Here is a 142,110-nt window from a genome sequence, read left to right on the forward strand (position 1 = left end):
TAACGCTTATAAATGGAAAACCCATTTAAAGAGATTCCTGCAAGAAGCTGCGGATTACAGATACTAACAGATGCTGTACAAACAGAAATCGGCAAACCCAGCCCAAGGTTGCCGCATACGGTTGTACAGGTTGTGAGCTGCACAGAGGTCCCCAGGCAGCAGGGGTGACTGGGGGCTGAAAGCTTATCTTACCCCATTGGCCAGTTCTTCCTGCCACATGTGGGACTGTGGCCTCCTGGACGGAACACCTTCTCCCCATTTGCACAAAGGCTGCTGTGGGCTCCCTGCAGCCTGCCCCTTCTGGTGCTGGCTCCTACCAGCCCCACTGTAAGAGGATCTGGTGGTCAAGCCACACCTCATAGGGAATCAGCCAAAGTGCTCAAGAGGCCTCAAAGACTGAAGCACAGATTTACATCCGTGATCAGTGACTAGCTACTCTGGGCCTTTGTTGGAGACCCTCCTCCTTGCCTCTCCTTCTTCTAGGAGTAGCCATGTGCCCAGCAAAAATGCTGCATTTCCCACTCTTCTATGCTACTAAGGATCAACACTGGACCAGAATCTAGCTAAACAGAAATAATAAGACATATTCTGAGGATTTGGGGGGAACTTTCTTTTTCTTTTTCTTTAAGATTTTATTTATTTATTCATGAAAGACACACACGCACACACACAGAGGCAGAGACATAGGCAGAGGGAGAAGCAGGCTCCATGCAGGAAGCCGGATGCGGGACTCAATCCCAGGACTCCAGGATCATGCCCTGAGCCAAAGGCAGATGCTCAACTGATGAGTCACCCAGGGACCCCATGGAACTTTCTTTCTCTAACATAGGCAATGACCCTCCTCTCTATGGCCTCTTCCTTTTCTGGAATGCAGACACGATGGCTAGTTGTACATCACAACTGTACACTGTGATCTTGAGGGAAAGGGCAAGACAGTGGGTACAGACTCATCCTGACATCTCTGAGCTGCTGTAACAATGCCAGGAACTGTCGTCTTTCTGTTACATGAGCAAAAGGAAACCTGAAATTTGTTTAAACTTCTGTTTGGTCATATTTTGTGTTCTTTGCAGCTGACACAGTTCTGGCAGATTCATGTCTCCTCAGCTAATATTGTTCCTAAAATGTTAGCTTTAAGAGTGTGGAATGATCCCAGGGAGTTTAAGAAATAAAACGAAAAATAAATAAATAAATAAATAAATAAATAAATAAATAAATAAAACCAATCTCTGTAACTTTCTTCAGCAGCGTCTAAGATCACTCACCCTGGACCATTACAAAATGGTATTAATTTCGATAGCACATTTCAGGAATCTCCCTAAATACTTTTTCTTGAGCTATAATGCACACACAGAAACAAGCACGTGTTACAAACTGCAGCTCATTAACAATTCACAAAATGAACACCTCCAAATGGTCAGGACCCAGATCAGGAAAAAAAAAGGACCGTCTTTCCAGGAGAAGTCTCTTTTTGTCTTTCTTTCTTAATGGTGAAAACAAAAGGGCACATACTGTTGGTTGTAGCAAAAATGATTGAAATAGTACATGGAAAATAGTAGGGCAACAAAATAAGGTGAACTAATTTGTCAGCAAACACTGTTTCGTGACCCAGATAAAATGTTGCTGAAGATCCAAAGCAGAGACTGAAAAAAAAAAAAAAAAAACTCCTCAGGTGGGTGGTTTGCTCTATGGTTGGATGACAGTACTGAGTCTACTGTCTCAAATTAGCACATTTACAAGATTCTTACCTCCTGGAGCAGCAATGAAGTATATCTAAGAAATGATTGGGTTTTTTTTTTTTTGTGAAATACTAAGGGAAAATGTATCAAAAGGATATATATCTTTCAATACTTCATTATTTCTTAAGTCAAAATAGTATTTTTATGGGAAAAGAGTGCAGGCACAGACACAGTATTTGTTTAGACTGGAATATGCAAAGGATTCTGGGGTATGTTTATAAAAATAGCACCACATAGGAAACTCTTCTTTGTATCATGAGTCAGCAAGCTATGCTATCGATGTGTTTAATTTCACACCCAAAAAATCTTTGTAATTCTTTATATTAAGATGGCAAGTCATTCCAAATGTCTTGATTTGAAAGGTGTTACTAATATTATGAGTTTTATAAAAAGAACCTCTTACATCGAATCTTTACAAGGTGAGGAATTATGTTGAAAGCCTTGATGCCACACAGAAACGTTTTGCTATCTTGTGCAAAGTGCTTAAAAGTATGGTCCTTAAAGATGAGTTACATATTTTGTTCCTTTTACTAGTACAGGTATTTTCAAATTTGTTGACTTTATTTTATTATACAATAAGAAGCGGGTCTCATTTCAAGTGGATTTATTCCAAGTGGATCTCATTTCCAAGTGGATTTAAGAAAACAATCTGTCTCTTTGATATAAAATACCTTTTTTAGAGATTTATTTATTTATTTATTTATTTATTTATTTATTTATTTATTTAAGAGAGAGAGAGAGAGAGGACGAGAAGGGGGAGGAGTAGAAGGAGAGAGAGAAGCAGACTCTGCACTGAGCGCAGAGCCCCAGGTGGGGCTGGATCCCACGACCTTGAGATCATGACCTGAGCCACTTGACTCATCCATCAAGAGTCAGATATTTAACTAACTGAGCCCCCCAGGCGCCCTTAAAAGAAGTTTTAATTATGAGTAGGACAGTAACAGTCTTCAAAAGACAAACAAAACCAGCTCAGTCTTTGAAAAATTTTTGGGAACAAATGTATGGGAAGTTCTATTGTTAAGTAATCCTGTTGTTGAAAGCCATGTAAATACAATCACCTATAAAAACTCTCATATTGAAAACTTGGCAACAGAATTTTTCAATCTATTTCAAATGTTTTTCTAAGTGAAGAGTTTCAGGGATTGTTAATCTGAGGTCAACTCTTATGTCTGCTGCCCCTCCCTGGGAAAAGGTGCTACTTTGACCCTGGACAATCAAGTATGTACAGAAGTGATGTGTGTTTATGGGAATAGGTTTTAGGAGCCAAACACAGCTCACCGTGCTTTCTTTCCCCACAGCCACTGTGGCTAGCGGAGTCTGGAAAGGAATCGGAGTCCCTGAGTGAAAGATGGTGTGCAGCAGACCAGCAGCCAGCCAGGGACTGCCATGTGACATGGAGCCTGGCCAGTGAGGTAGGGAATGGGTAGTGATCTGGTTTGATTGAACCAATGGGGAGAAAGGGCAAAAAATCGAGAGATGAGACTAGAAAAGCAGGTTGGGATGGCATGAAAGAGGACTGGGCATTGGATGTAGGAGTGCACCAGAGTGGAGTCCCTGAGGAATTCAGGAGGGGCTGTGAGCCCTGGAGGCCAGCCCAGAGCTCCATTACTCCCATCAACGCAGTGGAGACACGAGGTACATCGGAGGAGATTGTAGTGGTGGGTGGAGGGGGGCTTGCCTCCGTCAGCCTGGCAGAGAGGAATTTTGTGCTGTCCTGCAGAGTCTATCTGTGGCCGTAAGCACAGTAGTTTTGACCCTCTTTTTTTTTTAAGATTTTATTTATTTATTCATGAGAGACAGAGGGAGGCAGAGTCACAGGCAGAAGGAGAACCAAGCTCCATGTAGGGATCTCGATGCGGGACTGGATTCCAGGACCCCAGGATCATGCCCTGGGCCGAAGGCAGGCACTAAACTGCTGAGCCACTGGAGGATTCCCCAGTTTTGACCCTCTTTACCAAGTGCTGGGCTCTATCAAGTACTCCCATGCATGACAAGGATCATGATAAGGATCATGATGCCGGGTAATTTATAAGCACCTCCAGGAGAAATGATGCCATTAAAATCCTCGTTTCACAGAGGTTCACGTCTCTTCTAAGCACCTGGCACGTAGGTTGCAAGCATACCTCCAGTTCCTCACCCCTCCCAGCATGTGCACCCCCAGCACACCCCTAGATCTGCAGTGTCCTCACACCCGGAATCCAGGTTGGGCCAACAGATTGGTGTGGAAGCAATGGTGTGCTAGTTCTCAGTTCTGGAAAAGCCCAGGCCTTTCGTGTTTCCACTTGAGTTCCTGAGGGAGGACTCCAAGAGGCCAGCTCTCTGTGTCTCACAGAACCTGTGGCTAATAGCACCCCCGGCCTCAGTTGCCTACAGTTGCAAAGAATCCCCGCGTCCATACCTTCCCCCTAATCTTGCCCTCTCCTCCTTTTTCTCCTCCCTCTCCTTCTCCTCCTTCTCCCCACCTCCTTTGCCTTCTTCCATTGGTTTATTTTTGTCTCTTAACCACCCTCTTAGATCCCCTCTTAGATCACAGGGCAGAGCAAAGCCCCCAAGAGCTCCAGGCTTACATCTCTTTTATTCCAGAGAGCAATCAGACTAAGCAGGCCTTTGTTTGGACCCCAAATCCCAGGGGAAGGAGGCTGAGGATCCCAGCTTGTGTCTGTAGCTCTCCTGGGACCAGCCAATCTTGAGTTGAGTTTGAGGACACACTGTACCATGCAGCAGCTGCCAGGGTAATGATAGATACCCAGAGATGGCGAATGGTAAGTTTCCAGAAAAGGGGTTCTCAGCAGACGGAAATCTTAGCTGTTAACTACAGCCTGTTTAATTATTTTAAAGTTAATGAGCATGCAACATTTAATTAAATAACAATTTTTTAATATCTATGCATAGGCACCCACTTGTGTACAATATTCCATTTCTTAGTATAACATCTACGTTTTCTCACTAAATAAAACAGAAAAACATGACTTACAAAAACTTAACTTTTTGTGTTTGTCTCACAACCCAAACCCCTGGTGCTTTCTTTCCTACCACCAATATGTGTAACTAACAGGCCCTTAACAGGATTTTTTTTTTCTGGTGTCATTCAGAAGAAGACATCTCTTGATAATGCTCTGTGATGTTTCCTCAACCTCAATGAATAGGCTGGGAGCCACTGAATTTTGCACCTTGAATGCTGGAGTTGTATGGAATGTGAACTACTTCTCAAAAAGCTGTTAACAGAAGAAGTCCATCCATCCAATAAATATTTGTTGGGCATCTACCACCTACCAGCATTGCTCCGGGCCCTGGAGGAGTGGCAAGGAGGTATCTGTCCTTGAGGTCAGTGAGAGAAGAGTGAGACAGATGGCAAACAAAGAAAGAGGGTAGCCAGTGCTGGGGAGGAAAGTTAAAGCAGGAAAGAGGGTGGAAGTAGGACATTGGATTTGTTACTAGGTCACCCAGGGACACATCTCTGAAGCTGATATTTGGGCAGAGGCCCAAAGAAGGAGGACGCAGACCTGGGTTCCTAGGGCTCCAGTAGGCCATTGCCAAGGCTCATGGCCAAGGGTCTCCCTGTCCAGCTAGCGTTTCTCCACCATGCTCCATGGGACCCCAGACTTTCTCAGAGCCGAGCCAGTGAAGATGCCATGGCAGGGGCCATCACCTCCAATTTTTCACTCCCATCCCTTTTAATCAGAGAGCACCTCCACTCTGTGTTTGTGATGTCAGAGAAGCAGATAAAATTATGTTTTACAAAATGAGTGCACTACAAAATCCAAGAAGTTTGAAGACCACGGATCTGGATGTTGGAATGGGGATGGGGAGGGGAGTGGCCCCAGTGGCCCCATGTCAAGGTGTGAGATGAAGGTAGAGGCGTGGCAGGTGTCCTGGGTTGAAAAAAGTACATTGAAGTCTTAACCCCCAATGTCTCAAGATATGATCTTATCTGAAAATAGGATCTTTACAGAGGTAATCGAGTTGAAATGACGTGATTAGAGTGGGCCCTAATGTAACTGGTGTCCTTCCCAAACAGGAAAAATTGGACCACGGAGTCAGACATACATAGAAGGAAGATGACATGAACAGATGTGGGGAGAGCATCATGGGATGACAGAGGCAATGGCTGGAGTGTTGCAGCCACAAGCCAGGGGACCCCAAGGACTGCTTGGGGCCCCCAGAAGCTGAGAAGAGGCATGAAGGCATTTTCTCCAGAGTCTCAGAGGGAGCACGACCCCACTGACACCTTGATCTCAGACCTCTGGGCTCCAGAACTATGAGGGAACCCATTTCTGTCGTTTAATGGCACGGTCTGGGTTCTCTGTTACAGCAGCCCACGCACACCAACCCGGGGGGCTGTGTGATCCAGGAGTCGGGGTGGGAGGCTCGGTCATGGGGCCCAGCAGGCACACTGGATCTGGACCTGGAGAGTGAGGAGGATGCTTCCAGATGGAGAAGGGTGATCTGCCAGTGAGTATTGCTATAACTGATGGCAGGTGCAGAGGGCCGGCCAGGGTGGACGCCACAGTTGCCTTCGGCTTGGGGTGTGGTCAGCCCAAGGAGGTTGGTGGCATGGGGACCTGATGATGTGGGAGATGGAGGGGACAGGATGACTGCCAGGGTCTGAGCTGGATGGCCGGTGGCCAGGGGTGGGGTTCCCTGGGATCTCACACACAGCCAAAGGAGGGTGGTAAGGACCACTTGGGACCTGGGAACGTTTGGTGAGATATCCAGAGGCCGTTGCACAAAAAGAACCTAATAGTAAGCACTGGGTGTTATTCTATATGTTGGCAAGTTGAACAACAATAAAAAAAAATTATAAAAAAAAAAAGAAAGAAATTACCACCACATCTTCTATAGTTAAAAAATTAGCAAATCAAGAAGAACTTTTAGGCATAACTAAGATTAAGCTTATTTTTTTCCTGTGATTTGGGTGATTTTAACCCAGAGTGGTTTTAACAGCAATATAATATCATTTTATTGAAAAAAAAAAAAAAGAACCTGATAGATGCATGCTTCCCATGCCTGGCTTCCTTCCCCGTTTCAGCACCCACTCCCACATCTCCTCCCCAGAGAAGCTTTTCCCCAGCACCCCTCTCTGTCTGGAGTGGTTACCCCCATGTGCTCTCTGGCTCCTATCTCGTCCATTCTCATGGTATTTGCATCATCTTGTTCACGCATGTGCTCATTTCTGGTCTGTGTCCCCACGTTGTTTGCGGCCAAATTTCTTTTTTTTTTTTTTTTTAAGATTTTATTTATTTATTCATGAGAGGCACAGAGAGAGAGGCAGAGACACAGGCAGAGGGGGAAGCAGGCTCCATGCAGGGAACCTGATGTGGGACTCGATCCCAGGACCCAGGATCACACCCTGGACTGAAGGCAGGCGCTCAACCGCTGAGCCACCCAGACGTCCCGCAGCCAGATTTCAATGGCCCAGAACAGTGTCTGCACACAGTTAGGGCTCGATCCAGATCTGCTGAATGAGGGGCCGAATGAGCGAGTCCAGAAGAAGGCCTGGGGTTGTTGCAGGCCTCGTTGAAGCAGACACTGACATGGGCTTTGGGGTACAGGATGCTCGGTGGGGATCCACACCTGTGGACAGAAGTGCAAGGCAACAGGATGGGCAGATGGGAATGGGGAGCAGCAATGCTGGCTGACAAGGATTTGGCTAATTCCCAAGCTCTGGAGGCACCACCATTCAGTGGGGTTGTCCCCTCTTGGGTTGAAATGGCCGGGCCTTTTAATCCCATCTCCCTCAGTCACGGGACACAGCCTGCCAGGGGAAGGACAGACTCTGAAGGAGCCAGCAGCTGGGCACTGTCTGCTCACCCCATTGCCCAGGGCCAAAGGCAGCGCATCTCCATGGTCACCAGACCTGGGCTGGACACACAGGCTTACAGGGTAACGTGGTGCAGAAATCAGAGGGAATGATGAGCACCAGACAGCCTGTGATCTGTGCCCCCGAGACGCGCAGGCCAAGCACAGCGAGGAGGAGGAGGGTGCAACCTCTTCCAAGCAAGGAATCCAGGAGCCTTCCTGGAGGCAGCAGAAGTTGACTCAAAGGGCTTATTTGTGTGGAGGCTGGAGTGGAGGGGCTTCGGAGCGAACGGGGAGCCCTGGAGCAGGGAGTACTGATGTTCGTGGGGAGGGATGTGCAGTGTAGACGTGTGATTAGCTGGGATGCTTGTAGGGATGTGGGTGGAGGCCACACAGCGGGGAGCTGGGGCTGAGAGACAAGCACTTACCCATCAGGGGAAGGCACCTTGGCTTATCTGTCAGGAAGGGAATCAGTGTCCTGCAGGGCTGCTTGGGGACCGGGACCGGGTCGGGCAGGCGGGCGTGCAGGTGGCAGGCTCGCCCCAGAAGAACGGGACATTATGCAACCACTCCAGCATCCAAGTCCCATTGGAAGAAAAGAGAAGTTCAAGGAAATGTTGGCACAAGGCTTTGCTCTAGAAACGGCTAGTAAGGACAGAATAGAAACAGGATCATAAGCGGCCCAAAAAGTAGCAGAAAAAAAATCTGCTTTCTACACCACAATCCCTCAGAGGCCAGTGGGAGCTTTCATCTCCTGAGGAAGCCCTGACAGCTGTCACTGTCACCCTCCAGGGTAGGAGATGAGAGCTGCTGACACATTTTATCTCTTCCATTAGAGAGTGTCGGGGAAGGCAGGAGGGCGGCACTGGCCCGGCTAGGGACCCAGAGGCCGTGCCTCACACCTCCTCTCCCCGGGCCCCCCCGGCCAGGCAGTGGGGCTCATGCCCTCTCGGACCCCTGGCTACACCTGCCTGCCCCCCCACCTCCCACACTCCTCATCCCAGGCCCCAGTCTGAAGCATCAAAGATTCCCAAGACCTTGGGCACCCTGGCCTGGCATCTCCTTTCTCTGCCAGGCTCCAGCAGGGCTCAGGGGAGGAATTACGCACCTGCACTCTTTTTCCTTTCATTAAATTTCTGGAATGGGGACTTAACTGTTTGATCAGCAGATTGGCCTAAAAGAACTACAGATGCACTACAGGCATTTCTCTGACGGAAGTCCTGATGTAAGGAGGTAGCCCCTAATTCCTTTAGCACCGTGTCCCTGAGCCTAGCACAGTGCCCCGCACACAGCTGTGGTCAGCCCCATTTTCTGCCCTTGTCCCATGCCAGGAATCCTCTGCTATTTCCCCAACCTGTCCTCAAAGGCCACCTGGCTATCTCTAGAGCCTTCTTTCCACTCACAGACAGGTGACCAAGAACAGGTCGAGCTGAGGGCCCTGAAGATTTAAATGCAGTTTAATGTTAAGGTGAAGAAAAGGAAGAGGCGTCTGGGTGATACACTCTGTTAAGTATCCAACTCTTGATTTTGGCTCAGGTCATGATCTCAGGGTTGTGAGATCCAGTCCCATGTCGGGCTCCGTGCTCAGCACAGTCTGCTGGAGATTTTCTCACTCTTGCTCCCTCTGCTCCTCCTCTGGCTTACTCTCTCTCTCTCAAATAAATCTTTTTTAAAAATATGAAAAAAGGGAAAATAACATGTTTTTCTTTTCAGTCACATGACAATTGGAATTAAATAATTGTTAGGGTAAAAATTTGTTTGCTGTCAGCACTACAATCACTGCCCCCACCACGATCTCTACCACCACCATCACTACCCCTACCACCACCATCTCCACCATCACCACCACCACCATCGCCATGACTACCACCTCCACCACCACCATCTCTACCACCACCATCACTACCCTCACCACCACCATCTGCACCATCATCACCACCACCACCACCATCACCATGACTACCACTACCTCCACCATCTCCAAGTTACAAACTACTTGAAGGTCAGGACTCTGGTGCTCTTGTGAACTATTGTATTCTTAATGCCAGGTATGGATTAAATGTTGGGATCATCATCATTGTGTGGAAATGAGTAAATGAGGAAGGGAAGGATAAAGGAAGAGAGGAAGGGAAGAAGGATGAAAAAAAGAAAGGAAAGGAGGGAGGGAGGAAAGGAAAGAGGGAGAGACGAAAGGAGGCAGAAACAGAGGACAGGTGATGTGTCATAGGCTCAATGTGGAGACAGACTTGGAAATCAGTAACTTTTCTATGCAGAGAAAAGCACAGTGATAAGAGCAAGCCCCAGGACCACAGACCCAGTGCAGGGAAGCATAGTGCCAGGAGTGATCAACTCTGTTTGGGGAAGGGAGTCATATCTTAAAGTGGACAAGAAGTGGGTATTGCAAGCCCAGAGTCCAGAGTGAGAAACAGGAAGTGTTGTGGGACGGAAGAAGGCTAAGGATTTGGGCCCTGACAGAGTGTAAAGAAAGGAGAAGAGGCTGAGCTGGTGGGTGGGTGGAGGGGATGGGGAGTGGTAGGTGCTGACACTGCAGCAACACTCCTTAACAATTGCTATTTTAAAAAACTTGGATTTTCTTTCATAGGCAAAGGGATTTTGATGAGATAAATGACATTTATTCATTCACTGGTTTATTTATTAATTTACTCAGCGCTTAGTCATTGAATGCCTTTTATGTGCAAGGTCTAAGGGTTCTCAGCAAGGAATAAAGCCACAGAATATATTTAAATGGTCTTATTGACCCTCACCATAAACCCAGTAGGTCATGACTGTTTATTCACTTGGTTATTATGGATAAAAGTAGCCTCCAAGCCCTGAAGCCAGTATTTCCATAGTTATTCAATGTGACACATTTTGCATGGAGGAGCATAGAGTCCATTTTCAGCTAATAAGGACCGTAGCCAGAACTCAAAACCAGGCTGATCTGACATCAAAACATGATCTTTCCCCTTCTAAGTGTCTCTGCAACAGACTGGATGAAGCTGTAATGCTGGTGCTTTAGACTTCTCGGCCATTAGGCGGGTTACACGCATCGAGATTTTGTGTGTGTGTGTGTGTTTCTAAGTTTTTGTTTGAATTTCAGTTAGCATACAGTGTAATACTAGTTTCAGGTGTACAAATAGTGACTCAACACTTCCATAAAATATCCGATGCTCATCGCAAGTGCGCTCCTTAATCCCCATCACCTATTCCACCCATCCCCCAACCTGCCTCCCCTCTGGGATCCATCAGTGTGTTCTCTATAATTAAGAGTCTGTTTCTTGCTTTGCCTATCTATCTCTTTTTTTTTCTTTAGCTCTTTTGTTTTGTTTCTTAAATTCCACACGAGTGAAATCATACAGTATTTTCGCTTAGCATAATATCTCTAACTCCATCCACGTCATTGCAGATGGCAAAATTTCATTCTTTTCTATGGCTGAGTAATATTCCATTGTACATATACCATTATTCCATTGTAATGTATATACCACATATTTATCCATTCACCAATCAGTGGACATTTGGGCTGTTTCCATTATTTGGCTATTATAGATAATGCTGCTGTAAACATGGAGGTGCATGTATCCCTTTGAATTAGTATTTTTTATGCTTTGGGTAAATACCTAATAGTGTGTGATTGCTGGATCATAGGGTAGTTCTATTTTTAACTTTTTGAGGAACCTCCGTACTGTTTTCCATAGTGGCTTCACAGTTTGCATTCCCACCAACAGCACATGAGGGTTCCCCTTTCTTCACATCCTTGCCAACACCTTTTGCTTCTTGTGTTGTTGATTTTAGCCATTCTGACAGGTGTGATATGATATCTCATTGTAGTTTTGATTGGCATTTCCCTGATGATGGCTGAGAGGTGTTGAGCATCTTTTCATGTGTCAGTTATCATCTGGATGTTTTCTTTGGGAAAAAATTCTATTCATCTCTTCTGCCCATTTTTAATTGGATTATTCATTTTTGGGGGTGATGAGTTGTAGAACTTCTTTATGTATTCTGGATACCAACTCTTTACCAAATATGTCATTTGTAAATATCTTCTTCCATTCAGTAGGTTGCCTGTTAGATTTGTTAATGGTTTCCTTCATTATGCAGAAGTTTTTTATATTGATGTAGTCTCAATAGTTTACTTTTGCTTTTATTTTCCTTGCCCCAGGAGACATATCTAGAAAAAAGTTGCTAAGGTTGATGTCAGAGAAAATACTACCTGTGCTTTCTTTCATGGTTTTAGGTCTCACATTTAGGTATTTAATCCATTTTGAGTTTATTTTCGTGTATGGTAAAAGAGAATGGTCCAATGTCATTCTTTTGCATGTAGCTGTCCAGTTTTGTCAACACCAGATGCTGAAAAGACTGTCTTTTTCCTATTGCATATTCTTTCCTACTTTGTCAAAAATTAGCTGACTATATAATTGTGGATTCATTTCTGGGTTTTCTATGCTTCTCTATTGATCTATGTGTCTAATTTTGTGCCAGTACCATACTGTTTTGACTACTACAGCTTTGTAATATAACTTGAAGTCTAGAGTTGTGGTATCTCCAGCTTTGTCTTTTCAAGATTGATTTGTTGATTCAAGGTCTTTTTTGGCTCCATACAAAATTTAGGATTGCTTGTTCTAGTTCTGCGAAAAAATGCTGGTGGTGTTTTGGTAAGGATTGCATTAAATGTGTAGATTGGTTTGGGTAGTATAGACATTTTAACAATATTCATTGTTCCAATCCGTGAGCATAGAATGTCTTTCTATTTCTTTGTGTCATCTTCAATTTCTTTCCTCAGTATTTTATAATTTTCAGAGTGCAGATCTTCAGCGTCTTTGGTTAAGTATATTCCCGGTTATCTTATGGTTTTTGGTGCAATTGTATATGGGATTGATTCCTTAATTTCTCTTTCTGCTGCTTCATTATTGGTGTATAGAAGTGCAACAGATTTCTGTACATTAATTTTGTATCCTGAGACTTTACTGAATTCGTTTATCAGTTCTAACAGTTTTTTATTGGAGTCCTTTGGGTTTTCTACATAGAATATGTCATCTGCAAATAGTGAAAGCTTGACTTTTTCCTTGCTGATTTGATGCCTTTTCTTTTTTCTTGTCTGATTGCTGTGGCTAGGACTCCCAATACCATGCTGAATAAAAGTGGTGAGAGTGGACATTTCTGTCTTGGTCCTCCATTGTCCCCCACTTAGGATGAGACCATTGGGATGTTTTTGACACTTACTTGGATACATTTACTATGAACAATGCTTTCAACCTCCCTATTTCTCCTGTGCTTAATGCAATGGCAGCATTATCTCTTGCTGGTATGTTCCTGTTTCCCTGGAGAATGCTAGAGACTCCTGGCCAGAGCCATTGAGGCCTAGAAGCCATTCACAGGCTTCCATTCCTTCACATTTCAATGCTGCCTTTCAGCTGGAACTGTCTTGGGAGATGTGGGGTGTCATAAGCTGGGGAGTGGGGCTGGAAAGTTAGGGAGGCCCCAGATGCCTGGGAAGACAGTCCTTACTTCCTCCTGACTGGTGGCCTGCTGACATCTGGGAGGACTGAACCCCATGGGCCCAGTCTGCCAGGCAGTCTTCTTTTTTTTTTATTTACTTATGATAGTCACAGAGAGAGAGAGAGAGAGAGGTAGAGACACAGGCAGAGGGAGAAGCAGGCTCCATGCACCGGGAGCCCAATGTGGGATTCGATCCCGGGTCTCCAGAACCGCGCCCCGGGCCAGACAGGCGCCAAACCGCTGCGCCACCCAGGAATCCCCCCAGGCAGTCTTCTTAAGTCTGGGAAATCACTCATCCCAGGAAGAAAAAAGCAAAGCTTCCAATACTGGGATGGGGAGGGGTGGGGAGGAAAAAGATGTCAATCTGATATGCAGAAAAAGAAGACCATCAACTTAACACACATGTGCTGGGCATCCAAACACACAGATGCACCGGGATGATGTTGTCCTATCTCTCTGGTGTCAGGTGTACAAAGGTGTGGCTCACATCAGCCTTGCTTGCTGCTATGTCCCAGGGGCCAGTATACAGTCAGGGCCAAATACATGTTTGTGAATGGATGGGGTGGGTGAAGGCCAAAGAAGGATTAACCTAGAGAGCAGGTGATGCCCTCCTGGAGGAAAGACACCAGTGAAAGCTGCCCTGTTGGCTTTGAGGAAACAGACAATGAGTTGAGTATTGAGACACAAGCCTCCCAAATATACCCTGAAATCCTCTGCTCTGCTTCCTGCTACAATGAGTGCTACCTGCGGCACTGGGTGCATTAGACACTGTCTGACAGCACAGCGAGGACGTGAGCCTCACAAGCTGAGACCTGTGGAACTATAGATGGCCACATGTTCTTCCTCATCAGGTCCTGGGCCCTGGGACCCAGACAGCCATGTGTTAACCCCCAAAGGGCAAGTTCAGTGATGTTTATGGCCAGCACACTGGCTACCCTCCTTTTGATGCTCTTTCTTCCTGCACATTGTTCTATTGCATTAACTTAACCTGTGTGCATGTGTGTATATGTGTGTGTGCATGCATGTGCATGAGTGTGCGTGCATGCTTGTGTGCATGCGTGTGTTTATGTGCAATAGCTGAGGTGCCACCTAGAGTTTCAGCCTCCCTGTCCTTCTTATGACCACCACCCCTCCCGGAGTAGCTGCAGGAGCTGTCATTTTGTCACCTGTCCTGCCTCAACCCTTCATCCAGGCAAGGATGACCTGGGCCCTGGGATTAGCGAGTGGGACCCAGAAGCACTAAGGCAGTGTGTCTTGGTGGCAGAGGTTAAGACGTCAGTCAGCCTTGGAAGATGTTGGGCATGATAGTTCCAGCAGATGTGTTCACTTAGCTAAGAAGTCACTCCAAGGTGACAAAGGAGCAGAGAGGCACAGGACAAAGAGAACAGCAAACAGAAGACCCTGGGCCAGAGTGAGAACAAGGAAGAGCAACGGTCTTTGTGGCTGGAGAAGGGCTACAGGGTGACAACTTGGGAGGCCAGAGCACCCCTCAAGGTCCTGATTTCTTGCTTCTTCTCCCTGTCTTTGGCACCCAGCCTCACTCTTGACCACTGCTCACCCCTACACCCAGAGGTCACTGAGGCCTTGACTCAAATGACCCATGGGTCATGGGCTCAAAGGTCTACCACCTGCCTGTCTCCAGCCACCAGCTTCCACCACCTCAGAAGCTCCTTAGCCTTGCACTTCCCGAAGTCGACTTAGATACCTACTCTGGCCCAGATCAAGTCCCTGAGACCAGACCCACTGGCCCAGAGAATATCTGGGTCCACCTGAAGTCCCCCTGCTTGGTCACTCACATGAATTCAGTCATAAGCCTCCAGCCCTCGTGGTTAGGGACCTTGCCCAAACCAAGCCTTTTAGAGCCACCTCCAAGCACCCACCTGGTCCCCAGCTACCCCAGTCCTGCCTGGCTTGCCCCTCACCCCCACCCTGCATGGAGTTCTGAACATTGATCTCCCACACCGCCAGGCATAACTGAGGGGTGATTCAGGGGCTGGCTGAGAGCACCTGCCTGGCCTCCGCACATGCCGACGGCATATGCCTCCTGCCCAGCCCGGCATGCCCAAGGTCGCCGGAGTGTGCCAGGTGGGACACAGCTGTGCCTGGGAGGCGGGGTGGGTGTGGTGAGGTGATGTGGACATATCTGTGGCAATGCTCCACCCTCTGTGGCTCATCTCCATTACCAGTGTCATCATTAAATCATCACAATTATATATAATAACGACAATGACAATAACAAAACAGTAAGACCAGCTCCCGTGGAGCGCCTGTGCGTGCCAGGTGCAGTTCAGGGGCTTTGCATGTGGAGGGGTAGGTATGAGCATGCCCGTCTTACAGGTGAACAAGTTGAGGTGCAGAGACATGATGAGACCTGAGGGGGCACCGAGCCTGGTACTGCTCAGACCCACTCCCCTGCTCAAGCCATGAGTCCTCTGAGGAGTCACCAGGATGGCCTGGCTGCCCCCTGGGGGAGGGAAAGCATTTCCAGCCTGTGAAGAGACACACGGGTGCTGACAAAGCCCCCACCGGGCAGCTTCCACTGGTGTTTGGAAGCCTGACTGCAGGACGTTGGCAGCCGTGTGCTCAGGGTTGAATCCCAGCGCCACACAGATCTCAAGTCCAGCACACAGCATTTTTTTTTTTTTAAGTTCACACCAGAAGGGAAGACTGGGAAGCTACTGGCCCAGCCCTCAGGGACCCTTGCAAAATTGCCAAGTCCTGTGCCGGGTGGTGAAGGCTGACACGGCACCTCTTCCAGTCCAGTTTCATCGATCCTCCCAGTGGATTTCTCAAGCATTCCCTGAGTTTATGGGTAAGGGAAGGAAGATCCTTGCAGATGAAGTAACTTGAAGAGGGCTGTACAGCTGGAAGTGGTAGATGTGCAGCCTGGACCCAGATCTGCTGACTTCGGATCGAATCCTCTGGTCCCCACCTCTCCATGTCCCTGTTCTGTAACCTTCCCCGCTCTGAGGTCTTTCCTCCCTACTCCAGATTCCTGGGATGTTCCTGGTTCTTTCCTTGCCCCCATTAAAGGCATTGGGTATCAGTCATTCACACCTTAGTATGAGTAAGTTTCAGTCACTATGTTCTCTCTCCAAAAATAAAGGTCCTGCGCTTTTTGTCTTGGATTGTAGAGACAGTCCTCTGCAAAAGGTCTGTCTGGGATCAAAGAACAGCTCAGAATATAAATAAAGGGGACATGCTTACCAGCCCACATATGGTTTTTTGTTGTTCTTAAAAAAAAGATTATTTATTTATGTGAGAGAGAGAGAGGGAGAAAGAGAGAGCATGAGCTCAGGGAAGAACAGAGAGACAAGCAGATCCCCAATGTAGGACTTGATCCCAGGACCCCGAGATCATGACTTGAGCCCAAGTCAGACCCTTAACAGGCTGAGCCACCCAGGTGCCCCGACATCTGATTTTTATCAGGCTTCTTTTTCTCATTCAGGGAGGAGTGCTAGAAATGTGGGTGAGTGAGGGGAACCTCCCCTTCCACATTTCTGGCCTGCTTGAGCGTTGGCCCATCTACAGGACAAGCCCCGTGCGGACTGCTTCCAGAGCTATTTCACTCCTCATTCCTGCACTAGTGCCCTGCAGCTGGTCCTGGACTGGGTTTTGGGGGATGGCATGGGCATTCCTGGAGACTGGATGTGTAGTCTTGGGTGCTTCTTCACCACTTCCCCACCCACATGGCTCAGCTCCCCCAGTCCCGTGGCTTGGGGTCTTAGATAGGCAGCCTTTCTGTTTTCCCAAATCTCTAAAAACCCAGAAATGAGTGCTTCTTATTATACTTAACCGCACGGTAGCACATAAAACATCTGATAATTATCGAAATAGAGACATCTTTCTCTGTCTTTACCCTGGTAAATAAATTATTCACAGATCTCAGCTTTCCTTAAAATTCTACTCTCACGGGGGGACCTAGGTGGCTCGGTGGTTGAGCATCTGCCTCCAGCTCAGGGCATGACCCCGGCATCCCAGGATCGAGTCCCGCATCGGGCTCCCTGCAGGGAGCCTGCTTCTCCCTCTGCCTGTGTCTCTGCCTCTCTCTCTGTGTCTCTCATAAAAAAATAAATTAAATATTTTTTAAAAATTCTACTCTCACTGTCTGATCCATCATTTCTAGCACATATGCCCTCGGATGGGAAGAATGGTAACCTATTCTTCTCTAGATGCCAGAGGATGAAAATGATGAGCATTGCATGACTTAGATAGGAAGAATCAGGTGTGCCTCATGCTCATTATTACTATTATTATTATTAATTATGCTATTATTAATTATTACTTATTTACCACCTTCACACTGTTGCACTTGAGAGCCTCGCCAACAACTTGGTGAAGTGGGCAAAGCAGGTGTAGTTCTGTAATCCCACGGAACAGATAGAAACATGGGGCACAGAGAGGTTAAGCGGCCTGAGTGAGGTGGCCCAGCTAACACAGGATTGATGCAGGACCGGAACCCTGGCCTCTCTGACTCCGGGATCTGTGCTCCATTGCAACGTAAGGCCTCCTTGACAGTGAAGTGTCGCATTTCTTTGGAGGCCTTGCCTTGATTCACTGTTCGCCTCTGATGGTCAGAGGTAACCGTGAACCCACCCCACCCTGGCATCTCAGGCTGTCCCGTGCACCCTCCTTCCCTTGTCTAGCCTGCTCACCCCGCCCTCTCTCCCCTTGCTGTCCCTAGGCCCAGTGTGATAGGAGAGTCTGGCAAGAATGCAGGAGAGGGGGATAGTCAGGTCAGGTGAGATCACTCCGCTTCTCCCCCTAGCTCACCGGCCCTTGGAAGGCCCCCCTTTCTCCTGGCCTGGCTTCTTAGGCAGCTGGGAAATGAATAAAGCATTTTGCAGAAGAGCCCACTGAGGCTCTGCGAGGGGTAGATAGAAATCAGCCGTGTACATGGCCCGCAGGCACTAAAATTCTACCTAGGGTTGCTCCGGGGCGCCCTGAGAGGGAGGACTGCCCACGGTCAGCCTTCCCCAGTGCTCATTCCATACATTCCTGTGGTTTGTTATGGCCACACTTTCTCCAGCTGCCACCACACTGGGGTTGCCCAAGTGAAGCCAAGCCTCAGACCTCCCGTTAGAAAACAGGCGTCACCAACTCCAGGAAGCCTTCCTGGCTCTCCCAGCTGGCTAAGCAGTATCTCTCCACTGGGAATTTGCAAGGGTTTGTTGAAGCCCCGGTCACAGATCTCGCTCTGTGACCGAGAGGGCTGTCCCCCTCCTGGTCCGTGAGCTCCCGAGAGGGGACTTGGGTGCTTTCTCCCTGCACGGTGCCAGGCATATTGTAGACACTCGATCTGTGTTTCAACCCAAGCTCTGCCAGTCAGCGACCGAGAAGAGGCTCTCTTGGAAGAAAGCAGGAAAGAGGGTAAGGGGTGAAGCTGAATGACCAGCTCAGAAGTGAACAGGGCCAGGGCGCCGGGGGGTGGGGGCGGGGGGCAGTGTATGAGGTCTCCTGTGGCCGCTGGGCCACATGGAAGCAGATGAGCCATCCGGGCAAATTCTGCAAACATTTAAGCAATGGCTTTTTATGCGATACAGACCATCCCCGTTTTTCCCTCAGTCTCTCCCAAACTTGCTCTACTAATGGGATCTGCATTAATTTTTTTCTTTCATATTAAGATAGTATTATGAGGCTATCCATGTACTTAATAACCATGTGATAGTCAACATATGCACTATCCTAACTAACCTCAAGTTTTAAATCTACATGGAGGGCATTACCATAGTCTTTCCCTCATACACTAGTAAGAAATAAACTTATATGTGTGTGTGTATGTGCATGTGCACACACTCCTGATATCTCATTGGTGGAGTTACCCCAAAGTGTACTACAGGGTTAAAATAGAAACTTTTTCTTTTTTTGGCAGTTTGTAATTGTCCTTCCATAAAGATTTTTCGGAAACTTTCTGCTCCTCTACCTTCTGCTGTTCTGCTGTTATTCCAGACTTTAGTCCTGGCTAGAACATCATTTTTTAGAAAGATTTTATCTATCTATCTATCTATCTATCTATCTATCTATCTAATCTATCATCTATCTATCTATTTATCTATCTATCTATCGTGCATGTGAGTGGAAGGAGGGGCAGAGAGAGAGGGAGAGAGAATCTCAAAGAGATTCCCAGCGGAGTGTGGAGCCCGACGCAGGACTCCATCCCAGGACCCTGACATCGAGACCTGGCCGAAACCAAGAGTTGGATGCTTAACCAACTGAGCCACCCAGGCGTCCCCTAGAATATCATTATGCACAGATTTAAGGTCTGTTTATTTCAAGTGCAATCGATTCATAGCATGACTGCCAAGAGGTTGGCCTCCTCAGGCAACCAGAGATCCAATGTACCCATACTCCCCCACTGAACAGGTGGGTAAACTGAGATCCAGGACAAGGTATGGCTTCCTCAGTCACCTGTACATTACAAGTCACCTATGTCTGGAGCCCAGAGCACAGGCCCAGGCCTATGGGTTCTAGACCTCCTTGTGCTTGGGGGAGAGCAGGGTGAGGTGCCTGCACCCAGCCTTCATCTGAGAAGTCAGGCAGGGAACATGTAGTTGTCTGTGCAGGGTGGCTGGTGTTTTACATCAGTGCCAGGGCACTCTTGCCACTCCCCTCCCACCCCAGGGAGGGGATCTGGGGTGGATGATTCTATTCAGAGTTGTTACAGAGATCAGTACCATGGAACCAGGGACTGAAATAGTGTGTCATCCTGATTTCTGGACAGCGTGCCCTCACCTTTCCCTGTGAGCTTGCCTGGGTGCCAAACACTCAGGTCCTAGCTGGCTAGGCCTCCATCAGTGGGCCTACAGAACGCCCACAATAGGCCTCTCAAAGTGCTGGATGCTATTTGGGCTGGGGGCAGAAAAGCAGGCCTGGGATTTCCTAGGCAGGGAGGAAGGGAACTCCCAGGCTAGTTGCTGTCTGCGTGGGGACCCGAGCAGGGCATACTGGCCAGCCTGGGCTGGGGGTGGGGTGGGGAAGGAGGGAGGGAGGAGGTGATAGACGCAGGTGTGGCAGGTCCTGGGCAGAAGCCCACCTAGGTTGCAGATGAGGCTGTTCGGCTAGGGAGTCTAGAGGACCCTACATGAAAAGCTGGGGGCCGCAGGACCAGGACATGAAGAGGGCCAGCGGCCTGGGAGGAGCAAGACCTGGGAAAGGCCAAGGAAGATTGACCAAGGGGAAAGGAGGGGATGGGGAGGCCAATCCGAGAAATATGCACGCATGTGTGTGCATGCATGTGAGTGTGCAGGTGTGTGTGTGTGTGTGTGTGTGTGTGTGTGTGTGTCTTAGGGAAGAGAACCAAGGACCAAGGTGGCCATCCAGATCGACAGGCATTTTGTCCCCTTTTCCATGCCTGGCTGCAGGGCCTGGACAGGGACCCCGGAGGTCAGTACTGGCTGTACAGATACTGCGGCCACCGATTTCATTTATGGTTTTCCAGAGCTGTCGATAGAGCAAGGGATTAGGAACCAGAAAGTCTGAGATCTTAGTCTTGGGTCTGCTAATCATCTGACTAACTGAACCTCAGTTTTCTCACATGTAGAATGGGTCTAACAGCACCTAACTTACAAAATTAATGTGAAAAATACATAACATCCATCAGAAAATGTATCTTTTTATAATGCATAATAAGAAGACTTTACCGAGCTTGGTTCTATCTCCAGGCCCTCCTGTGTCCCCAGCAGACCTGTGCCCTGGAACTCAGGACCTGGCACGGTCACGGATATGTTACTAGGTCCCTCAGAGGCCCAGCATCTGGGACAACCAAAGAGCGAGGGTGCACCCGGAAGCTCCCTGCTCCCCTCTCACCTTGATACATGGCCATGCTGTAAAAACGTACCCGGGCCACGCCGGAGCTGCAGGCCACTGCCTCTGATCCATCAGCTGGCTGAAGTGTTCCCAGGCTGGACAATCATCTCCCCCCTCCTAACCCTCAATAGACACCAGGCCCAAGTCCCTGGGCCTCGAGTGTTCTCATCTATGGGTGGTCAGGATGGTCCCCAGTCTAGGCTGTGGCCCCTTGATGGGTGCTGGGAGGGGGCTGGGCTTCCACAGCCATTGGTCTGCACCTGTACCTGCCCCTGCAAGGCTACCTGGGCTGATCAGGACTCCGATGGCTCATTTCCCTGGTGGGAGTGGGCAGGTGTTCCCTGAGATTCAGGGTCTGCCCCCCACCCTGTGGCTCCCCTCCACCGCGGCCTCCTGGTCTGTGGGCGCCATCTGAGCTCGGGCATCCCCGATGCAGCCCCATATTGCTCGGCAAGCATCCCCACCTGGCCACGATGTTGTCCCTCCCCGGCCTCACCCCTGCATCTGCCGTGGGAATTTGCCCCAGAGCACAGCGTGTCTGTGGCAGGCCAGTGGGCGTGGGCCGAAGACTCACACAGGTCTCACCCTGTCATTAGCAAGCAGAGTTCTTGTCTCCCAAACCAGGGCACGGACTCGGATTCTGGGTCGGCATCTGATGGGCTGGATCCCGGCCTCCGCCACGATGGGACCACGGCCCTCATCTCAGCCCATCCGGCTGCCATGGCCACATTCCATGTTCTCGCAGTGACCAGAGCCCCGCAGTGAGGCCTCTGGCCTCAGCCAGTCTCTCCGTGTACCTGGTCCAGATTCACTGCAGCAGACAGGCCCGCCTCCCTGGGTGAGGGGAGGAAGCAGCTCATGGCCTCCTGCAGGGGCTCTTCCTCATGATTTTGGCAGCTCTGGGGCACCACATCTCCACGGGCTGGTTGGTCTGCTGTGGGAGTGGGTCAGGATGTGGCTGACCCAAGCCTGGGGAAGAGCCAGTGTCCCCTCTATTGCCAAAGGCTTGGCTGGGTCAACTGCTCTGTACAGCTTCGGGATGCGAGTCATGCCTCTGCTAAAAGAGGAAGAGAAACACTGTCCCTACCTCTTGGTACTGTGGTCACACAAGACCTATTACGGATCATCACAAAGTGGGGAAGGAATATCTGCAGGATTTTTCCACTCAGTAGAATTAATTGGAGAAAACTGAACTGAAAACAGGTGCAGGGGCACAGCGGTGAATCAGTCGTTTGAGCATCTGATTCTTGACTTCAGCTCAGGCCATGCTCTCAGGGTTGTGAGATCGAGCCCCGAGTCCAGCTCCGTGCTGAGCATGGAGTCCGCTCGAGATTCTCTCTCTGCCCCTCTGCCTCTCCTGCTTGTGCTCTCTCTCTCTCTCTCTGTCAAAATAAATGAAATCTAAACAAAACAAAACAAAACAAAACAAAACAAAACAAAACGAAGCAGGTGCATTGGGCTTTTCCATCCTGGGATCAGCGGGTTTGAAGGAAAGAATTTCATTTTATTTTAAATCTTCTAAAAATTAATTCCTAGGTAATACCCCTTCCTTAAAGACAACTTGGAAAATGCAGGAAAGTCCAGAGGAGGTGGCGATAAACCGTCCAGGCTCATTCCTCCAGGGCAACACACAGCAGGAAAGCAATTTGCGATTTTCTGGAAGGATCACAAACTTTGATGTGAGTGATTCCCCATTACCCCCAACAGAAACTACCTGTTTCATTGTTCCCCTTCCCCCCAAAGGACTCCAAGTGAGCAAAGGTAGTACAACTGATAGACATAGAGTACTGAAAAAATAGCATAAGAAACAAATGGGGATTAATGGGAATGACCCCAAGAAACCCAGTCATCAACATCTTCCCATCAATGACAGCGGTGATGTTTGGGTTGAATATTTAACAACAATCTATCCGTAGAACACACCAGGTCCCAGGCCCACAGAGATTGGGAAATGGGCTCGTTGCAAAAGATATAAATGGACTTCATTAGAAAAGCCACAGCCCAAGCAGGTGTGGTCTAAATATCGCGCTGCTGCCTCCGGGGTTGAGGAGAAGCCCCCGAGGAAGTGGTGTGGCCACTGCTCCTCGAGTCCCATCACCTGCCCACTCAGGCCAGCTAATTTTATTGGCCTTCGGTCTACTTTACCAAGAGGCTATGGAAGTATAAATAATAAAGCAAGAAAAGCAGATCCATTTGGCTGGCGCAGTGGATTTCTCCTGAATGTGCTGTGAGTACAATATCTTCTCTTTGAAAAAGCTCAGTGCTCTTCATTTGTTTCTTTGGGTATTTTTTTTTTTTTTTTGTATACTCCATACAAAGTTTGCTTTTGGTTGTGGGAGGATGGAGTGCAGTCCCAGGGTGGGTATCTTAAAGAAAATTCTGGAAGATTTCCGGATCTGGGAAACCTCTCTCCTGAAAAGTGCACTGGGCATTTTGGGGAGCCCTGATTAATTTTTGTGGATGTTGACCCCCCACCCCGCCCAGTGCTTTTCCTAGGCAAAAAACTTTGATAGGGGTGAGAATGGGAACTGTTCCAGGATAAGGTCTGGTCTGCCCTTGCCCCATGGTTCAGGCTACACTCAGCCTTGTCTGTGGGCTGTTTCTATATCTTTATCTCTCTCCGAGGAAAGGAGCTGTCTCTGCCAACCCACGATTTCATGGAGAAAGGCAGGCCCAGCAGCCGGTTCCACACACTGTTGCAGAACTGCCTTAATGAGTTGGATTTGCACTCTGATCCATCAGAATGCATGTCGTGACCTCAGCTAGCTTCTTTGTCCTCTGGGTCTCCGTCTCCCTGTACGGCACGAGTGGACCTGAGGTTTGCTGGTCACTCAGCCCTTCCAACTCATGTATCCCCTCATCCTGGAACGAGGTCACTGAGGGCAGGAGGAAGAGGCCAGGCAAAGAGCTGGAAAGTGCTTAGGATCTGGAGAAGTCTGCGGGGCTGGCTGTGGGCATCACCTCCCAGGACAGAGAGCTCCATGTCTGGGCTCCAGGGAAGGCTAGGGGAGGGCATTGCACCGGCGCCCCTGTGTCTGGTACAGAGTGAAGGCTCAAGATAGCTCTTAAAAGAATGAAGGCAGAAATCTCCAGGGCAAATTTGGGCTGAGATGATGAACTTATGTTCCACCCTCTTTGTTGCCCAGGAAGGAAGCCAGAGTCTACCACCATACTCACTAGATTTCACAGGTCTCTCTCGTCCAGCAGGGGAGGAAGGCTATATCTCACCACCACCTAGTTCTCAACTTGCTTCCCAAAATAGCATCTAATATGTTTAAAGCCATCTCCCCTTAAAATGATATCATCCCTTAAAATGGGTGGGCCCCAGAGCAGAGCTGGGATGCATCCTCAAACCCGGGGCTTTGGGGCTGGTCTTCTGGGATGCCAAGGCACATCTTTAGGAAGGGTCCCTCACACCCTAGATGCCCTCTGAGGGAAGGGCATTGAGTTTATACAAGTACCATGCCCTCTGTTGGAGACTTCTGGAAAGAACTGGAAGGAAACGGGTCTCAGAGGGCCTGGGGTTCCTTGGGGCAGGACAGGACACTTCTGTCCAGCCTGTGCAAGATGAGGCTTCTCACTGAGAAGGAGGCGCTGTGGTTGCCCTGCTGGCAGTCACTCCTTAGGGTGCAAGCCCGTGGGGAGGGCCATTTGTCCAAAGCACCCTACACTTTATAGTCTCACCTGCTTGAGGTCGGACACTGCAGGAACTGGGCAGTAACAAATAGCCCAAACCACTCTGCACTGAGTAGTTCTGATTCTTGCTCCTGCTCTGTTTGGTGCTGCATTTCGTCTTCCCAAACCACCAATGATAGGAAGTATAAAAGGACATTTTTGTTGAACATGCTATCCTATCCCACTCTCCCCACTCCTGAGTCTATTTGATTAGCTGATTCCAGTTACTAAGCTCATCAGGATGGTGTGAGGGGCAAAGGAGAGCCCCCCTCCCCAGGGACCCCCTCTACACATGCAGATGGTGGACACCTGTGCTCCTCGGTCCCTCAGAGGGCTCCTCACCTGCCTTGGGTCTGTCTTCAGGAGGCATGACTCCCGAGTCAGGGCCATACTATTGCATCTTTTCATAAGAAAAAGGGATTGTTTTCTCAAGTTAAAAGGGAATGTGGGAGCAGGAGAGTCAGAGAGGAGTTACAATACTGATGGTAGATTTATCTGCCCCATGTGACCTCTACCATGTTCAGGTCCTATCTTGTTCCTTTTCTTCCTGATTGTGTTTATTTATTTTATTAGGATGACAACCACACACACACACACACACACACACACACACACTCCAAACTAATAACCAACAAAGAGTTGCTCAACATGGGCAGCCTATCAATTTATTGGGAAACAACCAGTTGCTCAGCTGTTTTAATGAATGGAATAAAAGTTAGCCTCCTCAGGCATCTGGGACTGGTACCCATCTGACAAGTTTGAATCAAGTTTGGAGCCTGTGATGACAGCTGGAGAAGCCCAGAAATGGGGCCAGTGTGGGTTGTTTTGGGGGAAGAAAGCCTGGGTTGTTGGGACTCCGTGGGGCAGGGCCAGGGGCTGGTGGGGACCACCATGACACAGGTTCATGGAGGTGGGGGAAGCTGAGCCCCAGCCAGGGTGTGGTCGGTGTCTCCACAGCCAGGGGAAGTGAGGTGATTAGCAACATCTAGTGGGGAGAAAGCCAAAGTATCACTCCCCTCACCCATCATCACTCTAAAAGTGTGTGGGGGTATGTGTGTGCTCACCATCTGTGCCAGAAGCTTCCAGAAGCTTCCCTCCTCTGCTCTAGGTTCTGGCTCTATACCCAGACCAAGACTCGGCTCCCAGCAGATTGCCCAAAGACTTTCCATCTCACCTGACTGGTGGTGAACCTACTGCTGAGAATGTTCTCCCCATTCCTTGGCTGAGGTGGCTAACTTCTGCACTCCTGGGCGTTGGGAAATAGTGCCCATGCAGGCAGTGATCTACTCTGGAATGCAAAAAGCTTCTATTTTTATTTCTTTTCTTTTTTCCGAATTTTTATTTAAATTCTAGCTAGCTAACATACCGTGTGATGTTGGTTTCAGGAGTGGAATTTAGTGATTCATCACTTCCGTACAACACCCAGTGCTCATCCCAACAGGTGCAGCTTCTATTTTTAAACCAGGCCGACTCTGTAAACAGTCCAGTTCACTAACCTGAGAGATTGAATCCTTTCTACTTTAAACTTTCTTTCCTTCATCTGAAACATCCTCAGGGGTTTTACAAATCTTGCCTTCTATAACCGTCTTCAGACAGTCCCTAGAACCCTTGTCCACCACCAGCTGTGTTTAACTTTTACTAAAATGCATGTCAGAAGGAGTGAAAGGTGCTGAGAGATCACCGAAGCTCAGAGAGGAGGCATCCTTTTCAAATGTCACACAGCAGAAAGGCATGAGATCAAAGTCTGGAGTCCTCACTGCTTGGTAGTCCTAGAATTTTTTTATACACACCTGTATTTGGTAGGATGCTTTTGGCCTTGGGTGGTTGACTACGTAACTCACACCAGCACAGTTGGAAGTCTACAGGCAGGATGGGCTCCAAGTTTGCCTAATCTGTGGCTCCAGCTCTGACTTCTCTGCAAAGCCCTGCATGCATACACACCTTCCTGCCCAGGACATCCAGAGAAAGAGAGAGGGCGGCACCCCAATATGCCATCACCTTCATTGCCTCACTTAAGTCATGTGCCCCTCCCAGAACAGCTACTAGGGCAGAGCCTCAATCAGTCATGTGACCTGGTTGGATTGGGCTCAACTTCTGAGTCACCCCAAGTCAAGGCCCCTTTGGAGCTGGGGATGGGGCCCTGCCCCTGAGGCACATGGGCTGTCTAAGGAGGGGGAGACACCTAGAAAAATAAAGTTCCATTAGAAGATGGAAACAATGAGTAGGATCCACTAAAGTTTTCAAACATTGGGTCAGAGCCTCTCTGAAGACCCTGTGTGCTGGGCTGAGGGTTGTGTCCACAAGACCCGGAGTGGAAGGTTTGAGGGAACAAAGAACTTGGCGATTCGGGGCACTCCCAGTGCAGGTTCTATGCAGGTGTTCATTCATCATTCATTTGGTCAACTGGAAAGAGCCTACTCAGTGCCCGGGCACCAGGGATTTAGCTGCGTGGACCTTGCTGGTGCCAGGTCCAGTTCCCCTTGGTGGGCGGTGCTGTGAGGGTTAGTTGCTAACAGCTCGCAGCTTCTGTCCCCAATCCAGAAGACTGCCTCTGGTGTGTTGGAGCCAAGGGACCCTAGAAGTTCTACCACAGGCCCTGCCTCCTGGAGGCAGACTAGCCACTGACAGCTGGCCCAAAGCCCTGCCCCTCCCCTCTCAGGGTGGATGTTGCATGTGGTTGATGCTCTAGAGCCGTCTCCTGTGAAGCAAGCCAAGTCTCCATATTACATGGGACCTCATCCTTGCTTGGAATATCAACCTTTTTGGCAGCTCTCTGTAGCCTTGGGGCTAGGAATGAAGGTAAAACAGAAAATGAAACTTTTGTCCCCCCAAAACTCAATCTTGTCGGGAGATGCTGAGCTGAGAAGTGGCAAAAGGGGCACCTGTCCTGGAGCCAGGCAGATGTGACTTTTCCTCTCTATAACACTGTCTCTTTTCCTGGAAAAGGTGCAGGGAAAGAAGTTTCTTAGAGACCTGGGTTCTCCTGGGATGGGTATCCATCACTGACCATGTGATCTTAGACAAAGGGCTTTATTTCTGCCAATTAGTCAGGATTCTTTTGATTATAAGGGAAAAAAAATCCAACTTAAACCAGCCAATCCTAAAAGGGAAATGTATTGGCCCTTCTACCTTGGAGAAACCAGAAGTGTGTGAACTTCAGGTAAAGCTTGATCCAGGGACTCCAAAGATGTCACCAAGTACATCTCCCCATTTCTCTCTTTCAATATTTCTCTCTTTTCTGTCCTTCTATTTATGGCAACCATAGCCACATTTGGTTCTGGAACTATATCACCAAGCCGGACACCTTAGAATTAAGAGTCCTGTGCATTCTCAGGGAAGGATGCTGACTGATCTGATTCTGGTCACTTGCATTCCTTAACCAATCAGCATGGCAGTGGATGCAGTATTCTGATGGCCTAGACCTGGTCACACGCTCACACTGCGGGGATATTCTTACCAGGCTCCAATGGAGTGGAGGAAGCAGTTCCTCAAAGGAATTGAGATACCATTACTATAATTTGAGGGAGAAGAGTACAAAATCAAGAACTGTCTTCTACACTCAGCTTTCTCATTGATGAAATGGGGACAACCATTTCTAGTTCTCTGGGGTGATTGCAAAGCATAAATGCCAAAATGGATGTGAAAGCATTTATAAACCACCATGTAAATCACATGCTAGTGACAGTATTGCTTCTTTAATATGGTCTTCCTTGTGGGTAATATAGTGTAGTGACAATGGGGTTGTTTTGTTCTTTTTTTTTTTTCTGCTAATCTCAAGTCTACTACTCAACAGGACAATCTCCAAGGAAAATGAACCCCATGCTGGGCCTGGGCCTACTTTTTGCTGGCCTTCTCACTGTGGAAGGTCTTCTGAATTCCAAGTCCCCCGCGAAGTATCGTGGACCCAAGAGCCAAATCCAGTCATGGAAGGGAATGAAGGCAGCCGAGGAGCTCACAAAGCGGAACACAGACTTCGGCTGCAAGCTTTATAGGAAGCTGGCTTCCAATAGCCCCAGAAAGAACATCTTCTTTTCCCCCTTGAGCATCTCTGCAGCCTTCTCCATGCTGTCTCTGGGTTCCCAGGACTCCACCCTGGATGAGATCAAGCAGGGCTTCAATTTCAGGAATATGCCAGAGAGAGACATTCATGAGGGCTTTCATTACCTCATCTACAGGATGAACCAGGGCAGCCAGGACCTCGAACTACACCTTGGAAACACCTTGTTTATCGACCAGAAGTTGCAGCCAGAGAAGAAGTTTCTGACAAATGTCAAGAACCTGTACAGTGCAGACACTGTCCCCACCAACTTCCAGAATTTAGGAGATACTCGGAAGCAGATCAATGACTATGTCAGTCAGAAAACCCAGGGGAAAATCAACAACCTGATCAAGAATATAGACCCTGGCACTGTGATGCTTCTTACAAATTGTATTTTCTTTCGAGGTAAGGCTTGGAGCATGTTGGGAAGGATAAAATTTCCAGTAGATTTGGATTAAAGATCTGGTTGGCCACGTGCTTGCTCTGCGATTTTGAATTCATAATAATTAATCCATCAGAATCCCATTTGTTCTACCTGCAAAATGAGTGCCTTTATATATAACTCATTGGGCAGTTATTGGGACTCAAAGTAAAAATGCATGAGAAATAAATTTGGGGAAGTCTACATCATTCTCCATATGTGCATTTTCATTATTACTGATTATCCTAACACAATGTTGGTCATAGAGGTTGGAGTGGCATCCTTTTCCCCATTTCTTAGATAAAGAAAGTGTAATGTGGAAAGGGATGAATGGACTTTGAGTTACAAAGCCAGTGAATCAGAGTCAGGACTAGAACTCACTTCTCTTGACCCACAGGCTGTGCACTTTATGTTACTCCAAGTAGACACTCAGGATGGTGACGGTGTTGATGGTGGTGATGATGTGCCTCTGTTTCCTTGTCATATTTTGTAAATTCCCCAAATCTGAGGGTAAGAGACCAAAAAATAAGATGGAAAAACATTCCCAAATCCAAGCTTCATCCCTACCACCACCCCCCCCACACACACATACCACACACACACAGCACTCACATGCCACATGCACACACAAAGTTTGGCCAGAATGGCTAAGAAGCAGAGGCCAACAGCCCTAGGTCAGGCAAGATCACTGGGGGGCTGTCAGAGACATGGTTCTGAATATGGAAGTTCAGCTTTCCTGAAATGCACAGTGAGACTATGGCGTAGAGGAAAAAAGCAATGGTAGAGAGGAGATCTGGAGTTTTCTAAAGTCCCCACGTCACCTAGATTATAAAAGCAATGGCAACAGTGATGCTGACGATGACTAGCATCCACTCAACACTCACTGTATGAGATCACTGAGCTGTGCTGCCTTTCCCACTCAGTCACACAGCAGCTCTATGAGGTACCTGTCAAAATCTTCCTTCTTCTGACAAGGACGCTGAAGCCTAGAGGGGCTAAGACACTCGTCTAAGGCCATCCTTCCAGAACAATGAAGCCAGAGTTGACCTCAGGGACTTGGTCCTCAGGGGCCCCTATGGGGGACTCTGAGGTTAGCAGGTGTGAAAAAGCCCGGGTCCAAGTTTATGCCTAATGGCATCAAAGAGTTCCCACGATCAAAGAGGAGGGGTCCAAACACCCAACTTTGAGTGTTCGCTGCTCTTCAGCAGGTTCTCAAAAACAGCCCGTTCCATCAGTTTTCTCATTCCTACATGAGAACAGCTACTCTGGGACTGATGGAATAGGGTATTTACACTCACATCAGACCCAAACAGCTCCCACTAAGTATAACCCAGGCCCCTCTGCTGGGACACAATCCTCAGGAGCATCTGGGCTTCAGGTGGTCCACAGGTTCCCTCTCAGCTCAGCAGTTCTGGTTGTGGCTTCTTTGGGAACAATCAGACTCATCCCCATCTTACCAGGAGTTTTCAGAGCATGGCACAAAGACAAGGACTCCTGGAGACCTGCCCTGACATCTCAGAGTATCCAAACCCCCTCCTTGAATCCATGTGGACAGAGACCAGTAGTTATCTGGGTCCAGTAACCTCTTTCCTTTCAGGACACTCATGCCACTTTGTCCTCCAATCTTAAGCCAGGTGGCAACACGAATTTGATCCAAAAATAACTAAAGAGGAAGACTTCTTTTTGGATGGAAACCAGCGAGTGAAGGTGCCCATGATGTTCCGTGGGGGCATGTATGAGACTGGTTATGATGAACAGCTCTCCTGCACTATTCTGGAAATGCCCTACCAGGGCACCATCTCTGCCACCTTCATCCTTCCTGATGAGGGCAAAATGAAGACTGTGGAGGAGGCCTTGAAGGCAGACACTTTTGACAGATGGAAAAAATTAATCACTCGAAGGTACGAGGGTGCCTGGCACATGTGGCTGCTTCCTTCTTCCTGCCTTCCCTTCCACTCTTTGCTTCTTCTAGCCCAGATTTATTGAGCTCATACCCCCTGGCCAAGTCCTATTCTGGGATCCGTGGTGAATTTGTATTTTGGTAGGAAGTAGACCAGAAAAGAAGTCATAGGAATATAGTGAAACACTTTCTCTTAGAGGGAGATGCATTTATCACGGGAGTGGAGTGGACAGAGTAAAACCACGGCAGGCAGTGGTGGTGGAGGGGCCTCCACAGAGCCAGTGGCTTGGAGCTAAGTCTTTAAGGCTGAACCGTGGCATGCATGGATAGAAGAGGAATGATGGAATCCTAGGCAGAGAGAAACGTCAAGGACAAACACAGGCTGTCAAAGGGAGCTGTGTATTGTACAGAGTCATGTTTTTAACTGTACTGTCATAACAAAACCAGTGAAATGTGTCACAAATAAGTTATATTAATAATAGTTGAAGGACCAAAGTGAGTAAATATTTTTTTAAAACCCCATAAAATTAGATGTAAGATGAGCCTACAAAATTCTTCTCAGGCATTTGCTTACCAGTAGATTTTCTCAAGAAGGGTCAGGGCTGGGGACTTGGCAGTGTAGACTTGGGGAGGAAAGGTGTCTGGATGGTCACCTCCCTGCTCTGAGCACTGTCCCTTCTCCCTTGCCCCCACCATTGTTCTCCACTTGAAGAGTCTTTCCTGACAGCGTGGCTGACACACTGTCGGGAGCTGAGGAGGGTTCTAGGGGAGGTAGATACGAGGCTAGAATGGAGCTGGGGCTGCTGTGGGTGCTCTTTCACATGAAACACACCCTCAGCAGTGGGCAGAACATATCTTGGATATCTAAATTGAGCTGCAAGCCCCATAAAAGAGGAATTCCAGTTCTGAATGCTTCAGATAAAGTCACTATATTGGGGGGATGGGAAGAAGAAGCAGGCTAAATGGTAGGTCATCCCAAGAGGACTGCTATGCTTGGGGTCTGCACAGCACCCCCTGATCCTCCCTGCTGAAAAACAGGGCCTGCAGTGGTGGGGGGAGGCAAAGTCTGGCCCCTGAAATAGGAGGAAGCATCTGGGTTCCAACCTTAGCTGAGACCCAGTGTTCTCCTCTATGACATGGCCCCCTAATGCTGGCCTCATAGGACTCTTGAGAGGATCAAATAAATGTGCCTTAGCAGAGCATGACCCCACCGAGGGTATGTACAAATGGGAGGTTGTCTGTCCTTCCCCTTATAAGAGGCAGGACTCCAAGGTTCTTAAAAGATCATCTAGACCTCAGGTTCCTTGAGTGATGGGTGTCCTGCAGATCTGGTCCTCCTCCCTACTAGGTGGACCTCCAGGATGGTGGCCTGTTGGTTGAAGATAAAGGCACATCCTTCTTAACACAGGGACCCCACCAAGGGGACTGGCAGTTTCTAACCTGTGCCCTACAGATTCTGAGTCCACAAAAGTGTCTTGGGGAGTGAGGGATATAGAAGGTGAAGGAAAAGTGGGCTCCATGCCCACCACCCCTGCTTTATCCAGAAGTCCTGGCTTCATGCAACATGGGATCCAGAAGGTCGCATTTCCTTTAGTATTCAAATTATGATGATTTGAGAGCCTGCAATATGATTAGGGGGTCCCAGCATCCTCATCTCCAAGTTAATCCTGCCAATTTCCCATGGGGTCAAGCCTACCAGCAGACTAGCTCTAAACTGCATGCAGATGTTCCCAGAAGACTGTTGCAATCTCTGTGGCTTCAGGACGGGGATCCACACTCCTCCCTGTGCCCCCTGCAAGTGTGAGATGGGCCCTTTGAGATTTCCAGTAGGCCAGCACAGGCCTTACTGTAGGTTTGGGTTTCACAGAACCAAAGTTCTTCGCAGAGGCCCAAGGATACTATGGAGCACAGATGCAACTTTCTGTGCAGGGAGTACAGGCTGCTCTTCTGGGCTCTTCTACAGCTCCTGTCCTGCCTCCCCCTACCACATTGGGACTGCAACCACTTCCCAGTGGCCTCCTGGCACCCACTCTGGTGCCCCCCACTCCCTACCACCAAGAGTATATTTTTCACACTGCAGACAAATAACCATTTTCAGCCCTAAGCAAGAGCATGTCACTCAAAAACCCTACTGTGGTTCCCCACTTCACTCAGGAAAAAAATGATCCAGCTTGCCTGATGCCTTTGCCTCCTTCAAAGTTTCTCAAATCTTCCCAGTGCCCCAGCATTACTGATTCCTCCAAAGTGATCTGTATTTTACTCCCTTGCACGCACTGGCTTCTTATACACAGACTCCCAGTCTATATGCATCGATGCTCGTGGGCGGCTTTTCATCGTGTGGACTTTCGTGTCTCTCTTCCTTCACACTCAAGGGTTTTGCCTCTTCTGTTTAACACATGCATCTAAGCATCTGATGTGTATACAGGAGGCACTCCATTTGTTGAGCAAATGAATGAATGGAAAGGTAAGTCATTGGGCCTGTGGCCGGTACTTAAAGCCATGACACTAAATGAGGTCCCTCTGGAGGGAGGAAAGATAGAAGAGAAGAGGACTGAAGGGTGAGGCTTGGAGCATCACAGACAGTACAGGTGGGCGACTAGGTGGTGCCGGCAAAAGGTGAGCGGGGGATCTGCTCTCCGAGAGCGGTCTTTTGGGTCAAGCAAGCTGAGGTCAGCAGGAACCCCGGGAAGTGGAATGTTGAGGGCAAGGGCCCAAGTGGAGTGGGCTGAGGCTGTAGGGGGTGGAAGTGGAGCTCCCTGGCAGAGACAACTCCTTTCTGCTATGAAAGGAAGAAAAGGAATGACCCGGCAGCTGGGGAGGCGACTCGGGGCCGGTGGAGGTGTGTTTGCTTCTGTCGTGTAGGATCGTGGTTATCGGAGAACACGGTGTGTTCCCGAGGATGATGAAGCAGACACCGTTCCTGATGGATGGTGTGGAACACAGAGGGATGCAGGCAGGAATGAGGTCCTAGGTAGGCAAGAAGGGACAGGGCTCAGGGCCAGGGGACAGGAACCCACGGCCAGGCCCAGGCAGGGGGCGCCAATTGGGTCCCACCCCCAGAGCACCTGAGGCCCTAACGGGGTGTGTGTGTGTGTGTGTGTGTGTGTGTGTGTGTGTGTGTGTGTGTGTGTGTGTGTGGAAGGAGGAGCACCTGCTGGCCAGGGACTGGGAGCACCCAAGCCCAGTTGCTTTACGCTCTTACTGCCCCCTGCCTGCTGTGATGAGCACTGTCATTTCGCCCAAGTGGCTTAGGGAGGTGAGATCATTTGCTCCAAGTCATGGAGCCCGTGAGAGTCAGAACGGATCTGAGCTCAGGTCTGCTTGGCCTCAGTCCCCAGGCCCTTGCCACCTCTGGCATCCAGTCTGCTGGACCAGGACTGGCTCGGGGCTTGGGCAAAGCTGGGACTCTCAGGGGAACGACACCTTCGTCTCTGCCACCAAAGGGGCCCTGAAACAGTGGGACTTGAGACCATTTCTGTGGGCGAGGGCTCTGGGGCAGGTTTGCTAGGAAGAAGGCCCACAGTTCAGAGAGCGTAGGTGTTTGAAGCCAGGGTCCCAGGGTCAGAGTCCCTCCTCGGTCTGGGGACAAAGGGTCTAAGACCTCCAGGGCTGGGAAGACCGATGTCTCATTTATCACCAACCCTGCGGCCTGCTGGGGAAAGCAAGAAGACCCTGCCACTCACTTGTTACTCCCATGTCCCCAGGGTCGTAGATGTGTCCTTGCCCAGGTTCTCCATCACTGGTAACTATGATCTGAAGAGGACACTCTCCTACCTGGGTATCACCAAAATCTTTGAGGAGCATGGTGATCTCACCCGGATCTCCCCTCATCGAAGCCTGAAAGTGGGAGAGGTAAGCCTGCCTCGCCTGGATGCCCACCCTTCCCACAAGAAGCCTTTGCACAGCCCTGGGCCAGAGACCCTGTCACAGCAGCTGAATGAGTCTTGTCTCACCACCAGTCAGGCCGGGCCCCAATCCAGCTCTGTCCCTAACCAGCCTTGTCATCCTGGGAGAATCACAGAAGCTCCCCAACCTTCCCATTTCTAGGCTTTAAAGTTGGAACTATCAAGCTCCTGGTGCTTGTTTGGAGGTCGATTCTATGCAACAAACAAGTGATCAAGCCTGGAACATTTATCAGGCTGAGAACCAGTCTAGGTTTGACCCAGAGCCTCTTCTAAAGACCTCACAGTAAATTGCAAACATGCTCTACATGAGCAAGAGATGAGCAAGCCAAGGGCCCTGTGGTTTCTAGCCAGGCTGAACACCTGCCTGCTGGGGTGCACAGAGGACCATGTGGGGTAGGCCCCCCAGGTGTAGCAGGTATAATACAGGACACCCAGTTAAATTCAAACTTCAGGTAAGTGATGAATAATTTCTTTAGTCCAAAATATTGCATGGGATACACTTATGCTAAAAATATTCAGCATTTATCTGAAATTCAAATTTAGCTGTCCATCCTGTATTTTACCTGGCAACCCTACTTTTAAGGGCATTGGGCATTGGGGGTGGAGACCATCTTCCAGTAGTAGGAGCAGCTGAGCCAAAGGCTGGACTGCAGGAGAGCTTGGCGACCCAGCCAGTGGGGATGGGGGTGGATGCTAAGTAGGAAGCTCGGACCAATCCAATCTGGGAGAGATCCTAGCTGCCAAGCTGAGCTGATACTAGGCACTGATTAGGATTTCTTTTCTAGTTTGCAAGAGGAAGGAAGACAGTTAATAGAACTTTCTTGCTCTTAGGTTCTCCTGCCATAGACTTCCCATCAAGAAGAGTCAGTGCCAGCTGCCCCTCTCCTGTGGGCCTTTATTCAGTTCCACGCCTCGCTTCCCTTCCGCAGTTAGGTGTGCCCGTGGCTGTGATTCCTTGTGCCAACAATGGCTATGGGCTGGCCCACTAGTAAAATTGTTAGGATGTTGTAGAATGGAATGAAATGCGTCAATATGTGCAGAAGCCCAGCTGTGTCCCAGGGTGGATCACCGCAGCACAGATGGGGGTGCTCTGGGGTGTATCTGGGGTCTCAGTTGTTTCTGACCCCTCCTCACCCCAAATCTGGCTCCTTCCTCACCGTCTGTCCCCCAGGAAGCTGAGAGGAGGGTGGGCAGGCCTGGAGGCTTCTTAGCTCAAATGCCATCACCCCCTTTCCATCTAGCTAAGGTTCCACAGACTTCTTTCTGCCCTTACACTGCTCAGCACTTCCCTGTAATTCTCAGAAGGACAGCGAACCCCACCCCGTCCTCCCCACTGCCACTGCTGCTCCCCCAGCCTCATTATTCCCTTCTTGCCAGCTCCGCTTGTCCTGCATCCTTCCAGCAGTGACAGCAGAAGAGCGAGGAGCCCCAGGGTGGCTGGCACCAAGTCACATCACTGCTGTGCTGGGCCACCCTGGCTGCAGCCTCTCCTTCCCGGGGCCTCTCGTGTCCTTGGCCCAGACTGGCTTGGTGGCCCTGACCTCGTTCCCAATTCCCACAGGCGGTGCACAAGGCGGTGCTGAAGATGGATGAGAAGGGCACAGAGGGCGCAGCCGGCTCCGGAGCCCAGACGCTGCCCATGCAGACGCCGCTGCCCATCAAGTTGAACAAACCGTTTCTGGTGTTTATTAAGGATGATGTTGTGTCCACCATAATCTTCTTGGGAAAGATTGTGAATCCTACTGGGAAATAAGGGGGAGTTCCAGCTGGCTGCAGACCCCAGCGGCAGCCTGGGGCTGAAAATGTCTCACCTGCCTGAGATTGGGATCCCAGGACCTTCTAATCTAATCCCATGCCTTCATGAGCTCCCCAGGCCACTGTCCAAACAGGCAGCACCACTGGCCCTGGGGGCTTCTGTGTCCCCCCCATCCTCCCTCAGCTCCCTCCCTGCCTGGTCCAGCATCCTTGGGCTTAGATGCCCTACCCCCACCCACTTGGCTGCCTGTGATCTCCCCTCCTCGGAGAGGCAGACGGGGTTTGTGATTTAATAAATACACCCTTAGTTCTGCTGTTGGTGAATAATTTGGGGAAGCTATGAGACAAGGCAAGTGCCTGGGCTTTGGAAAGAGAGAGAGACCTGGGTTCGAATCTTTGTAACAAAGTATCTTTGGGAAAGCCACATGCCTCCTCTGAGCCTCTAGATCTGTATTCCTGGAAGGAAGTCAGTGATCCGCCCCTCTGGGGCTCTGAGAAAACATGCATCCGGCTGTAGAAAAGCTAGTTCTGTTTGGTGAGCTAAGGAGCCTTGGGTCTTTGATAAGTTAGGTCTCCCGCAGGATCTGCATGGGAGTTGTGGGCTCTCCAGGCATCCAGTGAGGTGGCAAAGCTGAGGTGGGGCTGGCCCGGCCTTAGAGGGATGGATCCTGGAGCAGCTGCAGCTAAGGATTCGCTTGCAAAAGAAGAGCCTGGGGTTTGAACGTGCTAGCAAGCTCAACTCAAGGGTGAATGGGGTGAATGGGGTGAATGGGGTCTGTGCATCTGCCCTAGAACCACCCGTGTCCCTGCAGGGTCTGCCCAGGGCCACTAGGGGGCACCTAGATTATGGCAAGGGGAGCCCTCGTTTCCAGCAGCTGCGGGGGGACTGCCGCTGCCCAACGTGTTTGAGAGGTGGGGATCCGGACTGGTGTGGCCCTGCTGAGCCTGAGCCAGCATCAGCTGTCACCCCCGGGTGTGCCTGGCAATTCACAGCATACCCTGCATTTTGCGTTCTGGTCACAGCTCCCCTGTGGCCGGCCAGGATGGACATCCACACGACCGGTCCGTATGCAGAGCAAATGAAGTGACTTTCCTATGGCCTCGTGGTTAGCCACAGGCCACAAACACTTGTCTTCTGGGTTAGGGGAGGGAGGGGCTCCACGTGGACTTGGAGGCCTGGCTAGTTGAGAGAGCTGCCCCCCACCCCCTTATTCAGTAAGTAAGTAAGAGTAACCCCTCTTCCATCCTGGGCACACACACCCCCCCAGGGACCTGGAGACCCTGTCCCCACACAGGCTGGCAGAGAAGGCTAGTTTACAGTGTGTAAGGGCTCGGATGGGGGAGCACCAGAGCAAGCACCCCTCTTTGAGAGGGCGGGACACAGAGAAGGTTGAGACCTTGCACCATCCTGAGGGGGGCGGGAAGACACCAGAACACACGGGAAGCCTCAGTGGTTGGCTCAGATGTGCAGCATTATCCACTGGGGACATGGGATGGCCAGGTAAGCCACTTAGTAGCTTGGTGGCTTGGACAAGTCACTGAACCTCATTTAGTAAAGGAGATAATGCTATCCACCTCACGGTGCCGAGCAGCTCTGCACGGTAGAGTGCAGAGCCGGGCACGCACGGAGCAGGCACTCAGCAGAGAGCTACTGTCTCCGTCTTCTTCTGCCCTCACTCAGGCCTCGGACATGACCGGGTCTTCTCTAACAAAATGATGCTCCAGGTGCTTGCCTGTGCTATCCCCTCTCCTGGGAATGCTCTCATCCTGCTAATGAGCCCCTGCTCATCCTTTAACAGCCAGTCCATTATGACATCTTCATGAGGTCTTCTCTACCTTTCTGGCATCTTCCAAGCAGCCCTCCAACAAAGCACTCACCTCCACGGCTCCTGGGTCTGAATTTCCCCTCGACCCCCACGTGGGCTGCAATCAATCCTGCATTAAACAATGACTTATGGGGCAGCAATCCGTGCACAGGCTGCTGGTCCAAACAGATCTGGCCCCTGCCTTCAGGACACCCACATCTAGTGGGAGATACAGCTGCGAGTCGCATAGACACGCCCATGCTTTTCTGATCATGAGCCCCAGTGAGCATGATGAGAGACAGCCATGGGGCAGCCCGTGTGGCTCAGAGGTTTAGCGCCGTCTTCAGCCCAGGGTGTGATCCTGGAGACCTAGGATCGAGCCCCACGTTGAGCTCCCTGCATGGAGCCTGCTTCTCCCTCTGCCTGTGTGTGTCTCTGCGCCCCCCCCTCTCTGTCTCTAATAAATAAATAAAATCTTTTCTTTAAAAAAAAAGAGAGAGACAGCCGTGGGGGCCTTCGAGGGTATGGAATGGGGGCTCCAACCAGGCTGAGAGAGCTCCGAATGCTGGGAGCTTGTCTGTTCTTGAACTATCACTATTAATTAAACCTGCACACAAGTATGTTTGTCCCAGTGTGGTCAGCAATCTAGAAAATGCTGATTGGTCTTTCACAAGCTCTAGTACTTTATTGATCTTCCCTTTAACCAACTTTATTCTAAAAATGACCAGTGTGCCTCTTGAATATTTCTTATATGATTTCCTACCTTCACAGCCATACATTCATTCTGCGCTACAGAAATAAAATTCTTCATGGGGGAAAAAAGAAGAGGGGAGAAGCTTGGAGTGGTAGCCAGGGAGACTACCCAGCAGGGGGGACAGCCTGTGCAAAGGCCCTGGGGTGGGAAGTTGGCAGGGACAAGAAGCTAAAATGATATTAATGCTGCCAGCACAACAAAATAAGTCAGGGGGAGGTGGGCGGTGAGGCTGGAGAGGTAGACTGGGGTATCAGGGGTCACAGGGAAAATGCTAGTCCTTAACCAAAGAACTATGGTGAGCTGTCACTGGTGTTACACTGGAGTGTAACATCCCATGTGATTCAGGCACACTCGTGTGTGGTAAGTGTCCCTCTGGCTGCAGACTGGGCATTCCGAACCCCAATCCCCAGGCCAGGCCACGGAGAACATGCTCAGCGTGTGTTTGCTGCAAAGAAAGATGACCACAGCAGTCACCTTTGCTCTAGACACACCAACCCCCTCCCGTGGTTCTTCCAAGTGCACCCTCTGCATTGCACTTGCTCACACCCTTCCACCCTGCCCTGCCCAGACGCTCTCCTCGTTCCCCATCCTCCAGCACTCCCATGAGCTCCTTTCAGAGTGTTACTCCTGCTTCCAGAAAAGATGGACTCCAACCTCTTCTAAGAAGCCTTCACAGGCCACGTGTTGTGGACTGACCTCATGAACAAATAAACAAGTAAATGGATTTTGCCTTTGAAGTAAGCAACACTTACTACCTGCCTCCCACGGAACTGGCACCACAGAGGCTCTGTCCCCTGCCTGCCGGCCCACAACCCTTCGAGTCGGTGAGATCATTCCACTCTACTGATGAGAAAACCGAGGCTTGGGTGGACCACAGAACTTGCCTGAGTTCCCATGGCTGGAAAGCCACAGATCTGGGACTAAATGCAAGTCCTCTGAGCATATCAGTTTTCATTTGTCCATCCACCCATCCAGTAAATATTTGCTGAGTGTCCACTCTGTGCCAGAGACTGTTCTAGGGGCTTGACACACATCAATGAACAAAACATACAGAGCTCCTGGCCCTTGCCAGAGGTTCCAAGCTAGTGGATGGAGGCATATAATATACCATAGGGTTAACAAATGAAAAAGGACGTTAGGTAAAGCAGGAAAGGGTGATTGGAGGTGCTGGTGACGCTGGAGGTGGTCAGGTAGGCCTCATTGAAAAGGTGACACTCAAGGCTGAGATAGTGGATGTTGGGATTCTGTTCTCCATGGCCTCTGTGGCACAACCAGCTTCTGGAGACTTCTGGGGCCCCAGAGATACCCACAGTGAGTGTACTTGATGGTAGGAGAAGGATTAGCCCCAGACAAGAAGGGAAATAGCCAACGTCAGGGTCCAGAGGCAGGACCCCTGTAATGTGATCCAACTTAACCTTTCATGTAATGCAGAAGCTTTCTGAGCAGGTGGCTTTCCAAATGCATGCTGGGTGCCAGGAGGCTGGCTTCCTGTATGCCCAGGCTGAGGTCATTCACGTGGGCACATACCAGAAGTGACAAGTTGGTGAGCTGACCAGGATAATGACAGGCAGGAAGCCCTGCTTTGCCCAAACACTGACTACAGGACTTGGACAAATACCTTCTCCCTCCAGGGGGACCGTTTCCCATCTGGGCAGCATGGGGTTGCCCTGGATGATCTCCAAAAGCCCCTCCATCTCAGACAGCACTTTGGCATTCGTCCTGTTAGTGATAGAAGCTGCTCCAAAGTTCATCCACCTATTCCTTTCTCCATGCTTTCATTTAGCTAACAAATACTTATTAAGCATCTCTTGTGTGCCAGGCAGGGTGCCAGACGTGGAGAAGCCAGGTGAGAGCTTAGAGACCCATGGCCGGCTCCCTGCCCCCCTCCCGTTCAGGCCCAGCTGGGTCAGGGTGTGACTAGGAGTGTGAGGCCAGAGGGGGGGTGCTTTCTCTTTGGGAAATATGCTCTCTATCTCCACTCAATTTCCCAAATTTCTTTCATTCTGGAATCTCTGTTGCTAGTGTGGCTGAACCCTTATCTCTTTTGTGCTCTTACACACTCAAGCTGGATCTTGAAGTCAATTTCTGTTTTTTAAAAAGAAAGATTTGCTCAAACAGAAAAATTAATATCGCCACCATATACAGAAGCCCAGAAAATGTGCCACAGGTAGAAAAGAACTAAAAACACACATAACCCAATCGGGTGATTCAACTTCACCAAGAACCTGACCCTGAAGCCTGTTCCGTTTGGTTAAAGAGGGAAGAAAAGAGGCGAGCAGTGGCCACAAAGACCTCTGTCTGTCCAAGGCTCCAACCCAGGACACTGTGCTGCCTGGGGTGGGGTCTCTCATGTCGGGGGCTTTGGCAGGGGCCTCCAGGCCCTGGAGTCCAGACAGGCTCTAGGTCAAGTTCCAGCTCTGCCAGTGTGTTCAGTTGGTGACAAGAGGCAAGACACTTAGTTGTGCCCAATCCTGAGTTTTTCCTCTCTGTTCATCTCAAAGGATACTTGGTGGTGGTGGTGGGGGGTGTGACATGATGTTATGTGTGTGCGTGAACCTACTTTGCACGTGGGTGGCACCAGCCGCGTCAGCGGTGCCTGATATGAAGGCATCCAGGGCCGGGAGGAAGGCCACTGAGGGGGCTTCTCTGAAGACTGCTTGTCCTTCCAGCACAGGTAACCTTTTGTCTATTGTTTCTCTTGGTGTGATGTGAACGAAGGCATCTGATTCCAAGACTCGGCTGGGAACGAGTCCCTCCTGGATGAAAACCCCCTCTGGAGCAGGAAGGCTGGGTGTTCTGCAATGTTGAAATAGTGACCTCTTTGCCAAAACCAACAGAAAACAAAGGAGCAATTAGACCGAGCTCCTCAGGGCCCCAGGGTCTGTCTGCATCAACCCCCTTCCCCATCTCCACCCTCAGCTTGGCCAGGATCCTAAAAGTCATGCGGCCCCTCCGGGCAGGCTAAGGAATGGGCAATGTTGCAGCGAAAGAGTGTGGGGAGCCCTGGGGAGCACTCTCCCATGAGACAGGTGCTCACGTCCACACTGGGTATTGTTAGGTCCCTCTTGGGGGGCTTCTGAACGATAGCTTCTGGTTAAGATGACATGGCAAGTCCAGCTGTGAGGCATCCAATCCACTTTACAGGTAGAGCAAGAATAGGTAAAATTAAAATATATATATATTAAAAGAAAAAAACAGGGGCACCTGGGTGGCTCAGTCGGTTAAGCGTCTGTCTTTGGTTAGCTCAGGTCATAATCCCAGAGTCCTGGGACTGAGCCCCACATCACGCTCTCTGCCTGGTGGGGAGCCCACTTCTCCCTCTCTTCCCTAGCTCACACTCTCTCTTGCTGTCTCTGTCTCTCTCTCTCTCTCTCTCAAATAAATAAAATCTTAAAAGAAAAATAAAAAGAGAAAAAACTATGAGGATGTCAATAGATTGAAAAAGTGATATGAACAAATCATAAGAGACTTTTAACTCTAGGGAACAGACTGAGAGTTGCTGGAGGGGAGGGGAGCAGGGGGATGGGGTAACTGGGTGACGGGCACGTGAGGGAATGAGCACGGGGTGTTCTGTGCAACTCCTGAATTGCTGACCTCTACCTCTGAAACTTAAAAACGAAAAATGTGGTGTGAAGTTCTGTTATAAATCAGAAATGAGGAAAAAAAAATCAGAAATGGAGCAGAAGCATAAAGATGTGTGGAGTAAGCAGGAGATCTCACAGCCAGGGACAGAAGAATCTAGAGCAGGTCAGGCATGGCCAGAGGGGCTCCGTGGAGGAGGATGAGCCTGGGATAAGGCTCTGTCTTGATGGGACCTTGGATGGACCCATGGGATCTGCTCCTGATCTGTCGCTGCTGCAGCAGCAGGCTTGGTCTTATAAATTGAGGAGAAACGGGCCTTTGCTTTACCTGGGACCTGAGTGGGGGTAGAGCCGGGTAATCTCAGACAGCTTCCCTCTGGGGCCTAAGCAGAAGTTGCACCAGGAGGAAGCACCCAGCTCCTCTTGCTCCTGTTGGCTCATCTTTCCCTGGAAAGTCTGACTCAGTGGCCCTAGGTGGGGCCTGGAAATGTGCATTTTAATGAGAGCACAGGCTCTCCTGACAATTAACCAAGCTTGGGAAACTCTGTGCTTCAAGACACCAACCTGTTTCACCAACTGGAGGCCTTTACACAAGTCCCCGGTTGTGGGCTGGTCAGCAGAGCCTGGCCCCTGGGGTTCCCTGCGTTCCTCCCACTGCCTTCCCACCCCCTCGTCCAGCCCAGCCTCGTATACCCTTTATTGTTCTCCCTCTGTCCCCATCCCTCCCGGATGGTAGTCCCTTCCCAGGTCCAGCCCATGCACTCGGGGAGACAGACAGGTGAGGAGGTAAATTGCTGTGGTTTGCTCCAGGTATTTGCGAAGGGAGGGCCCGGCTCTCTGTGGGATCTGCAAGACTGTGGAGTGGGAGGTCTGGAGCTGGAGCCTGCAGGACAGCAAGCAGCCTGTCGGGAGGGGAGAGCCGTCTAGGCAGGCCGAGAATCAAGGGCGACCCTACAGCTCAGGGGAAGAAATGCAGGGCTGCATTCCCTTTGCTGTATTGTAGTGTACATACAGCAAGTTGCACAAATATTTCTGGCTACTATTTCTTCCAGACTTTGTCTCTCCCACCCCTGTCATGCCTAGGGCCCCAGCTACCCATCTGTGAGACCACTTGCTTTTGTGTCGCAGATCACGGGGGCTCTGTTATTTTTCCCCTGTTCCCTCTCTTAAGTTTGGACAGTTCATATTGTTGCATTTTCAAGCTTCCTGATCTTTCCTTCTGCCACTTACATTTTCTCTTACAATTTTTCTGGTCTGGGTTTTATTGTGTTCTTGCAGTGCGGTGACGCTTGTTTTGAAAGCCGACTGAAGTACTTGCAGAAGTTTTTCTTTAATCCTGTCCAGGATTTTATCACCTTTTCATGATCCTATGTTCTGTTTCAGATACAGCGTTGTTAAGGTATCCAGGGCAGCTGCGAACTAGAGTTACCTGAGCCTTCATGTCAAGATGTGCCACTTCTAGGGTCTTTCCTGAACGCCTTGGGTATTCCTGGAGGTCCCCTAACGCTGCCTGGTCAGAACCTCCCTCCCTCCCCGTGCCATGTGAACTCTGGGAGTTGTTGTACTTACACCTTCATGGCACTTTGGGGGTTTCTCTTTTGCTCTGGGACTGTCCTCGTGGATTGTCACTTTATGCGTGCAGAGCTGAGCATGTAACTTTGCACCGAAGCTAACATGCACTTTCGCTACCTCAGCTGTCCCAAACTCAGATCTCCGTCCCCAGCGCTCGGCCAGCCTGCCAGGCTCTGCTTGGGCTTCCCTCTCTGGAGCCAGAAAGTGTCTTTGGACAGAAAAATGGGAAGGTCATAGGGCTCCCCGAATTTGTCTGCCTTCTCTGCCTGTTGTCCAGTGCCTAAATTATTTCACGTATCTTTTTCAGCATCTCAATTGTTTCATGTATTTTGTCCAGTTTTATTTTTTTAAGATTTTATTTTTCTATCTATCTATCTATCTATCTATCTATCTATCTATCTATCTGAGGGCTAGAGTGAGAGAAGAGAGCATGAGCAGGGAGGGGTAGAGGCAGAGGGAGAAACAAACTCCCCGCTGGAACCCGATGTGGGGCTTGATCCCAGAACCCCGAGATCATGACATGAGCCAAAGGCAGATGCTTAACCGACTGAGCCACCCAGATGCCCCAATTTTCCAACTGCTTATAATTGTTCATAAGTCCAATGTCAGGTGCTTTGTCTTGGCCAAAATTGTAAGTCAACTCAAGTGTTATGCATATATATATATATATATATATATATATATATATATACACACCTGTGTATCTAGCACCTTAAATAAGACCCTGCAAGAGTCTTTCTTGCTCATTTCCAGTCAGTATCACTCCTCAGAGGTAAATTGCCTGTTTACTTCAATTCGCTGGTTTATCAAACACTTAAGGGAGCCCTTTGTACCGGCCAGCCAGTGGTGTACAAGGAGAACAAGAGAGGCAAGTTCCCGGATTTGTTTTATTTTCCATCAGGCAAACAAATGTGAAATTATGACCATGATAAGTATTTCACTGAGAGGTTAATGGTACTATAAAAACATTTAAAGGGGGGAAATTTTCCTGACCCTGACCCGAGTGCTCCAAGAGAGCTTCCTTAAAGGTGTGACATGATATAGGACCTAAGCAGTAGAAAGGAATTAATTAGGGGGGGAAAGTCTCGTGAAGGCTGGAGAGTGAGTCAGAACAAAGATAGTAAGATGAGGATCATAAAAATGGGCCAAAAGCCTGGGCATAGCAGCCTGAGCAAGGGGCTTTGAGGTCTGTAATGAAGCTAGAGGGGCCAGTGGGGCCTGGGCAGTGCAGGTTGGATGGGAGACCCGTGCTCTCTCTGGGAAATGGGAGGCTACTCAAATAGCTGGAAATAGGTAAGAGATGTGTTGGTGTGGGGAATGAGGAAGAAGGAGACGCAGGGGTGAGTTCTGGGCTCAAATAACTAGGTGAGTACTGTCCACGGATGCAGATGTTGAAAGAAGGTCTCAGCTTTGACTTTTATGGGGAGATGGCGTTTGGGAAAGAGTCTGAGTTCTGTCTGGGTCTTACCGAGCTTCAGATTCATTTGCACAATCAGGAGGAAATATCAAGGCGGTGGTTAGAAATATGGAGTTCAGAGGAGGAAAGGTCTGGCCTGGGGATTAAAAATAATAAGGAATGGGCATCTCCAGTAAGGAAGCCCCAGGCGTGATGAGGTGGGCTGGAGGCAGAGGAGAGACCACGGATCAGGTGCTGAGGCTCAGGGGCACACCAGGACTGGGAGTAGGGGGTTGCACAGAGGTGAAAAGGGAGGAGGAAGAGAGGAAGAGGGGGGAGAGGAGGAAATCAGGAGCTCATGGGGTCACAGGTCCCTATGACTATAGGGAGGGGCTGGAGAAGCAGCCCAGTGTGGTCTCCAGGATCAGCTGCTACTGGGGACACAGCTAAGATGAACTTGGCCATGTTTGCAGGTAAGTCCTGTTCCTGTGGACCCAAAAGCCAAACTGGCTTGGGCCAAGGGTGAGCAGAGGTGAGACCATGAAGGTTGTGAATAAACAGCTTGTGAGAATTTGAGCCGAGATGGGGAAGACAGAGACAGGGAGCAAAGGGGAGGTTTGCATCATGTTGTTGGTAGTGGTTGGTTTCTCCTAGGGGCGAGACTTGACCATGTTTAAAAGCCAAAGGAAAGGATGTAGTTGAGGTAATACAGAAGAGAGGGGTGTGAGGGTCCTGCTATGGACATAAGGGATGCTCTCCGAAATTAAGGGAAGGGTGGAGGGGAGGGGTGGGAAAGGGGAGGAGTGCTGGGAGCATGGGATATGTTCCTTTTCCAAGGGTCGGTCTTTCATGGGACATGAGAGGCAAGGCGGTCTGATGCACACGTGCCAGGGTGAGGAGACCGTCTTCAGAAATAGAAGATTGAGATATTCCCTGTAGCCAATGGGAGAGCGAGGTGTTGGTGCTCTGTGGCCAGGCAGATAAGGATTGGGGACTGGGAAGTCACTTTGGTACACACTGTCTCGCTGAGCCACCTTCCCTCTGGCACTTGGCAAAGACGGGACAGACAGGTGGGTTATTTCAGGTTTGGGGCCTTGCCAGAAGTGTGTGTCACAGGGAGTGTAGGGTTTTGGAATGGAATGAAGCCCTTTGACACTCAAGCTAAATAAGGAGGCAAATGAAGACAGGGTAGCGTAGGTAGGCGGAGGGCCACGTAACCTTTCCAGGAACCTGGAACAGCTGTGTGCTTGAGGATGAAGCTAGAGAGGTAAGTCGGAGCCCAGCAGAGAAAGACCTTGAATGACAGGTGCTTGGCCATTCCTCCCAAGGTCGGTGGGGAACCATTGAGGAAGCTGAGGAGGTGAGTGCCACATGAGCTTTGCATCTAGAAAGCTCCCCCTGTCTTCAGTGTGGATGAGTGACCCCGCTGAGAGCCAAATGGGGGATTGAGCAGAGGAGAGAAGATAAAAGGTAGGATGAAGGCGGTGGCTCCTGGGGGAGAGGGACCCAGACGGGAGCAGGTGCAGGGGGCAGGTGAGAGAGTGTCCCTCTCATCGAGATGGACGGAGCCCAATGGCAGGACTCACATACACCCTGGCCACAGCTGTGTCACAGCAGGGAGAGAGTGGGGAGGGAGAAGGGGCAGCCATGGGATGAGTTGGGATGAGCCATGGGATGAGCCATGGGAGGAGTTGGGGTTGGGGAGAGGCCAGGTGTGGAAAGAAGTTGGACTTTAAGAGCTGAAAGAGTACGCTTTCATCAGAGCTTTTCCTCAAGAGCATAAGGATCTGCCCCTGGAGGCCCATGGCCATAGAGCCCTTTGGGATCACTTCCCTGAGGCCCAGAGAGAAGCAGCGGCTCCTCTAAGGTCACAAGAAGGCCAGGGCCATGAGGGGCCAGGACACTTACTAGCTGACTGCCTGAGGGGCCACTGGTGCAGGCCGGTCTCCCCTGCTCAGTCCAGGACTTGGGGCATGAAGTCAGACACCCTCGGTGTCTTGTCACGGCAAGGCCGTGTCTGCTGATGGGGATGTGGATCCTCTGGGAGGCAGAGCCAGTGTTGACAGGTGCCTAGAGAGGGATCGAGGCCCCTGCTGTGTGGAGGTCCCTCATCGCTGGGCCTGGCGGCGACTCCTTCCCCCTCACACATGGCTAGCTTCCTCTTCCCTCAAGCCCATCCCTTCCCACAGTCAAGAATAGCCGGGGACAAGCCTGCCCCTTCACCCTGCTTCCAAGAGAGGAATGCAAAATCACAACAGCCACAGGGGAGAAGCAGCTTTGACCTCATGCCATCTGCACGCCCGATACTGTGCTGAGTGTTACACAGACTGTCTCTCTGGGCCACCCTTTTCACAGACGGGGGTGGGGGGAATCAGACCATAGCTCACAGGTGGTTGTGCAAGGCTTGCATTCTTTACACAGAACATGGTTGTGTGGGAGACGGGTGGTCTTGCCCTAGGCTCTGGCCCCTGTCCGGCTGTTGGGATCAAGCGCTGGTACTGCTAACTAATGCCAATCCCACCGAGGAAATGTCAAAGACCTGATTGGCTTTATTAAGCAATGCACGACTCGGGGAGCAACCCATCCAGCTCCGACAAGGTGAACAACATGGCAAGTTTTCACAGAAGGAGGGTTTTTGGCAAGGAGGTTGTTGGCCAAAGAAAGAGGTTGTTCCAGACCAGGCATTTTGCCCCAGAGGGAAAGGCCAGGGGTCTTCCCACACAGATGACCTCTTCTCCCTGTGGGGGATGGAGAGCCCAAATGGCAGACTCAGTGAGCTGATGGAAAAAATTCCTGACAGTCTGGTTAAGACCACATCTCTGGGGGGAGGTGGAAACTGCAGTGGGGTTAGGTTTTCAGCCCAGTTGGGATGTCTGTGTAAGTGAGTGTGTGTTGGGACCATGGTTTCCTCTTTCACACAAACCATGCTGACGCAGCAGGTGCCTTGCCCATCAGAGCTGTCCTACAGACCCCACATTCTCACCCCCAGCCTGTCAGAGAGTTCATTGACTAGGAGAAACTAGGGTCTCCATCCCACGTGCCTCCTTTGTTCACTCCCTTCCACCCTGGTGTAAACCCCTTCCACTCAGGCCAGAACACCAAGCGTCTCCTGCCGCTCCTACCCAGCGCATGGTGCCCGGGCCAGGGAGAGCACTGAAGGACACACGTGGCTCCCAGAACGGTCCTTGGGAATTCTGTTCGGACAGAGGCCTCCTCTGCCTCCCCTATGTGGATCCCATGGACAGAATCAAGCCTGTACATCCCCCGCCCCCGTGTCCCCGTTTCTGCAGCCCGCCTCACACTCCCCTGCTACAACACAAAAATCGCCCAAATAGATAAAGGGAAATGGAGACAGATTTGCAGTTTCCCAAAAGAATTACCCATTGGGCAAAAAGATTCTTTGCATAGTTCCTTCTGATTTTAATCACATCTGGTATGATCCAATATTACTCAATTTGCATGAATTCAGTTTTGACCAAGAGGTTGTTGGGAGCATGGCTATGACCTTAGACTGTCCCGACATAGACAAGTGACCTCATCACACTTGATCTTCTGAATGACTAAATAAGGTTCAGGCCAGGCCATCATCCCAGAGCAGAAAAAGAAAACCATAATCCAGAGAAGCTAAAACTCGCCCACCGTGAGCATCAGAGTTGAAAGCAAGCCCAGCCCCGTTCTGTCCCAAAACGACTGGAGTTTCCAACTGCCACCAGGTCACCTGATCCAAAATGCTCCTGGTGCCTGGGTCTAGCTGGATGAGGCGGGTAGGGGGCAGGCAGTCGCTGCCCAAGGTAGACCCACTAGCAACTACCAGGACAGCCGTTGAGGGACACTCGACATGCCAGCCAATGCCCGTGGCTGGGGGTGAGCAGCGACAGCAAGGAAAGGGTTCAACACAAAAGGGACCAAGATTATCTGGAGGGATCTCTGAGGGGCAAGAGGACGCTTCTGGCTGCTAAGACTGGGACATTGCAGGCTGGTTTCACTGTCTTACTTTCCAAACAAGACACCTATGAAGCAGAAACAGCAAAGAGCGTGGGATCTGAGATTCCGGACTTAAGACCTGACTTTGATTCCCAGACGGAACCCACACCAGCTGTGTGGCGGGAGGTAAATTACATAACCTCTCTGAGGCCTGCTTCCTTGTTTATAAACTAAAGGCAGCAATAATACCTGCATCTCGTTTATGAGAGACAATGAGCTTATGTGAGGGTTAACTGCTCTGTTAACCATCCCACGTGTCCCCAATCTTTTTTTTTTTTTAAGATTTTATTTATTTATTCATGAGAGACACAGAGAGAAAAAGGCAGAGACACAGGCAGAGGGAGAAGCAGGCTCCCTGGGGGGAGCCCAATGTGGGACTTGATCCAGGTTCAGGCCCTGAGCTGAAGGCAGACGCTCAACCACTGAGCCACCCGGGTGTCCCTACACGTGTCCCCATTCTATTGAGAACAGGGTGGGGGCATTGCAAGGTGTCTGATTAGAGGGCCAGAGGCTCAGCTTACCTTCCCTCGGTGGTTCTCTCCTCTCTTACAGACTTACTTCATTCCAAGATGGCATGTTCCTTTTATCGACTTTTCCTCATTGTCAGCATCTCCGCTCCAATCTACTGTGTACTCCCTCCCCGGGCCCCCAGCCAAGGCTCCCCCTGCCCGTCCTCCACTAGGAGCACCGCCGCCTCCCAGCTGTCTTCCAGCAACACCAACTTCGCCTTCCGCCTGTACCAGAGGCTGATCTTGAAGACTCCAGACCAGAACGTCTTCTTCTCCCCGTTGAGTGTCTCTGCTTGCCTGGCCATGCTCTCCCTAGGGGCCCGCTCAGCCACCAAGACCCAGATCCTCCAGAGCCTGGGATTCAACCTCACACACCTGCCGGAGTCCTCCATCCACCAGGCCTTCCAGCACCTGCTCCACTCACTTCGAGTCCCCGGCAAAGACCTGGACTTGAGGATGGGGAGTGTCCTCTTTATCAAAAAGGAGCTGTGGCTGCAGACAAATTTCTTGGATGACGTCAAGAGGCTCTATGAGTCAAAAGTCTTTTCTACAGATTTCTCTAGCTCCTCTACTGCCCGGGAGAAGATAAACAGCTATGTGGAGAAGGAGACCAAAGGGAAGGTGGTAAACTTAATCCAAAGCCTTGAACCTCTGACGGTCATGGTCCTAGTGAATCATATTTTCTTTAAAGGTAAGACGCTGAGAAGTTGATTTTGTTTTTTGTTTTTTTAAAAGATTTTATTTATTTATTCATGAGAGACAGAGAGAGAGAGAGAGGCAGAGACACAGGCAGAGGGAGAAGCATGCTCCATGCAGGGAGCCTAATGCAGGACTCGATCCCGGGACCCCAGGATCACGTCCCGGGCCAAAGGCAGGTGCTAAACCGCTGAGCCACTCGGGGATCCCAAGAGGTTGATTTTTATGTTAATGCTGTTTGTTTTTTTTTTACCCTGGTTTAATAAGCAAGCTAAACAAACCCCAGATGGCATAGTAAGGTAATGGGAAGTCTGAACTTGGACTTCCCAGTGGAACGAGCTGGCTGCATGACCGTGAATACCTCCTGCTTCCTCCCTTAGCTTCAGTTCATCGATTACGTTGGGGGTTCATTCAGCTGTCTTTGGTTAGCCTGAGTATGTGTCCATTGGGGTCACTGGGCAGCCCATGGGGAAAATCTTCTGGAAATTAGCATGGGAGTAAGACCTCATCTCTTGCTACTAGCAGCAGCCCTAGTGGCCCCTGAAGGTTTCGAGGAGGGACACAGAGTTCTCTGAAAACCCAGCTCAAGAGGTAAATCCAAAAGCCAGAGCACTTTCATAGGTGTGGAAGTGCAGACATGCCAGTGTAACTGCCATTCACATCCCCTGGACATCTGTCTAGAGCTTTACAGTTTACAGAGACACCGTGCTACTACAGCATGGACATGGGCGTTGAAGTCAGACAGCCCTGGGTCTGAATTCTACTTTGCCCCTTACTTGCTCATGATCCTGGGCAGGTGCTTTACAAGATCTATCATGTATTGAGTGCCTGATGTGTGCGAGTCTCTCTGCTTACTGGACGGATGATGACAGAGCCAACTTCAGCAGAGCCGTCACCAACACCACTGTATCATCCCTTCCCCTTCCCCTCTCTCGCCTTCCCTTCTTTTCTCCCTCCTGCCATTCCTCCTTCCCCCATTTCTCTTTCCCTCTATCCACCTGTTCACCTTCCACCCATTTATCCATTCATTCTGTAAGAAGGGCGGGAAAGGAAAAAGAAGTAATACGCTCTGAGCCTCCTTTAAGTCTCCTGTTCTTTATATAAGTTATTCCATTTTATTTCATCTTATTTTTTAATTGAATTATAATTCACATACCACAAAATCCACCAAGTTAAATTGCACAATTCAGTGGGGTTTGGGTTTTAGTATATCTACAAGGTTGTGCCAATACGGCCACTATGTAACTCCAGGACATATCAGCACCTCAAAAAGAGACCCCTATCTGTGAGCACTCACTCCATTTCTGCGCTTCCCCTAGAAACAAGTAATGGACTTTCCACCTCTATAGATTTGCCTATTCTGGAAATTTTATATAAATAGAATCATATGTGCAGGGTTTTACTTGGGCATAGTTTTTAATTCCTTATACCAAGGAGCATGTTTGCAGGATTGTATGGCAAGAGTATGTTTGGTTTGGGAAGAAACCACTAAACTGTCCTCCGAAGTGGCTCTACTATTTGTGTTCCCACTAGCAGCGTGTGAGTCCTTGTTGCTCCACATCCTCACCAGTATTTGGTGGTGTCATTGTTCCAGATTTGGGCCATTTGAATGGGTGTCTTGTGGTATCTCATTGCTGTTTTAATTTGCATTTCCCTGATGACATGTGATACAGAGCAGCTTTTCATCTTTATCTGTCATCTGCATATCATCTTTGGTGAAATATCTGTCATGGTTTTTGGCCCACTCTTTTAATCCAGTTGTTTGTTTTCTTATTTATGTTTCAAGAGTTCTTTGCATATTTTGGATCACAGTCTTTTATCAGGTGCATCTTTTCAAATATTTTCTCCTAGTCTGCTGTATGGCTTTTCATTCTTGGTCTTTTATGGAGCTGAAGTTTACATTTTAATGAAGTTTGGCTTATCAATGATTTCTTTCAGGCATCATGCCTTTGGTGTTATATCTAAAAATTATTGCCATACCCAAGCTCATCTAGTTTTTCTCTATATTATCTTCTAGGTGTTTTATAGATTTGTGTTTTATATTTAGTCTGTGATCTATTCTGAGTTAATTTTTGTGAAAGATATAAAGTATGTATCTAGATTCTTTTTTTTCTTTTCATATGAATGCCAGTTGTCCCAATACGATTTGTTAAAAGGACTATTTTTCCTCCATCGTGTTGCCTGTACTCCTTTGTCAAAGATCAGTTGACTACATTTATGTGGGTCTATTCATAAGCTCTCTCTTTGTTCCATTGATCTGTCTATTCTTCACCAATACCACACTGGCTTGAGTACCATAGCTTTATAGTAAATCTTGAAGTTGGTTATTGTCATCCCTCCAACTTTGTTCTCCTCCATCAATAATGTGTTGCCTATTCTAGGTCTTTTGCTTTTTGGTATAAACTGTAGTGTTAGTCTGTTAATATCTATAATATAATTTGCTGGGATTTTGATTGGGATTGCATTGAATCTATAGATCAAGTTGGGTAGAACTTACATCTTAACAATATTGAGTCTTTCTATTCCATGAAAATGGAGTATCTTTCCATTCATTTAGTTCTTTGATTTCATTCATCAGAGTTTTATAATTTTCTTCATATAGATCTTATACATATTTTGTTAGGTTTATACCTAGGTATTTTGTTGGATGCAAGTGTAAATGGTATTGTGTTTTTAGCTTCAAATTCTACTTGTTCACTGATGGCATATGGAAAAGTAATCGACTTTTGCATATTAACCTTGCTATAATCATTTATTAGTTCAAGGAGTTCTTTTGTTGATTCTTGGATTTTCTACAAGGACAATCATGTCATCCATGAACAAAAACAGTTTTATTTCTTCCTACAATGTATATTTTTTATTCTTTTTCTTGTCTTATTACATTAGCTATAGCTTCCCGTAAAATACTGAAATGAAGTGGTGAAAGGGGACATCCTTTTATTATAGATGATCTTAGTGGGAAAGCTTTGAGTTTCTCGTCATTAAGTATGATATTAGCTATTGGCTTTTTGCAGCTATTTTTAATCAAACTGAGGAAGTTCCCCTTTATTCCTAGTTTGCTGAGAACTTTTATTATGAAAGGGTGTTGGATTTTGTCAAATGCTTTATTTATTTTTTTTGTCAAATGCTTTAGCTTCATCTATTGATATGATTAATTTCTCTTCCTTAGCTTCTTGATGATGAGTTACATTAATTTATTTTCAAATGTTGAACCAACCTTAAGAACCTGGGATAAACCCCATTTGGTTGTGGTGCATACTTATTTTTATACATTATCAAATTTGATTGCTAATATTTCATGGAGCATTTTGCATCTATGTTCATGACACATATTGATCTATAGTTTTCCTTTATTGCAATGTCTTTGTCTGATTTTGGTATTAAAGTAACACTGGCGGGACGTCTCCGTGGCTCAGCAGTTTAGCGCCTGCCTTCGGCCCAGGGCGTAATCCTGGAGTCCGGGGATCAAGTCCCGCATCAGGCTCCCTGCATGGAGCCTGCTTCTCCCTCAGCCTGTGTCTCTGCCTCTCTCTCTCTCTCTCTCTCTCTCTCTCTCTCTGTGTGTGTGTGTCTTGTGAATAAATAAATAAAATCTTTTTTTAAAAAAAGGTAATGCTGGCTTTATAGAACAAGTTAGAAGTATTTTCTCTACTTCTATCCTCTGAAAGACATGGTAAAGAATTGGCATAATTTCTTTCTTAAATGTTTGGTACAATTCACTAGTGAATCTATCTGGACCTGGTGTTTTGGAAGGTTATTAGTGATTGTCAATTTCTTTCATAGATATAGGCATATTCATAATGTTTATTTCTTCCTTTGTAAGCATTGGAAAATTGGAATATTTCATCTAGGTTATCAAATTTGTGGGCATAGAGTTGTTTATAGTACTCCTTTATTTTCCTTTTCATGTCCATAAGATCTATGGCACTGTTCCTCCTTTTTTTTTAAGATTTTATCTATTTATTCAGGAGAGACACGGAGAGAGAGGGAGACAGAGAAACAGGTAGAGGGAGGAGAAGCAGGCTTCCTGCAGGGAACCCAACTCAGGACTCAATCTCAGGACCCTGGGATCACACCCTGAGCAGAAGACAGATGCTCAACCACTGAGCCACCCAGGCATCCCTGTTCCTTCTTTTATTTTTGATATTAGTAGATTGTTTTTTTTTTCTTGGGTATGGTCCATACTTTCTATGTCTCATATTTTTTTGTAAAAGCTGGATTTTTAAAATTATGTAGTGTGACAACTCTGAAAATCAGATTCTTCTCTTCCAAAGATTTTTTGTTTTCACTTGTTACAATAGTTGTTGTTTGTTTAGTGATTTTTCTGAATTATTATTATTTTTTAAAGTCTAGAGTTCGTCATGTGTGGTCACCGAAGTGTCTTCTTGTTTAGTTAAATGGTTAGCTATGATTGGGCAAACATTTCTTAAGTGCCTAGAACAAATAAATCTAGTCTTTGCTGAAGACTTTTGTGTGCACAGTACAGTATGCCATCAACACTCAGCCAGGAAGTTTATAACTCCAACTCAGTCTTCACTTTCTGTTTATGCAGACCCTCAAGGTCAGCCGTAAGTATGCACTTAAAGCCTTCTCATTTTTTTTAAATATACATTCAGCTTTATACATGCATGTAGCTTCTAAATGCCCAGGATATATTGAAACTTTCCAAATATGTCTCCTATGAACATCTTATTCCTTAGCTTTACCTTTCAGAATTTTTGATCACTTTATTGTTTGTCTCATCTATTATCCTCATTCAGACAATCATGATACTAAAACATTTGCCTGTACTTCTTTCTTTCTTTGCCTTTTTTTTTTTTTTTGGCCTATACTTCTTTCTAACAAAAAGTTCCAACTCCCTGGGAAGAAGGCCTCAGGCACTGAGTGAGCACCAATCAACCTTGTAAGTGGGGTCTTCCAGGTAACTACCAGATAGGTCAAGTAATAATAATTGTTTGAAAATGAGTCTTCGAAAGACTTCTAGATCAGTTCTTCCAGTGGTATTGGGAATACAGGCTGGTGTTTTTCAGGGCTACTGCAGAGCTAGAGAGCAGGGGATGGGACTGCCACAAATTAAAATGACCATAAAATTGACTGTTCTTATTGAGGTTTGGCCATTTTTCTTGAATTTACTCTCCCCAGGTTGCTGGAAGCCTTTAGTTAATTTCACTTTGTGATTAGTCTGTTGTTTGCCCTGTTACCTCCTGCCTCCAGCAGCTGCAAAATTTATCACAGTTTGTGACTGCTTTTGACTAATTTCCTCTGAGAAATAGCCTTTTTTACTGGTTGAGCTCCAAATCAGATCAAATACAGACAGTTTAGCAAGTGATGCCTTCCAGGGAAGCACAAGACAGGTCAAATAACAGTTTTTTGGGAATGAGTCTTTGAAAGGGTTCCAGCCCTATTTTTCCCCCCTCAGTGGCTGTTAGCCTGCTGGATTTCACTGCAAACACAGGCTATTATTTTTCCAGGCTATTATTGAAGAGTTGGGACAAGAGGAATGCAAGTAGGGCAAGTTAAAATACCACAAAGCTCACTTTCTTACCAAGATTTAGCTGCTTCACTTTAATGAACTGTTCCCTAATTGGCTGAAAGAGTTTGGTTAATTTCTAGAGTTCTAAGAAAGTTAATTCTGACCACTGTGGGCAGTTTTCTCATTGCTTTCATGGAGGAGCGAGTTTTCAGAGATCCCTCATTCTTCATGTTTGCTGTCTTCACCTCACTAAGTTAGACATAAAGACCTCTCTTCTCTCTCTGTTAGGCAAGTGGGAGAAGCCCTTTAACCCTGGATATACGAGTAAGAGCTCCCCATTCCTGGTGGGTAGGAGGACCACAGTGAAGGTCCCAATGATGCACCAGGTGGAAGAGTTTGCTTTTGGAGTGGATGCAGAGCTGAAATGCTCTGTGCTACGGATGGACTATGACGAAGACACTGCAGCCTTCTTTGTCCTCCCTGGCCAGGGCAAGATGAGGCAACTGGAGCAGGCCTTGTCATCTAGGACGCTGAGGAAATGGAATCACTTACTCCAGAAGAGGTGGGAAGCCGTGTCAGTCTCCTGAGACCTGAGGCGGGTGGTGGTGTACCTCTAAGGACAGGGGAAAGACCATGATAGCAGCTGTTGAATGCCAACTGGGTGCCAGCTACTTGCTGGATAATGAACTTGGGGCTGTGTTCTCACTTGAACTTCATGACCACCTGACAGATGAAGAGCACTATCACCCCCCATCCACAGATCAGGAAGTAGAGGCTCTAGTAAGGGAGGCAAATTGCCCAAGGGCGTGTAGCTAATATGTCCCCTCAACACTTTTATGTCATCGCAGCAATTCCACGCTAACAGCACTCACTCTGTCAGTCAGTCTAATGTTAAATTCCATGGAATGATTCTATAAAAATAAACAGGCAAGAGAAGCATTGACAATGAGGATAATAATATCACTCAACCCATAAGTTGTTGCAAAGATAAAAACAAGTTACTCTTTATAAAGTGCTTAGAACAGTGCCAGGAAGATTGTGCATATTTGATAATGTTACCTAATAGTAAGATCACTATTAGTTCCGTGACTATCAAAAGGTTGTTAACCATAATATAAAAAGGGATGTCAAAATCTTAGGTACAATCTCTTAGGAATATTTTCTTGGCATTTTCAGCCATTGTCAGCCACCATTCCCAGGTGCCCACAGCCCAGGAGGAGACAAAGACAGGATCAGGGATAACTGTAATTCAAGAAGAATTACAGTTTCCCAGGGCGGCGGGCGGGGGGGGGGCAGGGAGTGCACTGAGGAGCTTCTGAGCAAAGAGAACTGGGACCCACTGAAGGCTTCAAGGAGGTGGTGCATCTGAGTCAGGAGCATAGATAGGATGTGGAGGTCTGAGTAAGGGCATAGAGGGCTCGGGAAGGGCACTTTTGGTAAAGGAGTCAACACCGGCAAAGAAGCACAGTTGGGAATCAAGGAACACTTGTAGGATTCCTTGATCTTACAGAAGTTTCTTCTCTGATAGCAGCCACGGCTGGACAGAGGAGTCAGCACCGAGGCTGGGGTAAGGGGCAGTCTGTGAAGATTGGCAGACAGAGCAGGGAGGGGTTGGCAGGCCAGCTCAGGGAGCAGTTGCAGGGAAGAGAGAGCTGTCCATTGTGCTAGATGCCCCTCGATGAGAACGCAAGTGTCCACCCAGCACTTCTGTGCTTTCCTTTCTGTGACTTACCAGGTACATGACCTCGGTCTAAGCACTAAAACTATATCTTAACATCTTTAGAATGGAAATGAAGCTCATGAATGTGCCTGGGATGATACCTGGGGCATACTAAATGCTCAATAAATGTGGGCTGTTCACTCTTGGTTCAGGGAAACCATTGCAAAGGAAGGAAAATTTTTGCCGAACGCCATGGCTGTGCTGATTAATTTCTAGCCTCATGTAGTTATTTAAATTTACATTAATTAAAATTGGATAAAACTATGATTATTTTTCCTCATGTAAAGCCACATGTACAACTAGAGGCTAATCTACTGGACAGCACGAGAATATTTTCAGCCTTGCAGAAAGTTCTATTGGACTCTGCTGCTCTCAGGGCTCAGCAAGGTTTGTCTCAGGAAGGGCTGGCAGGGGTTGGGGGCATCCCAGGCCAGGGATGGCAGACAGGCTTCCATCATCACTGCCTGGTGTTCCCCACGGGTTGCTGCCACAGGCTCCCTTGCTGGCCCCTCATCTGTGCTCTATTACCTTATTAGGGGGTCCCCTTCCTTCTCATTCATCTACAGTGCCAGACTTGCTCATCCAGGGGGCTTACCTCCAGAGCAACCTGGGTTGGTTGTTGGGGATGTGTGGACTACTTTAGCAGCAACCAGAATTAGCTAGAGGAAGAAGAAAGCCTCCTGAAATGCCACCTAGAAGCAGAGATAGAGACCAAGGGGCCTCTGACATCACCTTTTCCTTTTCCTTTTTCCCCATCCCCATAGGTGGATAGAGGTGTTCATTCCAAAATTTTCCCTTTCTGCCTCCTATGACCTGGAAACCATCCTCCCGAAGATGGGCATCCGGGATGCCTTTGATAAAAATGCTGATTTTTCTGGAATCACAAAGAGAGACTTCCTGCAGCTTTCCAAAGTGAGTTGGTCTATGAGAACATTTGCCAGAGCTGGAAGGGCCTCCAGTGACTGGCTAATCAAACCCTTGCCTCTCATTGATAAGGAAACACAGACCCCAAGAGGAAAAGTGACTTCTCTGTGGCAAACGTAGGGCTGAATTTCATGGCTGCCAGGCCTGTGGCTTTATGGCCACCATTCCCCTGATACACAGGCAACTTTTACCCCATTTTTATCCCTCAAACACATATTCCTAAGATCCAACTATGGCCTCCCAGGCCTCTCCTGGGAAGGTAGCACTTCTACTTCAACAACTGTTACAGACAAGCAGAAACACACCTGGCATTTGACCTCACCTCCCTGAAGCCTAGGTCCTCACACTGAAGTCAAACTGGCTGCCCATGGGCCATTTGTACCCTATAGATGTGCTGTGCTTGGCCTGCGGTGCTAAAAAGAAAAAGAGCCAATTCCTAACATGTAGGACATTGCACTTTAAAGTATAGATTTCTGATTGTCTTGAAAGAAATCCAGAGTCCAATTCCCACATGGCAACAGTGAGCCCAAACCCTACGTAACATCCATTAGCCAGAGCTGAGCCATGAGTCCCCATTAGTGAGAGTGGGCCCTCCAGGTGTCCTGTGTGCCCCCAGCTCTTACAAGCGGTCTGGTCCTTGTCTACCTATGGGTTTCTGATCCCTGACTGAAAAATGTGTTTTTTAAAGATTTAATTTATTTATTTGACAGAGAGAGAGAGCACAAGCAGGGGGAACAGGAGAGGGAGAGGGAGAAACAGACTCCCCACTGGGCAGGGAGCCTGACATGGGGCTCCATCCCAAGACCCCGGGATCATGACCTGAGCAGAAGGCAGACACTTAACCGACTGAGCCACCCAGGCGCTCCTAAAAATATATTTTGATAATAGATTAGGATGGTCAGAAGTGATCCTGGGTCCCTGAAGGGACTTTTGTTATTGGTGTCTGGGGAAAGAATACAGAGGTCCCAATGGAGTCTGCTGAGTGTAATGGTCCATTTCCGGTTACGTGCTTATGTGTACATGTGAACAATAACTATTGGGAGTTCTCAGGCCCCCTGGTTAAGTCTCTTCCCTAGAAGACCAGAAGGGATCCAGTATTTCATAACACCGCACTTTGTGTGATCTCGTTTAATTCACCCAATGACCTGCGGGCTATACCCCGTTACCATGGCCCTTTCAGAGATTTGGAGTGCAGCCAGCAGCACCCAGAATTTCTGCCACAGTAAAGGGCCAGGACCAGGACTCAACAACCCCAGGCTTTCCGATGTGCATTTATAACCACTCAGCCCCACACTTAGGGGCCCAGTTGACCTGTGCACCTAATGCCCGGCATCTGGTGCAGTGAGCTTGAGGCCCCCAGAGGGGGGCATCTCTGTTCCTAGGCAGAACCTCAAAGCTCAGTGAAGCAGAGGCACCTCCACGGGGACCGCTGACATCTGTTGTTCCCTCGGCAGGCCACCCACAAGGCTGTGCTGGATGTCAGCGAGGAGGGCACTGAAGCCGCAGCGGCCACCGCCACCAAGCTCATCGTGCGGTCAAAGGATGGCCCCTCCCACACCGTCGTCCGCTTCAATAGGTCCTTCCTTCTGCTGCTGATCAACAGGGCCACAGACACCATTCTCTTCCTAGGGAAAGTGGAAAATCCCACCAAATTCTAGGTGGAAAGCTCCAGCTAACTCAGTACATGTTGTAAACCCCAAGGAAATAAATCACATTGTGACGATTCTGGTGTGACCTGCGGATGTGTCTCCTCCTGCTCTGAGGAGATGCATCTGCTGCCGGGATGCCACTTTGAGGGGCCAGTAAAAGTCAGCAGGGATCCAGGTCACAATCCAAAGCCCCATCACCCTCCATCAGTGCTCTTTTCCACAAATCCTCCCAGGTAACTAGCTTCATGAAGGTTTCTGGTTGACACATTCCCATTCCTCGGAGCCCTTGGGAAGGGTAATCTGCAGGTCAGTCACCTTTATTGCAGAATTACAGTAAAAAAATCAACAGGCCCTAAATGAGTATCCAGCCAAGAACAATGCTCCTGTGCCTTCAGAGTCCGAATCTGATCATGGTTGTGGGCTAACTCCTAGTGGCCAGGTTGTCATGATGCGACATTTCAGGGGCTGAGTGATTTCATTCATCCATTCCAACAAAAACTCACTCAACACCTAGCAGGTGCTGGGAGGGAGTCAGACAGACCAGGTCCCTGGCCCCACTGGGCCTAGACGGGGGTGACGGCACCACCACAACCACAAAATCAGACCTATAAATAGATCAACGAGGAAGGCTGTGAAGGCATAGAACAGGACGATTGCAGGAGAGGGTGGGACAGAGGATGGGCTTTTGTGAGCATAAAGCCTGAGTTAGGGATGAACAGGCATGTTGAGACAAGGAGACCCTGAGCCCGGCATGGTGGAACCGAAGTCAGTGAAGTACAAGGAGCTCAGCATTGTTGGCCGAGGAGGGCGGCCCGCGTTTGGTGGGGGACTGCACTAAACCAGGTGAGTTCCAGACAGGTAGAGAAAGGGCGGGAGGCTGGGCTGGATGTCCTCTCTGAGTGGGCGCCTTGGTTTTCCAGCTGGGCTCTGTCAAGGCTGGCTGCCCTCCTGACTCTGATGCTGTCATATACGCACACGCAGGCCTCAGGGTGCTCAGCCTCCTCCCTACTGGCTCCTGGTGGCAGCAGCCTGGCTCCCTCACCCCGAATCCCAAGAGCCACCACAAGGTACAGTGAGCCACACCCGTACCAGGCAGACACCCCCACACACACACCCCGTTCCTTCGTGCTTTGGGCCATACAGGCTGTTCTGGCTCTTTCTACTCCACCTTTCATTACCAAGGGCCTCCTTCTGCAGCCCCTGCTGGAGCCGCTGCACCCATTAGATCCAGAGACTCCTTTCCTGGGTGCACGGGTGCCCCACATCTCCTCAATGTGCCAGGGCCCTCACGCTGGCTTTTCTGTGCCCTTTGACACAGGAGGAGATGAAGCAAAGGGGGTTTACGCCTCCACCATCCTCCCACCTTCTTTTACAACCTGGGGAACAGAGGGCAGAGGCAACCAACCCAGGCCCCAGGGGCCCCCTGGGCTGAACCAGACCCAGGACCAAAGCCCAGCTACTGGGGACTCCCACGCTGACTTTCACTAGGCCACCGGTGCCAAGCTTCGCCACAGGCACGATGCCATCAAAACACCGTGTGGACCCCGTGACGCTCTCCTCAGAGTGGGTGGCACCACGCTCCATACGCACAAAGGGTGGGTGCCCCACTCCCTCACGCAGGCCGCTTCCACGGTGCACGACTACTACTTCTGTGGCCATCGGGGGCCCCCACTAGTCAGGGGGCACTGAGGGCTGCCAGCCTCCCCCTCCCATGGCCTCGCCCCCGGGGGCCCCACTACAGCCAAGGCCTGGCTCCGCAGCATTCCAGCACCCGCTCAGACTTGTATGAGCAAGCAGATGCCAAGAATGATCATAAAACATATTTTGCCAGCTTGGTGAGCTCTCAGCTCCCTGGGTTTGGGGTTTTTTTTTTGTTTTGTTTTTTTTTCAGCTGCCTGTCCCTTGCCTTTGTTTTGAAACAAGTGCAGGAACTGTTTTGATCAGATGTGGAGACTGAATCAGATGGAGACACAGAGACAATTGCCTCTAAAAGAACGAAGAACAAGTGCCTTCATTTTTTTAAAAAAAGGTTTTATTTATTTATTCATGAGAGGCCCAGAGAGAGAGACAGAGACACGGGCAGAGGGAGAAGTAGGCTCCATGCAGGGACTCCAGGATCATGTCCTGGGCCGAAGGCAGGTGCTAAACTGCTGTGCCACCCAGGGATCCCCGAACAAGTGCCTTTAAAAGAATTGGTGTTCCTTCCAATTCCCAAGCAGAGAAGGCATGTCTGCCACACAGAGCCACGTGGGGCAGCGCGGGATGGGGGGGGGGCAGGAGGAGCAAGGGGAAAGCACAGACCTTTCTTACTGTTGCAGGGGGAAGCAGGCAGGTGGAAACAGCAGCCCTGTGGGCAGAAGGCAGGACACAGATGTTGAGGCAGCGGTTGGAAGGTTGTATTAGTTTTGCATGTGGGTGGATCAGATCATGAACATCAGAATAGTCAGGAACGATTTTTTTTTTCAGAATTGCATAAAGATTTCCCCTCAGGCAGAAGAGACCATGTTCTACAGGCAGACTCAGAGAGCTTTCTCATAAGGGCCAGGTGACAGAACCCCCTAAAAGCATTTCAAGAAACGAACAAAAAAGAGGCTCAGAATCCTGAGTCCAGGGACTGTTCACACAAGGACGGAGGTACCCACAGAATGTTTCTAGCCAACCCATACTCCCTACACAGCAGTCATTGCATTGTTGGAAAATCACTTTTTAAAGAATCACCTGTTAGACTTATTAGTGTTGATTCTTAATCTAGGGTTCTAGATCAACCTAGTGTTGATTCTTGGTAGCCAGAGCTTGTAGTGACCCCCTCCAGAGTGTGGGTTTCTGATTAGAGTCTTTTGAATACTAAGTACCTGCCCCCACCCCACTCCCCAAGTATATTGCTCATCCATCAGGTTGCTAACTCACTGCCCCTAGACGTAAATAGAAGTAATCACCACTTCCTTCATGTCTGTGCTGGAGCATTTTATTTCATTAAGATTTTATTTATTTACTTGAGAGAGAGAGAGAGAGAGGACAAGTGGTGGGGAGCGGCAGAGAGAAGAAGAAGCCGGCTCCCCTCTGAACAGGAAGCCCAATGTGGGGCTCGATCCCAAGACCCTGAGATCATGACCTGAGCCAAAGGCAGACGCTTCACCCACTGAGTCACCCAGGACCCCCTGTGCTGGAGTACTTTAAAGTGCTTCAGAGACAATATGTTGGTAGACCACCCAGTACCATCACCCCCACCCCCACCCTCACCACCCCTGCCCAGGGAATCTCCATTTTCCAGGTGGGCGTTGCTTCTCCACCTGCCCAGTCATCTGCCAGTGAATCTGTGTGCAGCCATTCAGGTGAATGGAACTGAGGCTGGAGCTGCAAGAGCTCCTTGTTTTGTGGAGTTTACAATCCAGGGAGGAGGAGGGGGACATATTGCAAATGTGACACTTCCAACACTGCCCTTCACTAAATCTCAGGACAAGCAACTGAAGCTACTGATGTGGTCAAAACACTCCCTTGGTCTCCGCGCCCAGGAAGTCCTCTGAGTGCAGTGCAGTCATTGCCCAGGTGGAGGTTGGGGGCGGGGGGGAAGCTGCTCCTGGGGGGTGTGGCATCGGGGACCTCATGTGCAGGAGGGTTGCAGGCTCAGAGAGGGTAGGACACACATTATATGGTCTCATTCATTTGGGGGATATAAAAAATAGTGAAAGGGTATAAAGGGGAAAGGAGAAAAAATGAGTGGGAAATATCAGAAAGGGAGACAGAACATGAGAGACTCCTAACTCTGGGAAATGAACTAGGGGTGGTGGAAGGGGAGGTGGGCGGGGGGTGGGGGTGACTGGGAGACGGGCACTGAGGGGGGCATTTGGTGGGATGAGCACTGGGTATTATTCTATATGTTGGCAAATTGAACACCAATAAAAAATAAATTTACCAAAAAAGAGAGAGAGAGAGAGGGTAAAGGGTTCAGAGCTCAGAAAAGAGGCTTGCACAAGGTTTCCCATTCCAGAAGCCCAGCTCCACCATCCTGTAACCATGTGACCTTCAATGCCTTAAAAATCTCTTTGTGCTTCTCCCTCCTGGAGAACACAAACACACAGTCCCTGTGCCATCAGGTTGTCCTGGGAGTAAACACACAGAAAGCACTTAGGACAATGCCTTGTGCATTGTTGGTGCTCAGTACCCGTTAATGTCATTGTGCTGATTATTGTTATTCATATTGGAAACCCTTCCAAAAAAGGTGTGTTCCTTTCTAGCTCATTTCCCAGCTAACGGCTGGGAAGACAATGCAGGCATTCCTGCAAAATGCCCCCCCTCTCCCCCAAAGCATCACTCACAGGGTGAGGCCAACATCCTCTGTCCCACTCAGAACTCAGGACGGTGTGCAAATGGAGGCCCCCTTTTGTTCCCTGAGGTGTGACTGATCTCTGATGCCATCACACCCCCAGCCCATCTGCCCACAAGGTCCCACCCAGAATATGTTCAGAGGCCCAGCTTTAAAATATCCCACCATGGTGCATATTTATTCATTAAGATCAAAAAGTAAAATCTCCCAGAGCCCAGGGCACTTAAAAGAAGGATGCTGATGTTGTGATTCTCGATAACTAGTACAATAACTATATAGTATAACACAGTTACAAAGTCGAGGGGCAGCATTTAAAGAATTTTTAAAAGACCCTGCCCATAAAAGTTTGTCCACTGCCCATTTAGTCCAGGGTCTATTTACCAAAGCGAGGAGATCTCTGGTCGGGGAGTTCTGGGAAGAGCACAGCTGTGGTGTCAGGTGTACACAGGTGTGAGTCCTAGCTCGGCTCCCCACTAGCTGTGTGGATATGGATAAGTTGCTGAACCTCTCTGAGCCCGGATCCCTCTAAAATGGGGCCAGTAATAATAGCACCTGCACAGTGTGATTGCTGTGAGAAGGTCATGTGAGATACTGAAGATCAGGTGTGTGACACAGGAGCCCAACAATACAGGGTTCCACTCAGCACGGGGCCAACCATTGTTGCCCTACAACACCGCAGAGGGATGTAGATAGGATTGGAAGCCGTATCATCTCCCCTCTGGCTCAGGCCCTGCTCCCCAAGCAAAGAAGAAGTGCCCCAAGTGGCCCACCTCATACAGAAAGGGAAATGGGGGCTTCCCTGTAGAGAAGACAGCGTCCCTCTGGGGAATATAATGTACTCATTTGTTCATTTACTGAACATCCGTACATCTACCATGGACCAGGACGAAGGAGGCCATCATATCATGTACAGATTTCCCCAACAAAGATTTCACAGACCGAGGCGAAGTGAACCGATGTATTCTGCAGGCCAGCACGCTAAGAGAGAGGTGAGAACATGGTACTGTGGCAGCCCACAGAACCTAACTCTGCCAAGGGGGAAGGAGAGAGAGGTGGCCCACAGGAAAGGCTTTCACAAGAAGAGATCCGAGCTGAATCCTGAAGGGTAGACAAGGGCTGCGGTGGCCTGACAAGGAGAAGTGGAATCCTAGGTAGGAGGAACACCATGTGCAAAGGAAAAACCTTGTTTTTCCTTATTGGGCTTGTTTGCTTATCAGCAATGACTCCATCTGGCTGGAGAGGGGAGGTCCCAGGAGTGAGTGGTGAGATATGAAGTTGGTGGGTTGGCAGAGGCACAGCATTGAGGCTCCTGGGAGAAAGGGGCCACTGAGGGCTTTGGGATTGGAAGAGCAGCCTGTTATATATCCCAGAATGGAGAAGGGGTGGGAGTGCCTGTCCAAACAGGGGCCTGGCAAGGAGGCAGATGACATAAGCCACAAGGCAAGTAGTTCAGACATGAGGTTCCGTTGGGAGGCCAGGACCAAGGAGGAGGAGAGTGAGACCCAACTGGAGGTCAGGCCCAAGCTGCCCCAGCAACAGGCAGCCCAACAAAAGCAGAGACCCAGTTCTAGAAATTGGGGCACAAGGAGCCCGGAGAATCTAGTGGCCAAGGGCAAAAGAGATCACCAGCCATCGCAGATTCTCCAATCAGGTTGGCCATCAGGAGACTCAGAACCATATAGAACTTCAGATGTCAGCCGGGAGGGCGTCCTGGATGAGGGGCCTACTTGTACATGGCGTATCTCATTAAGCTCTCAGAACAATCTGCAAAATAGGTATCATCTCCTCCATTACAGGGGAGGATGCTAAGGCTCTGGGAGATGAATGACTTGCTCAACACGGCCCCATAGACCCCAGCGGGGGTGCTATTGCTCACCTCCAGGCCCATGTGACCCCAGGCCCATCAACCTTCCAACAAAGCTCATTGCCATGGCTCATCTTTTTTTTTCTTTAAGAGCTTTATCGAGCTAATAATTTGCATGCCATAAAATCCACCCATTTTCCGTGTATAATTTCATGATTTTAGTAAATTCAGCCTCACTCCAACCCAGCTTTAGAATACTTCTAATAGCAAAACCTGTCCTCAAAGCCATTTTTAGTCTTTCCAGGCACCTTCTCTTGGCCCCAGGCAAAACTGCTGATCTGCCTCTCTCTCTAAAAACTTGCCTTTTCTGGACCTCTCCTAGAAATAGAATCTGGCAGTACGCAGTCCTGTGAGTGGCTTCTCTCTCTCACCGTAACGCTGTCGGAGTCTGTCATTGCAGACTATCAGTGTTCTGCATTCCAACCCACCGCAGATAAGGATTCCAGTTTCTCTGTGTCCTTGCCAATACTTGGTACTTTCTGTCTTGTTTATGACAACCTAACAGGTGTGTAATGCTATGTCATTGTGGGTTTAATCTGCATGTCCGTGTGTTTAATGGCCGTTCGTATATGTCCTCTTCAGTGAAATGTCAGGTAGAGTCTTTTGCCCATTTTAAAAAAAAATTTGTCATTATTATTATGTATCTGCTATGAAGTCTTTGGCTGCTAAGTTCAGTATCTGGGGATACTTGAAGACCATTTCTATTGACTTCTTTTCTCCTGAGTAAGGTCACACTTTCTTGTTTCTTTACATGTCTTGAATTTTTTTCTTGAGTGCTGGACATTTTACAAAATATGGTATAGTTACTCAGGATCCTGAATCTTCCCTCCTGAGGGTTTTTGGTTTTGTGTGTTTCTGTAGTATTTGCTTAGACTGAATCTATAAAACATGTTTCCCCTGCCACTTCTGGCCACTGATGTTTTTTGTTTTTTTTTCCTTATTTTATGCATAAACCTGCTTCCTAGAGGTCACCCTTATGATTGTATTGCTTATTGTTCAGCCACATGTTGCTCGGAAATTGTGTTCAAATACCTTAAGACAATAAAGTTTCTACTCTACACTGATGGATCTGGATGTAGGCTGATGAGTCTGTTCAAACCTCAGGCAGTTCTCAAGTACCACCCAGATTTTTACTTTTCACTCTTCTCTCTTGCTTCTCCATGGACCAGAGAGGTATGTGTAGCTTGCACCTGCTCCAGTCTCTGTGTCCAGATGCAGAGCCTCCCCTCTGCTTGCAGGCAGGGGGCTCAACAGGCCCATAGAGCTGCCACACTTCTTGGGACTCCCTGTTTAACCTCCTGCTACTCCACTAGCCTATATATTATCCCAAACCCAAACACAGACTAGAGGAACCACTGTCCCCCCAACTCCACCCCCTCTGCACACACACACTGCTTGCCACTGGGATCATCACTTCAATAGACAATACTCCAAATCAGGTGAATTTGACTACCCACCAGCAAGGCCGGTTCTGAAGGAAGCAACCTCAGACAAAAATGTCACAGACTCTCTCTGTGCTTCCCCAAAGTTTAGTACTTTTCATGAATGAAAGCTTCTCTGTCATAGATCTTTGGTGGATTACTAGAGCACAGAAATGGTTGGTTTTTGACAATTGCATCCAGCTTCTTAGCTGTTACTGGGGGAAAGATTTGTCAGTGTTTTTTTTCCATCATGAGAGAAGTAAATTCCTTCTAGATTTGGAATAATCCTATACATACAGCCTTGACCTTCCCCACCAAGTCCTGGGCACCCCCACCCCACACCATCATCCAGAATTCCCTCTTCAGACTTTCCTGAGAATGTGTAGACTCCTGCCTATCTTTTAAAGACCTAGATGAAAGGTACCCACCCTCTCCTGATGGTCCCAGGTCATTTACTGGGTCCTTTCCTTCCCTTGCACAGCTCCTTACTGGGAATGTGTACTCTTCCTGACTAGTCACATGGGCCCCACCATCTTTTTACATGTGTATCCCTCCCTCTAAACCGAGTTCCTTGGGGCCAAGGGTTCTCTTCAAGGTGAAGGCAAGATCTTGAGCATCTTGTTCCTCAAATACCTAGGCCAGAGCATGGTTCTCAGGAGGGGTTAAGTGGATGTTTGCAGAAACCCTGCCTGAGCAAATTCATGACCAGTAACACAAATGGCGCCATAACCATTACTTTGCTCATTGTCTCACTGGGGACTGATGTGAAAGGGAAAATAACAGAAATGATTCAGTTGTTGTTTGCTTTGGACAGTATTTGAACATGATCTGTTGGTTGTTAATATTAACTCTGGTTTATCCATGTCACTACCCTCATGGCAATATAAATAAGGCAGGGGCAGATACAAAGAGCTCGTGGCAACAGCAACTCCTCTGGAAGGTAAGTCACCTTTCTCTCTCTTGGGGACAGAGTTGGCTCTACCTGAGTGTGTGTTTCATTGCTCCTTTTTGCCATGTTTCAGGTAGTACCTGCCTTAGGGAAGATGATGGAAAACCCAGTGGGCTAAGCGTGTATGTGCATTTTCTGGGATCTCATCCCTGCACTATTTTCTCCACCCCAAGGAGGGGGCAGGGAAGGAGGGGAATAATAGGAGGTGGGGAAATGGGAGGTAGGGGACATTGCTGGAGAAGACAATGAGGGCGTGGGCCAGGCTGCTCAGAGCCAAGAATCTAGTTGACAGGAACCAAGGTCTACAGGGCTTCTCTGTCACCTGAAGAATTTGTACTCCAGCCCCTTGAGGCTCATGGGGAACCAGGGAGAGGAAATCATGATTTATACTTTAGGGAACCCACCATGGCTGCAAAGTGGCTGGAAGGGTCAGTGGTGAGGAAGACTGAGAACCAGGAGATGTTTTTCAGTCACCTTGGTTGCCATAACAAAATGCCACAGACCAGGGCGAGATCGGGGGTGCTTAGGCAGCAGAAATATGTTGGTTGGGCTGCCAGCAGGGTTGAGTTCTGGTGAGAACCCTCTCCCTGGTTTTCAGATGACCATCTTCTGGCAGTATCCTCACATGACCTCATCTTCACGGGTATACACATGGGTAGGGACAGGGGAGAACCAATGCTCTGGTGTCTCTTCTTGCCTGAGCAGTAATATATGGCCATTTATAAGGGACCATCATGACCTTGTCTGACCCTAATTGCTTCCCCTAGGTTCCCCCTCCAGATACCATTATATTTTGAGGGATATAAACCTTAATCTACAGCAGATGCTATTTCGGTAGCCATGACAAGAGACACCATGATGTTGGATCACCAGACATATGCAGAGAAATGGACTCTGTCCCAGAGTTGTGCCAGGAACTGTAGGAAAACCAGGGAGGGAAGACAGGGCCCTGCCCTAGAGATGGTTGGACTGAACATAAACTCAGGGCATGGTTCACATCTTCTCCCTTCCCATTATGGGGTGCCAGAAATCCCACCATTAGAGCACCCTTCAGATTCCAGGCCTTATTTCTGGTCCCAGTCAGTCATGGGGGGCATATCTGGGGGCAGAGAGAGGTTTTTACCCTGATAATGGGTCAGGGCAGCAGCTGTGAGGACCAGGAGGGCCCACGGGAGGTGGCCAGGATTTCCTGAGATGACCTTTCCAGGCCCTTAGTTCAGCTCATGGCCTAGTTACCTGAACACCACCATCTGGGCTTCCTTTCAGAAATCACACCTGGTAGCCCTGAAGCCAGATCTGGCCTCCATCTGGGCTAGATGATGTTAGCAAGCACATTTGACAAGATTGAGTTGTTCATGCAAAAATCTAGGTTTTCAGCTTCTTCTGAAACCTAAAAAAAAAAAAAAAAATTCTGGCACCACTGAGCCAGCAATCCCCACACAGTAAGCCTGGCTGGAGTTGAGTGGCACCTGCCTGCCTCTGACCTGGGCACACATCTCCCTTTGCCACAGTCCCCAATGCTTCTTACTGCATGATACTTGCTGGTGTTGTCTGGGTGTACTTCTGGCCAAATCTCTTTAGCATTTGAATCTACACTCCTTGATTTATATCTCTCCTTGGTTCTTCTTCTCTTTCCACACTTTTCAGGATGTTGTCATGAGATCTGTATTGAAAGAAAGAAAGAAAGAAAGAAAGAAAGAAAGAAAGAAAGAAAGAAAGAAAGAGGAAAGAAAGAGGAAAGAAAGAAAGAAAGAAGGAAAGAGAAAGAGAGAGGGAGAGAGAGAGAGAAGCCTCAGTGTAGAGCGGTGCTCGAAATCATAGAATGTCATAATGACAAGAGGTGTTAGGACTAGGCTGGGGGAAGCAACTTGCATAAGGACCCACTTGCAGCACAGGCCAGAGGCAGTATTGGACCCCTTGTCATCAGGTCATTCATCTTCAATTTGTCTAAAGTAGTGTTCCAAAATGGTTTAGCCATTTCTCATTAGGCTTAGTTAGCATCCTCCAATCAAGGACTAAGAGTAACCCCAGCACTCAGGTAATAATGGACCCTTTCTCAAGCCCCTAAGCATCGAGAACACGTTTCATAGAACGTTCACTGCCATCCCACCTCTTACTTCTGTTTACAGCTCCCTGGATTGCCGCAGAAATGTCCCACAGGAAAATGCACCTGGCTCTCTCTCTGGCCCTCATCCTCTGTGGCCTTTTTAATAGCATCTTCTGTCAAGTGAAACAAAGATCCAAATGGAGCATTTACCCAGTCTCGTCATGGGAAGTTTCACCTGTCCACCACAAGATCGAAGCTGGCAATAAGGCTTTTGCTCACAAATTGTTCAAAACCCTGTTAATGGAGCATCCCAGAAAGAATATCATCTTCTCCCCTCTGAGTATCTCTGCCTCCTTCGCCATGCTTTCCCTGGGGACCAGATCCACAACGCTCACCAACCTCCTTGAGGGCCTTGGATTTGACCTCAAAGTCATCAAGGTATGGGACGTGCACCATGGCTTCCAGAGCGTCATCCAGATGCTGAAGCAGCTAAATAGGGCAGGCCACCTGATGCATAGGGACATGCTCTTTATTGATAGCAATAGGAAGATCAACTCACCGTTTCTGTGGGACACACAGGCGATGTATGATGTGAGGGCCCGGATGATTGACTTCCGAGATGTAGTAAAGACCAAAAAGCAAATCAATCACTTTGTGGCTGAAAAAACGCACAAGAGAACCAAGGAACTCATCACCTCTCTGAACCCTCATACTTTCTTGTTTCTTGTAGACTACGTTTTCTTCAAAGGTAAGGTTTATCAAGGGCATCAATTTCTGTTTGGTGGTAACATCTGCCCCTTGTGTTTCCTGAAAGGTTTCAGCTAGAAAAAAAATATAGTTTTGGTCATTATATCCCATTTCCCATAAGCTGATAAATTCAAAACTTTTAATTTGCTTTTATTTCATTGTACTACCAAGCATTTTTTAAGTGTTTTTGTTCCCAACCCTTTCAATCATATCATCTGCCAAACTTAAGCTATTTTTGAGTAAAATGGAGTAGCTCTTGATGGGAGAAGGATTCCATGCATGAGTATGTGCGTACCCATGTGGGTTCAGGCTTATGTTTTTCTGATTAAAATTCTCCCTCCTTGAATAAGCTCAACAATTTTAAATGGATTTTTTTTTGTAATAAGACTTCTCAGGACTCTTTTTAAAAAATTATCTTACTTGGCTTAAATTCAATGAATTAACATATAGTGCATCAGTAGTTTCAGTTGCAGAGTTCAGTGATTCATTAGTTGTGTATAGAATTCTTAAACCACTAAAATAGGCAGGAATTTTCAAAGAAGGGGTGTTGTGGTCACTGTTTCCCAAATTATTTGACAACAAAATTTTCTCCTGGTCTTATAGTGGCAGAGGCAGGCAATATTTTGGGAAACATCTCTTGGGTAAATACAGATGTAAAGAAATCCTATGGTAAATATCTTCAAAATCCATGTTTTTGCCTTCCTTTCCTTTGCATCTGTCTGGACTTTTAAATGCTCTGTTCTCTGAGGTTCAGGGATCACTGGAAGGAGGCTGCTCCCTTCTCAAGCCCCTCACCGCTGGGGTCCCCAGTCATGTGGGTGCTGATGCCTTCTCCAATAGGTCATTCTTGGAGATTTTTCCTTCCTGATTCCCCTAGGCACTTGGGAAATGGCTTTTCATAGCAACCTCATGCACAAGGAGGACTTCTTTGTGGATAAGCACACCACAGTGCCGGTGGACATGATATGGAAGACGGGACAAATGATTTACAGCCGATCGGAGGAGCTGTTTGCTACAATGGTTAAAATTCCTTTCATTGGAAACATGTCCATAGTCCTTGCGCTCCCAGACGTGGGACAGCCTGACTCTGCTGTAAAAGAAATGGTTGTTCAGAGAGCTACACTCCTGAAATCCAGTAATATGAGGTATGTTACTCTAGAGGGACATTCTAGATCCACATTGAAATTTTGCTCAGATCTCACTTCCTCTGAGCAGAAGTCTTATTTCAGGGGAATTGAGTATCTGTTATTTCCTAGCATATTTGTGGAAAATGAAATAAACCAAGTGGGAAGAATGGTGGCCTGGCGTCCTTTATCAGCCAGATGCCCCTGAAGCTGTCTAAATGATGGTTCTGGTTACACCAAAAATCTACTTCATACAAGCTCTAGGGGGTGGAAAAAGCAATGTATTGGAAAGATGCACATAAGGGGGTAAACACAGCCAGGTGTCCTGAGGGGTTGGACAGGGGACAGCAAAATCATTAGGAAGTCTATCTCCCTGATACCACTCATCCTTGCTCCTCACCTCTCTGGCTCAGCAAACCACCTTCCACCAATTCAGCTCATGGTGTTTACTCACCCAACACGTATCTTCAGAGCATCTCTCCCATGCCAGTCACCGCTTAGTGCTCGGAATGCAATGGCTAGCCACACATGTCTGCCATTGTGGGATCTTCAGTCTGGTGGGAGAGGCAGTAAGTCAACTAATAAATGTATAAATTCAAATTGCAGTAAAACTATGGAAACAATGAGTAGGGTGATAGAATAGAAGATTCAGAAGTAGAGTATTCATTGGGGATCTTAATTAGGTATGATGATCAGAGAAGGATCCTAAGAGGTGAATTTCAAGCTGAGTCCATTGTGGACAGACATGGCTCTCTTCCACTCAAGCAAATGCTCTACTCCAGACTGAATCTAACACATTTCTGTTCCCTAGAAGGGAGAGTTGGATTGATCCAGCTTAGGTACAGTATTCACCATGGTCCAATCAAATGTGGACAAATCACATAATGAAAGTATGATTTCCAATGGCCCACTGATTTTGGAGGGAGCAGAGGCAGTCTTCAGGCAATAAATGTGAAGTCTGGGGAAAAAAAATCTCCAAATAGTGCTCGCCGCATGCCATGTAGGAGCACAAGCTCCTGCCCATGCAGCATCTTCTGTGGTTGAGGGCCACAGTGGAGCATGTCTGCTAACATCTACCATGGCTGTACTTCACACAATGTCATGATTCGAACAGGGGTTTACACCAATAGAGGAGCCCAACTGAGTGGGTTACAATCCATTCAGAAACTTAATATCACATGGACACAGGTGAAAATGTATTGGTTTGTGAGCAACACAACGTGCTGAGTGGGAGGGATGGCCCTATGCACTAGATCTCCTGAGCCGCATTTCAGATCACTGCTCAATTAAATCCCTGTTTATAACTGGAAGGATGGAGGGACTCAGGGCTGGATCCCCTGGCCTGACCCTCATCTTCTCTTGGATTGGGAAACCTGTGAAGGTCATAGCTTGATTAGTAAGCTGTATTTTAGGCAAGTGATTTGTCTGGAAATGCAAGGTTGGAGCTCATGCTCCAGGACTGTTAACCTCTCCCCATGCAAGCACCCATGCCTCATCTTTCCTTAACTCTCTTTTGGAAGAGGCATGAAAGCATAAGCAAAGTGTTTATGGAGAGATGTATCCAGCTTCCCTGTGGTTTTCACTCCTGACAGATGGGTGCACATAATTATGCCCAAGTTCAAGATCTCCTCCAAGATAGACTTAAAAAAAATTCTTCCCAAGATGGGCATCAGTAATGTGTTTACTACAGGAGCAAACTTCTCAGGCATCACAAAGGAGGATTTCCCAACTATTTTTGAGGTGAGTAGAGCAATTTCTAGAATTTCTGTTTTATCCACAACAGTTCTGAATGAAAAACAATTTAAAAAGATAGAAGTTATAAATCTTGTCCTGGTCCATTGGATTTTGGGGTTCCTGGGTGTTTCAGACACAAGCAATTGCACCAAGCACTTTTAGAGGCTCTGGAGATATAGTTGTGAATGAGCCTAAGTCTTACCCTCATAAAGGTTCCTTCCATTCTCCTGATGAGGTCAGACAACGAACATGCCAACCAATAGATAAATATATACCATGTCAGTCAGTGACATGTCCTGTGAAGGCAGGATAATGGAGAAACTGAAAAGCATGCTGGGGTGCAGTGGGTTGGCTTGGGGTTGGTTGGCCAGGAAAGTCCTCAGGTCGGGTTGGTCTTCAAACAAAGGTCTGAAGACAGAAATAAGAGACCAAGAAAACACATTTAGGGGTTTCATGTTCAAGTGCATCTTGAGGGGGCCATGGGCTTGGCATCCTTGAGATACTCCAAGGAGGCTGACACACTTGAATGGTGCATGTGACCCTGAGAGGTGGCCAGTGAGGTCAGAAAACAGGTAGAGGAGGCTACATGGGTCTGCAGGTCCTGCCAGGCCTGGGGGCTGTTCTGATTGACATGGGAGATCCCCAAGGCTGACGCAAACAGACTTGTGTTTTATAAAAGATGACACTCCACAATGTGGAGGAAGTGTGGCCAGTAACCCAGTTGAGAGGTGAATGTGGTTTGATGGGGCAATGGTGAGGAAGCCCTGTGTGCAGAAAGGCCAGCTCTGTAGATGCTGGAACCAGCCTGAGATAGGAAAGATGGAGAAACAGGGGGTGTAGATGAGCAAGCAGAGACTGGCTCTGTCAACTTGAGATGCCTATGAGACATCCAGATGCCAGGGAACATTTGTGGGCACAGGGAGTATCCTCTGATTAGTCCCCCAAGGTCACAGACTGGCTGGCTGCTCTGTGGCCACCCTGTAACATACTGCCCAAGACATCACTAACAATCATAATCCCTCACCATGGTACAGCACTTGAAATATTACAGAGCAATTTTTCAGCTTTCTCTTACCTGATTCTCCCATTGACCTTGGGGAGGGGACAGGGTCTGTTCTCTGAGGGATGAGTGAGATGTCACTCACAGAGGACATTGGATGGAGTTCTCAAGGCCCAGACCCCTTGGGATGTGGCTCTTCTGGGGCCACAGCTTTCCCTATTGTGTTCAATTCACACAGAATCCTCTGGGCAAGCACATACTGAGTGTGGGGTGTTGGGCTGGCACTGATGGATGGTGTATCCCTCACAGTATGGGAGCAAAGTCACTATGTTCTGGGCAGGGCCTCCTGTAGATCAGAGGGGTAGGCATGGATTTTCTGGCACAAGCATATCCACATGGAGGGAAAATTGTCCACGCTTGGATGGAAATATGAAATACTAGAGCCTTCCCTCTCTCCCTTTGTCTCTACCACATCCTACTCAAAAAGCATTCGAAAAGCCCATCCTCATGATTCAATGGGATCTTTTCCTAAGCCTTCAGACCACCCAGCTTCCCTCTGAGTTCTATTCCTCTTTCTTCTCATTAAACCCCTTAACTCTTTCTGCCTGCACTGGGAGAGACAGAACTCGGCAGTGAGTATGAACCCCTTCTTGAGGTGTCTGGCCTTTGAGGGTGGATCTTGATGGCTGAGAGACTCAGTGGTTCCTCGGGAATGGGAGCCAGTGTTTCCACACCCACCATCAGCCATGGAGGGAGCTGCCTCCCTGCCCTGGGCCCAGTTGGGCCAGCTGGGCACATGGCCCCGGCTTGTTCTCAGGCCAGCCAGGAGAGCTCATGCCCAGAGCTGAGACAAGACTTGTTTCTCCCCAGGCGATGCATGAAGCCACAATGGAGGTGAGCAAGGAAGGCAAGATGGACACCTCCAAGGACATGGACTCAAGGAACACCATCGCCTGTCACACATATACAGCAACCCCTTTGGTTGTAAAATTCAACAGACCTTTCTTCCTGTTTGTGGAGGATTGGATGACTCAAAGAGCAATCCTCATGGGCAAAGTCTTCAACCCCACAGCTGAGTAAAAATGGGGCCGGGCTCCACAGAGTTGGAATTCAGCTGTTCCTGAATAAAGTGAATAAAACTAACTGCTATTGAATCAAAAGAAGCTGAGTCTGAGAAGTGTGGGCTGAGAATGGAGTTGAAATGGGTCATTGCTGGTCTTCTGTCCTGGAACAGGGCAGGATAAAGAGAGGTGGGGGGCCTGCTTTGGACACTTTGGCAGGTGTACCACTGTCCTGAAAATGGATAATATACACAGGGAAGTGATTCTGAAGGATGTCAGCAGGGAGTTAGAGGGTCTCTTTAGTGTAGGGCTGTCTCGTTGGCTTTGCTTCTTGCCCAGCTGGAAGTCAGAGCCTGTGCATTCATCTACTCAATGGAAACCATATGACTCTGCCAGGAAGCCTCAGGCAGGAAGCTGGATGGGCAGAGGCAAGGTCCCTCTCCAAAAAGGAATACCCACAAATGCCTCAATGAATCTCTGTGTGTCCACCCAGCTCCAGGGGAAAATAGGGTACCTAGGAAAGCAAAGACACCAAAATATTTTGGCAGCACCTTCTCTGCCCATACCACTTAGGAGAAAGTTATTATTGCCCCCATGGGATAAGAAGTAGCATGGATGAGGTGGGAGGAGCCAGGAGGATGGTAATGCACAGAATGGTGTGTGCGTGTATATGTGTATGTGTGTGTGTGTGTGTAGGAGAGTCTGGGACTTGGACTGTATCCTAGTTGGCCATACACATATGACCATGGTGTCTGATGGCAGCAGGTAATTTGACAACAGAGGTCAGACCCAGAGGCCATAGGCATAGCTGGCAAAGACATTGACCAAATAAGCTGACCCAAGAATGACACCCACAAGGCTGGACCTCACCTAGGTGGGCTAGTTCAGAGCGGTGACCCAGAGAGGACTAGGCCAAGGATGAGTGTGAAATAGAACTGCTCTAGTAGAGAACCAAGGGGCCATGCTGAAGATGCAAGGCCAGGAATGAGACTGGGTGCCAAGAAGAGGGCACGAGGGGTTGCTAAGCCATGTAAGGCCATGGCCAAGTGGGGGTCACCTGTGTGTATGTGTGTGGGGGCATCTTAGACCCAGGGGAGGAATGAGGGAGGGCAGAGCCAAAAAAAAAATCCACTGCGTGTCCAACAATGGTGGAGTCTATGATAGAACACAAGCGTTTTCTTTTCTGGGGATGATGTGACCCTGGGGGAACTCCATTTGTTACCAGAGAAGTCACCTCAGGCCTTGAACTTTCACCACTTACCACATGAGTTCCAAGATAGGAGAGGCCTGGGAAAAGGCCACAAGAACAGCCTGGAAGTGTAGCTTAGAAAAGACACTCCCCTGAGAGGAGAGCAATGAGGTAGATTGTTCTAGAAAATGCAGAGGAAGTGGTGTCGCAGCACCAGATGGAGGAAGGCCTGCAGATCCCCACTTGTGCAGGTTTCATGTCCAAGCAGATCCGCAGCAAAATCAGAGAGGGTGCACTGACGGCCTCATGTCCCACAGAGTAGATGGCATCCTTGGATGACAGGGGGAGTATAGTGTCCCTCATGCTGAAGGGCACTCATGGATTCCATTCCGTCCTAATGCCCCATATGCTGATGGTAGGGGCCTTGTGTCCCACATGCTAAAGAAGAACGAGTAGTGATCTGTGAAAGTGCTACAAGCTTAGCAAAGGCTAGCTGCCCACATGTCAGAGGACCTCACAGACCACAGTGCCCCAACATGTGGTGCCTTCAGGGGAGGCCAGGACAGGCTTTTTCCTGATGCTCACTATGAGCTGGGGGTGATTGCAAGGAAGAGTAGAAGGTGAGATGAGTTTATCTCATTAGAAGTGTGTAAAAACACACTTTTATGTTGACGCTGAGATGGCATGTACAGGTGTGATGTCTGTGCACCAGGGTCAAAGATTTCACCCCAGGAAGAAAGCTAAGTGTCCCCTAAGAGATGGTGCTCAGTCCTCTTTCCCACCTGGATGTACCATGCATATGATTGGCTAATTTTACGTCAACTCGACTAGGCCATAGTAGCCACATATGTGGTCAAACATTATTCTGGATGTTTCTGTGAAGATGTTTTTGGAGAATATTAGCATTTAAATTGTTGGACTTCTGGTAGAGCAGAACGTTCTTGATGCTGTGGGTGGGCCTTATCCAATCAGGTGAAGGTTCACTGGCCAACCTGCCCCAGGCTAGAGGGAATTCCACCAGCAGATGGCCCTAGTGCTTGAACTACAACATGTGCTCTTCCTGACCTCCAGCCTGATGGACTTACTATGTGGATTTTGAACTTGCCATCTTCCATAATCACATGAAACAATTCCTTAAAATCTCCCTCTCTTTCTCTCTCCCTCTGCTTCTCCCTCTTGTTCTCACTCCTACTTTCTGTGGGCCAGGAATTGCAGAGACAGCTGCGCACATACAATAACATTTGCTTCCCACCACAGATGCATGAGGTGGGCTCTATTGTGCCAGTGTGTGGCATCGAACCCAAAATGTGAGACTCCCAGAGTTGGATCTTCTTCTGCATGTGATAAGTTACTGTAAAGAGCTGAGTAATTTATGTGCAAGCCAAGAGTGAAGTGGATTCCTATTTGGTGAGAAAAAACTCTGGCCATATATTTCAATTATCTTGTTTATTAGTAGTGCAAATGGATCCTTAGAAAACACCCAGAAAGGGACGCCTGGGTGGCTCAGTGGTTGAGCGTCGGCCTTTGGTTCAGGGTGTGACCCCAGGATCTGGGATCAAGTCCCACATCGGGCTCCCTGCATACAGCCTGCTTCTCCCTCTGCCTATGTCTCTGCCTCTCTCTCTGTATCTTTCATGAATAAATAAATTAAATATTTTTTAAAAAATAATAATTCTACTTTCTAACAACATTTGACTGTTTTCTCATATAAATAATATACATGCTCTTTGTGAGAAATTAGGAGAGTACAAAAATCTACAAAGGAGAAAACAGAAGTCACCCCGAGGTGACTTGCCATCACCAAAATTTATCTCATAAGAAACAGTCCATCAGTTCCAGCCTTCATTCTAGATCCTGGGTGATTCATGGTGAACAAGAGTCAATGATCCATTTTATGGGGATTCAAAACAGCAGGAGAGAAGATTTTGTTCCATGTTCTAATTTCCTTCAGTCTTCTTTTTTTCTATATGTGGATGATATTTATTTAAAGTATCAGTAAAGGGACACCTGGGTGGCTCAGCAGTTGAGCATCTGCCTTTGGCTCAGGTCATGATCCCGAGGTTCTGGGATCGAGTCCCACATCGGGTTCCCTGCAGGGAACCTGCTTCTCCCTCTGCCTCTGTCTCTGCCTCTCTCTGTGTGTGTCTCTCATAAATAAATAAAATCTTTTTAGAAGAATAAAGTATCAGTAAAATATGGGAATGGTAAGAATCAGTAAAACATTGGAGCCTCACCACCAACTTCTCGAGCAGGTAATTGAACCTCACTGAGCCTGTGTCCTGTCTACAAGGTGGGGATGACTGTGTCTCACTCACATTCTTTCTCCATCCAGTTTTATTGAGAAATAACTGACACATGTCCCTGTATGCATTCAAGGTGAACAGGAAGGCGGTTTGGTTCACACATATTGTGATAGGATGATCATGACGGGCTGGGTCAGCATCTCCCGGTCTTATCGTTAAGGTGATCTGGAAAGAACACTGTCTGGGTCACAGGAAACATCAGTGATGGCTCGGAAGCAGCCAACATCGTGACTTCTGTTGTTGTCACCAGCACTGGAATATCCTCAGATGGAGTTGGGTCCAGAATCACAATCCACTCAGCTTGTAGGATGGGCAGACAGGACAGATCCTTCCAAATAAAATAGGTCCCTTCCTGTTTGCGGCACACTGCTTTCGGCCGGTTCCAGGAACTGACCTGGCAAATATTGACGGGCCGCCCTGGTCTACAAACACCATTTCCTGTGGGTAGGAGGCCACGCAGTGCTGAAGACCCGGGGTCCCCAATCCGGGGAGCTCACTGTGAGTACCATACCTATGTCCCAGGTGGAGGTGGGGGTGGCTGCGTCTCTTCTCTCTCTCTCTCCCTCTCTCTCTCTCCCTCTCTCTTTCTCTCTCTCTCTCCCTCCCTCTCTCCCTTTCACTTTCTCTCTGTCCCTACTCCCCCTTTATCTCTCTGTCTCTCTCTCTCTGTCTCTTTCCCTCCTTCTCTCTAGCTTTCTCTCCTCTCTCTCTCTCTCTCTCTCTCTCTCTCTCTCTCTCTCCCCCTCTCTCTCTGGTTTTGGCAGCAGGGATGGGACAACTGGGTCCCCAAAGGAGAAATGCAATGATTTACAGCTTCTAAGGCTTTAGGTAGGAACTTCAGGTTTTACACAGGTTTATGAAAAACTTGGCCATCAAAAAAGTTGAGAGAGGAACTCCCAGGACTCCTAGTGATTAGACACTAGTATCACCCAAAGCAAAATGATGACGCTGCTATAGCAAATTTACTAGAGACTCATAGCAAAAGGTTCACACTCCAGAGCCCTTGTCTAGAATCTGAATCATGCTCCTGCCACTTAACAGGTACTTATCCTGATCCTGAGCTGTTTCTCCATATGCACCGCAAGGGTACTAATACCCGTGTCTTAAGGTTCTCACAGGGATTCAATTAAGTGACATGAATCAATTATCAACAAAGTCACTGCTGGCATTTGCACAATACCATTCTTCAGGGCATGTGACTGCTCCGGCATTTCAAGAGCTTTCTCTCTCCCACCAAACGTCTCCAGTCTCTGAGATGATCCTAAATACCACCCACTCCCCACCCCACCCTGCATTTGAGAACACATCTGGTTGGGAGCCTGTGATACAATGGACCTACTATCCCCACACAAGATAAACAATAGATGGGAATATTACCATGAATTAATGGAGTTTTCAGTTTCCCCCAGGATCTTTCTGGAAAAGAAATAAAGAAATAAATTGGATGTAATTACACCAGACCTCTGTAGAAAAGGGTGAAAATTAACGTTGCATGCTTTCTGTGTGTCAGGTGCTGCACACACCACATGCCCTGTAATCCTTTAGTGCCCCCCACCCTTGGAAGGTAGGCACTATCCTTTATATTTTGCAAATGAGGACACTGCTGGTCAGAGAGTTTCCTTTGCACAGATCCCACAGTGAGATACTGCAGAGTCTATTTCAAACCCAAGCCCTCTGATGTTCCATCCACTTTGGGAAATATAGCCTTCTGCAAGTCTGGGAATCGTTGGGGTGCGGAAGGGTAAAAATGGTGAGTTCAATGGGATAAAAAAGAATAAACCAGAACCAGTTTTATTACAGCTGCATTTCTAGTTTTCCCCAGGAGCAGACAGACTTTTAAATTGTTCTGCTTCCCAACGTGAATGAAACCTGTCATTAGGGAAGCCCCCCGGAGCTCTGGGGGAGGGAGGGAGGACGTGGCCTCGGGAAATTGCCTGCAGTACTTTGCCCAGCAAACTGTTTCAACATAACTGATAACCAGGCTATATTCATCCCTCCCGACAACTGGCCTGTGGGGTTTTGAGGGCCTATAAACCATCTACAAAATATACTCTCTCCCACACCACCATGGCATTTGTGATTGATCCAGAGGTCATTGGTTTGGGCAAAAGGCGCCAATTAAGACACAAACATTATAAAGACAGACGAACCAAGGGATAGGGTGGTCAGCAGTGGAAGGGTCAGTTCTGAAGGGAGCAAGGGGGCGGGACTCTCCTTACTGAGGACGTCAAGGTGAGGGGGAGCCCGAGTAGCCATGCGACAGTGTGTCCTCTGTGAGGATGTGTGGAGGTGTGCATGGAGGCCCTGAAAGGGACGGGGGCACTAGACAGGGGGCAGAGTGAGCAGAGATAAGCCATGTCTACACTGCAGTTCCACCTGGAGTTGGAGCTGCCTTCCTTGCCCTGAGGAAGGAGTCTCCCACTCCTACACCATTTTGATTCCCTAGGGTACCTCGAAGGCTTCTCTGGCACATTTTATAACCTAACCTATGAGAGAGATGGTATTCATTTCCTAGGGCTGCCCTAACAAAGCACCTGGATAGTTTCAATGACAGAAATGTATTGTCCCCATAGTCGTGGAGGCTGGAAGTTGGAGATCTAGATGCTGGTGGTGGGGCTGATTCTTTCTGAGACTGGGGGGTCGGGTGGGGTGGGGGCAGGAAGCAAGAGAGAACCTGCTCCAGGCCTCTCCCCAAGCTGCTGCTCGTTTGCAGGCAATCTCTGGCATCCTTGGGTGTAGAAGCATCATCTCGATCTCTGCCTTTGTCTTCACGGTGCCTTCTCCCTGAGTTCATGTCTGGGGCCAAATGTCCCCTTCTTAGAAGTACATCAGTCGTATTCAATTGGGGCCCATCTAATGACTTCATCTTAACCAATTACACCTCAACCACCCCTTTTCCAAACAAACATTCTGAGATACTGGGGATTCCAGCTTCAACATACAAAATTGGGGGGTAGCAATTCAATCCGTGATGGACATCTTCCCCAAACCTCTACATCAATTAAGATACAGGATTCAGCTGCTACATGTGACAAGGGGAGCTTGGGGTAACAGGTTTGATCAAGACAGAGTTGACCCATCCTCCCAGGCTCCATCCTTCCCATGGCTTTGCCATCCTTTGTGAGAGGCCCCCATCCACCAGGTCCCCATGACTCATCATCACATCAACACTCCAGCTAATGAAAAACCACAAGAGTAGAGGGTACTCCCCTTTCTTCAAGGACCTGACCCAGGAGCTGCACACACCATCCTCTCTCCTCCAATTGGCAAGAGTGACATTAATGACCACACCTGGGTGCTAGCCTCACTCACTGTCACAGTGTCCTGAGCATCTGCTCCATAGCCACCCCAATCTTTGAAACTTAATGAATGATCCAAAGAATGACTGGAAAGACAAAAGAAGAAAGAAAAAGAAAGGAAGGAAGGAAGGAAGGAAGGAAGGAAGGAAGGAAGGAGGGAGGGAGGGAGGGAGGGAGGGAGGGAGGGAAGGAAGGAAGGAAGGAAGAAAGGAAGGAAAGAAGGAAGGGTGGAGGGAGGGAGGGAGGGAGGGAGGGAGGGAGGGAGGGAGGGAGGGACAATAAACCATGGAAGTTTGTTTCTAGAGCCCAGAGTCCTTTTCTCAACCAAACTTTATAGGCAAACAATCAATACATCAAGCAGATTTAGGGCTGCTGCTCGGACTGCAGCCTTGGGGGAAATGTCAGAGCCCTGCTGGCTCACCCTCCACCTCATCTTCTCTCGGGCCCCTCATGACACCTGTGTGGGGTACAGTTTGGATGAGGCTCAATATATGGGCAATGGGGAGCAATGAAGTTATGTATGAGTAGAATGACATGTTCAACGTCTTGTTTTCAGAGGATGGGTCCAGTTTGGCTGTGGCTGCTGGGAGCAGGGATCCTGCCCTCTTTCCACTGTCAGCCCTTTTCTGCCCATGGAGATAAGAGTCTGGGGGTGCCTCACGCTCCCAGGGATCATCTCTCCTCACCCGACCCCGCCTACCACAAAATCACACCCACCATCACCAACTTTGCCTTGCATCTGTACAAGCAGCTGGCCGCAGAAACCTCAGGAAACATCTTCTTTTCCCCTGTGAGCATCTCTACCTCGTTGGCCCTGCTCTCTCTTGGGGCCCAAGCTAACACCTCAACTCAGATCTTGGAAGGCCTTGGCTTCAACCTCACGGAGACCCCAGAGGCTGACATCCACCGTGGTTTCCAGAGCCTCATCCACACCCTTGACCTGCCCAGTTCCAAACTTGAACTGAAAGTAGGCAACTCCTTGTTCCTGGACAAGCAACTAAAGCCTCAGCAGCACTTTTTGGACACTATCAGGGAGCTGTATGGAGCTTTTGCTTTTTCTGCCAACTTCACGGATTCCGCCACAACCAGGAGGCAGATTAATGAGTACGTGAGAAAGCAGACGTATGGGCAGGTGGCGGATGGCCTCCAGGAGTTCACGCAAGACACGTTCATGGTTCTCTTGAATTACATCTTCTTCAAAGGTGAGGGCTGGCTGGGGCAGAAATACACCTCCACCACCTCTAGTCCTGCCCCTGAAAGGCACCTGCCTTCAAGTCTTACTGCTGTTCCTTCAGGGAATTGCCTCGATATATTTAAATAATCTTCCTATAGGACCACTTCTTGATTTATCAATATTTGTTTTCTCTTGCCATGTTTCTTCTGTTCAGTTTTTATCCTAATTTCCTTTTGTTATACATTCAATCATACTCTTTTAGGAATAATTCCTTTTTAAGAAAAATCTTATTTTTATATTAGTATCTATTTTGAATATAGAAAAATATACAGAGAATAATATAAAACCACCATACACTCCCCCACCAAGAATGAACGAATATTGACAATTTACCATTTGTTTCAGATTTTTATTTTTTTTAATACAGTGTTGCAGGGAGAGTTCAGTTCCTTTTTAACCCTTCCCTAGTCCCATTTCCCTCCTTCCATCCCTCCCCAGAGGCAATCACTATCCTGGGAGTGGTGTGGATCCTTCTCACCCATGTGCTCCTACCATGAACACCTGAAGTTTATATCAATAATCCCATATAATCCAGTGTATGTGTTCTAAATTTTACAAGAATAGTATCATACTGTACAACTTACCTTGCACTTTATGTTTTAGTGTCCTCACCACATCCTTTTAAAGATTTATTTATTTATTTTAGAGAGGGGGGGTGTAGGGGGCAGAGGGGAAAAGAGACGCTCTCAAGCAGACTCCATGCTGAGTGAGAAGCCTGACCTGGGGCTCAACCTCATAACCCTGAGACCATGACATGAGCTGAAACCAAGAATTGAATGCTTAACCAACTGAGCCACCCAAGTGCTCTAGATCTTAATCTGTACAAACAGCTTTTTAGTTTATTTTGACTGTTGTTGCATTGAACACGTCATACTTGCAGGGCCCATTTCTCTACTCCTGTTATTTCCTGATTTAGCAGCATAAATCTCTATTCTGGTCCTAAGAAAATGAATTCTTCCTTTTTTTTTTTTTTAAAGCTTGGGCCCAATCAGATGTCTTTTGTTTGTACCTACTGGTTTTGTCATTTCCAGGTTCCACATTACATTTAGTCACTGCATCAATGTGGGCTCCTCTGGGCTGCAACAGTTTCTTAGACTGTCTTTGCTCTCCATGACCTTGCTGATTTTGAAGAGTGCTGGCTACTTTGCAGAATGTCTCTCATCTGGGATTGATTTGCCTGTTTTTCCCATGATTAAGACAGGGGTGATGGGTCGTGGGGAGGAGAGCCACAGAGGGGAAGTGGCATTCTTTCTTATCACATCAAGTCAAGGATGCATACTATCAGCGTGACTTATCACTGTTGATGTTGACTTTGACCATCTGGCTAAGGGCATGTTTGTCAGATTTCCCTGTTGTGAAGATACCCTTTCCCCATTGCCGCACTGTGCTCTTTGGAGGAAGTCACTATGTACATCCCACGCTTAGGGAGTGGGGAGTTATGCTCATCTCCTTAAGAAAGGAGGATCTACCTGAATTATTTGGAATTCTTTCCATATGCGACATTTCTCTCTTCTCTCATGTTTATTTATTCAATCATTTACTTACATCATTATGGACTCAAGGATATTTATTTTATATTTTGAATTGTAATGCACTCCTACTTAGCTTTGTGGCTTAAAATTTTCCAACATTGATCAGAAGATCCTTCTGTTGGTTCCTATGTCCCTGGATATGCCTCTATCATTGCTGATTTTTTTAAAAGATTTTATCTATTTATTCATGATAGACATAGAGAGAGAGAGAGAGGCAGAGACACGGGCAGAGGGAGAAGCAGGCTCCATACCGGGAGCCCGACGTGGGACTCGATCCCGGGACTCCAGGATCACACCCTGGGCTGAAGGCAGGCGGTAAACCACTGAGTAACCCAGGGATCCCCTGATTTTTTTTTTCTTTTGGAGCACTCCTTACTTTCTGGCACTACGAGACACTCCAGGCTCATCTTTTATATCTCCTGCTTCCTGAAAAATGTCCTTTTGTCTCTCTGTGCTGCCCCTTCTTCAGCTCCAACTTCTCTTTTACTAATTCTCTCAGAACAATTAGTATCTACTATTTCACTCATCCACTGAGTTTTTAATTTCACTGATTGCATTCTCACTTTGATGACCTATTTTTCTCAAATCAACCTGTTCTTATGAATTGTACTTTTTTAAAAACACACTTTTAAAAAAATGTCTTTCAGATTATTCTATTGTCTGGAGGTCTTGAACTGTGAATTCTTGGTTTGCTGCCCCAACTGTTTCTCTTTCAAGAGAGGATTGAAATTTTCAGCTTTGGGCTCATCTTCAGTAGAAATTATCTTTTCGTGAGTTTCTGATGGCCTGTTGTGGAAGGGTCTCCAGGAGACAATTTCACATTTGCCTCTGTTATAGTCCTATTGGTTTCACTGGTTCTATTTTAATTTCTAGGTTGGGGAGTCCCTGCACTGAATGATTAATGAGAACATAGACCAGTCTTAGGTTGGGGAGTTCCTACACTAAATGGGTAATAAAAACAAAGAACCCAGACCAGGTGACTCTTCTCCTCCACCCTCCACCTGGAAATGTAGTGACCTGTCCTAACTCATCCCTGGGCTGTGGGGCAGAGTTTTTTAATCCAGGCTTCCCAGATGGTGAAGGGATTACCTTTCATAGCTTTTGACTATTTGCAGAGAGATCAGTTTCAAGTGCAAGCCTGAGTTTTATTTAGTTCCCCTGAGAAGACATTAAATCCCATCCCCAAGGGCTGTGTTTGATTTGGATAACCCATGAACCAGATGACTTTGGTTCCTAATCAGAGATGTGCATTCCTGCTTTGTAACCAGAAGCTTTGATTCTTGTTTTTGAACTTAGCTTTCTTTCTTTTCTTTTTTCTTTTCTTTTCTTTTCTTTTCTTTTCTTTTCTTTCTTTCTTTCTTTCTTTCTTTCTTTTTTCTTTCTCTCTTTCTTATTTTTTCAAGCTTCTCTGGGTGTTTACTCAGGAAAAAGAAAAAAACAGATTTTTCTGCTTTTAACTTAGTCTGTGATACTGATCAGAAGACTCAAGGACCTAAGTCTTAATCGTTCTTGATTCTCCAGAGTCTGACAGAGGGTCAAGTATGTTTTATTTTTTTCCAATCAATAAAAGGGAAACTTTATTAAGGCTCCAGGGCCTCAGACCTCAGGCAGGAGGCCAATCTGTGGACAAAGGAAGAGCCAGTGGAATGGCCTTATCTGACCTTCATCTTGGGGCACAGGTTGTTGGTGTGGTCACAATTCTTATTGGGGCAGTTGATAACTTGAGGGTGCTAATCATCTTGCCACAGTTGTATTTCTGGGCCAGCTGGCAGAGGGCAGTCTTCATGAGGTCACCCTTGCAGTGAAGTACCAAGTACAGGGAGTACTCTTTCTGGATACCAAGCAAGTGAAGCCATCCTCTGGCAAAGCTTAGACATTTCTGGTGAGTCAAGACATCCTTCTTCTTTTGAATTTTGGCTTTGAAATTATCAGTGGCATCACTGGGCTTGACCTTGAGGGTGATGATCTTGCCTGTCAGGACCTTCACAAAGATCTGCATCTCTCCATCTGACACAAGGCTGCTACCACCAGAGCACTTGGACACCTTGTTGAAGAGAAAGAGGGTCAAGTATATGTTGAATGTTTGCTACATGAGTGATTTCAATTTGAAGTTAGGTCTCATGTTTGAGGCCTCTAGGGATGATGTTCATTAATTTATCAAGACTGATTAGATTTCAGGGACTTTGCTAACATCTTGGGAAAATCTGTGAATAAGATTATTTTCCTATCCTTGCAGAGCTCACAGTCCCACGTGTGCTATAAATAAGCAAAAGGGCAACTGTAACTCAATGGAAAAGTGATGCTCTGTTTGGGTAGGTCTGGATGCCATGGAATTCTCAAAAGATACACTTTTCCAGACTTGAAGAGTGAGGGAAGGCTTTCTGGAAGGGAAGGCGTCTCAACAGGCATCTGTTGAGACATGAAGAATGAGTTGGATTTATTCAGGCAAAGAGGCTGTGAGAGAGGTGAGGAGAAGAGGGTTCAAGCTGAAAAACCAGCATGCACAAAGGTCCAAGGAAAAGAGAAATCATTGCATTTTCAAGGAACTGAAATGATTTAGTTGGACTAGAACACAGAACACAATGGCATAATGCTTGGGGGACAGCGCCATGAGTTGCAATAAAAAAGTAAGCAGAAGGGATGCCTGGGTGGCTCAGTGGTTGAGCATCTGCCTTTTGTTCAGGGCATGATTGCAGGGTCCTGGGATCGAGTCTTGCATCAGGCTTCCCCGGGAGAGCCTGCTTCTCCCTCTGCCTATGCCTCTCTCTCTGTGTCTTTCATGAATAAATAAATAAAAATCTTTTTTAAAAAAAGGTAAGAAGGAACTTTGTTGAGGACCCTAGACTCTACCTATAGGTCTCCAGAATTACCAAGAAGTTAGAAGCAATGGAGTGACATGATTACATCTGTTTTAAGATCAGTCTGGTCACAATGTGGAAACTGAATTTGGTGGGGAAGAAGGGTGGGAGAGCAGAGACAAGTCAGGAGGTTCTTGAAGTAGTTCAATGTAAGTAAGATGGCAGCCTTGGATAAAGGTGCAGCTCTGGAGGTAGAATCAGCGATGCTTGGTCACTGAGAAGTTGGGAAGAAGAGGGAGAGGGTGAGCCAGCTTTCCATCACCAAGACCAGCACTTTCAGGAGGCCAAGTCTGGAGGCTGTTGTATGTGGAGATTGTAAGTAGTAGAGAAGATACTACACACGAAAACAATGCTGTGACATTCTTATGCATTTCTGTCTTAATGAGCTTTTGCAGTATATTTAGCATTTTATTAACTGAATTCTTTCTCCTTTTTCAATTTGAATATTAGGAAATTCAGAGGTAGAGGGGGCTCTTGACCTTCTCTATAGAAAGTTATTGTTTAGAAGCAGCATGGCAGAGAGGGGTCAAATCAGTGTTTGCAGAGAACATGATCTATGGAGCCATTCAAGCCACAGTCTGCTCTACCACCTAATGGCTCTGAAGACTGGGTATGTTTCTATAAACTCACAGGGACTTAGTTTCTAATTGCTGACATGGAGATCATAATACTTATTTAATATTTATGTTCATGAAAAAGTAAAAAGATAATGCCTTGCACATGGAAGGTAGTTAGTCGATGGAAAATACCTTTTAGCTTCTTGAAAGCTAAGTTTCTCTGAAATAGAACAAAATAATAGACCATTAGAACTCTACCTCTGGGGACTGACTCTAGTGGCTGAGCCAGCCCTAAGTTCTGGCCTGCTGGTTCTGTATCCATGCCACTTCTCTACCTCATATTTATGCCTACCCAGGAGGAAGTCAGTGTGGCTTAGTGTCTGTCTGCCCAGAGCTGCTCTTTTAGAGTATGTTCTCATAGTTTTATGAATTTTGTGTCTTAAGCCAAGTGGAAGCATCCTTTCAATCGCTACCAGACCCAGAAGCAAGAGAGTTTCTCTGTGAATGAGAGGACTTCCCTCCACATCCCCATGATGCACCAAAAGGAAATGCACAGATTCCTCTATGACCAAGAAATGGCTTGCACTGTCCTCCAGATAGAATACAGTGGAAATGCCATGGCTCTGCTGATCTTACCTGACCCAGGAAAAATGGAGCAGGTGGAGGCAGCTCTGCAGCCAGAGACCCTGAGAAAATGGGATCAGTGGCTTCTGCCCAGGTAAGTGTCAAAGCAGAAGGACTCCAGGCAACTTGATTCAAGAACCCAGGCAGGCCTTGATCAATGACAACTTCAAATGCCCAACCCCTAGGTTTGGTTCATCATTCAGCCCTTTAAATAACTACGTGAGTAAAATGAGGCTATAATCACTGCCACACTGAGTTGGTTGGAGGATTGATCAAGTGGCACATACGAAGTTGGAGACTGGTCATGATAAGTGCTTATCAGGCATTAACCATTCTTATCTCTTCCTGGGTGTTTTTATGGCCAACCTTCTTTCCTCTTGTTTCTCCCTTTTACCAGAATAATTTACTACCAGAAGGTAGTGACATATAGCCAAAAGATCAGACTAAGGACAATTATTATGAATAATTATGACTCCCACAAAAGAGTGTATATTTCTTAAAAGAGTTCTTCTTTCATTTATGTAAAAATTAGTTTGACCAAAATGCAGGAAAAAATGATACTACTATACATGTTACAATTGCAAGATCTAAACAAAAAGCATAGGTTTTATTCAATTGCACAATTTGCTAGTGTACCTCATGAGTAATGTGATGCTTAATAATTAAGAGTAAGGGGCAAAGGATTTAGATAAGCTAGAAGAAGGGTGATTTTGTCAGAACTGTAAATTTGAGTTGGTCCCCACAGTGATGGAGAATATAGAATGTTTCAGCTCTGAGATGCTATCCAGGAATGCAGAAATCTAACAAAGATGAAATGTGTAGCTTTATTGACAAAATAGTCCATATCTAGTTTAATCGGGAGTTTTTTTTATCATTTATTAACTTGGTCCTGAAGAAAGACTTAAAGTCCTAGGTAGGTATATCTTCAATTTGCCATTCCTGAAGTATAGAGGAAAGATAAAGTTAGACCAAATACTTTATCTCTGCCTTGCTGTGAGGCTCCCCCCTGCCCAATATTTGGCTAACATTGCTCAATTGATGGCTAGCAGTCTTTTTGATAGAGCTTCTCTGAAAAAAGTACCCCTATTTTAATTAAAACATTTCTTAAAGAAATTAAATACCAAGAGGAGTACCATAAAAATCAAAGTGCTAATTTCATGGGATCTCAACCCTACCCACCTCTATCTCATTTTTCAGTTTGTGGTTTTTCTTACTATGGTTTCAACCTTTTCTGGTATGCCTAGACTTCATTTTCCAGCTAATTTCTTCCTGGGATGTATCTTGTCTCATGAGAGCTCTGGTATGGAATCTGGCTTTGAGTTCTAATTATCTCTTGCTGCATAATAAACCACCTGAAAATGGAATGGCTTGAAAAAGATATCTATTATCACTCTTGATCCAGTGAGTGGGTTGGGCTCAGCCTTGTGGTTCTCACGTGGGGCTTTCCTGCACCAGTGTCAGATGCTGGCCAAGGCTGGAGCAGTGAAGACTCCTCTACTGGATGTCTGGTGCATGGTCTAGCCGGTTGCTCAGATAAAGGCTGAGCAGGTGTCCTCTCTCCATGCAGCATCTCCATGAGACTAGCATGGGCTCCTGCACATCAATGCAGCATAGTTGATGTTGTCATATGGCAGCTCAGAGCTCCAGAAAGGAGTGTTCCTAAAGGCAGGAAGTGAAAGTTCTTGCTCTTTTGAGATCTGGGCTCCAATGTGTCTCTTCTGTCACATGCTTTTTGTCAGAACAGTCACAGAACCCACCTCAGTTTGGAGGGAGCTGGGTATAGACCAAACCTCTTGATGGCCATTTTTCATCTTAAATCCACCAGCAGTTGGTAGACACCAGTTGCCCTCATGCCCGCAGGAGCCTTCCCTCAGCTTTACAACCACAGTGAGGGATAGGAAAAGGTGCCCGTGTTTGGGCAGAGATTTGAGTGCCAAATAAAAGAGATATAGGTCAAGGACAGAGGTCAGAATAAGAAACTATCCCTGTTGTATATGAATCTATATAGCTGTGGTCAGTTTCTGATTCTAGCCCCATATTCTCAAACTCCTTTGAGGTAAGCCTGTCCCTTCTTCCAGCACAGGAAGAAATACCATAGAATCTTCTAGACTGATAGATATTCCCTCTGTAAGGTCTGGGGTTTTTGAGGGTATTTTTTAAAGATTTTATTTATTCATTCATGAGACACACACACACACACAGAGAGACAGAGACAGAGAGGCAGAGACACAGGCAAAGGGAGAAGCAGGCTCCATGCAGGGAGCCTGACGTGGGACTCAATCCCGGGTCTCCAGGATCAGGCCCTGGGCTGAAGGCAGTGCTAAACTGCTGAGCCACCCGGGCTGCCCAGGTTTTGGGTTTTTTAATAGATCCCATGACCAGCATGGACCCCAATGCAGATCTTGAACTCATGACCCTGAGATCAAGACCTGAGCTGAGATCAAGAGTCAGACACTTAACCAACTGAGCCATCCAGGTGCCCCAGGAAGGTCTGTTTTGACCTCTCACTTTGACCTTCAACAAAGCAAAACCAACCCAAGTTATTTTTTTAAATCGCAGGTGTCCTCTGTTATTATTTCTCATGCCATAGATTTTTAATATCACAGCAGCACTTTAATAGGCTTTCAAACATGAAAATGTCAGACTGCCAGACCTCCCTCCACTCAGCTGTGAGGAAGGTTCATGCACTCTCTGGTAACTGTTCATTCTTCATTGACGTGGGTTGAACACCTGCCATATTCTGGGTCTCTACCAGACTTCCTCTCCTAGACTCCAGTCAGACCCCTCCATGGCTTGGGCCTGCCCACAAGTGCTGCCTGTGGAAAATCTGCCAAGTGGGCCAAGATAGCCTTGTTTTCTATTCTCCATAGCCTCTTGTCTTCAGTGTTTGACCCATGACTTCCAAATGCCTCTCACTTTGATTAGACATTTTGACACTCACATAATCCTAGAAGTTAACTGGCAATGAATCTCTAAGCTGATTTAGGGTATCTAACCTGAATTCATTAGAGGTCGAAGTTTCCAAGCTGGTTATTACCTAGCCAGGCTTGCAGACACCCTGCCCTGGCAACCGTCAAACAACAATCAGAACTATCCCAAGAAGAGAAGGACAGATTTGCTCAGTGTCAAAAAGAACTTGTGAATTTACTGTAGGCAATGTGGTGATCCTATGGCAAAGGTCAGCCGCAGGACAGAAAGTGGCCCATACTCTACATACACATACCATCCCTCATCAGATCTTCACAATGACCTGAAGTCCAGGCAGTAAGAGCCTGTGGTGGCTTGTATTATGGGATTGTCAGCAGATATACTTAGGATAGATTTCAGAAGGAGAACCAGCAGAACCTACTGATGAATTGGATATGGAGGTAGGACAATGTTGGCACTATTTATCTTTCATGGTTATTTGGATCTGATCAATTAAGACTTGTAAAATTGGGGATACCTGGATGGCTCAGTGGTTTAGTGCCTTCCTGCAGCCCAGGGCATGATCCTGGAGTCCCAGGATCGAGTCCTGCGTCAGGCTCCCTGCGTGGGGCCTGCTTTTCCCTCTGCCTATGTCTCTGCCTCTCTCTCTCTCTCTCTGTCTCTCATGAATAAATAAATAAAAATCTTTAAAAAAAAAAGACTTGTAAAATCCCTTGCTTGATATCCAGCATGTAGGAAATGCTCCATAAATGTGCAGGAGATGAAAACTTATGGCCATGCCAAAAGTCTTCTCAGATCCAGACACAGGAGGGCTGAAGAGGTCACAAGAGGTCTGTAAGGTCTGAAGAGAAGGGGGGCCCAGGGTCCTAGAAAGTCCTGACACAGTAGAGTATTGTGATGGGATGGTTCCCCGTCCCTCTGAGAAACACTTCTTCCCAAAGCTGGGGCTGCTAACAGACAGGGTGGAAGCAGCATATTTAATGAGACAGCACCACCTCTCTGGCTGATTCTCTCTCCAGCCTACTGGATTTGCATCTGCCAAGGTTTTCCATTTCTGGAACATATAATCTTGAAGAAATACTTCCCCTCATTGGCCTCACCAACATCTTCAACTTAGAAGCTGACTTATCGGGAATCACTGAGCAGCTCAACAAAACCATCTCCCGGGTAAGGTGGTGAACATGGGTGGAGGGGAGGGTCTTTTCTCCATTGATGTGCGCATTTGAAAGTTAAGTTTTCCTTTCTTTTTCCTCTTCTGGGTCTTTATCACAATCTATAAGGCTTCTTTTCATGGGTAGCTCCCTTACCACCTCTCCTCTGTGTTCCTCAGAGCAGGGACACTGAGTGTTGAAAAACTAGACAAGTATTCAGAGTCATCCATGGAACCAGAATTTCCACAGGTATGGGATTAGTTTTGTCTTCATTCCTTATACTTCCCCCAGGGCAGGCAGTGAAACTCTGTCTTTGTTGTAGTTAGATAGAGTAGTGGGGCATAAACAAAAGAATGTATCCATCAGCTTTGCTGCAGAGACAAGCATCCCCCAGATCTCAGAGCCTGAACAGGTTTATTTCATGTTCATGTTACATGTCAGAAGTGTGTCATGATCAGGGAATGTAGACCTACTTCACACTGCTTTTCCCTTCCAGGATGCAGGTGGAAGGAGAATCCCTAATGGGGACATGCCATTCTCATAGCAATAGGAAAAAAGCAAGAGAAACTGTGTGGTGGCTCTTCACATTTTTCTTCACTGGGGCCTATGCCAAGGCCACTCATGTGCTACTGGCTAAAGCAAGTCTCATAGTCAAGATGGCCATGAGTTGGAGGGGGGGGTCAGTCTGTGTTCTCCTACAGGAAGCATTATGAGTCACGGGACATGGGTGGGGATCCATGACCTTTTACTAGGAAGGGAGAGTTAATAGCTGGAAATAATATTGCACTTTTCCTTCCCTGTTCTATCTTTTATGTTTTAGGTTAGAGCCATAATTGTTGTTTGAGTTTTTGATATGAATTTCTTTTTTTATTTTCAAAAAAGTTTATTTATATGTTTTAGAGAGACAGAGAGAGAGATTGAGCACACAGGGGGAAGAGGCAGGGCAGAGCGAGGGAGAAAGAATCCCAAGCAGACTTGGAATTGAGACCAGTGTCAGGCTCTGTTCTATGGGGCTTGATCTCATGACCCTGAGATCATGACCTGAGCCAAAACCAAGAGTCAATTGCTCAACTGACTGTGCCACCCAGGTGCCCTCTTACTGTGAATTTCATAAGGGAAGTATTGTGTCTTCTGCTTGGGAAAGACCAGCTGAGATCAGGAACATGAACCAAGGCAATTGGGATATAGTCTTTTGTGTGTGCATGTGAGTGTGTGTGTGTCTGTGTGTGTGTGTGTGATTATATGTACACGCCCATGGTGGAGAGGGTGAACAGGAAAAGAAATAACAGCCTTTTAGAGAATTTCTTTCACAGTGACCTTAAATGCTAGATGTATCTCTTCACAGAACTTTTTTTTTAAGATTTTATTTATTTATTCACCAGGGGCAGAGACAGAGAGAGAGAAAGAGAGAGGCAGAGACACAGGCAGAGGGAGACAGGCTCCATGCAGGGAGCCCGACATGGGACTCGATCCTGGGTCTCCAGGATCACGCTCTGGGTCAAAGGCACACACTAAACCGCTGAGCCACCCAGTTCATAGAACTTTTTAGAAATGAAAGAGATAGTCAAGGCCAGAATGTTTCGATTCTTTTTTTAAAGCCTCAGAATCCTTTCTTACTGAAAAGGAGTGTGAAGATGAGGGTTTAGAAAAAGGAATTCTCACAGAGGCTGGTAGAGGGTTTGGCACATAGGACAACCAGGTTCCTTGAACTCACGTTAGTAACCATTGATTTAGGCTGAGCAAGTCATTTTAAAGAAGCCAGCAGGGCTTGGAGATGGGTGTGCAGCTTGGGGCAGAAATTGTGCTCAGCCCATGGTCTCAGCACCCAGGTGCTTTTGCTGTGCTCTAAAACTTGCCTTTGAGAGTTGCAGCCTGGTTCCTGTGCAGCCCTGCTAAGGCTCATCTGTCTTCTGCTAGAGAGCAAATAGCACCAACAAGGTGCTCTCATCCCCCAGGATGTGGTGGTGGGGAGAAAATGCAGAGAAGAAGCAGAAGCAATGATGGCTGGAGTTGCCTCCTGGGGATATGGGGCCCATGGGGCCTGGGGAGGTGACTCAGCTCCCTAGAACCACACAAGGTAGGATCTGTTTTCTGAGCACGTCCTGAGCTGACGCCATCTCTGTCCCTGTCTCCTCCTCCAGGTGTCACACAAGGCAACAGTGGACATGAATGTGTGGGGAACCAGGGCAGGGGCTGCCTCCAGCCTCCTCTCCCAGCCCCAGGCCCTGAATGCAACATCGGCCTCACAGGCTCGTTTCAATAGGCCTTTCCTGGTGCTCCTGTGGGAGATGACCACTCAGAGCTTGCTCTTCCTGGGCAAAGTCGTCAACCCAGCTGCTGGGTGACCATGGTGGGAGGCCAGGTGGTGGCTCGTCTCCCCCCAGAACAATTAGGAAAGCCAGCACCAGTCTCCACCATGGACTGCTGTGAGGATCAGTTAATTAGTGAACAAAGATCCTAATAAAGTTGACCTTGGGTTGTGTGAACATTGAGTTGCCATGTTTACAAGGGAAGGTCAATGTGCAGAGCAGCTTTGAGCTACCTCCTCTACAGTCTCATTGAACCCAGGATCAACTGTGATCAGAAAGTCAAAAATGAAAACAGCTTCATGTTTTGGCCTCCTGGGAGATATCCATCACTGTGGCCACCACTGCAGATCTTCCCTGAGGGTCCCAGGACAAGGCACAAAGGACATTAGAATGAGTAAGCAGCTTTTTCCCTTCATAGTCACTTATCTTGGCTGTACAGAGAAGCGAGGCCCTCCTAAAACATAATGGGACAGATGTTAGGGACTAGATCACCTTCAGAGGAGATTGAGACCAGGGTGGGGGCTCCAAATCATGGTCTATGAAAAGAAAGGAGTGTAATAATAGGTCAATGCAATAATAGGCCGAGGTAGCATGGGAGGTCAAATGGCCAAGGGCAACCCCAAAATCAAAGAAAGTGGGAGGGTTAACATGGCCAAGTGGACACAAACTTGGTCAGTGGGATGAATTTGGGGTCCATATTCAGTTGCAGTGGAGCATCTTTAGTGGTTGGAGGCTCTACTCCTACAAGTGTCCCCCTCCATTCTCAAGGAGGCATCTGTCCAAATCTAATGGGAAAACCACAAAGAGATGCCAACTTAGCTCCATCTATGTGTCATGCAGGAGGAAATATCCATCCCCACAATGGAGACAGTGCCAAGACCTAGAGGGCAGCTGTGGGTGGTGCATGTCTAGGAAAGAGTCATCCCCAAAATGCCATTGGAAGAAATATTCCCATCCACACCCTAAGGAGGTCAAACTTGAGTCTGAAAATGAAGTAGGTCTTAAATGAAGGGTAAGAGGGTAAGACAATCTGGGGGAGGGCAGAGGAGACCCTCTGTGGAGAAGAGCCAGTGGGGAAAGAAAGGAAAAGTATGTTCTGACAAAAAATAAAGAGAGAGAGAAACCCAGTTTTGCAGTAATAGAAAACTGATCACCTAGGATCACAGTAGAAGGTGATGCTTGAGAGGTGTTTGGAGGTAAAAGGGTGGAGGCTTTGGATGCCTGATAAGTGGTGTGGACTTTGTCCTGTGGACAGTGGGGAGTAGCTGTATGCCAGCGAACAGATGTAGATGTGGACAAAGTGTGGCTTGAAAAGTCATCTGACAGCTGAGCACAGATAAGACCCAGTGTGGTGAGGCCAGGGTGAGGGGCCAGCCAAGAAGGTGTTGCACTGTGAGGTCTACTCCACCACATGCCCTGTCCTCCCGGCCCGTCCCATATCCCTCCTCTGTCACACCACCAGCACCCACAATCCCCTGTCCCAGCCAACCTCATGTGGCCCTCCAGGCCTCCCCATCCTACCCTCCCTGCCTGTTGGTCCTGTGGACACTCCTTCTCTTATTTGAAAGGAAGGAACCCCAGAAATCCCACCCCATCCCCAGGCAACCTGGCATACACAATACCTTTCTGTTGCTTTGGACTAGACATTGAATAATAACTATGTTCAAACACTTAAGATCTGCCAAAACTCTCTCCAACTGTGAATTGGCTCCTGCAGAAATAAGTGACTGATTTTCCTGGAGCCATGCAAGTCAGAGATATTAAAGGAAGAGGTTCCTGAATCGAACATTTTTCATTAGGTCAGGCATTCTGGAAGATTCTGAGTGAGGTAGGGAACCCGACAAACATGGGTCCCCTGGTATGGGGCTCACAGACTTGTAGGGGAGATGAACATTATATTAAAGTGTGTGGACAGCCACTGCTCTTGGGACACATGCATTCGCCACCTCAACACAGACTTACAGTGGGAATAGAGCACTGAACAAAGTAGACAGTGAGCCCAGCTCACAGGGATTACATCCTAGTGGTTAAGGAAGCAGACACATGTTTGCCCCAATGCCTCATGCTGAATGTGTGACAAGGTTGCTGGTCTGCTTTGGCCATCCACATAAAAAAGAAAGCCTTCCCTAAGTTAGAAGGAGGGATGACCAAACCTGCTTGAAGGGCTCCCCGCTGGACTTCCTTACTATTGGACCTATACAGAGATGTTAGGAAGTAGGTGTTATAGCCCAGCCTTCTCTCGTGTGGACAGAGAGCCAAAGATGAGAGCACATCTCTTGACTGACACTTTAGCCCACAGGGTCTGCACTCATGGGCAAAGTTCCCAATCCAAGTCCTGAATTCAGCTTGTGGGCCACCCATTTGAAATATTATAAAACATTCAGGCTACTAAATGGATACCAGGATAGCTTGAGCTGAGAAATTCATTGGCCTCAGTACCAAACAGAGTTAGAGGAGCAGCGCAACATGGACTCTTATGCATCCCTGCTGATACCTTCATCAGGTCCATGTTTGAGACGGATGCTCCAGGGTTTCTCAAACTAACTGGGGTCCCTCAAACAATGGTTACCCTCAGCCTACATTTTATCACCTACTTTTTACATGGAAAGAGGTAGTGAGAGAAAAAGACATTAATCCCATACCCACTGCTCCATCATCAAAGTCTAGCCCTGCCACTTACTGGTTACAGAGGGTCCTAGATGCATTCTAGAAGCAGGTCAGTGCCCCTTTTTCTCCCTTGATGCTGGACTCAGGAGTTTTGGGAAAGGGAGAGTTGCCAGATGAAATAAAGGATGCCCAGCTAAACTTGAATTTCAACAAATAATCTTTTAGTATAAGCATATCCCAGGCATATTTGGGATATACTTATACTTTAAAAGGTGGTTTTGTTGTTGTTGTTGTTGTTGTTTTGTATATAATATTCAAATTATTTGAACAAGTTGTCTTATATTTTTACTTGTGAAATCTGTTAAGCCAGGGAAGGGTGTATATGTTCACCACTCATGAGAGGGTCAGAAGAAAAGAAAGTTCATCAAGCTGAAGGTCAGGCTAGCCTGGTCATCAGGATAGAAAGAGCAGTGAGTTTGGTTAAAAGAGGATTCAGAGGAGAGAGCTGCAAGGCAGAACCAGCTCAGCACCCTGTGTTTGCTGTGTGAGCAAATCCAGGCTAGTCTGCTGACCGATGAGAGACACCGGCTCAGTGCCGCCAACAGTGTGGCTGATATCCAGCCTATTGCAAAACTGTGGGTGAGGCCATCCTAGACCAGTCGCCCAGCCGACCTGCCAACTGACTGCAGATGATGAGCCGTGTCAAGGTCAGCCCAGCACTGCTGGACTGACCCACAGGCTCATGAGCTAACTTCTGGATGGTCTGTAATACAGCATAGTTAACCAAGGCAAAGAGGAGGGCATATGTGGGCATGGGACATGGGAATTCCAGACAGAGAAGACAATATGGTAGGTCATGGGTCTGAACACCCAAATTTTCTAAATTCTCCCCAGTCTTTTCCCCAAGGACTGATGCAACAGCTTTTGAAGTACCTGTTCATGCCCCCCATCTCTGGGGTCTGCTAGCCCTCAAGGGCCAACTGATATCGGGATAGAACTTGATTCAAGAGCAATGCTCCATTGGTTGACCACCTATGAGTTGTGTGGCCTGGACCAATCAAGGCCTTTCTCTCAATTTGTCAGAGCGCTGTAGGGTTAGAGCTAAAAGATCATGGGTCAGTCATTGAAGACCATGTGTGAAATGGAGACGCAGAGGATGCACAGAGAGACACAGTGATCCAAGGGAGAGGGCCCCTTCTCATGCTTGGCCCTGGCACCAGGAATTTGCTGGCGGTGATCTCTGGGTCTAGACAGCTGCAGACCTTCATGCCAGTGCCTTCTCTCCTGCTTGGGCTCTGACTCAATGCCAGAAATCCTTCCTGTTGCTTTCCCTATGCTGACCCACTTACCTTGTCTGCAGTAACCCCATTACCATGGGTATACCTACCTGGCCAAGACTAGGTCCCTGTCTCCAGAATTCTGCTTCATAAGAAATTCAGGTTTATTGATTGAATATAGTTAGGAGAGGCCATGTCGAATCCTTAATAACAGAATGGTATTTGGAAGGACTTCAGCGAAATCAATTCACCTCAACCTAAAAGTATGTTTTGAGTTCCTAATGTGCATAAACACCATGGTCATTCATTTGTTGATGTTGGGTGGTGCTCGAGGCACTGAGGTTGTAGGGGGGAACAAAATAGGGCCACTGCTGTCATGTTTCCAAAAGGGATCGTGTGCACAGAAGGCCCTCAAGGGGCTCTATGCAAGGCTTAGATGTAAATAACTTCAGGACACAGCACTAGGCACTTCCTTCTGAGAGATTTCAAATGCATAATCATGTGGAAGGCACAGAAAAGTCCTTCAGGAAGAAACTTGCCTTGCTTTTTTGAATCCAGTATTTTTCAAGGTCATTTGATCGCTGAAAAATTTTTTTCATATAAAATTTCTTAGTACCCACAGATCTGTGCTCTGTCTGACTCACTCTAAGGAACAGCGCGTGGTGGTCTGCACTATGTCAGCATCTAGAGTCCTTTCTTCCTTCTTCTTCCCTTTTTTCTTCCCCTTACCCCTTTTATTAAGGAAGCACCTGAGGCCAAAAGACATGGTTGTCCGCCTGACGTCACCCAATCCCGGAGGGGCAAGCCTGGACTAACGGTGCCCTACCAGCATACGCTACTAGGCAGCATTAGCAACACTGACTCTGTGTAGAGAAGACCCGGAGCACCAGTCACTGCTGCCCAGCATTAAGTGAAAGGCACTGGTTTGAGATCTTATGGGGGTTGAGAGGCAGGTGAGAGAAACCTCCAGGTTGAAAAAGAAGTGAAATCCAAGAGGGACAGAGTCTCTTCCTTGGGAGGTTCAGCTCTGCACCTGGCCAGACCCCCTGTGCATGCACTCATGTGAGGCTCTACACCCAGGACACAGAGCCACAATAGGTTGAATGAATTGGCAGATGGGCAGGGAGTGCCAGGGGTGTTGATGGAGAATCAGAGCCCCTGGAGCCAGAGGACTGGGACCCAAGGATAGGCTGCAGTGCCATGTCTAGTGTCGTTGAGTGATGGAGTGAGTGCCCCCATTGTGGCCACCACCACTGAGCCTTGCTCTCTGTGGCTGCAGTCCTCCACAAGCCTCAGGAGACATCATCCTCGGCTCAGCCGCCTCCACCCACTGCAGGTCCCCCTCTCTGAGGTCAACCCCCCTAGGCTGGTGCCTGAGTCTCTGAGGCTAGGGGTACTCAGGAAAGCTCCCCTCAGGCATCATGCATGAGACAAACCAGAGAGACTCCACTGCATAGGCCAATGTCTCTGCTAGGAAGACCCCCACCCTCAGATCCCCACTAGTCCTAGGGGCTGAATCTGGACCTGCGACACTGGGCCTCCTACAAGGCGGAGGCTATACATGTCTCCAAAGGTCACCATGTCCTTGTCATCGTGGCCTCCTTGGAAAGGGGTTTCAAATCTAAGCTCCTTCCCAAAAGATTTGAGGCTATTTACAGAATGCAATGATATGAAAGAATGTATCTCAAGATTAAAACTAATTACCAGGAAGGTCTTTTATGAAAAAATGCAGAAATCGATGTTGCCCATCATTTATATCATGTACACTGGACACTGAACTCAGTTATAAGACCTCGGCTTTTGAAGCAAAGGGAAATCTGTAACCTACAGAGCTTTTAGTGACAAGAGACAGCATGGATGTTTGTGGGTATAAAATGCTTTTATTGTCTCTTCCTGGAATCCGGCTCCAGCCGGGCTTTACATTAGCACAATTCTTTCTGCTCTGATTTAAAAGACACTGTATTGTTCAAATGAGTGGCACCTACAATCGCTTAAAAAGGTCAAGTCCATAGATGTCTGACTTAGCTGAATGAGATAAGACCATGTGAACAATTGGGCTTTGAATTTCAAGTTCGGATAAGTGAGACAAATAGCTAAATCAGGGTGCAGATTTTTCGCTTGCCCTCCAAGACACTTCTGCTCTTGGGGACTAATGTGCTCCATGGCTAGATGAGTGAGACACTTGATGTCGTCAGTTGTAGGGTTTAGCGAAGGAGACAACTATTCTACCGATGGCAGCTTTTCAATCCCCTCTACAAAAGTTGCCTTTATTAATGTTTGGTTACATGAGTCTTACACGATCATTATACACACTTCATAAAAGCCATAAAACCAATATGAAAAATAAAATGTAGTCACTGAACAATCCACCACCCAGAGTGAATCCTATTAGCCTTTTATTATTTTATGTTAATACATCCATGCTGAAATAGACACATGCATGCACATGTGCACGCACACACACACACATACACACACTCACAAATACACTCTTGCCAAAATGGAATCCTTCTCAACACACTGCTTTTTAAACATTTTTTTGGACGTAATAATGTATTGTTTTAATGACCGTATCATATTCCATATTTGAGGTGCGCCATACATTTTTAGTGTTAAAATTCTCTTTGAATGGGCTTCTCGGTTGTTATCAAATTTTAAAAATACTACAATGCATATCCTTTATCTCTGTAAGTAGAATTCAGATTGTTCACTCAAAGGATATGCAGATTACAGGATATTGAAGCATTTTCTTGCAAGTTATCTTCCCCAAAAGTTATATTGGATCAACAAGATAGCTATAGTATATTTGAACTGTGATCTTTTGTAAATCGAATTCTCATATACACATGGATCTTTTTCTCGATTTTCTTGGGTAGAGCAAAGTGTCTATGTTTCTGTGCCGGGGTACCATACTTGTTAATACTGTGGTTTGACTGCATGGAACAAGTGTCCCGTTTGATTCTTACTTTTGGAAAGACTTTTCTAGAATTTTTAAAAAGTAAAATGAGCCTTCTGGATGAATTTTAGAATCTGTTTGTCAGAGCCCAATAAAAGCTCTGCTGGAATGTTGATACGAATTATCCCGAATGCATAAATCAATCACAAGGAAATTTATACCCTATGACATGTAGAGTCTTCCCATCTAAGAACAAGATGAATCTCTTCTTACCCTTATCATTATGCAGCCCTCACCAGGCTTTCTTTTTGTTATTTCTTTTTTTTTTCCTAGAGCTCCTGCACATTTCTTGTTAATATCATTCAGGGCATATTGTGCATTTTGTTGCTTTTGTGCATAAAATCTTTTCTTCCGTTGGCTGGCTGCTTTTTACACATACAGGAAAAGTAAGGCTCACATCTTAACTGACCATCTCAATGAACATTTTGAACAGGATGATTGTGTCTAACAACTTTTCAGGTTTTCTCAACTTTTCCATTGCCATTACGCAGGGCATCTACATATAATGATTATTTTGTTGCTCAGAACATTTATTCCACTCAGGGCCGGAGATGTAAGAATCTTGAAAGTTGGATTTGTCAACAGGGCAGGGGCAGAGCTGAGCAGTTATCTCCACAAAAGGTAGCCTTGTCTGGGAAGTTCTAAGATTAGATTTTTACTCTCCTGACCCAAAGCTTCCAATTCTCTAGCTGTAGAGGCCATGATTTATCTGCACCTACAGACACATGATTTTTGTGCACAATACAGCTCCTGATTAAGATATCCCTTTTATTCCTCCATCACATGAACTCTGGTAGGTTCTGAGCCTGCTTGCTTCTGCCGGAGAGAGCCATCCTCTCCTCTAGATGGAAGATGGCCATCTGTGCTCCACTGCACTGCCCAACCTCTCCTGTCCCTGGGGTGTATCTCAGGACAGTTGTGTTTCTACCATGTGCTCTGTTATTGTGAAGCGTTGCTTTCTTTAAAAGGTCTGTGGGATCTCTGAAAGAATAGAAAGAGTTATAAAAGACCAGGAGGCTTTCACGAATTTTCTCTTGGATCTCACTCTATCCCAAACCAATGGCGAGATTTCAGGCCACAATAAGCATCTTGAGAGAATAAAATGCTCAGAAGGGTGGATGTTGAGAGCTGGCATGACTGATGTTTTAAATACTGTTTCCTCATCCGCTTCTTTCTGTTGATTCCCAATTCTATAACCAGGACTTCTTATTCATTTTGCTTTTCATTTTATGTTCCTTCTACTCTCCTCCAGGGTGCTCTGGAGAATCCTTCATAAAAAGTATTATTTCCATTATTCTGGAGTGGAACAAGAAAAATAAAAACTGCATGTGGATTGTGCAAAGTGCCTAGAGAACATAAACTCTAATGGTTTTCTCCCCCAGTTTTAAGAATTTGACAATTAGTTTAAAATAACTCTGAAAACCATCAAAATTTCTGGGAAATACACTGCTTCAACTTTTCAATTTCTGCAATACGAATGGCAATCTCAAACAATAGTTTCCTTTCACTCCCATGCTTTATTATCCTTTTAGTTCAATCCCTTTATCACAGATCCATTGTATACCTGGGTCTTCTTTCTACCTCTTTAAAGCTGATTGTCACACATTTTTCAAAAGCCCCAAAAGACAAGCTTCTCTCTGCCCTTGCCAACTTCCTCCACAAACTGTTTATTCTATCTAAACCTCTACTCAAACTTCTGTGTTGGCTCCAAAGAACAATAGGCAACATAAAGTAGGAGCAGAGAAAAAGAAAAACAGAGGTGCCTGGGTGGCTCAGTCGTTCGAGCTTCTGACTCCTGGTTTCAGCTCAGGTCATGATCTTAGGGGGCTCTGCACTCAGCATAGAGTTTGAGATCTCTCTCTTCCTCTCCCTTTGCCACACATGCTCTCTCTCTCTCTCCCTAAAATAAATAAATAAATAAAATGTTTTTTTAAAAAAAGGAAAAAACCCACATATGTACATATACCCCTACATACATATATAACTATAAACACTTATATATTCACTTACATATATATAACCACACACGTACATACCTAACACTTAAACCCCAGCTCCATTCTTTGTTATGGGACCTTGGCAAGTTACTTAAACTTTCTATGCCTATTTCCTCATGTGTAAAATGCAGACAATAATATCTCCATTTTATTAATAATCTTCATAACGAACTCCTCTGAGTGCTAAGTGTGTCGGGCACCTTGCATGCACTATCTCATTTAATCCCCACACTAATTTCTGACATAGTTGCAATAATCATCTCTGCTTTACAGGTGAAAGAACAGAAGCTCAGGGCAGCTCTATAACTTATGGTTGCAGTTCAGGGTTCCTAGGAAACTCACCCTGAGACTCGGAGATCGGCATGCAGGAAATTTAGTGGGGTTGGCTCTTGGGAAGAATCCCTGTGCAAGAGAAAATGGATACCAAAGACCATCACGCAGATCACATAGAGAATCAAGTAAAAGCAGAAAGCATTGCCACCTGCTGGAGAGCAGCTCACTGTCCTCGTGACAGGAGAAAGACCTTTTCTCTGGATACTTGGAGATTGTGTGATATTTCAGCAAATTTTCTGCAGAAGAACTAGTTTTAGAATATTTAGAATATGAGGAATGTATTCTCTGACATAGCATTTAAGCACAAACTCATCTAACTCATCCTAGGTCCTCCCACAAAAGTGTTCTTGTAAATGCAGCTCTTCCTCTGTTCTTTAGCCAGTTGCTTGAGAGGGTTATTTACAGAAAGTGTAATTAGTATATTTTGATGCTTTTCACTTGAGATTGTAAAAGATGTTATATTATTCCCTTTATTTTTTTTTTTTTTACTATGTGTTCAATCTCAGGAGGATGATACTAAAGTAATTTTATGGCACTGAAAAAAAGAGGAGAGGAAATTAAGTGAACTGGAAAATAGATCAGAAGAAATTCTCCAGGGTGCAGGATGAGAGATAAGGATAAAAATACAAAGAGGGGTCAATGAGCATAAACAGTGTCATGAGAAAGCCTAAGATATACATAACTGATGTCAGAAAGACAGAAAAGAAAGAATGTACAGAAGCACTTTCTAATAATGGCCAAGAATTTTCCAGAGCTGAGCAAAGATAGCTCTTGTGAAATTTAAGATACCTAATAAATCCCAAGGGGAATCAAATTTTTAAAAAAGGAAATCCAAACACAGATGCACATCTTTTTGAGCTGCAGACAATAAAAAACAAAGCCAATTTTTCAAGCAGCCCAGGTAGTTAGTTTACATTATCTTCAAAGGGGGAGGACCCTAACCTCTAATGTTTCAAGGTCAAGGATGCAAACCAAAAGGCAATGGGAACAGATATAAGATGAAATGAAAGTAAGTGCTGATAGAGAAAGTAGAATTCTCTCAACTGGCAAAACTAACCTCCTAGGATGAAGGTGAAATCAAGTGTTTTCAGAGGAGGAGAAGCAAAGAGAATTTGCCAACAGCAAACTCACTAAGAGAAAGAATAAGAAAGAAGGAAGGTCGAGGAAGGTCAAATGCAGGAAGGAGTAAAGAATACAAACCAGCAAACACGTGGGCTTACCTGACAATAATAATATAATTGCATCATTTATATGGAATTGAAAATGCACAACCACCACCACAGCTTGTATGTTAAGACACAGGTACATGAAATTAAGGTGTTCTAAGGTCCTTGCATTGTCCAGGAGGAGAGTTAAAGTACAAATTAGTTTTGTACCTTGATAAATCAAAGGTGGCAGGGTGTAGGTTTTAGGATAAGCACTAACAGAGTAGTCAAAGTGTTTATCTTCCCCCAGCAAGGAAAAAAATGGAATAATAAAAATACCAATCCTAGACAGGACAAGAAAGGAGACTAAAAGGACCATTAAATAGAAAAATTAAAAAGTACATGAAAATGTAAATGTCAATCCTAACATAGCAAGGTTCATGAAATGTAAATAGAAGAATCTGGGCTGGGTTTTGGTACATCTGGGATCTGAGACCTAAGCCCTGGTAGTGATAGAGAAATGAGAATGTTTTTTACCAGATCTTTCAAAGTCAGCCAGGAACAGATTGTTTCACATTAGCAGCTGGCACTGGCTGAGGTGAGCAAGGAGAAAGGATCCATTGACACCTGAGACAGGTGCTAGGACTTGGTCAGGACTTGGTCACAGGTAGTGGCCAGAACGCTTCTTCCAGGATTCTGTGGTCCCAGCAGCCAGTGAGTGGCACTGAACCCAGGCTGATGAATAAAGGATAAGAGTGGGGCTAGACTAAGTGGGCCCTGGAAACAACAAGTCAAGTAGGAAAAAAAAAAAAACCATGACCAGGGAAGGAGACAAGACAGAAACCAGAGTCCACAGAAGCAGCCTGAAAATTGGCAGCAGGTAGAAGGAAATTGTCAGACTTGGGAATCATACTGAAAAAACAGTGAACACTTCGAATGAGATAGAAGATGCTGTGAATGCCAATTAACGGACATCAGATGGGGGTAATCACCAAACCAGGGTGATGGCTATCTTCATGAGTACGTGGAACCTCACTTGGAAGGCTTAGTACTGGCTGACAGTGATGTTCATTGTGATTATAATGAAGAGGAGAAAGATAATAACATCTGATATGCAAATAGTGCCGTGCCCTCTAGATTGGACATTTATATTGACAAACCCACCAGATGCCTGATGATAACATCCACTGTAACAAAAACTCTTAGTTACCCCAAAACATTGTCTGCTTCTCTCTCATTATCTGGCTTGATCTCACAAAGCATATTCTCCCCTTAATTACAGAAAAGAAACAGACAGAGGCTCAGAGTGGGGGAAGTAACATGCTCAAGGCCTTTGAAAAACCCATACTCAGACTTTGTCTTTTCATGTTTCACTCTATTTCTTTTTTTCTCAGAAGGAACTACATATATCAGAAGACTCAATATTGTTAAGATGTCTATTCTCCCCAATAGATCTAAGATTCAGTGCAATTGCAATAAATATCCCAATCTGCTTTAATGAATAAATTGAGAGGCTGACTCTAAAATCCATATGGAAATGCATAGGACCTTGAAATGATAAAACAACTTGGAAAGAAAAGAACAAAGTTGGAGGATTTACACTACCTGATTTCAAGACTTACTATAAAGCAACAGGGCGAAGCTACAACGCACAGTTATAGTAGCAATGTGGTATGAGCAGAAATATACATAAATAGATCAGAGGAACAGAACAGAAAGCATAGAAATAAACCCACAGATATGCTTAATTGATTTTTGACAAAGTTGCAACAGCAATTCAATGGGCCAAAGGATATTCTTTTCAACTAATGGTGCTGAAACAACTTGATAGCAAGAACAAACAAAACAAAACCCTTTGGTCTATATCTTAGCGTTTATACAAAAATTAACTCAAAATCTATTTGCCGAAGTAAAACTAAAACTTTAACCACCAACTTCAATGAGAAAACAAAGAATAAAATCTTTGATAATCTTGAATTAGGCAAAAATTTCTTAGCTATGACACCAAAAGCATAATCCACAAAACAATAAATTCAATCAAAGTTCACCAAAATCAAGAACTTTTTCTCTTTGAAAGATACTGTTAATAGGCTAAAAAAAAAAAAAAACAAGACCACATTTGGAAGAAATTATTTGCAAATCACATATCTGATAAAGGACCTTCCTGAATGTATAACACTCAACACTGAATAGTGAGAAAAAAATCCCAATTTAAAAAAATAAGCAAAATATATTTTAAGGCATTTCACCAAAGCAGATACACAGATGCTAAGTGATAGAAATCAGAAAAAATAGAGTATATTATGTACAATGCCATTTATAAAAATTCTAGAAAGCAAAGAGTGATCCATCCATAGTGACAGAGAGCAGATCAGAGGTAACTGGAAATATGGAAGGTTTGGGATGAGAGGGGATTACACCTGGATTACACCACTTGTGCAGAGGGATTACGTATATGTCCATTACACTAATTGTGATTATGATTTCATGGGTATATACATATGCCCCAAATTATCAAATTGTACGCTTTAAAACGTAGTTATTATATGTCAATTATACCTCAATAAAGCTGCTTAAAAAGAAACAGTATATAGGGGCATCTGGGTGGCTTAGTTGATTAAGCATCCAACTCTTGATTTTGGCTTGGGTCATGATCCCAAGGTTGTGAGATAAAGCCCCACATCAGGCTACGCACTGGGTGTGGAGTATGCTTGAGATTCTCTCTCTCCCTCTCCCCCTCCCCTCCTCATCCCTGTGTGCACTCTCTCTTTTTCTCTCTGTCTCAAAAAAATATATATATAAACAGAATATAACCAGAAGTCTTGTCTCAGCCCCTGTTGTTTCATTTAAACCACTAAAGCACCCTCAAAGGTAACCAGCATCCTAACTTTTGAGCATAGATAATCTAGGCTAATTTTGAGCTTTACACAAATGGGGTAACACAGTATATAATCTTTTGTGTCAAGCTACTTTTACTCAATATTATATGTGTGAGGTTCATCTATGTTGTTATAAGTCTGACCAAGTTGATTGCTTGTCAAAACAAGCTCATCAACACTCCTCAGTGAAATATAAAAAAATCCAAAGTCTCCACACCACAGCATTCACAATGTCCAGGATGCAATCGGAAGTCATTCACAATGCATAGAGCCAATGACTTTAAAGCAACTAGAACAGTAACGCTCAATGAGGAAAATGAAAATTTGCCCACCATGAATGGAAATAGAAATTTCAAGAGGGAGAGATTACAATCAATCAATCAATCATGAAATTTTGGTACAGAAAAAATGCACTCCTTAAAATAAAAATAAAAATTCACCAAATGACCTTAAAGCAAATCAGAAATGACAGAGAAATAAGCCAATTAACTTGAACATGTATCAGTAGAAAATATCCAATCTGATCAAGAGAAATAAAAGAGATTGAAAAATGATCAGAGTTCAGGTTTAAGCTATCAACAATTGGAGTACCAAAAGCTGGAGAGAGAGAGAAGAGGAAAAAATATATAATGGTCAAAAGTTGCAAAATTTGGTCAAAGACATGAATTTACAGATTCAAGAAGCTCCATGGAACTCCAAGTGGGATAATTAAGAATGAAAAAGAAATCGTGTCTAAGCACATGACAGTCCAACTGCTGAAAACCAAGATTTGGAAAGAAAATTGTTTTTCTTTCTTTTTTAAGATTTTATTTATTTATTCATTTATGAAAGACACACACAGAGAGGCAGAGACATAAGCAGGCTCCCTATGGGGAGCCCAATGAGAGACTCGATCCCAGGGCCCCAGGATCATGCCCTGAGCTGACGGCAGACGCTCAACCACTGAGCCACCCAGGCTCCCTCTTTTGTCTTTTTTGAAAGAAAATCTTGGAAGTGCCCAGAAATAAAATGATACGTCATAATTCCCACAAACATCTCACCAGAACCATGAAGGCCAGAAGACTGTGGAATGGTATCTTTAAACAACTGAAAGAAAATTTTCAACCCAGAATTACAGAGTTAAAGAAAATATCCTTCAAGAATACAGAGGTCTTCACTGGGGAGAAAGGGGAAGGATGAATGTAGTAACATTAGGAAGAACGTGAGTGGGAAAACAAAATCAATCCTGTCCCCTCTACGCATGTCTGTCAGGGGAGTGGCAGGTGACACTGACTGCCAAGATCAAGCAGACAGGAGGGGGGCAGCCTCAAGAGAGCACCGAGAGCTTTAACAAGCTGCTTGAGAGCACAGAAAAGAAAGGTTAGCTGGAAGGACTGAATGAATGGCAGAGGCTGGGGGCTGGACGTTTGTCCTGGTGCTGAGTGTATAGCAGTTTTACCAGGATTTCAATAGAGGACACGGTTTCGCAGCCAATAATCTCTTTGGGAAAACCTCTGCAAATCCACCACTTTGGGAAGACTGCCTCTATTTTCCTTTCTATCCTATTAGTTGTCTGTGGAGGTAACCAAGGATTCTCTGGAAAAAGAAAGTGGGTTGGGAACCAGGGGATGGCACTGTGACAGAAAAATCAGTGTGCCCACTGTGTGTGCCAAGTCCTAAAAAGCTTTGAGATCATCAGTGCCTCAGTTTGCCCAATAGGAATTGATTAAGAACATTGTTTTCATGTTAAAAAAAAATACTGACATTACAGAGCAAAAAGGTAAGATTTGCTAACTTTTCAAAGGAACTCATGCTTCTGGAGCCCCATCCTACTCCAGACTCCAGGGAAATATGCCCACTTCCCTCTCCAGCTTAGGGAATTTGATGACGGTCTGAAAAGCGTGGACCTAGGTAGCTCTGAGCAAAGTCCAGCCAAGCAAACATGGAAGAAGGGATTCTCCTGGCAGACCTAAATTGTTCTCAGCACAGCATCCATGGTTAATCTTCTGCTGGATGAGACAGGTGTCAGGTCAACATTTCTATTTCTTTCTTTTAGAGCTAGAACAATCCATAGCAACCTTACATCACCAATCCTTGGTGGACCCTCACTGATGTGTTCTTGCCAGAGACCTCACCGCCTCGAACCATCAAGTTATAGATACTAAATCTGAGCGGGGTGGCAGGCACAATTTCTGGCCATCCCACATTCCTAGTCAGGAATAAATACCATTTAAACATTTATTTAAAACTTGCTACTCAAGGGAAGTCATCACCAGGGCCAAGGCGATCAACATAGTGGAGACAATTGGCTTAAAGACGAGAGACACCACTCTCCTTTCTCTCCACCTTTCTCATGCTACAGGCGGTCCTTTTCTTTTATTCTGCCTTTGTTCATGGTCACCTTCATTACTCAGTGGTGTCCCTCCCTCTCAGAAGCCAGTGGAGCCACCCAGTTGCATCACCTGCCCGGTAATGGAGGGCTGAGCCAACACTTGAGTTTCCCCTCCGGACCCGCGGCTGGCCATTGCACCGCAGCACCGTCTTGGACTCACTCCACACACTATGTGTGCCCAGGTGTCCTGTACACCCCTTCCAGTTCCCGGCACAGTTTCTATTCTTTTCTCCAGAACTTTTCAATCTTCTGCTCCCACTTATAAATCTATTCTTCTATGCAAGCTAGGAAAGAAGCAACAGGCGTAGAACTCATAAGGGAGCACATTCTGAGCAGAATGGACAGAACAGATGGCCTCATTAAAGGAAGAGCTTATGAGCCTGCAGAGCTGCCTTAAAGATCAAGAACAGTTTCCAAAAATACACAGAAGAAGCAGGCAGCTGCACCGTGAGGAGGTGTGTGGTGGTCTCAATACCAAGCTCCCCTTCAGCCAAACCGCTCACCCTCTACAGACCATACAGAGGGGATCTCAGCGTCCTCCTTGAGAAGATGAGATTATTTACTGGCCACTTCTAGCTGCTTCTGAGGGAGTCCATGAACAAATACCACCCGAAATGATCAGCTCATGGTTCTTTTTATAACAAAGACACACGGCAAGAACAGGACAACTGGTATTCATCCAAATTCATAGTCGAGTTTAAATTCAGCCAAAGGTGTCTTCCTTGCCCTCCGATAGGGATCTTTCTCTGCCTTGCACCCAGCTTAAGAGTTGGTCAGTAAGAATCCAAATTGGTTTGTCTGAAATTTTCTTTTTTCCTGGGCCCATCTTGAGCCCAGGGTGTCTGAGTGATGCCCAGCGTGCAGAAGCTGGGGGACAGGGATCCCTGGGTGGCGCAGCGGTTTGGCGCCTGCCTTTGGCCCAGGGCGCGATCCTGGAGACCTGGGATCGAGTCCCACGTCGGGCTCCCGGTGCATGGAGCCTGCTTCTCCCTCTGCCTGTGTCTCTGCCTCTCTCTCTTTCTCTGTGTGTGTGACTATCATAAATAAATAAATAAATAAATAAATAAATAAATAAATAAATAGATTTAAAAAAAAAGAAGAAGCTGGGGGACGAAGCTCACCAAGGTACTGAGGCTGGTGTGAGTCTCCTGCAGCTGTGCCAGTGCTGCCCAGGAAACCGGTGTGACTCCACCAACATAGAAGCAGTAGGGTCAGGTGCATTCTGTGTGGTGGGCGGTAGTCCTGTTGTGCAGAATGGAGGGTATTTGGGGTGAAGGTGAGCTTCCTGTGCATGTGTGCAGGCCTGGCCTTCCTCCTGTGACGGGCGACTCCTACAATTACTACTCATGACTCAGGAGGCTCTTGCAAGAGGCCAGGCATGCCTCTGAATAAATATTCTCTCCACTCAGAGGCTTGCCAGTCTTCAGCAGGAAAATGATCCTCAGCCCCAACGAGAGGGAGTGGGATGTTTGGGGCACCCCACCAACTATTACAGTAATAGTTCCAGTCTCTCTACTCCTCCACCTACCCCAGCCCCTCGGACGCGAGGGAGATGCCCCAGATACAGATCACCTCACTGCTGGGGATCAGGGGAGGTCATTGACGTGAGCATACTTTATCAACTGGGAAGGGCTGCCTGAGATGGTTCCAAAAAGCAGATATTTTGAAATCAGTTGTCCACAGCATCCCAGAAAGAAACGTAAATGGAGAAATAGTCAGATGGGGGACGGTAGTCTAAAAGGGCCAGGGGGCAGTAGCCAGTGGTGGCAGGGAACACGGGACTGCTTGCACTGCACACCTGCTCACCCGCAGCCCAGCTGGGTGACCTTGGGCACTCTCCTTAGCCCCTCAGTGCTAGCTTCCTCTTCTGTAAAACTGAATCACCCAAAGACTTCTAGTGAGGTGAAATGCGTTAATACGTGCAAATCACTTGGGAGAAAACTTGGTGCATAATAAATGCTCAATAAATGTTTGCTCTAGTGACGGCTGTCATTATTATTAATTTGGCTCAGCCAGCCATTGTCAGGTGGGCTACACCCATTTGTCAGTTCTTCTAATTTTAGAAGTGAAAATGAAAAATCTCTTGATTTTTAAATATTGGTTACTAGTTTTTTTTTTTTAAAGAAAACAAACAAACCTGTGGACATTCAAATAAACCCTGGGATTGAGATAACTGTGATATGACCACATTGGTTTCTCAGTTTGAAAAATATGTCATGTTCCTGCAAGAATTAAACAGTAGGAGAAACTGGGTCTATAGGAACTCAACTTTTGTAACTTCTCTGTAAGTCTAAAACTATTCAAAGATAAAAAGATTATTTAAAGCCTGCATGGTGGGGCACCTGGCTGGCTCAGTTGTTGAGCATCTGCCTTCGGCCCAGGGCGTGATCCCCGGGTCCTGGGATCGAGTCCCACATCGGGCTCCCTGCGTGGAACCTGCTTCTCCCTCTGTTTGTGTCTCTGTCTCTCTCTCTCTCTCTCTCTCTCTCTCTCTGTCTCTGACTCTCATGCATAAATAAATAAAATATTTTTAAAAAATAAAAAATAATGCCTGCCTGGAGGAACACACACACACATACAGTAATGGGCCAGGCTTTGCCTCAGAATGAGCAGAGAGCGAGCTTTGGTAGAAAGGCTGTTCACTGGATACCCTGGTGGGATGAGGAGTACAAGAGCAAGCCACCTGCTTCCACAGGGCTGGTAACTGAAGGGAAACGAATTCACTGGGGAACAGACGACTGATACCATACACACCTGTTGCTAGGTAGTGGTCAGCTTGTTTATTTGAATCAACCCTGCTGTTAATAACAGCCAGAAAACCTGGTCTTGAACAAAAATCTCAAAAGTATCAAATAGATGATAACTTAATTCCTAGGACAAAAGGATAAGAAACCAAGAACCCAGAGGAATAAGCAAACCTAAAAGCTGCTTCTTTTCACTCTGAGGATGTGTGCTAACCTCACAAAATTCAAACCTTCATTTTGACAGCTGTCCGCAGCCCTCAACGGACAGAAATATCCCAGCTGGCATCTGCATTACTCATGGGCATTTATGTATGTGTCTTTCTCTGGGCAGAGGGTGATATTGTCCATTAGCCTTTCTTTAGGGTCCTTGCCCACCCCATCCACCCCATCCACAAATGGTTAAGTGAAGTGAATGTAAAAGAACCAGGCAATCTTTTTTGTTGTTGTTGTTTGTTTGTTTGTTTGTTTGTTTGTTTTGTGGGAATTACGAAGATTTGATTTGGGAGGACACCTACTGCTCAAAACCTTCCTCTTATCTTGTCACTAATGCCTGACATTTCACCACCGGGGATGCGGAACCCGGGGCAGTGGGGGTCTTCAGTCTTTGCAGCCTTTCTTGCTGTGTGACACATGGTCAGATCTTCTCCTGGGAACAGTCCATGACACAAGAAGGCAGAGAATCCTGGAGGTGTGCAGGGAGCTGGGGAGAAAAGGAATGACACTGGAAAAGAAGACCCTCCTCGGAAAGGACAGAATTCAGGAAATGGTGACCAGAGGTGGGTGCAGGTGGTTTTTTTTTTTTTTTTTTTTGTTTTTTTTTGTGTGTGTGTGTGTGTGTGGGTTTGGGGGTTTTGTTGTTGTTGTTGTTGTTTGGTTGGTTGGTTGGTTTTTTGTCTTGTTAAAATCCAGATATCTTGATCTTTGCCCAGTCAGGTTCCTGCAGTATTTACCTTCTGCTTCCCTCATCTCTCCAGCAGAGGACGCTGTTCCATGCAGGCAAAGTTGGAGGTGACCACCGAAGCCTCCGCCAATTCTACTCTGAGGTCCAGCATGGGGAAGCATCTGGCTGGGGATACCCACGGACTAATGTCAGAGCTGAACTGGGATCCTCACTTTCTGATTCCAGGCCCAGTCCCTCACCTGCCTGGCCTGTGCAAAAGTCAGATAGAAGTTGGACCATAACTGGACTATTGTAAATATGATCATACTCGTCCACAGCAGGGATGACATGCACGTTGCCATCTGATGAGCAGGCAATAGCAAGCCTGTTAGCATAGCAGAGGTATTCACCGGCCTGCCACCCCACTGGAGCTTCTAGGGATTTGGTGATCTGGGCCATTTTGTGATATCCTCTCCAAGGTAAAAGACAAGTTGCTGAACCCTGAACCACCTGCCTCAAAAAAGATGGTCCAGTGCTCGGTTAAGCTTTGTGGGTGAGTTTAAAGAAATCACTTTGGTATTTGAGGTTCATGATGTGTACTCTATCCTCTGCTTCCCCTCGTTCTAACAAATACCTCCCCCCATATTCCTACTCGCTGTTATGTTCTGGTCACACACATTTCCTGTAGGTCCTGGAATAAGCTCCATCCTGCCTCAGGGCCTTTACACTTGCTGTTGTTTCCCTTGCCAGGCATGTTTTCAGCCTCAGTCTTTATCCTGTAAGTGTCCACTAGACTTCATCTTCATAGGTGATTTCCCTGACCACTCCACCTAAAGTAGGTTCCCACACATACACCGTGATTGTCTATCTTAGGCCTTTATTAGTTTCCTTCATAACATTTCACTTGTTTGTTTATCTTTCTTGAAGATTTTTAGCTACTAGTTCATTGTCCCTCTCTCCAACATTCCTCCTTTCCTAATTCTTAGCAATTTCAGTATCTGCACAAACAGAGCTTTATGATGTTTCCTTCTCCACTAAGGTCACTTTGTCACACCCTGAGTCTTATACCAGTGACCAGGTGATCCATCCTTACAGTCACTCTGCTAACATGCTTTATTCTCCCTTTGTTCTACCAGCAAAACCAAGCTCCGATTAAATCCCATAGTTCGGGGATCCCTGGGTGGCTCAGCAGTTTAGTGCCTGCCTTTGGCCCAGGGTGTCACACAGGGTCCGGGAATCGAATCCCACTCAGGCTGCTTGCATGGAGCCTGCTTCTCCCTCTGCCTGTGTCTCTGCTTCTCTCTCTGTATCTCTCTTGAATAAATAAATAAAATCTTTTTAAGAATCCCATAGTTCATCTATTCTGCCTATATAGTCATATAGCTGAAGACAATGGAGAGAACACATGGCCATAGTGACCATACTTTAACTTTATGATCACCATCATCTGTCATCAAGGGGCCCTTAATGCTGCTCAGACATCACACCATACGTCCCTAACCCATTCTTTCCCATTTCCCATGACAATTTCATACCTTCTCCTCTCTCCTAAGACTTCCAAAACTGTCTCCCCATTCTTATTCTCAGCTGATGGCTTTGCTTCTTGCTGCACAGAGAAAGTTGAAACAACAAAAGAGAACTTCTACAAGATTTCAGCTCAACATGTTTCTTTTTTTTTTTTCAACATGTTTCTACTTTCCTGCAAGTACATCCTTAAACTCTTCCTTCCCTTTGTACTAGGGATGAAGCATTCATGTCTCCAACAAAGGCCAGCATCTCTCCTATGTATGAGACCCATCTCTTTTACCAAAGAGATGACAATGTCAAAGACAATGTCCCAGTGATTCTCCTCTCACTTCTGTGCCACCAATGATTGTCTCTCTACTTGATCATTCCCCTCTGCTAACAAGCACAGCATATTCCCACCAAACCCAGCATCAGGAACCCTGAGATGCCCAAAGATGGGAATAAGCAGGTTTCAGATTTTGCCCTTTCCCCATATGTACTGGTAATGTATTTTGTGATATGAGACCGAGAAGATCCTTTTTCTCTCTGTGGGATGATGGGAGGGGCAGTTGGCATCTCTGTGCAGAGCCACACACTGGAACACAGATGACATGGCTGAAAAGTCTGAGCAATTTGAATCTCTGGCCTCTCCTGACCATTGTTCCCTCAGTAGCTGGAGACCCCTCATATGGAAAGTGAGCCTGTTCAGATAAATAAGGAACCAATCTTGAGAAGAGGGGTGGGCATCCAGGGACTTGAGTGCAAACATACCAAAGACCCAAGACACCTGGAAGAGATGAGGTTGCTGTGGGTCGTCTGCCAGGGGATTGGTACCAAATCTTGTCCTTGATCTCAGATTGTACATAAACAGCATAGAATGAGATGCTCTGGGCATTCAGGGACTGGTGTGATCACTTCTAGATGAGGAAACATGGAAGAGTTAACATTATACCCTGGCACGAGAGAATGCCAACAAGGCAGTGATAGGGATTAAAGTAGAGAAGAAAGGCATGGATTCTCACTGGGGCCGTTAAGGGCTACCAGGATCAATATCCTAAATACCTGGAGCATGGTGTGACACAGAAGGTCAGTACTGAGTTGGTATATGTGGAGTTTCAGGCATTTCTCAAGGCAAGGCTTGGAGTAAACTGCTGTTTACATTTATTTCCATGGCAATTGCTATCCATAGTCATTGATTAAGGTCCCCGGTTGCTGGAATTCCAAGCATTGGAATACTCCTCAGGCCTCATTTATGTCTAAGACATAGATTTTGCTGATTGGTGTTGAGAAACCTGCGTTGGTTATTTTTTGATCCGGACAACTCCGTTCCAGGCACGATGTGTTTTCTCTGCACATCTAAGAACTGAGTTGTGCTCCTCCCACCCCCAGAGCTCAGACTCCAGCTGGGTAGCTAGTACCTGGAGGCAGATTTGGCCAGAGGCCATCACTTCTGAATTCAGGACCAACTCATAAGCAGATGTCCAGTTGTAGATATTGGGTGGCAGCCCCTGACTTGATACTTGTAAAATAATTGAGAAAATTAATGGAGAAATGGCAATTATCCCTCTTATAGGGTCACTTAATCTAGTTGGCCTATGGTTAACATACCATGACGTGCACATAAGAACTGCGTAGGGGGTAAGTTGATGAATATCACTGGCATTGTTCCCAGGAATAGGGAAGGCAGAGAGGAAAAACAGTTGTCTTGGATGAAAGTGTAGATCAACAGACTGCAGTACAAATCAAGAATCAACAGCTGGCCACTGAAGCCAGTCCTCACTTAACTTTGTCCAGCCAGATTGTCCAGGTTCATTCTTCTTAAACATTTGCTCCTGGCCCAGATGCATGGCCACCAGCCTCAGCTGGAGAGTTGTTAAAATAGATCCTACATGACTTTCACAGAGGGCACCAAACCCCAAGTCTGATATGCCTGAGAATTTTTAGGAAAAATAAATTAACAAGCCTGCATGCAGGAGAGTTGAAACATCTCACCTTCAGATGCCATAATGTTGAGTTTTATCTAAAAATGTAAAAGCTGGCTGTCTACATCCATGAGCAGACCAATGAGACCAAGGGTCTCATCTTACATCAAACAGGGGGAATCATTATGCTCATTTTGAGTTTGCTGAGAACCAAAGTAATAACCCCACTCACCTCCCGGTAAAGAGGAGATTTATTATTTTAACATGATACTTTTTATAACAGGAATTCTATGGTCAAAAGAAGAACTGGGCTGTAGCATGAAGCAGCATCAACAAAGTGTCTATGTCTTACTGTATTAGTCAAGGTAGATTAAGTTATGCTTCAGTAACAAATAGCCTCTACAATGTTGATGACTTACTGGCAAAAGTTCTCTTTCATGGGGAATAAAGAGGAAAGGAGAAAAAATGAGTGGGAAATATCAGAAAGGGAGACAGAACATGAGAGACTCCTAACTCTGGGAAACAAACTAGGGGTGGTGGAAGAGGAGGTGGGCGGGGGTGGGGGTGACTGGTGACGGGCACTGAGGGGGGCTCTTGACAGGATGAGCACTGGATGTTATTCTATATGTTGGCAAATTGAACATCAATAAAAATAAATTTATAAAAATAAATAAATAAAATAAAATGTACAAACTAAAAAAAAAATTCTCTTTCATGCCACTTGGCTCCAGGATTAAGTCACTCTCCAGGGCATCTGTCCTTCATGAAGAGGTCCAGTGATCCAGGCCGCCCTCTGTCATGGCTTCACATCTCAGCACAAGGCCCCCACGTGGACCATTGTGAGGTAAAGACGGAATCACTCAGAGGCTTTGTATCCCTTCAGTCCAGATGTGATATTCAGCATTTCTTCTACATTTCTTCAGCCAGAATGTGAGCCCACCAAACTGCAAGTTGGCTGAAAGGTGTTGCCCCCCAGAAGAAAAGAAGACCAGACATTGGCCACAATAGTATAGTCTCCACACTCAATTTAGTCCTCCCTCTTCTGGAAATTTCTACTCAGTCGTCTGTGGACTGACACTGGGACTCTAGAACACTCCGATGAAAAGGTGCTGGTCCTCTGATTGTGAATAACTAATAGTTTCTTTGTTAGGGTCAGTTTATAGTCTCTGCAAGAGGCAAGACTCATTGAAATGGCCCCGTCTTTCTTAAAATTTAATTTTCCAGCTTTATTGAGGTATAATTGCAAATAAGAATTATATAATTAAGCTGTACAATGTGATGGCTTGAAATACACTACAATTTGAAATGTGAAATGATTACTGCATCCATCACCTCACTTAGTTGTAGTTACCTTTTTGTGGGGTGTCAGGGGTTGGTGAGAACATTTAAAGTCTATTCTCTCAGCAAATTTCAAGTATACAATACAGCATAACTATAGTTACTATGTTATACACTACAGCCCAGGATTTAGCAATCTTGTGACTGGAAGTTGGTACTCTTTGGCTGACCTCTCCCCATTTCCTGCGCTCCCAGACCTCGTAGCTACAGTTATATTCCCTGGATCTATGAGTCTGACCTTCTATGATTACCTAGATAAGTGAGTTTGTGCAGTATTTGTCTTTTAAAAAAAAGATTTTATTTCTTTATTCATGAGAGACACACACAGAGAGAGGCAGAGACACAGGCAGAGGGAGAAGCAGATATCTTGCAAGGAGCCCGATGTGGGACTTGATCCTGGATCCCGGGATCATGCCCTGAGCCAAAGGCAGACATTCAACCACTGAGCCACCCAGTCATCCCTTATTTGTCTTTTCCTATCTTGCTTGTTTTACTTAACATGATGTGGTTGCTAAGCTTCTCAACATGAAATCAGATGTAGGGAATTTAGGAGAACACTATGTCACTGTTCTTTTGCTTCCATTACACACTTCTCTGCCATCCCTACTGGGAAGCAGGTCCATTCTCCCCGGTTACAAGGCAGAGTGCTGTGATTCCCAAGGCACTCAGAATGCCAGGTGCTAAACTCATGTGCATGCATGTGTGTGCTCACACACTAAGTGTATGAAACCTTCTCTAATGTCTCACAGACCATTAAAGCATGAGATAATCCATAAAACTAAGGGCAAGTGGATATTTCAAATGATCATGTGTGCACAACTGATAAAACAAAACCCATCAGGACACTTGAAAACGGTAAAATAATTTTCAAAAAGTTCATGCAAGTCACAGGATCAAGATGGTACTCCTGGTCTCCAAGGGAAAAATCTGTCAGAAAAGATATGCTGAGAGGTCTACTATCAGACTTCCTGCATAGTGTGGGAGGCAAATGGTCAAGAATATAAACTGGTTTCCTGCAAGAGCCCCTTACAAGCCCCAATTTTAAGCAAAAAGGGAAGAAATTGGGGCAAAAAGTAGAAATTTTGGGTTGTGGATTGAAGGCATTCATTCAGCAACTTCTTCAAATCAAAGACCTCGTAATCTCAGGGCTCTGGGGGTCCTAGGGACTCACAGACAGGTAGTTCCTTCTGGATTTGATGGGTTTTAATATGCTACACTTGAAGTTGCAGGGCAAAAATACCAAGAGCGTTTTTTGTTGATTTGTTCCCATGTTCAGGTATGCAGAGACTCACAGTTAGTCTGGAATCATACCCGGAGACCTGTTTCCAAACTGCCCTGAGCTCAGGAGAATTGAAAATCCTCAAGAATTACCAAATCCCTGTGTTTATTGCAGCGTTATTTACAGCTAATCAAGATATGGAAGCAACCTAAGTGTCTATCAGTAGATGAATGGATAAGGAAAATGTTGTATATATACACACTGGAATATTATGCAGCCATAAAAAGAATGAGATCTTGCCATTTATGACAACATGGGTAGAGGATATTATGCTAAGTGGGATATGTCAGACTGATAAAGACACGTACCATATGATCCCACTCATAAGTGGATCCCAATCTAAAAAAATGAATAAACAAACAAAAAGCAGAATTAGACCTATACACACAGAGAACAAACTGATGGTTGCCAGAGGGAAGGGAGTAGGGGATAGGCAAATGGGTGAAGAGGAAAGAAAGATACAGGCTTCCAGTTATGGAACCAACAAGTCACAGGGAATAAAAAGCATAGCAAAAGGTATATAGTCAACAATATACCATATTATTGTAACAGTAATATGGTCACCACATTTGGTGTGAACATACCCTAATGTACAGACTTGTCAAATCACTATGTCATATACCTGAAATTAATGTAAAATTATGCATCGACTCAAATATAAAAAGAGTAAACTACAATTTAAAAAAAGAATTTATGAAACTATTTGTTAGAAAATAAGTCTTAATTCAGAATAATTTATCCATGAAATTTAGAGATTTTAGAAGAATTTATGCATGAAATTTAGAGATTTTAAATATGTTCATCAAATATTTATTCAATGGCTGTTATATATAGACATGTATGCCAGGCGTTGTACTAGAGGTTGGATGTGGCTGTGAAGATGAACACTTACAGGAACCTCCATGCTCCCCTTCATCTCCGAGCTTCCCTTGAAATTAGGTAAAGGTCATGTACAGGATGGGGGCCAATGGACAGTGAGCAGAATAGTGTGTGACTTCCAGGTCAGTGCCGTTAAGAACCAGTGGGAAATATCAGAAAGGGAGACAGAACATGAGAGACTCCTAACTCTGGGAAACAAACTAGGGGTGGTGGAAGGGGAGGTGGGCGGGGGTGGGGGTGACTGGGTGATGGGCACTGAGGGGGGCACTTGATGGGATGAGCACTGGGTGTTATTCTATATGCTGGCAAATTGAACACCAATAAAAAATAAATTTATAAAAAATAAAAGAAATGGAAGAAAGAAAAAAAAAAAAGAACCAGTGTGTCCTCTCCAATTCTCTCTTTCCTTGATCCTTGGAAGTCATATGTTCCAGAAGCCATTGCTACAAGATGGAGAAGGATGCTGTTGTGCTAAGCCCCTGGGATTTACAAGTTGTTGCAACAGCAGCTGATCTTGGCTGGGGACTTGGCATAGAACAACCAGACATGGTTCTTGCTCTCATGGAGGCTACACTCTGGCAAGAAAGATGCCCTGGGTGTTTGCAACTGTCTTTGGGGTTCAGATCTTAGATTTTGCCAAAATTATCAAACTCAGTTTTAAGGGGAGAGGATGATACTGAAAACAAATTATGCCTGATTTCATCCCACTCATACAGTCATGCAATAAATATTTGTTGAGCTCCTACTGTATACCAGTTTTTGTTTCAGGACCTGGGGGTGTAATGAGAAAACAATGTTCGTGCCAACTTAGTCTAGTGGGAGAGACAGACATAAACAAATTAACAAATAGATAGTAATATATAATGTAAATACAGACATACCACATAGTGTTGGGTAGTGACAAGTGTCATGAGGAAAAGCAAAGCAGGTCAAGGACATTGTGTCATGGTGTGGAAGGACAGATATTTCAGATGAGGTGACCAAAAAAGCATTCTCTGTAAGGCCTATTCGAGGCATGAGCTGAATGCAATCAGGATCATCCATGAGAATAGCCTGGAGGAGGAGAATATTCCAGGCAAAAGGGCCAGCAAAGACAAGTACCAGAGCTGTCCTGGTAGGTTGGGCTCCATGACTAAACTCTGAGAAATGGCTAGATCCACCAATAGCCGGGAAGCTGTGGCCAGGCTGAGGTGGATCCTGACCAACTCACACTCCTGGACATAATTTACTCTCAAATCAAAGCATTGATTTGACCAATCTTACACTCTGGCTTTAAGCTCTGTCCATACATTTTTGAGGAAATAGAGCTTATTGAACTCACATTTTATATTGTTTGTGTTACCATCCATATGGATTTCCAGCGATGTCCACCCATATTCTTTGATGCCATAGACTTCTGCAAACTTACATGGCTTCCCTACCTAATCCAGAGGTGCCCAGAGGAATCCATTGGGTCTATTAGAGTACAGGAGAAAATATTGTGAAATTCATTTTTTGTCTCCTTTTAAAAATGTTTATTTTTATTTGTTTTATTAAGGCAAATAATGCATCAGGACAGTTGCACATGTATATTATTTATAAATAACATATTTGGAGGTACTGTTTTTTGAAGTTTCCTAATAGAGATGCATCAGCCTATTAGGATGATTAAAGCCTTTGTAACACAGGTAGTTGTGAATTATGGCTGCCCCTGGATCAGGAGAACTGCTCCAACCTGCCCTCCTTGACCCAATGACCAACACACAATTAATTAGTATGACAAAAGATCTGAACAAGCACCTTGCTGGGTGATGGTTTTGCATCTGGAAAATGTTCTTTAGATGTCAAAACAGCTGGATTTTCCAGAGTTTTTCCTTGTTAATGAGACTAACAGGAAAATCTTGAAATCCAGATTCCTATCCCCAAGGAGGTCTCCAATCTACAGTTAGAGGGTACACACATGGTACAAACCAAATGAGGACAAATGTGTGACAAATACAGACCTTAAGGCCAGTCCAAGCATCATAGTCAAAGTCAAAATATGACACAGGCATAATATATATATATATATATATATATATATATATATATATATATATAATGTTACTGTTGTATTATACAGGGAAGAAGGAACACTGCTGGTTTCCCAGGGTCATACTGGGCAAGTTATTTAAATTCTCTGAGTTTCAGGGGTGCCTGGCTTAGTGGTTGGGTATCTGCCTTTGGCTCAGGTTGTGATCCCAAGGTCCTGGGATCGAGTCCTGCATCGGGCTTCCCATAGGGAGCCTGCTTCTCCCTCTGCCTGTGTCTCTGCCTCTCTGTGTGTGTGTGTGTGTGTCTTTCATGAATAAATAAATAAAATCTTTAAAAAATAATAATAAATTCTGAGTTTCGGTTGCATGTCTGCAGACATGAGGATAGCCAGCAGTGATTACTGCCCAGGCCTGCTGTGGGGTTGCCAGAGGCCATCTCCATGAAGACAGTGATCTAACACATTGCCCAGGAGGAAAACCGCCATTCCATTCCTTAAGAAGCTTCTATATGCTTGGACCATATACAGTCATCTCATTCAGCCTTCCCCCAAACACCATAAGGTAGATACGATCTCTATTTTATGGCTGGGCTCACAGAGAGATTAAGTCATTTTCACAAGGCCCCACAGCTAGTAAACAACTAAGATCTGAGCCTTGCACTCTGTCTGACTTCACCGTGGAAGCTTTTCCACTCCATCAGCTGACGTCCAGGGGTGAGGGCATCTGGAGGAAAGACAAAGAGGGAAAGAGAAATCCTGGGGAAGTTACCTTTAAAAAAAATCCCTCCCAGAAACTGTCACATATATAAACATAACATCTTTCTGTGGTGTCATTAAGTTAGAAGGAATTAAAGATGTTCTTTTCCATAAACGCAACCCATTCTTTCTGTGAAAACATAAACACACAAGAATATATAGAAGGAAGTAAAAGTCACTCCAGCTGGGAGGTGTGTGTTCCAGAATAATCACTGGTTTGTCTCCTTCTAGAAGCTTCTATGCTTGGTTTCTACATGTGTAATCTCTTACTGTATACAGGATACTCTGAATGTCATTTTTCTCTTACTTCTTTGTGATCAAAACAAACCAAAAGACCGAGACAGAAGAGGGAAAGAAGAGAACAGGAATCATCATTTTTTTTAAAAAGATTTTATTTATTTATTCATGAGAGACACACAGAGAGAGGCAGAGACACAGGCAGAGGGAGAAGCAGGCTCCCTAGGGGGACCGTGATGTGGGACTCGATCTCAGGACTCTGGGATCACAACCTGAGCTGAAGGCACACACTCAACCACTGAGCCACCCAGGCACTCCAGGAATCAGCATTCATTAAGTATATAAAGGTTGGTCCTTTATAGATCAATTCACTCACTTTATCCTAACCACCCCCTAGACCTTGGAACCATAATCTCCACTTATTTCCTGACAGATAAGGTCAGGAAATCCATGAGGGGTTAAGTAACTTGTCCACAGTGAACCGAGGCTGGCTCTAACTATCCCCAAATTCCATGGAAATTTCCAAAGTCCACACTATCCCAGACCATGTCAGGACATCATCTTTTCCAGGGGTCTGCATACAAGAAAGGGGATCCCCAGAGTCTCTTGGGGTGGTGGTAGTGTGTGTGTGTGTGTGTGTGTGTGTGTGTGTGTGTGTGTGAAAACACTTGCCTTCAACCCTCCAGTGAGCCCTCCCTGGTGGGCCTGAAGCTCCAGCCACAGGATGAGGGCACATCCCCCTTAATTCCATCCCCAAACCTTCCAGCATCTGAGTAAAGTCACTCAGCAGAGCCTAACCCATCTGCCTCCCTTTTAGCCCCGTAGAAGCCAGAGGTAGAGGGAAGAGGGGCAGAGAGGGCCCCAGAAAACACATGCCCCCATAGTTTGCTCTGCACAGACCTTCTTCACAGAAGGCAGTGTTGACCAAGCTTTGTTTATCTTAATTGCTCAACGCTCTGCAAAGTGGAAAGTTGAATACGAGGCCCTGAGAACCCGTTTAAGTGCAATGGAAATCATTGATTTCTACTAAATCTCTGGAGCAAGTTTGTTTTTTGTTCCCAGTCATTTCATTGAATTATTTCATTTTTATTCACCTGCTGTTAAAACACGTCTCACACGACCGTGAGCAAAGTGATATTTTATTGATCCTGGGCTCCTGTGATCGGTGTCTCCTGAGATCCTCGCTGGACTCCTGAGAGGTTAAGATTATCAGTTCCATCCCGCACATAAGTGAAGCGACTGGTCTCAGGTTTTCAGCACAGAAGGCAGATCCAGGATCTGAGCCACTGCCCCCACTGCAGCCCCAGAAGTCCTCCTGGATTTGGGGAGCCGAGGGTGAAAGGTGGAGAGGGAGAGGAAGCCATTCCTTAAAAGTTGAGCTTATACCACCCTCTAACTAGCTAGTCCACCCAAAGAAATATAAATAATAGTGAAAGGGAATAGAGGGGAAGAGAGAAGAAATGGGTGGGAAATATCAGAAAGGGAGACAGAACATGAGAGACTCCTAACTCTGGGAAACGAACTGGGGGTGGTGGAAGGGGAGGAGGGCGGGGGATGGGGGTGACTGGGTGGCAGGCACTGAGGGGGGCACTTGACGGGATGAGCACTGGGTGTTATTCTGTATGTTGGCAAATTGAACACCAATAAAAAATAAGTTTATTATTAAAAAAAAGAAAGAAAACATGTTCACACAAAGCCTTGTGCTTGAGTGCTTATAGAAGCTTTATTCATCATAGTCTCAAAGCTGGAGACACCCAGACATTTGTCAACAGAAACTAATTGTGGTACACCCATACAGTGCAATTGTACTCAGCCAGGGACGTGATGAATTTCCAAAACATGATGTGGAACAAAAGGATCCGGACCTGAAAAAAAGTACACAGCGTATCCTCCCATTCTCCCCACGTCCTTCCAGAAGAGGCGAAACTGACCTATGGGGACAGTAGTCCAAGAAGTTACCTTCAGTGGGAGATCGGAAGACAGAGGCGGGGAGCTTCCCGGGTTGATTGATTTGTTCTCTGTATCGGGATCAGACTGGCAGTTACGCAGATGCACACAGATGTAAACATGTATAGAGCTGTGCCTTTAGGATTTATGGTTTTACTGCATGTAAATGACACCTTGGTAAAAGTGAATACATAAGAAGTGAAACAGGGAGGCGGTGACGACACGTGTCAGGTGATTAGCAGGTGGAGAAAGTGGGTAGGGAAGGGAGGGCTCAGGAGAGCTTTCATGGAGTCATCCTATTTATTCTCTCCGAGCCTCACCTGCACAGTGGATATAATAAAATACTGGAAAGAAGACGGTTTGTGTACACAGTACCTGGCACCTGGGAATGAGCTGCTTTTGCCAGGATTAGGCTGTGAGCAGTTGGGGATGGGAGGTGGCAGGGTCAGCTCCTGGGCAGCGGGACCAGGGAGCGGTCCCTGCACCTGCCAGGCTGAGGCAGCCACAGGAGAAGGGAAGTGGACATGACATGACGCAACCACACTCCCTCGGTGCTCTTTCGCCATTCCCAGCTCAGCCCTCGCTCTGTTGTCTTCCGTGAGCCCTTCCCCTTTTCTCATGGGAGGCACAGAGGCAACAGCTTTGTGGGGGGGGGGAAGGCTTGGCCTCTAGGTCTGACTGTGAGCCCACTGCCCCTGTCCCCTCTGCCTCCCTGTGGTGGGGACTGGGGGGAGGCCTCCCCATAGGATGGCTTCCAGCTCAGATAGACAGACCACTGGTTTTCAATCTAGGAAGCTGCATACCCCATGCACATTTATAGCATTCTTTTTTGTTTTTAATTTAAATTCTTTTTTTAATTTATTTTTTATTGGTGTTCAATTTGCCAACATATAACATAACACCCAGTGCTCATCCCATCAAGTGCCCCCCTCAGTGCCCATCACCCAGTCACCCCCACCCCCCGCCCACCTCCCTTTCTACCACCCCTTTGTTCGTTTCCCAGAGTTAGGAGTCTCTCATGTTCTGTCTCCCTTTCTGATATTTCCCACTCATTTTTTCTCCTTTCCCCTAATTTAAATTCGATTTAGGGAACATATACTGTAATACTAGTTTCAGAGGCAGAAATCAGTGATTCATCAGTTGCATGCAACACCCAGGGCTCGTTGCATCACATGCCCTCCTTCATGCCCATCACCCAATTGCCCCATCCCTCTGCCCTCCCCCCATCCAGCATCCCTCAGCTTGCTCCCTAGAGTTAAGAAACCTTCTATGGGTTTTCATACTCTCACCCTGGCAAGACACCTTAACCATCTGATAGAAGAAACACTGCATCTCTGCCTCTTTGTTCACTTTATCTCAGTTCATCAAGCAGCCTTTGAGGTCCTGCTTTGTGCTCAGCACAGAGTCAGAGTCGGAAAACAGGCTGCGTGCGGTCAGATAACCGAGCCCCAGGGGCCATGCCCTTGTCCGGCACTCACACAGCCTGGTTCCGATCTCCCGTCCACCACTCGCCAGCTCCTGGATCTAGGGCTCCAGGGCTTAACCACTATAAGTCTCAATTTTCTTGCATGTAAAATGGGGATAACATAGATACCCATCTCATAGGTCTATCATGAGAGCGAGCCAAAATGATCCTTCTGAAATGCTTGGGATGGTGCTTGGCAGGCTATAGGTGCTTAACGATTGTCAGCTGTCACCATAAATGTTATGGAGTGTGCTGTGGAGGCAGCAAGGAAGGAGACGTCCCCCAGCAAGGCCAGGACAAGGGGTAGAGGGGCAGGAAGGCTCGTCAGTGAGTTCGTCCTGGCTCCGGATGTGAAGGGACACACTGAGTCCACCTTGCTTCCCTCCCGGGACAGAGCAACCTGTACAAAAGCTGACAGCCTCCGAGGCACGGCTGTGAGGGACCCGTGGAGCTGGTGTGGGCTGTGGTCTCAGGCAGGGATCAGCCAATTTGTTCTGGAAAGACCAGAATATGTAGGTCTAATCTTCGGCTTTGCAGGCCCCACAGGTTGTGTCAACACTATTCGATTCTGCTCCCACAGCACAAAAGTGGCTGTGGTTGGTGAACAAACAGCACGGTTGTGTTCTAATAAAGTGTTCTGTAGAGAGTGAAATCTCAATTTCCTTAATTTATAAACCCCTTCCTCACGCCAATGCGACCTCTGCTTCTGTTGTCACATCCCATTCTCTGATCCTGACCCTCTAGCACCTCTCTTATCAGGACACTCATCATTACACTAGGCCCACCTGGAAAATCCAGGATAATTTCCCTTTCTCAAGATTATTGCATCATTACATCTTATAATCACATCTGCAACATCCCTATCACCAGGTGCGGTGATACACTCATAGGTCCTGGGGATTAGGACGTGAGCATCTCTGGAGATGTTATTCTATCTACTGCAGAGGTATTGACAGGAGAGTGGCTGACGAGATGTTCCATGAGGTTTATGCTGGTCACACCTCAGCATCTCCGCGTGTCTACACCGGCAGGCCCATGAAGGCTGAGGATCGGCGAGGAGGGTGTAGCTAAGAGGGGGGCTGGAGATGAGGAGTTGACACAGAAGCCTCAGACCTGACAGCAAGGTCCAAGGGATGATCATGGATCATATGAGGGTGGAGAGAAGTGTAAGAGAAGGTCACCAGACAGTAAGATGTTGAGTGATACAGAAGCCCCTGTTGCCCTTCTCCTGTGGTGTAGGATGTGATCCGTGGGCCTGCGATATTAAGGATGGGGCTGGAGGAAGGTGGGCCCGCCCTGGCTACCTGATTGCCAGAGGAAGAGAGGTTTGGAGACAGCTGTGAGTCAGGAGAATTGGACTTTCTCATGGCAGCCAGAATTAGGGATGCTGGAGAATAAACAGCCCCCACTGGAGAGGACTTCAGGAGAAGCCAGGTGCCTGCAGAAGCTGGTTATCAGCTGCCTGACTAGTACCCGGCAAGGGGAAGGGCTGCTGGGGCAGGTGATGGGGGGACTGAGCCCCAGGGCTGAAATGGGGTAGAGAGAGAGGCAGGTAGGAGAGCTGCCACAAAGCCCCATGAAGCCCATGCCCCAGGGTCCCACCAGCTGGCTGGGGGCCTGCCCTTGGAGTCTTTATTCCTTCCTGTCACCAGGGGTTGAGACTATGTCTAGGGTGGTGGAGCAGTGCCAGAAAGAGGCACTGAAGAGAAAGCTTGGAGATGTGGATTCCAACACAGCTGCCAGAGGCCCTGGGGTCAGCTCCAGTGCCCTCCTGGCACTATCCCCCCATGTCACCCCTCATGTGTGGCTCCCACCTCCTGCTTATCTCCTAAACCCACCCCTCCTCCCCATCCCTCTGTCTTATCCTCCCTCACAGGGACATACGAAAGGGGATCTGTGGTCCCCAGACTCAGCCCCTACTAGGATGCCAGTTTCCGGGCAGGGGGAAGCACACCTTTCACCTTTGCAAACTTTGAGCCAGTGGGTGACCAGTATAGGACATTTAGGGAGTGAATGACCCACTGATATAGACATTAATAGATGGGGAGAATTAAGGAAGATGACCCCATAAGATGATTACAGCTAGAGGAATTAAAGGAGGGATGAGGGAGGGAGAAGGAGGCAGATTTCCATATTGTCAGCATCAGGGTAACTCTCTGAGTCTCAGTTTCCATATCTGTACTAAGGGGAAATTAATGCTACTGGATTAAAACAGAGCCCAGCAGACAGTAAGCGTTTGAGAACTCCCAGCCATGATGCACGTGGTGACAGGCCACATGCTGGAGTCAGTTTGGGGATTTGTATCACCAAATGAGAGCCGCAAAAGGCTTGTTAAAACTGAGCAAACAGAAATGCTTAAAGTCAACAGGAAAGAAGACCAGGTGAATCGAACCATTTCAGCCCAAGGTCGAAGTTGGGCAAGTTCAAAGACCCCTAATGCCCTCCTTATCTAAGCCACCCACGCAGGGCTCATATCTCTGGAAAACAAGTCCCAAAGTCCTTTGGGGTCCCCCTTGGCCCCATGCAGGGGTGAGTGCTGTTCCTCTCCCAGAGAGGGTTTCTGGCATGTCCAGGGACAAGAGAAGATGAGGAAGGGTCTGGGACATGGGGTCATCACTTGAATACAAGTGCATGCTTTCTGAAGGTTGGCAAGGGTCACTAAAAGGAGAAAGGAGATACCTTCTAGAGGCTCCCATCGGCCAAAATGTGGTGATTGGACCATCCTAAAGGAAATACTACCATAGTTAAATAGGACAAAATGAGTCTCCTAAATACTGAAAGGTCATAATGACCATAATGGTCCATACATTCAAGAGAGTAAAGTTAAAACCAAGTGTAGAAGAGGTTAGTTATGATATAGATCTTGGATTTATTAATTTTAACATGTAGAAGATAAAGTTATAGATTTGTTCTTCATTCCTTCTATTAACTCTACTGTCACTTAAAAGGCATAGATCTGCCTTCTTTTCCTCTGAGTTGAGATGAAAAGTGAAAACAGGAAACCATGAGTAAGCCAAACGTTTCCAGAAAAACTAAGACCCGAACCACACAGAGGAAGTGAGCTCAGACTGGGCCAAATACAGAAGGGAAGAGGGTCCGGTAGGGTGTTGTAAGTTGGACGATTTGCAAGATGCCAATGGGAGGCAAACTCATGGTGCAAACTTAATCCGCGTCCTGGGAGGGAAAGGTGGGAGCATCCAACTAACCCTCCTAACGTGAACAGGCTCTGACAAGACAAGTTTCACTCTTGGAGCAGGCCTGGGGTAGAAGACCCCACAAGCATCCCCTCCTTTGTGCCTCACAGCAACTATATGAGAAAAAGACTCCTATCCCCATTTCACAGATGAGCAAACCAAGGCTCTGAGATCAGCAACCAAGTCCACCGGGCTCCAACCACCCCACACCCGACTTGGCCCTCTGCTCCTGACTCCATGCCTCCAGGAGGCAGGATGAACATAGCACCCAGGAGAGGGGATCGGGGCCTTCTGGGATCAGTGGAAGTGTGGATGTGAAGAGGTGTGCCAGGGCAAAGAACGTCGTTCCCCACATGTTTCTCCTGCTTGGACCCGGGGACCCAACTGAACAGGCTTCCAGGCCCAGAACACATCCATGAAGATCCCATGGTGGTTGGCATGGATTTAGGGCCCACGTGGGCCGAGGCTGCCCTGAGTCTGACATGAAATCATCTCAGGGACTCTTCACAGTCCTGGTACAAGTGACAGATCTTATCTTGCATATTACGGATGAGGGAGCTGAGGCACCAGGAGGGTAGGTGGTGAGGCTCTCACAAAGGCTGGGAGTGCAGTTCAGGCTTGAACCAGATGTTCAGCTTCTGAGCTCATGCCTTAACCACAGCCCCACACCAAAGAAGGAAGCCCGTGTCTGGAGGGGGGAGCGACCCCATAGTGAGTACGGGGGGACCCGAGAGTGGGAGCATGTCTGAGAGGCTGGTGCCTTTGTGCAGGGGCATGGGGCAGTGTAGACAGGCTGGTTCCCACGCTCTCCAGGGAGCTGTGCCAGTGGCTGCAAGGCCCCTAAAGTGCATCTCCACTCTTCTGATCAGCCTGATCCACTCAGCCCAGGGCCCCTCTCACAACCTCCCCCCTATACATGGTATAGTATTTCACCATGACAGACCCCACAGCTCAGCTCTCAGACTTCTCTCCATCCCACTCCCACCCCTAGGTGGGGCCCAAGGAAGAGTAAGGTATCCCCAGAAGTTTCTTCTTTAAACCAGCCTATGGGATCTTCCTATGATGCATTTGCTCCCAGGGAATCAGCCCAGAGGCTACAATCAATGACTCCAGAAGTAACCAAGAGGACGAAACTTTCCACCCCCCCATAGCTTTTGGTTCATGGAACACTGTCCTTAAGAATGGTCACTGGGTGCCCTCCCTGACCCCCAACCAGGATCCTGTGTTTTCTCGGTTTCCCAGATCATCCCACCCCTTGTTCCTGCATATGGGGTCCAGAGGAGCTCTCCTTAGCAGGAAATCCCAGGGGAGTGGGGACCACGGACCTCAAGGATGGGGAGATAAGGGCTGAGCATAGAAGCCCAACTCAGATGGGACAGGGCCCGGGACCCTTCACGCTCTCCCTTCCAAATGTCCCAGTCCCTCCTGGGATGTCTTGCATCCCTTCTGTACCCAGCCAAAGTCTGTGACACACATCTCCCTTCACAGACTCTTCCCAGCTTCCATGGGGCTCCCATGGGGCATTTCTCAGGTGGCTCAGTCCTTCCCTCCATGCCCGGACTTGGAAAGCTGCCAAATGCTGGTGCCAGGCCCTAGGCGAGGAAGGTGACACCTGTTACCTGCACTAGCCCTGTGAGCCCAATGTGACCCTCCCTCTTACAGAAGCTCAGAGGAGCTGGGTGACTCGTCAGGGTGGACACAACTAGAATAGCAGATGACAGGCAGGACTGCCTGGACCAGGAAGGGCCGGCTGGCACCCGCCTGGCTACCCACAGCTTTGTGCAAGGCGGCTTCCTGTTCCAGTTCCCCGCCCCTCCCGGACCTGCTGCCTCTGACACCCAGAGCCTCCTTCCTCCAAGGCTGGCAGAGACCTTGCACTGCTCAGGGTGCACACAGAGTCCCAGAGGAAGAGGAGGAGGAGGAGAGGAGGAGGAGGAGGCGAGGCTGCCGTAGGAGGTGTGGAGGCCACCGCAGCACAAGGATTGGAGGTAGAGGGGCATAGGGCACTGCCCTCCCACCAGCCCTGAGCCACCGGGCTGAGGGAGCCAAGCTTGGCAACAGCGTGGAAGGTGGGCCACTTGGCATTGCCTATCCACTGCAGGAGGTGGGAGGGGCAGCTGGGTTCGGAGGGAGGCCATTGTACAGATGGAAACACTGAGGCATGGGGAGAGGAAGAAATGGCCAGGAGGTACAGAGGCCAGGCCTCACCCCCATCACAGCCAAGCTCTCTGAGCTGCTGAGACATAGAGCCCCCGTGAGGAGAAGCCCATTCAGCCAACTGAGGGGAAAGAGCCAGATTGTGGAACTAGGGCGGTCAGGATGGGAGTGGGGGGGGTCCTCCCCGCTCTGAGCTCGTCCCTGCTCCTGCATGGCGGTGGGCCGCATGTACTCCCCTCGCAGGGTCACTGAGAGCACAGAATGGGAGAAGCCTGGGGGAAATTCCTGGAATGCCCCCTCCCCCAGTGACACCAGGGGGACCCGCTGGCACAGGTAGGGCAACACCGTAAAGGGCTCCCTGCACTGAGCTCCCAGGCTCTGAGCTAACCTGGGACTTCAGCATTGAATCTTCACAGCAGCCTGACGAGGGGAGCACCATTGCGATCCTCGTTTTAGAGGTGGGGAAACTGAGGCACGGGGTTCTGAAACCTCTTGTCTGAGATCTCACAGTCAGTGAAGAGGGGAGCTGGGTTCTCAGGTCTGAGCCTACGTGTCCGAAGAAGCTGCAGATCGTTCCCCTGGCACGGTCCCATATTTGGGACCAGGGGAATGAGAGGAGGGATGAAAAAAAGCACTCGGCCACCCCACTAAGTATCTATAGAGGGCCTACCATGCGCCAGGCAGGTGCCAGGGTGCACAGAGAGGGCGTTTTTAAAGAGATCGCCATCAATCTCAACCCTGTACCACCACCTCCCCCACCACCAGTGCCGGGGTGGGGGGGGTACCTGCAGTAGCCCCAGAACAGGGCCGCATTCCCAGGAAAGTTCAAGCAACATGCGGATCGCATGCCTCTGCTGGGAGCAGTAACAGGCTGAGGCTCGCCGGGAATGCAGCCCCGTCCTGCCCAGAGAAGCCCAGAGAGCAGGGCTGAACAGCCCAAATTAAGAGCCCACTGCACGCCCCGCACTTCAGGGAGGTCATGGTGTACATCGCTGACAACCGTGCCAGGGAGCGGGACTTCCAACCCCCTCCGATGCGGACAAGAACACCTCCTGGTTCAGAAAGGTGAAGCAGCTCGCCTGAGCTCACACAGCCCTGCTTTACAGATTTGCCCTCTGACCCCCGGCCTCCATGTGCCAGCCCAGAGGAGCTGTGTCAGCACTGCCCGTGGCCCGTTTTCTCCTCTGGAAAATCGAGAGAGTCTGAATCTGGGGCCAGCTTGGTGACTATGAATGAGCATCCTGGGTTTCCCTGCCTGCCAAAGGAGCTTTAGTTCCCCGCCCCCTCCCGGGGTCTCAGGGGGCGCTCAGCAAGGGGTAGCCTTTGCTGGAGCAGCCACTGAGAGCCCCCCAGGGGGAGGGCAGGCTGCTGTCGCAGAGAGTGTGTGAGTCATGCCACCCGTCTGCGGGTGCAGGACGCCGCGGTTTATGAGCTGGGCACAATGATCCCTTTGGTGAGCTGGACAGAGGGCCGGGCGCAGACGGGCAGGCGGGTGGGCAGCTCGGCGCTGGCCTATGGACTTAGTCCCTGTTTGCTCCTCCGATAACCGGGGTGACTTTGGTTAATATTCACCAGCAACCACCCCCGTCGTCCCTGCGGGTCCACAGCTTAAATACGAACCTGAACCGGGCTCTGTCTCCTTAGCCTTGGTCACCGGCCCCGGCCTGGGACAGTAAACTGTAAGTATGCCTTCCCCTGGGGAGAGCCCCCAGAGAGGCAGGGAGGATGGAACAGGGGAGGGGACAGGAAGAGGCTGGACCCCCTGTCGTCATGGCAACAGCAGCCCTGGAGGTCCCTGCAGGGCCTCCCCAGTACCTCCTGGTGGATGCACCAGCCATCTGGGTGCAGTGTGGAGGTGGGGACCCCAGGAGGGAGCAGGCCTCTATTGGCACAGCTCCTGTGTCCTTCCCCAGTGGGTGGTCACCTGCTGGCCTTGCCACCTTCCCCGTGCTCAGGTGCGTATCTTTTTCCCCTTCTACGGATGAGAAAGATAAGGCCCGGAGAGGGACAGTGGGGAGCCCAGGCTCCCATAGGGACCTTGTGGGGAAGCCAGGTGGCACCAGAGCCCAGAGTTCCAGCCACTCATTGGGCCTCCGTCTTCTGCAGATGCTCCCAGAACAGAACCATGCTGGCCCCAGCCTGTGCTCAGTGGGTCTCTGAGACCCCCATGCACGGTGGAAGAGGGGAAACCCTAGAGGGGGGCCCCATCCTTGGGGCTTTCAGCTGTGCTCCTGAGGCCTCGCTGTAGCCAGCGGGCTGCTGAGCTCCTCAGGTGCGGTCAGCACTGAAGCCTCGTACCCACCTTCTGAGGGGGTTGCCTAGGGTGTTCCCATTTTACAGATTAAAGAAATCAGAAAGAGACGCTCCTAACTTGCCCCAAAGTACACACTGGCCAGGATCCCAACTGGGGTCATCTAGCTCCAGAACTCATGCTCCCAAACCTCTTCCTCCTGCCAACATAATTCTCTGGGGTCTTAGGAGCCAGCTGGGGAATGGGAGAAACCGAGCCAGGCTGGCCTTGAGGCTTCTGATGCTGGGTGACCCTGAACCACGGCTCAACCTCTCTGTCCCCTTGGACAAACTGTAGGCAACCCTTGCCCTCTTTTCCCTCACCCCACCCCCGCCCCCAGCCTTGATCTCTGGGAAGGACACAGTTTTTTCTGTCATCCGTTCTTGGAGATGGGGGCTACAAAGATGATCCAAGCCAAGGCCTCCAAACTCCCACGTGGCGCTCCGAAAGATGCGTAACCATCGATAACAGCTAAGCCTCCCTGACAGCTGACTGTGGTCAAACATTTCTCGGAACTTTGTACATATTTGATTTGCACAATAGCTCTGTGAGGAAGCGCACCCTTGTCATCTCCAGGAGACAGAGGTTCAGAGAGGTCAATTAACCTGTCCAAGGTCACATGCTGCTATGGAATTGTACTCAGGCGTTCGGGCCCCAGAGCTGCTGGCTTGAGCCCACCCGGGATGCTGCCCTCTGCATTTAGCCTGACCACTTTCGAGCGTTTTCTATTTCGCGGTCTCAGGCTTCACCTTTGTAAATGCCAAGCTCTGGAATCAAAATGCCTGGGATTAAATCCCAGACCCGTAAGCAACCAGGTGGGTGGTTTTCAGTAAGTTGCTCAACTTCTGGCGGCTTCCATTTCTCCATTTATAAAATGGGGCTGATGGCCAGTCCCACTCCACAGGGTAAGCATTGAGGGGACATTAGATGAGGCGGGACACGCAAAACACCTGGTGTTTACAGGGTGTGACAACCGTGACAGTGACACTGGTGTTGGCTCAGCACGGGGTTCGCAGCGAAGAGGCAATAAATACACACTCGGAGAATCGAATTCTAATTCCCCAGACTCAAGAGGCCGTTTGTGGCTGAGCAGGGGCTGCCTCTCTGGTCCTTGCAATGTGGCGACTGGCCAGGAAGAGATCTGCCAATTTCTACCCACGAACCCCACCTGTGCACAGGTAGGGAGAGAGCTTCCACACCTGGCAGGGGCCCGCCCACCCATGGCCTTGCTCGTCCCTCACATCTGCCCTGTGAGGGGTTTTTCCTCTGCAGTCGGGAAGCCAAGGCTCCAGGGAGTGAAGTCACTCGCCCAGGGCTACTTGCCCATCCACAGCAGGGCTGGGTCACGCCGGGGCTTATTCAGTGCCAGGTTTTAGCAGGGCGTTGACGCCCCTGTGGCCTTCCCGGACCCTGCTGGCTCACTCCGGATCCTTCATTTTATGCTCACAGGTGGAAATAGAATTAGACTAGGTAAAGGGATGGCTTGCCTCCTGCGCTCCTCCCACCTGCCCTGGACCCTAGCAATGTCACCATGACACCTTCACCCTTTGGGCTTAACCCTTGGTCTGTACACCTCTGGGTGTTTCCTTGTCTACTTTATCAATTCCCGCGGCCTTCCAGAGCATTAGGCTTCAGGGGGTGCAGGGTGCGGTGCTGCCTGTGATAGAAGGGCATGGGAGACCTGAAGTTGTACAGAATAATTGTGAGGCCAGAGGAAGCCAGCGGGGGCTCAAGCCCAATGTGAGGGTCCCTCGGGGCCCAGTTCTGACATTCACAGAGTCTGGGACCAGAGGACTTGCCTGTCTCTGGAACGCTTGCAGTTCAAGTGGCAGGAAAGCCAAGAGTTGCTCCCCACTTTGTCACCGATTTGCTGTGTGGCCTTGACAAGGCCCTCACCCTCCCCGGGCTTCAGACTTTTTACTGTAAAAAGAAGGACGTTAACATCCACCGAGATGGATGCGGCCCCTCCCCAGCTCAGCCAGGCCAGCAGCCCTCAGAGACGGGGGGCACCTCACCCCACCGCCCAACCCCCAAGAGGAAGTCTCCATCTATCTTGCTCCATTAAACCCAGATACCTTCTAATTGAGAATCCAACATTAGTGCAGGAGAAATTCACTGGGGTCCTCCCCTACCTCGACTTCCACAGCTGGGGGACCAGGTCCCTGGACAAGAAGATGCTTGCCCACGGCCAAGGTGGCCCCACCAGAGGGCCATTTGCAGAGACCCAAATCTTGGCCTCATGATCTCTGAGCCCTGCAAAGTTGAGGGGTTTCTGCAAACCACAGAGGCCAGTGCCAAACCCGGCAGGGAAGCGAGGAGAGGCCTAGGGACATGGGAACATAAAGAGCCAGTGTGAACACTGACCGCTCTGAACCCACTGGCTAGTTTCAGAAAAAGATAAACATGTATTACGCAACGTGTGGTGTGTCATGTTTGGATCGTTTAGAGGCACGAAGGCCAGGGTGGCAAAGACAGACCAGTTTTGTGCTTCATCTTGTTGTCTTATTCAGAAGAAACTTTTAAAAGTCTGCAAGGATAGACTTTCTTATTTCTGGCTTCTTCCCCTCGGGTTTTCCAATTCCAAAGGCAAGGATTCCTTTGTCCTTGTGTTTTACTAAAACAACGAGTTTAGCTACGTGAGAAACAGCTCACCACGTGGCTGCGGGCTCACTCTCCAGTGCTCGGGTCTCAGTTTCTCCATCTGTGCAGGGGAGCAGGTTGTACCTAGGGGGTGCCGACTGGTGGCCCCTGGCGGGCGCACCCCTGGAGTAGAGGGAGCTCTGAGCGCCAGGGCGGGCTCTGTGGTGCTGTGGGTGACACGGACTATGACCGGCCTGCTCTAGCTGGTTCAGCCACCAGCCCTGCTGCTCCCTCTTGCGTCCCTCCCACCCCGAACCATGGGACACACGTTCCTCCCCTGCCTGCCCACCGCGGGCTTCTGCTTTGCAACCCCCACCAGCCCCTAGAGCCCATCAGCGTAAGGTCTGGCATATGGACCTATTTCATGAAATTCTCCCCATACCCTCACTTTCTATGTGAGGGAAAATGAGAACCAGGGAGACCAAGTAGCTTGTCCGGGGTCGCGTGGCTGCTAGTGACAGAGGCCACATCAGAACGCAGGACTTTCTGAAGAAAAGAGATGTTTTTCGACTTCCACACCGCGCCCCCTACACACAATCACACAACCCCCAATATACTAGAGGAATCAATTATCTCTGCTGCCCACACCACTGCCAGCCCCAGAACTGGGACAGAGGTAGTGACAAGAATGAGCCGGTAAGCTGACTGCAGGGTCTGCAGCCCATTCGTGTGGCTGAGGCCACAGATGCATGTGGGGATGTCTTTCCGTGCGGATGAAACTGCTGAGGGCTAAGTCTCACCACGAGTGGTGAGTGGGGACAATCCTGCAGCTCCGTGTGCTCTGGCTGTGTGTCCCTGGGCAGGTCTTACCCTCTCTGGGCTGCAGCCTCATGTCCATTCAATAGGAGGAGTCAGTAGAAGTGTCCCCTTTCCATATCCAATCTTACCTGAGCCTGATCTGGTCTGATTCCTGGGTAGTCGTGCACCAGTCTCTTATATTCATTGTGCCTCAGTTTTCCCTTATGTAAAACAGGGGCATGGTGCTTGCGCACAGGGCAAGGGCCACTGCAGGTGGTTGTATGGCCGTCAAGAGTGTGAACTCCCACCACCCAGATGGCCCGGGTCTGTGATTCTCCTCCTGCTACTTTCCTGCTCTGTGGCCTTGGGCAGGTGGCTTAAACCTCTCTGGCCTTCGGTCTCCTCATCAGTGAATGGACAACTGTCCCAGGTCATAGGTCATTACAAGAGGGCAACGAGATGAGACGGCGCAGTGCCTAGAATGGGGGTCGGCATGTGGCGAGCCCTGCAAGGGCCTTGCTACTGTTCTGTTCTGTGATGAGGACGTAGGAAAGTGCTTGGCCGGGGCGCAGTAGAGGTTCAGCAAACTCTGTGTTCTACATAGTGACAGTCAGCGGCTGGGGGACTCACCGTGTGGCCTGACCTGGGCGTGGTGCCCCTTCTCTCTCTCTCTCTCTCTTGCAGGACAATGCCATCCTCCATCACCTGGGGCCTCCTCCTGCTGGCAGGCCTGTGCTGCCTGGTACCCCGATCCCTGGCTGAGGGTCTCCAGGGAGATGCTGTCCAGGAGACGGATGCACCCCACCATGATCCTGAGCACCAGCCAGCCTGCCACAAGATTGCCCCCAACCTGGCTGACTTTGCCTTCAGCTTGTACCACCAGGTGGCCCAAGAGTCCAATACCACCAACATCTTCTTCTCCCCCGTGAGCATCGCTACAGCCTTTGCGATGCTCTCTCTGGGCACCAAGGGGGACACCCACACCCAGATCATGCAAGGCCTCGGTTTCAACCTCACTGAGAGATCAGAGAGGGAAGTCCACCAAGCCTTCCATCAACTCCTCAGCATCCTCAACCAGCCAGACAGCCAGCTGCAGCTGACCACCGGCAGCGGTCTGTTCATCAACGACACCATAAAGCTACGGAATAAGTTTTTAGAGGATGTCAAGAACCTGTACCACTCAGAAGCCTTCTCCATCAACTTCAGACACACTGAAGAGGCCAAGAAACAGATCAACAATTATGTGGAGAAGGGAACCCAAGGAAAAATTGTGGATTTGGTCAAAGATCTTGACGAAGACGCAGTTTTCGCTCTGGTGAATTACATTTTCTTTAAAGGTAAGGTTGCAACACCGGCCTGAGCTATTTCCCACAAAAACATCCAAAAATATTCTCAAACACCCAGTTGTGAAACTTTCCATGGTAGTGCAGGAAGAGTAGGACAGTGTGTCTCTGAATGTGTTATTCAGTTTCCCACACACAGCCACGTCATACTTTCCATGATCACCTAAGGTCAGGTGATGATGGGTTGGAAAGTCAAATCATCATTTAAAAAAAAAAAAGATTTTATTTATTTATCTGACAGAGAGAGAGAAGGAAAGAGACCCAAGCAAGAGGAGTGGCAGGCGGAGGGAGAGGGAGAAGCAGACTCCCCTAAGAGCAGGCAGCCCGATGTAGGGCTTGATCCCAGGATCCTGAGATCACGACCTC

At 47.5% G+C, this 142,110-nt stretch overlaps 5 protein-coding genes and 1 pseudogene across 12 annotated transcripts in view; 5 read left to right on the forward strand and 1 right to left on the reverse strand.

The window, feature by feature from the left end:
• Positions 1-22,853: 22,853 nt before the first annotated feature.
• Positions 22,854-36,849, forward strand: SERPINA12 (serpin family A member 12). The gene is made up of 5 exons (XM_055304464.1): positions 22,854-23,067; positions 28,309-28,959; positions 30,606-30,876; positions 34,580-34,727; positions 36,342-36,849. The coding sequence occupies exons 2-5, from the start codon at positions 28,326-28,328 to the stop codon at positions 36,531-36,533; spliced, it is 1,245 nt and encodes a 414-aa protein (XP_055160439.1). The 5' UTR covers positions 22,854-23,067; positions 28,309-28,325; the 3' UTR covers positions 36,534-36,849.
• A 6,580-nt stretch (positions 36,850-43,429) lies between these two features.
• On the forward strand, positions 43,430-60,672 carry SERPINA9 (serpin family A member 9). 7 transcript variants are annotated; one of them, XM_055304045.1, is made up of 5 exons: positions 43,430-43,453; positions 50,180-50,827; positions 56,594-56,867; positions 58,790-58,937; positions 60,404-60,672. In XM_055304045.1, the coding sequence occupies exons 1-5, from the start codon at positions 43,432-43,434 to the stop codon at positions 60,605-60,607; spliced, it is 1,296 nt and encodes a 431-aa protein (XP_055160020.1). In that variant the 5' UTR covers positions 43,430-43,431; the 3' UTR covers positions 60,608-60,672. The 7 variants fall into 7 exon arrangements, with proteins under 7 accessions (XP_055160020.1, XP_055160023.1, XP_055160025.1 ...); XM_055304048.1 differs by lacking the exon at positions 43,430-43,453 and adding an exon at positions 44,081-44,188; XM_055304050.1 differs by lacking the exon at positions 43,430-43,453 and adding an exon at positions 46,477-46,713.
• A 76-nt stretch (positions 60,673-60,748) lies between these two features.
• Positions 60,749-76,928, forward strand: LOC129496083 (uteroferrin-associated basic protein 2-like). The gene is made up of 5 exons (XM_055304053.1): positions 60,749-61,441; positions 71,286-71,951; positions 72,828-73,095; positions 74,667-74,814; positions 76,679-76,928. The coding sequence occupies exons 2-5, from the start codon at positions 71,306-71,308 to the stop codon at positions 76,886-76,888; spliced, it is 1,272 nt and encodes a 423-aa protein (XP_055160028.1). The 5' UTR covers positions 60,749-61,441; positions 71,286-71,305; the 3' UTR covers positions 76,889-76,928.
• A 3,799-nt stretch (positions 76,929-80,727) lies between these two features.
• On the forward strand, positions 80,728-97,030 carry LOC129496221 (serpin A11-like). The gene is made up of 5 exons (XM_055304287.1): positions 80,728-80,859; positions 84,217-84,862; positions 90,286-90,559; positions 94,413-94,560; positions 96,686-97,030. Exons 2-5 carry the CDS (start codon positions 84,220-84,222, stop codon positions 96,887-96,889), a joined length of 1,269 nt encoding a protein of 422 aa, XP_055160262.1. The 5' UTR covers positions 80,728-80,859; positions 84,217-84,219; the 3' UTR covers positions 96,890-97,030.
• LOC129496223 (ubiquitin-60S ribosomal protein L40-like) lies at positions 87,864-88,425 on the reverse strand (annotated as a pseudogene).
• Positions 97,031-134,424: 37,394 nt separating the features above from the next.
• The window catches only part of LOC129496262 (alpha-1-antitrypsin-like), an 11,857-nt gene continuing 4,171 nt past the window's right edge, over positions 134,425-142,110 (forward strand). Inside the window, exons 1-2 of one of the 2 annotated variants that reach the window (XM_055304333.1) lie at positions 134,425-134,564; positions 141,086-141,738. In XM_055304333.1, coding sequence (XP_055160308.1) covers positions 141,090-141,738 — 649 coding nt within the window. In that variant the 5' untranslated portion in view covers positions 134,425-134,564; positions 141,086-141,089. Of the gene's footprint in view, positions 134,565-136,308; positions 136,413-141,085; positions 141,739-142,110 lie in introns of those variants that run through there. The other variant, XM_055304332.1, reaches the window with a different exon arrangement.

Source organism: Nyctereutes procyonoides, unplaced genomic scaffold (genome assembly GCF_905146905.1).
Source record: "Nyctereutes procyonoides isolate TBG_1078 unplaced genomic scaffold, NYPRO_anot_genome, whole genome shotgun sequence".
NCBI lineage: Eukaryota > Metazoa > Chordata > Mammalia > Carnivora > Canidae > Nyctereutes > Nyctereutes procyonoides.

Coding starts and splice junctions, on each gene's coding strand:
- SERPINA12 (XM_055304464.1), top strand. CDS start 28,326: ATGAACCCCATGCTGGGCCTGGGCCTACTTTTTGCTGGCCTTCTCACT. Junction 30,877..34,579: donor AAAAAATTAATCACTCGAAG/GTACGAGGGTGC, acceptor CCATGTCCCCAG/GGTCGTAGATGTGTCCTTGC. Junction 34,728..36,341: donor GAAGCCTGAAAGTGGGAGAG/GTAAGCCTGCCT, acceptor CAATTCCCACAG/GCGGTGCACAAGGCGGTGCT.
- LOC129496221 (XM_055304287.1), top strand. CDS start 84,220: ATGGGTCCAGTTTGGCTGTGGCTGCTGGGAGCAGGGATCCTGCCCTCT. Junction 90,560..94,412: donor GATCAGTGGCTTCTGCCCAG/GTAAGTGTCAAA, acceptor TTCTCTCTCCAG/CCTACTGGATTTGCATCTGC. Junction 94,561..96,685: donor TCAACAAAACCATCTCCCGG/GTAAGGTGGTGA, acceptor CTCCTCCTCCAG/GTGTCACACAAGGCAACAGT.
- SERPINA9 (XM_055304045.1), top strand. CDS start 43,432: ATGCACTCGGGGAGACAGACAG. Junction 56,868..58,789: donor AATCACTTACTCCAGAAGAG/GTGGGAAGCCGT, acceptor CCATCCCCATAG/GTGGATAGAGGTGTTCATTC. Junction 58,938..60,403: donor ACTTCCTGCAGCTTTCCAAA/GTGAGTTGGTCT, acceptor TTCCCTCGGCAG/GCCACCCACAAGGCTGTGCT.
- LOC129496083 (XM_055304053.1), top strand. CDS start 71,306: ATGTCCCACAGGAAAATGCACCTGGCTCTCTCTCTGGCCCTCATCCTC. Junction 71,952..72,827: donor AGACTACGTTTTCTTCAAAG/GTAAGGTTTATC, acceptor TGATTCCCCTAG/GCACTTGGGAAATGGCTTTT. Junction 74,815..76,678: donor ATTTCCCAACTATTTTTGAG/GTGAGTAGAGCA, acceptor GTTTCTCCCCAG/GCGATGCATGAAGCCACAAT.